At 37.1% G+C, this 144,179-nt stretch overlaps 2 protein-coding genes and 1 long non-coding RNA gene across 7 annotated transcripts in view; 1 reads left to right on the top strand and 2 right to left on the bottom strand.

Annotated features, from left to right (window-relative positions):
- Positions 1 to 483: 483 nt before the first annotated feature.
- KLHL5 (kelch like family member 5) lies at positions 484 to 86,420 on the bottom strand. 5 transcript variants are annotated; one of them, XM_041752272.1, is made up of 13 exons: positions 86,086 to 86,420; positions 67,244 to 67,714; positions 66,039 to 66,137; positions 52,465 to 52,647; positions 50,031 to 50,167; positions 49,083 to 49,279; positions 44,014 to 44,226; positions 34,989 to 35,175; positions 21,423 to 21,647; positions 16,277 to 16,439; positions 9,918 to 10,130; positions 5,791 to 5,962; positions 484 to 1,779 (listed from the first exon to the last, which is right to left on the bottom strand). In XM_041752272.1, exons 2-13 carry the CDS (start codon positions 67,621 to 67,623, stop codon positions 1,723 to 1,725), a joined length of 2,226 nt encoding a protein of 741 aa, XP_041608206.1. In that variant the 5' UTR covers positions 67,624 to 67,714; positions 86,086 to 86,420; the 3' UTR covers positions 484 to 1,722. The 5 variants fall into 5 exon arrangements, with proteins under 5 accessions (XP_041608206.1, XP_041608205.1, XP_041608207.1 ...); XM_041752271.1 differs by having other exon boundaries at positions 67,244 to 67,717; XM_041752273.1 differs by lacking the exons at positions 66,039 to 66,137; positions 67,244 to 67,714 and having other exon boundaries at positions 86,086 to 86,418.
- Positions 86,421 to 103,489: 17,069 nt separating this feature from the next.
- The window catches only part of TMEM156 (transmembrane protein 156), a 46,063-nt gene continuing 5,373 nt past the window's right edge, over positions 103,490 to 144,179 (top strand). Inside the window, exons 1-5 of the mRNA XM_041752976.1 lie at positions 103,490 to 103,630; positions 125,399 to 125,668; positions 127,091 to 127,351; positions 130,422 to 130,541; positions 131,922 to 132,005. Coding sequence (XP_041608910.1) covers positions 103,543 to 103,630; positions 125,399 to 125,668; positions 127,091 to 127,351; positions 130,422 to 130,541; positions 131,922 to 132,005 — 823 coding nt within the window. The 5' untranslated portion in view covers positions 103,490 to 103,542. The remainder of the gene's footprint in view (positions 103,631 to 125,398; positions 125,669 to 127,090; positions 127,352 to 130,421; positions 130,542 to 131,921; positions 132,006 to 144,179) is intronic.
- Positions 139,742 to 144,179, bottom strand: part of LOC121489695 — a 6,225-nt gene continuing 1,787 nt past the window's right edge. Inside the window, exon 3 of the long non-coding RNA XR_005987393.1 lies at positions 139,742 to 139,825. This is a non-coding gene — a long non-coding RNA (uncharacterized LOC121489695). The remainder of the gene's footprint in view (positions 139,826 to 144,179) is intronic.

The raw sequence follows: 144,179 nt of genomic DNA on the forward strand, positions 1-144,179 counted from the left end.
TGGTGAGTGTTCAAAGGGATAATCACAACTATAAGTACTTCCTTTCAAATTGCAGGCTTATGCCTCTTTGGAAAGTGATGATGTACTAACAAAGTTCTGCTTTTGATTGTTTTGTTTTGTTTCTTAGATCTTTTGCTCTCTCTTCTCCTAGGTACATAAATATACTCTAAGGCTGATCCCTCCTTGTCATGAATACAATTGAATTTATATCCATAATATAATGAATGGATAAAACATTAACTATTGAATTATTTTCACTATCACTATTATTTTCTTTGTGGCCACACCAATAAAATGACCACAAGGTTTGTTTTGGGAATGGAAGTACTCAGTTTCTTGGTTTCCAAGGAAGAAACATTTCAAGAGCATTCAAAATCGGCTCCCTCTGCACCCCCCAAAAGAGCTTGGTTTAATTTTTTAGAGAAATCAACTAAAATGAGTCTACCTTGATATAAAATGTAAATCACATCAACCACAGCAGTGTATTTTAAAATATGGGAATTTAGTTTATGCTCATTTTTATAGTAAGACATAAGTTAATGACTTTAATATCTTAAAGGATTTATCATAAAATGTTACTGCCCAATGAGTTTTTTGCAGACCATAAACAATTCACTGAGAGTATTAACATTCACATGTGTAATTGGCGTTTACAAATGTACAAAACTTTGGGTAATAAACACTTTAAACTTATTTTTCAAAATTCAATAAACCCATTCCCCTCAAACTGTTTGATTACAAAGAAGCACAAAAGGTTACTAAGAGCAGCAAAATGTGAGAAACAAAGCAAGGGAGGCATATCCAGACATGAGAACATAAGAATATCTGAAGAGTTTTGTTAATATCAAAAGACAAAATCAAGACATCTTTTATAATATAAAGGAAAACAAATCCATATAATTAAGTATTACTTAGGCAAAAAAACATTATAGGGTATATAACATTTATTTACTCTACATAAATTTGCATATCTTAAATTTAATGCAAAACACCATGTTTCTTTTTTTTTTCCATGTTTTAATTCTAATTTGAGAATATCATAACACGTAGCTCTTAGGAATCCTAAATATAACTGGGTGAATAATTTAAAAGACCTCAAAGATCATTTTGTTTTCAATTGGTCATTATTGTTTTAACTCTCATTTTTCTTCATTCATTAGACTAAGTCAATTTAGAAATAAAATCCACAAAGTGTATATAATGCAGCTATTTCTGAAAAAACTAATTATTAGCATAGTGTTTAGTATGTCATTAAAGTTGTAGTTGCAGTTAAACAAATGAATAAAAATTACTGCAACTAATGTATGATAAAGTTACAAAGCAAACATTAAAAGTGTCATCTGGTGTATGTGCACTGTAGTAAAAGAAATCTGGATAACATGAGTAAAATGTGATTATTAATAAATGAAATTCCCAGCTAATACCACATTGCATTTAGGAGCAATGCATTTGTCCTCATATGTTACATCAGGAACATATGTTCACAATCCACCAGCTGTAGTTTTGATTTGCCGAGAAATGAATTCCTAAGAAATGGAGGATTTAATCCTGGTTCATCCACTTGTTCCTCCCTTGTTTTACCATCTTTACTTTGAGATTGGGCACCCTGTGCCCAGGAATGTGGCATTGCAAATTTACTAAAAATGTATCCATTGGTAGTAGAATAATTTTACTAAATTCATAAGGAAGACAATATCTTCATTTAGAAAACAAAGCATTATGTTATAATTTGACAGTTACAACGCAAGCCCCAGCTCTTCCTAGGCACAGTGGAGCAACCTAAAACAAAAACAAAAAAGACATATTTATTGGGTTTATAGGTACAGATGTTGATAAAACCATACCAGTAGGTCAAATACTGAAAGAGTATGTACTTGTCAAAATGCTGCTGACAAACTGCTCCCCCAGCCTTTCTGTGGGCTGGGCCAGGGCCCTTCTTCCAAGCCCCCTGCTGATGTTAAAGTTTCACAGACAAAATTGTTCGGGTATATCACATTATTATGCAGTATTCCCTTTTCTTTAAAGGTAATTGTAAAAGAATATTGCTCAGGACTTATTCTACCTGAAACACTTTATTTGGCCAAAATGATGCAGGATATGGATAATGAGGAAATGCTGAACACTTTAACTTTGTAACCAATGTGGTGAGAATATCAAGTACTATCTAGAGAGGCCCTGGAACAGATATGCCATCTCAGAACACACCAGATATGCTGCATGCCTGGCTGCTTATTCCAGGGGAACCAGTAATTTCACATTTACTGACTGCCTTCTCTGTGCATGGCTGGAAAGTCTAAACCCATTTTACTATTTTTTAGCACAGTAAATAAATAATAAATACTACTCCAACTCCCTAGGAGTAAAAACAAACTTGGTGAATGAACTCTATGACGATGAGACAGAAGTGCAGGGTGCTAGGGAAAGGAATATAATCTTAGTTTATCGATAAGGAATAATCTTTCACCTACTTTTTTTTTTTTGAGTACCCCAGACACTGGAAACTAAAAGTGTGGACAAGGATAGCTTTTAAAGGATTACTTATTTGAGCACAGTAAGACCCAAGAATTAAAACAATAGTATTTAGGGAAGAAGTGACTAATCCAAAGCACTGAGAAAATTTCTTTTGTACTTTTATATGTGGGGGCATGTAATAAAGTGTTTTTGTCAAATATGGGATATTGAAATGCCTCCCTAAAAAAAAAAAAAAAAAAAAGAAATGTCTCCCTAATCAGTTTGGCCTCTCTCCCAACCTTTCTAGACCAGCAAATGGATTTTAAGAACACACCTGATGTCAGCTGTCAGAATATACTCAGTTGTTCTCTATCTGAATCAGGTGTTTTGATCACTGTTCTATCTCCTTGAACAATCAAATCACCTACTTTAAAACCGTACCTATTTACAGTATTCCAGGAGTAACCTTTAAGTCATTTCAATCAAAATGTCTGTCTGTAATTAGCAGCTTTTCTTAAAACACTGAAGACCTGAAGTCTTTATACTGTAAAGAGTTGATGTTGCCATGACAACCAGCTAGAAAGTTCAGCTTAGCATATTTACTAAATACAATGCAGTCACCTCTGCTTTGGGTCAAGGTAGCAGGGTGGGTGATTGCTTTGGACTTTATAATCTCATTCCCTGAACAAACGTCCTCCTGTCCATTTGTTAGAACACTAAATGGAAAACATTCGTTTTCCAGATTCTACAGTTATAAGTTCAAATTTAAGTGCTTACAAATAGTAATAGAGGTGGCATGCAAACAAAATGGATATGTGGTCACAGATCATTAATTTTGATAAGAGAGTGATTCAGCATAAAGCATCTGTTACCTATAATAACAAGTCTCAAAAACAGGCCAAAAGATTTCCTTAAAACTAGGCTAAGAGCATATGTATGTCAAATACAGCTTAGGAAAAGAGATTCTTACATCTCTTTTTGGGCTCCTTGGTTATCATTCACATTGCCATGGTGAGAGGCTGATGGTAGAAAATCACATCATTTCTTTTTTTAAATTGATTTATTTATTTTAGGGAGGGGGTGCAGAGGGAGAGGAGGACAGAAAATCTCAAGCAGACTTCCTGCTGAGGGCAGAGTCTGACATTGGGCTCCTTCTCAGGACCCTGAGATCATGACCTGAGCTGAAACCAAGGGTCAGCTACTTAACCTAGTGAGCCACCTGGGTGCCCCAATCACACAATTTCTAATGAAATTCTGTAGCTCAGATTTAAAATCTCAAATGATCTCTTCTAATCCCAGTGACCCCACTTAAACTTAAGAAACAGGATCAAGGGTCACATAAAGTCCCTTTTTCTATCCTCCTCATTTAAAAACACCCTGTCCCTTCTATAAGTAAATATGTGATACACTCATATTCTCATCTTTTCCTCCAGCCTTGGAAGAGATATTTCCTCCAGCCTGAGGAAAACCAGACTTTGCTCTCAATTTGGTTTCCTGCTTTTCTTTCAGGAAAGAACCCTTCATTGTTGCTCTCTTTTTAGCATCTGAAATCTCTACTCTGTTTTCACCTCTATTGTGAAAAAGATCTATGCCTCAAATTTCTAACTTCAACATTGACTTACTGTGTGACTTGGGTCAACTATTTAACCTCTCTGCATCTCAGATTCCTCATCCAATAGAGCCTGGTCCATAAAATGTGTTCAACAGATGTTAACTTTCTATTATCATCATTATTTGAAAATTGTATGCCCCTCTAGCTCATGCATTTACTTATTTTTCTCTTTATTTTTCACCCTATATAGCGGCTTCTTCTAGCACATCCTCAAAGGTTCTTATAACTTCATGAATGGCAACTTAGCTTCATTCATCCTTATACTGTTGAAATCTTGTCTCCTCTCTCTAAATGCTGTATTCCATTATTTTATCTAAGCCACTATCTGGTCTTTTATTTGCTATTTTCTTCAGAAGTTGAACCTTCAATCCTACCCAGTAAGTGTAGAAAGAATAGATAGGACTTGGTAATATCTCTTGAATCCACCTATAGAGTTGATACTCAAGCCCTGCAAGTGCTTCTTCTAAATGTTTTATTTTTATCCAGTCTTTGCTTCCCCTGCCCCTAACCCAATTTATCCTGTTTCCAACTGCCACGTGAACTTTCTATTAGTGCATCACTCTCCTGGTTAAAAGTCTCTACCACTTCCCACTATCAAATTCTTGAAGCATGGCCTTCAAAGATTTCCAACCTGACCCCAAACTTGTTCTCCAATAAGAACTTCTGCTCTTATTAAGCAAGTATCCTTATAACCAGCCATCCTTCTTAAACATATCTTGCATATTTCTGCTTTAGTGACATTTCTTTTGTGTTTTCTCACACAATTTTCCACCTCTTTCTGCCCTTTTGAATTGGATTTTGAATTCATTAAGGATTAGCTTAAATTCAACTTCTTCTCACTAAAGCACTCTTAATAGCCATCGTATTTTTTTTCTCCTTGATTTCCTACACCACTCAATGCCTATACAAGAGCATACTTCCTACCAACTGTTCTACATTGTGGGTTCTACCCTTACACATGCAGATTATACCTACCTAAGTAGCTAAATTCTGTGGTAGCAGGGATTCTTTTAAGTTTCGCTTTCTTGATAGTACTTACCATTTCTCCTTGTATGTAGGAAAACCTTGGCTCAATTAAACATCTGAGTGTCTTTCAGGTGCCAGATACTGAATTGGCATGCAAAATTCCTAATTCTTGGTAATGATGGAAACAAAGATCTCAAAAGATCATTCTTAGAAGTGCTAAGCCCTCTGGAAATAGACACAGCTGAATGTCTTCTGTTTATAAGCTTACCAGGTCAAGTTTCTTACTTCTTAATGAAATTTAAAGTTGCCATCTTTGTTAGGTGATGACCAGACACTTGGTCTGCTCCCATATATCACTGGCTTGAGTATTTCAAACATTATTGCTCATGTATGCATAAGTGATTCACATTTTTCTGATTTCTATCTTTGTTTCTTATTTTCCACAATCTGCCCTCCCTTTGCCGGGAGTTCTTTTGTGGTCCTATCTACTCTATCTATACTAGAACATCTCATCAATTCCCAGCAAATGGTGGCAGATCAAAACTATTAATATTTCCTCTGAGTAGTAATTTATACTTTAAAGATAACTTTGGATTTTAATTATGTTATAAAATTAAACATTCCTTGTTTCCATATGTTTATCAAGAGGTGATTTTATCATGCTTATGTTGATATTGGACAAAATTAAGAGGATCTTTTTACCAAATGAATTGTTTTAATAAAAACAGAGAAGTGTAATAATGAAAAATGAAATGCCATACCTGGGTCCACTCATTTGTCTGGGGATCATAAGCCTCCACTGTATTAAGATAAGTTTGTCCATCATAGCCTCCAACAGCATATAATTTATCACCAAGTAAACAGACCCCTACTGCATCTCTGCTGATGCTCATAGATGCCACTGCAGTCCACATATCTGTTTTGGGATCATATCTGAAAGAAAATTTTAGAACTGGAGCTGACATTGTCCTCACAATATTTTTATGTAAAAATAGTTTATGAATGAAAGATTTGCACGTAAGACCTATATCCTAAAACTCCTAGAAGAAAACATAGGGGGTAAACTTCTTGACACTGGTCTTGGCAATGATTTTTTGGATTTGACACCAAAAAGTAAATGCAATAAAAGTAAAAATAAACAAATGGGACGTCAAACTAAAAATCTTCTGCATAGTAAAGGAAATCATCAACAAAATGAAATGTCAACCTATGGAATGGGAAAAAAACATTCTCGAATCCTGTATTTGATAAAGGGTTAATATCTAAAAGATATAAAGAATTATACAACTCAATGACCCCCTCTAAACCCTCATATAAACCAATTAAAAACTGGGCAGAGGGTCTCAATAGACGTTTTTCCAAAGAAGACATATAGATAGCCAATAAGTACATGAGAAGGTGCTTAACATCACTAATCATCAAGAAAATGTAAATCAAAACCACAATGGCTGTTATCAGAAAGATAATAAGTGTTGGTGAAGATGTGGAGAAAAGGGAACCCTCGTGTACTGTTGGTAATGTGAATTACTGCAACTGCTATAGAGAACAGTATGGAGAGGTACCTGGGTGGCTTAGTCCATTAAGCATCTGCCTTCAGCTCAGGTCATGATCTCAGGGTCCTGGGATCAAGCCAAGCCCCATATAGGGCTCCCTGCTTAGCAGGGAGTCTGGTTCCCCTCTCCCTCTGCCCTTCCCTCCAGCTCGTGCTCACTCTCCTCTTTCAAATAAATAAATAAAATCTTAAAAAAAAACAGTATGGAGATTCCTGAAAAAATTAAAAATAGAAATACTATATGATCCAGTAGTTCTATTTCTGGGTATTTATATAAAGAAAATGAAAATGAAAACACTAATTTGAAAAGATATACTTACCCCCATTTTCACTGTAGCATTATTTACAGTAGCCAAGACATGGAAACCTAAGTGTTCATCAATGGCTGAATGGGTAAAGAAAATGTGGTACATATAGAACACACACACACACACACACACACACACACAGACACACACACACCAGAATATTATTTGCCCATAAAAAAGAATGAAATCTTGCCACTTCAACAACATGGATGGATGTTGAGGGTATTATGCTAGGTGAAATAAGCCAAAGAAAACAAATACCTATGATCTCACTTATATGTGGATTCTAAGACAAAAAAAACCTAAGCTCATAGATTGGTGGTTGCCAGAGGTGGGGTGAAATGGGGGATGGGCGTCAAAAGGGACAAATTTCTAGTTATAAAATACATTAGTTATGGGGATGTAATGTATAGCATTGTGATATAGTTAATAATACTGTACTGTATATTTGAAAGTTGCTAAGAAAGTAGAACTTAAAAGTTCTCATCACACACAAAAATTGTAACTATATATGGTGATGGATGTTAACTAGACTTACTGTACTCATTTTTCAATATATACAAATGTCAAATCATTGTTATACACTTAGATGAATATAATGTTATATGTCAATTACACCTCAATAAAAGAATACCTACATATTCAGAAACACCTGGGAGAGGCAGTATGCAAAGTGGTTAGAGAATGGGTTTAGATTTGAGCTGAAGAATCTCGAGTCCTTATTCTTCCAGTTACTCACTCTGTGGTATTGGAAAGTTAGTTAAAATTGTTACATCTTAATTTCTTTATTGGTGAAAATACTACTCACCACCTAGCAAATGCATGGTAAGCACTCAATAAATGTCATCTTAAAGATGGGTTCATTTACTACAATTTTTTCCTATTGGCAAAGAATGCGTTCCTTTAACAAAAGTTCCAAGATCACAAAAATATATAAAAAATGCAATAGCTAGCCTCATTTCCTTCCAACTTTAATTACAGAGTCAAGTGGTAACCACTATTAACAATTTGGTTTGTATATGATCTTCTAAATATTTCACTTTTTATTCTCAGGGCTTGAGAGGCTATTTCAGGACATGTTTTTTTTTTATTTAACTTACGTTTTCTTTCCATGTAAACATTAATATTTTTTTCTTTCAGCAAATACAAATAGTTTCATTCTTTAAGCCTACCTTTTATCTTATTACTGCTATCTAAAGTACATTTGAACGTATTTTAGAAAAAATATCAATATTTTCCTGCACACTTTTAACTTACAATATTAATAGATTCACTTAATAAATCCATAACACTTAACGTATTCAAAAGAGCTAAAGTAAATATTGAAAACTGCTTTAAGATTTTCGATTGCCTACTGAAAATCTGAGGAAATCAATATGTGAAACTTATGTAAGATGGCTCACAGACACAATCATTACAGCTGTCCACTTTTGAACCTTGTTCCTCTCATGAAATATATTAACTAGAACAGCCCGAAACTGTCTATGAGCAGATACTTCATGCTAAAGTGACCTATATTGCTTCTAATAGTTCTTTTTTTAAATTTTTTAAAATTTATTCATGATAGTCACACAGAGAGAGAGAGACAGAGACACAGGCAGAGGGAGAAGCAGGCTCCATGCACCGGGAGCCCAACGTGGGATTCAATCCCGGGTCTCCAGGATCGCGCCCTGGGCCAAAGGCAGGTGCCAAACCGCTGCGCCACCCAGGGATCCCTGCTTCTAATAGTTCTTGTACAATGAAAAATTTTTCATTGGGTGTAGTACTGCAGTGGACCTGTAATTTACAGGATAAAGTATACAAAGACATTCATATTCCTTTCCTGGAATATAACACACAGCAAGTATAGACTGGATTATTCTCCCTAACACAGATGAAATGCTGGTATAACTTTCCAACTTTTTCAAAAGACAACAAACTAATCCTCCTTATAATTTTGCAGAAAGCACTCATTGTCATCAAACTTAGATTTCACTTTTTACCTCTCTTCCAATCATGTATAATTAAACAACACGCACACACACGTGAACGCTTACTAACTTCCCATTGCTCTTTAAAATCCAGAATCCCTAGGACTCTCCGTGATTTGTCCCCATCTCTACTCTAGTCCGCCTCCTTTCCTGCCACTGTTTCCCTCACTCTGTTCTCCAGACACACTAGCTGCCTTTCGGTTTTCTGAATGAACCATTTCCTTCCTGCTTTGGAGGCTTTGTACATGCTCTCGTTGACTCTACATTCTAACTCCATTCAATTTTCTCCATTCTTTGAACTGGACTAAAGATAACAGATGGGAGCCTGAACTATTATCCAAATTGTCCATTGATGTTAGGCTCTTTACCTGGCCCCCGACTTGAGTTTCATGAAGCCAGTTTGGATGACTTGTATAACCTTTTAAGCCATATTAGTTTTTTATTTTATTTTAGTATTTTTTTTTTTTTTTTTTACTTTTTATTTATTTATGATAGTCACAGAGAGACAGAGAGAGAGGCAGAGACACAGGCAGAGGGAGAAGCAGGCTCCATGCACCGGGAGCCTGACGTGGGATTCGATCCCGGGTCTCCAGGATCGCGCCCTGGGTCAAAGGCAGGCGCCAAACCGCTGCGCCACCCAGGGATCCCTATTTTATTTTAGTATTTCATAGTATTTCGTTTTATCAAAACGTGTTAGAAATGTTCTCCTTTTCACTTCTTATTTAGCCTCCAGCACCTATGACTTCTCTCTGAAATTCATCAAGCTCCTTTCCTTTTCTTGTCAGGTACAGTAACCAGTATAAAATATGTACACAACAAATATTTGTCATATGACTCAACTAATAAATTATATAATCAATTATAAGGTAATATTCTAGGCAGTATTATGAGAGAGAATTTGAGTAGACTGTTAGGAGAGAGACCAAGAGATGGCCAGAGCAGACAACCCAGTGTTTACCAAGCTGTGAAAGAACTGCCTTGCATGTGGTAGATGTTCATTAAGAAGTCATTAATCTGTCTAGAAGTGTCAGGCAAAGTTTCCCTTCACAGGAAATTACCTCTCCACACAGTCTGAGAGTCTGGAAGTCAAGTTGGATGCAGGAGCATCGTGTCCTCCAATAGCATACAGCAATCCATTCCAGGTAGTTACTCCTACTCCCCCTCTCCTTTTGGACATTTGTGCACAGAGCGTCCATTTATTAGTATGAGGATCAAAACATTCTACTGATTTGAGGCAAGAACTTCCATCACGACCACCAACTGCATAAAGTCTATAAGAATAAATAAAATAATAAATAAAAAATAGTGCCATTATTATGATTAAGGCAGAGATTATTCTCAGAGTATTTCATCGAATTCGAGGTGCCACAGATTATAAAACACACTGTCAATTTACGTGCCATCAAGACAGAAGATATGCTACCAAAGTTATATGACATATGTATATGTCACTCTTGTCATGTATATGACATATGATACATATCACTCTTATCACTCTGTCTATACATAAAAGAGAACAAACTTACATGAAAGCAATGACAACTATTTCTGACAAGTCACCACTGATTAAAAACATGCATCACAATTTTAGAGGTATAAAATGTGTCTTGGAATAGAGAAAATGTGGTATCTAAATATACCATGACTTCTTTCTTAAATAACTAAAATAGGACTAGGTTATAAAGGAAAGAAACTAGCCTTCCCTGCACATACCATAGGCTAGACATTTTACCTGTATTAATTTAATCACCTCAATGATGCTATGAGAAGTGATTTATATTCCTGTTTCATGGGTGAAGAAACAGGCTCGTGGAGATTAAGAGGCTTATACAGGGTCAGAAGCAGAACCAGGACGCAGTTAGAGTAATGAACAGTTGTACTGTGAGCAGTCACCTGAGGTGTTCTTGCAGTAGTGAAATATGAGAATAAAAGAATTGCTTGAAACAGTGGTATATAAATTAATATTTATTACAACTGAATAGTGATTCTTCATTAATTTAAATTACTGCCGAGAAGGATACTGTAAGTTATCTAAAATGAATACAGCATGTTAATGTCCTAAGTGTTGCCTAGTAGATAAATTTTAATTCATTACTAATCAATATACTGCATTAATTTAAGTCTTTTACTCAACTTGAAATATATAAAATACTATATTTTTCTAATAGTTTTTTCAAAAGAATAATAAATTCAGATCATTGCTTATTTAAAAGTCCTCATATTCTGAACTTACATATACCTTAATTAATATTTAACTATATTTTTTACCTTAAGAAATAAAATTTGAACTATACCAAATGTCTGCCAATTAAAACTCAGTATTTACATTTACATATATATATATATATATATATATATGGTATCTTTAAGACATTTGTTAATTTTAATTCATAACGTAAAGTATACTATGCTACTTAAATTGGTTCTTTTTTTTTTTTTTTATTTTATTTTTTTTTTTTTTATTTTTTTTTCTTAAATTGGTTCTTAAGTGAGAAGATGACCATATCTTAGACAGCAACATATGGTGGTAGCAATATCTTATTCTAAACGTTGTATTAATAGTATGGAAATTGAAATTTATTTGCAACTTTGTTAAAATTATTTATCCATCAAAAACTACTTGCTTGTGTTAGCTAACACTTGGTAGATTAATTGTCTGAATATGGATCACAGAATTTCAGAAGACATCAGCAATTAGAAAATATAACTAAAAAACCATGTACACACATGTGCACACACACACGCATTAGGATTCAAGGCACCACCTCCTCTTCACAGTGAACACATGAGTCTTGACTGTGTAAAGTGGTGTATAACAGGGGTTAAGGGGTGGAGCCACAGTCTCAGGATTTGAATTTTGGTTCTCACACTTACTAATCCTGACTGTGGACAAGTTATTTGATCTCTGCCCACCTGAATTTTATCATCCAAAACATCTCTAAGCTCTGCTTCATAGGATTATTGATGACCAAATTTAAAATAGTCTGAATAAGTGCCTTCTACGTGGTGAACATGGTGTTAAATGTTTAAGAGAAAAAAATGAATTCTGTCTCTGTATTCTTTTAGAAAATGGCATTTTTAGATCTTAAAGTTGTACAAACAACATGTATATTGAGCCAATGTTAAGGGGTAAAATGTATCAATAACATTTTCTAAAGAAATACTATCTCAAGCAGTGGTTTTCAAATTTCTTTTTTTTCTTAAGAATTTATTTATTTGACAGAGAAAGAGCACAAGCAGGGGGAGTGGTGGGCAGAGAGAGAGGAGGAAGCAGGCTCTCCATTGAGCAGGGAGCCTGACAGATGTGGGGCTTGATCCCAGGACCTTGGAATCATGACTTGAGATGATGGCGGATGCTTAACCCACTGAGCCACCCAGGCATCCCTCAAATTGTTTTCTAAGAATAGGATTCTGTGGATTATTTGAGGAGGTCTCAAAAATGGTGTATTTGAAATTCAAGTTGGGGGGGGGGTTAGAGAGAGAAAGTGCATGTTATGCTCACACGTAAGTGAGGGGGGAGTGGCAGAGGGAGATGGGAGAAAGAGAATCTGAAGCAGGCTCCACACTCAACCCAGGGTCCATTATGGGGCTCGATCCCATGCCCCTGAGATCACAACGTGAGTGGAAATCAAGAGTCCAATGTCTAAATGACTAAGCTACCCAGGTGCCTCTGAAATTCAAGTTTTAATAATTTTCAAAATAATTTTCACCTAGCTCAGTTAAATGCCATGCAAAATTCAGAACTCATCTTTTTTCTCCATGACAGTATCTATTACAGTAAAAAGAGAAATATTATGTCAAATTGGAAATTGCATCAAATTGTATTGTATGATGCGCTTTAAAATAAGATTTAGTCTTGCCAGACTTAAAATTATGATCAAGGATCAGGCGTTGGTGATATTGAGATTTAACTTAGAAAAAAATTTCTACTACTTTCAAACTACCTCAACAATTTAACTGAAAAGTTTCCCAAGATTCCAATTAAATTGCTCTAGTAGTTAAAGCAACTGTTCTCATTTCCAGCTACTTAGCTGTGAATCAGGATTTTCTTTATACTGAACAAGAAAAACAAGACATAGAAATAATATGGATGTTCTTTAAAACAGATGTGTTCTTCTACATTGATTTTTATAATAAACCCATGCTACAAACTTGAACTTACAATGAATTTAAGATAGGTTCAGAATAAACTTGAATTTCCATTTGCATTAAGTATTGAGGTTTTTGCAAGGTTTCATTTGAAAGAAAGATTCTACTGCCAAAAATGTTTGCCAACAAGTGGCTTAAAAGTAGCCTGAGCAACTGGAATTCTAAATAAAGCTTTTTCTCTCAAGCATGGTAGAAAGAAAATTTTAACTCTTTGAAATTTTCAAGATACAAGATGTAACTCATAAAACATTCAAACAGTTCCTCCCTAAAGAAACAATTATATTTTGCATCAGGAAGTATTGTAAAATAAGTTAAAATAACAAAAACAGTAGTTAATCTAGGCTTTATCGTTCTGTAGATCAAAAAATTGAGGCACAGGGAAATGATTTGTTCTAAGTCATAAAGGAGTAGTAAAGAGGCATAATTTTTTTTTTCAATCAGCTGCATATTTTTATAGAAAACAACATGATCTCTATTTTTCCAGATTCTGGATATGTACCTAAAAATGGAAACCAACAAAATATTTTAAAATATTGCTGCTTTGTTTTAAACCAAGCTTAGAAAAATGCTAGTGGATAGATTAACACATCCTCTTCTTGCACGCGATTAAAATACCATTGCATCTAAGTGGTACCATAACATTCTTTTTTTTTTTTAATTTTTAATTTATTTATGATAGTCACAGAGAGAGAGAGAGAGAGAGGCAGAGGGAGAAGCAGGCTCCATGCACCAGGAGCCCGATGTGGGACTCGATCCGGGTCTCCAGGATCACGCCCCGGGCCAAAGGCAGGTGCCAAACCACTGCGCCACCCAGGGATATCCCCATAACATTCTTCAATAAGATTACACACTTCAGGTTATGTTCCAGGTACCATGCTAGGTATAAGGAACAAAATGTCATACCAGATTATTCAAGACTGTAATCTACTATAGGAGATGGATGAGTAAATAACAATAACAATAGAGTGCTTCATGCTCTAATACAGTCGTACACAAATTATGCACAGTAAAGATGCCAAGAATGGAATGGACAGTTAGAAGGTGGGGGGGCAAGGGAGGGAGGGAAAGGCAGCTAGGAGATGTAAATGGAAATGGGAAAGTTTTCCAGAGATGACTTTTGAGTAAGTTTCAGGGATGCTGAATTTGCCAGGTTCAAAACTGGGGAAACAATACTCTAAGACAGATGGAATGGGTTAAAAGATAATGGTAGTGTGAAACAAAATGTATTTTTCACAAATAGGTTAGTTCTGCTGGAGTGTAATATGCATGGGTAGAGAGGAATGGACAGAAGTGGACAGAAGCAAGACCATAAAGGAGCCTTGGTCACATAAGCTTTTAAGCAGGAAAATGACGTGGTCCTATTTGTATGTTAGGTAGAGTATTAGGTTAAGTCTTTAAAGGACGAAAGTGAGAGAGTTAAGATTTGGGGCAAAGTGACCAAAGGACACCATCCCCTCACTCTAGGAGTTTTAACTGAAGGGTCAAGGCTGAAATGACACCGCTAGTTTTCTCTCTTTTTTCAGATTAATGAGCTTCTTTAGTGGCTGACTGCTACCAAAGAATGAGGAAAGATACCTAGTGATAAATTCTGAAGTTCTTTCTTTAGCTAAAACAAAGGAAGGGAGGGGTGTGGAGATCAGATTTATTTTATTTTTATTTTATTTTATTTTATTTTATTAAGATTTTATTTATTTATTCATGAGAAACACATACAGAGAGAGGCAGAGACACAGGCAGAGGGAAAAGCAGGCTCCATGCAGGGAGTCTGATGCGGAACTTGATCCCAGGTCTCCAGGATCAGGCCCTGGGCTGAAAGTGGCGCTAAGCCGCTGAGCCATGCGGCTGCACAATCAGGTCCATTTTAAAAAGTGGGTTTCTATTGCTCTAGCTCATCTTTTGTGATAGTGCTAAAAATGAATATAAATAAAATCTAAAAAGTGGAACATAATAGATCCCCAGGAACCAAAGCCTTTGGTCATAAAATATAAAAATTCTGTTAATATTTTCTCATTTTTCTTTTACCAATCAATCAATAACACAATTCTATATCTAGTTTTAAGTCCCTTTCTGGAAATGAAAATAAAGCATTTTAAGTGAGGAAAGGTATGCAACAAACAGCTTTTATATAATAACTCTGTAGGGTTTCATTTAATGGAAGAAGGGCCTTTCATATGTAGTTAGTCCCTGACTTACCAAGAGCTGTATTGGTAATGGCTCTGTCCACATCTGTTAACTCTAGTTAGAGGAGCCAAGAGCCAAGAGAGCACCTTTCTAAATCTATTTCAGTTTTCAGAAGTTTACCAAGATAAGAAAGGAGAAGTAAAGATAAGTCAGGAGAAGTAAAGATAAGTCAGTAGAAGAGAGGGAAGGAATTATTTAGGAGAACACTGAGAGGGCCAATACTACATTTAAAACACTTTATGCTGGGATCCCTCAGTGGCTCAGCGGTTTGGCACCTGCCTTCAGCCTAGGGCATGGTCCTGGAGTCCCGGGATCGAGTCCCACATCAGGCTCCCTGCATGGAGCCTGCTTCTTCCTGCTTCTCTACCTGTTTCTCTGCCTCTCTCTCTGTGTCTCTCATGAATAAACAAAATATTAAAAAAAAACAACACTATATGCCTTTTTCCTTAAAATTTTTTAAATTTAAATTCAATTAATTAACACAGAATGTATTATTGGTTTTATTGGTATTATTATATATTATATAATATATTATATAAAATATGTTATATGTTATATAATATATAGTAAGTATATATTATAAAATAATATAATGTATTATTGGTATTATTGGTTTCAGAGGTAGAGATCAGTGATCCATCACTTGTAGATAACACCCCATGCTCATCACATCATGTGCCCTCCTTACTGCCCATCATCCACTTAACCCCATCCCCTCCAACCCTCAGTTTGTTTTCTACAGTTAAGAGTCTCTTATGGTTTGTCTCCCTCTCTGATTTCATTTTAAAACACTATATACTTTCAAAGCTATATAAACTACTGGGTTTTTACTAAGTTGAATATGTATGTAAAACTTCTTCACTCAAAATAACTTGAAATTTATAATATCTGCACATTAGAATAAAAACCTAACATGACTGAGTTATTTAAATTTAGTACTATGATAAAAAGAGACTATTTTAAAAGTTTGCATCACTCCAAGTTTTTTTTGTGATTTATTTATGCACTTTTTAATGTATATTTTTAAGTTAGAGCTCAATAAATTTGGTTTACTGTGTTTTAAATGGAATTTTAAATATTTCCTTACTTTCCACTTAGAACTGCTACACCTACTGTGCTTCTGGGGGTAGACATAGTGGCAACAAAATTCCACTGGCGAGCCTGAGGGTCCCATCTTTCCACTGTATTCAGGTAGCTCCAGCCATCGTGTCCACCTACTGCATACATGGGACCTTCCAATACAGCCACACCTACAAGGTGATAGGAAAGAAGCAAGGCCTTGAGATTTGCTGCCAAGTCTTAAAAATCACATTTTAATTGAAATATACAGTTTACCACTTAGTGTTTTCATATGAGATTTATGGTTCCAAGTCTTATGGTCAAGTCTTTAATCCATCTTGAGTTTATATTTGTGTTTGCTGTAAGATAATGGTCCACTTTCATTCTTTTGCACTTGACTATCCAGTTTTCCCAGTACCATTTATTGAAGACTGTCCTTTCCCCATTGCTTATTCTTGGCTCTTTTGTTCTAAGCTAGTTGCCCACATAGGCATGGGGGTTATTTCTGGACTCTATTCTGTTCCATTGATCTATGTGTCTGGTTTTTTTTTTTTTTTTTTTTTTTTTTTTTTTTAATTTTTTAATTTATTTATGATAGTCACAGAGAGAGAGAGAGAGAGGCAGAGACATAGGCAGAGGGAGAAGCAGGCTCCATGCACCGGGAGCCCGATGTGGGATTCGATCCCAGGTCTCCAGGATCGCGCCCTGGGCCAAAGGCAAGCGCCAAACCACTGCGCCACCCAGGGATCCCTATGTGTCTGGTTTTAAGCCAACTATCATAATGTCTTAATTCCTACAGCTTTGTAGTATAGTTTGAAATCAGGGAGTTTGGTGCCTCCAACTCTGTCCTTCTTTCTCAAGTTTACTTTGCTATTGTTTTTTTCATTTTTTTTTTCCTGTGGCTTTGTACAAATTTTAGGATTATTTGTTCTATGTCTTTGAAAAATGTCATTGGAATTTTGATAGGGATTGCACTGAATTGGTAAATTGCTTTGGGTAGCACAATGAACCTTAAACATGCTAATTTAATTAAGGAAACATTTACGGTAAAGATAACTGGGTTTCCAGAGGATCCCTGGGTGGCTCAGTAGTTTAGCGCCTGCCTTTGGCCCAGGGCCTGATCCTGGAGTCCCGGGATCGAGTCCCACATCAGGCTCCCTGCATGGAGCCTGCTTCTCCCTCTGCCTGTGTCTCTGCCTCTCTTTCTCTCTCTCATGAATAAATAAATAAAATCTTAAAAAAAAAAAAAAAGGTAACTGGTTCCCTTACAGCTCTTCCTGGTTGGTAGGTGAATAGGTGAGAGGAGCAAGCAGCACTACAGCTCTGCTCTATAAGTTTTAGAGGCAGGATCTTGAGGTCCAACAGTGGAAAGTTACTTAAAAACTACACAAGATGCACACACTGCCATATTTAAAAGATTTTTCAATAATTCAGATTTAAGATATATTTGAAAAATCACTTTTATTCCTTTCCCCCTATTTATTCAAATTCGTGAGATTTTATAGTAGTTAAATCTGATACCACAATCTATTGGTATGATTCATCACAGGGAATCAAGCCAGATTCATTTGTTCCCTTATTCAACTAATATCTGTTTAGTTTTTATTAAGCACTTAATAGAAGATAATAGAAAGGGCCCTGCCATCATAACTATCCTAGTTAGTAAACAAGCAAAATATATTTCAGGTATTCATCAAGGCTAACAAGAAAAATGGAATGGAGGAAAAGGGTAGAGAGGGTTAGGGGACACCTCTTGGGTAAAGAGACATTGGAACAGAAACATGAATAAAGTTAAATCTCTGATAGAGATATCAGAGAAGAGGTGAGGTAAAGAGAACAGTATATACAGACTACACACACACACACACACACACACACACAGACAGACACACACACAATCCAAGTATATATAAATATACCCAATTATATGTGTATATGTATGTGTCTATAATTAATTAAAGAGCTGGAAGAAAAATTAATGAGTCCATCTAGTTCAACTCCTCAAACAATATTTTTGAAAATAAATTTTAGCAGAACTACTTCAAGATGAAATCTTTATTTAATTCTCACATGTAAAAGAGATAAAAGGAGTGTTTCCTATATAAAAGTTTCTGTTATAAGTTCAAATTATAACACTGATTTATTATAAGGTAAATTAGTAAAAACGAGAATGACAGAAAGAGGGCAGCCCCGGTGGCTCAGCGGTTTAGCGCCACCTTCAGTCCAGGATGTGATCCTGGAGACCTGGGATCGAGTCCCACGTCGGGCTCCCTGCATGGAGCCTGCTTCTCCCTCTGCCCCTCTCTCTCTCTCTGTGTGTCTCTCATGAATAAATAAATAAAATCTTAAAAAAAAAAAAGAATGACAGAAAGATTTGGGGAAAAGCTTAAAGAAGACATTTGAACTATATGATTATTCTCCTTTGAACTTGCTTCAATAAAACAGTTTGTATGGTACTTAGAATTAATGATAATACTCTATGCACAATCTAATCTGCACAAAACATAGCTGGATCATGGGCATTCTCATTCTCTGTACTAGAAGAATTTGCCTTAAGTTAAAATTAAATTTCTTTTCTCCATAGTGGGGGAAGTATGCAGGTGCATCACATTATTGACCTTGGATTTTATGGTCAACTCAAGTTTCATTCATGCTGCTTTTAAGATACATTCCCATTTTGTGCCTATGTAAGAGGTTGATTTTATGAACTCAAGATTAATATTTTATCATTTTGTTAAATTTAATATAGTTAATTTTACGCTCTCCTCTCAGTACTTTACCCCCTCTGGTTTTACTTCATTAGCGAACTTGAAACTTGATCACCTTGAACTGAAAACTAATTGCAAATAGTAGAATTACTTGTTTCTTTGATTTTTTTGCTATACCCATGATCAGACCAATTGTAATGCCTAGATAATTTTCATTACTGGCTATTGGCTTTTTTTTTTGGCAGCCTCTAGTCTGGTGCTTGACATTAATAAATTGAATGTAGTACAAAGCTACGCTATCTAAACTGAGCTAGAATTTCATTGCTACCTCATCCATCTTTTAATTCATCTTTTTGATGATTTCTCAAATTTTTTATTGTAACTAATTTAAACCTTTTTCAGACTGTGATACACTGACAATATGACCATAAATTCTTCCTATCACTGAATGCATACCTATTTTCATGGTGACTCTACAACTCCTCCCACCAAGAAGAGTAGTGTCCATTAATAGATGAATGGATAAGAAAGATGTTGTATCTTTCACACACACACACACACACACACACACGCACACACACAGAGGAATATCACATTGGAATATTATAAAATGATGAGATCATGTGATTTAAGACAACATGAATGGACCTAGGGGGTATTTTTTTTTTAATTTTTTTATTTATTTATGATAGTCACACAGAGAGAGAGAGAGAGGCAGAGACACAGGCAGAGGGAGAAGCAGGCTCCATGCACTGGGAGCCCGACGTGGGATTCGATCCCGGGTCTCCAGGATCACGCCCTGGGCCAAAGGCAGGCGCCAAACCGCTGCGCCACCCAGGGATCCTGGACCTAGGGGGTATTATGCTAAGTGAAACAAGTCAGACTGAGAAAGACAAATACCATATGATTCTACTCATAAATGGAATCTAAGAAATGAATAAACAAAGGACAGAATCAGAACTATGAATATAGAAACAAACTGATGATTGAAGGAGGAGAGGGAGATGGAAGGCTGGGCAAAACAGGTGGAGAGGAAGACATAGGCTTCCAGTTATGGAATGAGTAGGTCACAGAATTAAAAGAGCAAAAGGAATACAGTCAATGATAATGATACAGGGATGTGTAATGGGACAGATGGTAGCTATACCTGTGGTGAACACAGAATAACGTATAAACTTATCAAATCACTTAGTTGTATACCTGAAACCAATGTAACATTGTGTATCAACTAGACTCAAATAAATATGATTATAAATAAAAATAAAAATATATACACATATACTATTATATATATAGTGTATATATATATATATATATATATATATACACATACAGTCTTTTTCTCTAGTCTTTGAATCTGGGCTTGCCCATGTGACTTGTTTTGGCCAGGGAAACATTAGCAAACATGATGCAAGCAGAAGTTTGAAAAGTTTGTGCACTGTGGCTTGCCTTATGCTGCTTTTGAAACCTTGTGACTGCTACCATGTGAAGAAGCCAGGCTAACCTGCTGAATGATTAGAGGCATGTGGCTCAGGTGTCTCGGTTGCCCAGGCCAACAACCTGCCTACTACTACACATGTGAATGAGGCCATTCTAGATCACCTAACTGACCTGCCAGTCCACCGGAGATCCATGAGAAAACCCAGCAGAAATACTCCAAGGTAGCCTAAACCAGAAGAATGGCTCAGCTGACCCACAGATCCATGAGCTAAATATATCGTTGTTGTTTTAAACCTCTATTTTGCTATGTAATGCAGGAAAAGTTGGGTGATACAGATACATGTCAAGCCCCATCAAATTTTATTCCCACCTGTTTCACTCTCATCAAACAGTTCTATTTCACCTATTCTTTCTCCTATCAAAAAAAAAAATAGATCATGTGCTACAAGATCCTAAATTATCTTCTGTCATCTCAGAGTGAGCCATCAGTTCCTTTAGAGTAAAGACAGTGTCTTCGTCATCTTTGTATACCTACTGAGCAAAGAGCATGGCACATAGTACATGCTAATCAATGTCAGTTCAGTGAAATGCTGAATGAAAGAACAAAAAGTCTCTATCATATTCTCTGTGCCACCTCATGATTTCTCTGGGTTTTTACTCATTTCTGCTGAAAAACCAAGGATATAGATGGGAACAATAATACTAAAGATTTTAAATCACCATTTCACTCAGTTTAGATTAATACTGATTGTCAAAACAAAGCACATATTTAAAAAGGTGGCCTATCACTCCATCATGCTACAATCAAATCCTTAAATATCCATGTTTTTACTTGTGCTGGTTGCTGTTATATTTTTGTATATTCTTGTCTTCTCTGATGCTGTTTCTCAGTTCAGGAGCACATAAAGGAATGCTTGGTGACTAACTGTTGCTCACAATGGTCTACTTCTGCCTGGTATGGAATGGAAAAATGTAATGGATGCCTAATATATGATATCATGAATGAACCTGCATAATTATACTCACCAAGGCCATGCCTATGGGTGGACATAGGAGGCATCACACTCCAGGTTTTTGTTTTGGGGTTGTAGCATTCTACAGTGTTCAAAGTCTTCAGTCCATCTCTTCCTCCAACCACATACAGTTTGTCATCTAACACTGCAACACCAAACTGTAGCCTCCTCCCATTCATATTTGCTACAGGAGTCCACATATTTGTACGAAGATCATACTTTTCAATGCTTGTTGCTCCTTTAACAGTAATATATGGAAATTATGGAAATAAAAATCTCACCATGTTTGAGTATTTTATGAATTCATACATATAAAACAAATCATGATTTTCTAGCATTGACAATAATAATTTTATTGTATTTCAATGAGCTTCTGCATGGTCAGGATTCTGCTTATATCTCTGACCCCATCTCCTCCTATTCTCTAGGCCATACACAAGGCTCTGTATTAAAAGGTCAAGTGAGAAACGATTATTTGTAACAGCTAGAAGTTGGGGAAAAGGAAGGTAGATTAGTGTCATGGAAGCCAACATAAAAAAAAAAATTGTAGCAGATAGTTCTGAAGGAAGATGGAGGCAGAGTAAGAGGACCCTAGGCTCCCCAACTCTCACGAATACAACTAGATAAACAGCAAATCCTAAATAGGAAAGAATCTGAAGACTGACAGAACAAACTCCACAACTAAAGGTAGGGAAGAGGCCACAATGAAGATGGCAGGATGTGTGGAGGCACGGCTTGGGAGAGAAATGGATTGTGGCCAATGCAGTGAGGAGGAAGCCATGGTCTCAGATAAGGGTAGGAGGCAAACTGGCACACAGGGGGTACATGGGAAAATAAATCCCCTTGGCAATTGGCTTGGCAAGTGAGAGGGCCTGAATTTCATGAGTTCTTGCAACCAGTGGGGCTTAAAGTCTGGAGTTTTAACAGTTAGCATGCTTGGCTCTGGGAGAGGTTGGAGGACACTGGGGCTGCCCCTGAAGAAGAGGCAAGGGAAACAGAATGCAGACGTACAGCATGGAAACAGCGATCTGAAGAGCACCTGGGGCACACAGTGAGCATGTCCCAGGGAGGCAGCATTCATGGAGGCCTCTCCAGGAACAAAGGAATTGGTAGATGCCATGTCCTTCCTCTTGCTCCTCAGCAGAAGCATGGGGCTACCTACAGGAACCAGTGCAGTGCCAACACTTACCACCTACCTTATTTACACCAAGTTCTGTTCCCCCAAACTCCAGCAGAACTGCCCTTCCCAGTCACACTTGCCTCAGTCCCAGCACAGCAGGCCCCTTCCTCAGAAGACTAGCCCAAACCCCTGCCAACCAAGGAGTTTTGTGAGGCCTCAGTTCCAGTGGTGGTGGTGATAGGTCTCATTTCACAAGCAGACCAGGGCATGCCTAGTTCAAATGCACAACACTCAGGCCAGGCACCAAATGCTGCCTGTAGCAAGCAAAGACAGCCTCTGCAGACAACTGGTTTGAGGGATAAAGTGACCAGGCCACAATAGCAGAGTACACACAGCACACTGGAGACACTCCCAGAACTAGCACTCCAGCACTATAAGATCTCTTATTCAGGAGATGCAGCTGACTTTTCTAACATAGAGAAATAGGCACGGAGACTTAGACAAAATAAGAAGACAGGAATTGGATCCAAATGAAAGAATAGGACAAGGTCACAGCTGGAGATCTAAGCAAAACAGATTTAAGTAACATGCCTGATGGAGAATTTAAAGCAATGATCACTCTTGAGAAAGGAGTGGAGGACATCAGTGAGACTGAGAATAAACTTAGAGAATTCAGTGACTCCATCAAACACAATTAAGATTCATATTATAGGAGTCCCAGAAGAAGAAGGGACAGAACAAAGAGCAGAGAACTTATTTAAAGAAATAATAGCTGAAAACTTCCCTAACTTGGGGAAGGAAACACATATCCAGATCCAGGAGGCACAGGATCCCCCAACAAAGTCAGTAAAAGCAGACCTACACCAAGGCTCTGTAACCCACACCAAAATATCTTGTAATTAAAATGGTAAAATATAATGATAAAAAATATTCAAGGCAGCAAGACAAAAGAACATAATTACATACAAAGAAACCCTATAATGCCAGCAGCAGATTTTTCAGCAGAAACTGTCTATGCCAGAAACTTACCAGGCCAGAAAAGAATGGCATAATATATTCAAAGTACCAAGTGGGGATTATTTGCAACTAAGAATACTCTATCCAACAAGGCTATCATACAGAATAGAAGGAGAGATAAAGAGTTTCTCAGACAAACAAAAACTAAAGAAGTTCATGACCACTAAAACAGCCCTGTGAGAGATATAAAAGGGACTTTTTGATGGAAAGGAATGACAAAACAAAAAACAAACAACAACAACAAAACAGTATGAAGGTAGGACACACAAAAGCAGTAAAAAGAATATTTCTTTTAAAAGTTGGTCAAGAAACTCACAAATAAAAGGTTGTAAAATAGGATACCATATATCCAAAATGTAGGGAGGACAGAAGAATGAATGGGTTCAAACTTAAATGACCATCAACTTAATATAGACTGCTGTATACAAACCTAATGGTAACCACAAATCAAAAAACATTAATAAATATGCAAAGAATAAAGAGAAAGAAATCAAATATATCACTAAAGAAAACAAGCAAACCATGAAAGAAAGACAAAGAATTAGAGAAAATCTCCAGAAACAACCACAAAGCAAGTAATAAAATGGCAATAAATACGTATCAATAATTACTTTGAATGTAAATGGACTAAATCAAAAGATAATCAAAAGATATAGTATGACAGAACGGATAAAAAAACAACAACCCATCTGTATGCTGCCTAGAAGAAACATTTGCAGGTTGAAAGTGGGGGGGTAGAGAAACATTTATCCTGCAAATGATGTCAAATAAAGCCGGAGTAGCAATACTTATATCAGAAAAAACAGACTCTAAACAAAGATTGTAACAAGAGACAAAGAAGGACACTACTTAATAATAAAAAGGACAATCAAACAAGAAAATATAACAATGTAAATATTTATGCATGCAACACAGGAGAACCCAAATACATAAAACAATTAACAAACATAAAGGACCCAATTGATAACAATACAATAATAGCAGGGGGACTTTAACACCCCACTTATATCAATGGATAGATAATCTAAACATAAAATGAACAAGGAAACAATGGATTTAGATGACACAGTGGACCAGATGGATTTAGCAGTTATACACAGAACATTTCACCCTAAAACAATATAATATACATTCTTTTCAAGTACACATGGAACATTCTCCAGAACAGATCACATATGAGGCCACAAAACAAGTCTCAAAAAATTTAAAAAGATTGAAGTCATACCATAAATCTTTTCTGACTATAATATTTTGAAACTAGAAGTCAACCACAAGAAAATCTGGAAAGACCACAAATATATGAAGGTTAAATAACATGTTAACTAAACAATGAATGGGTCAACCAGGAAATAAAAGAAGAAATTTAAAAATACATGGAAACAAATGAAAATGAAAATATAATGTTTTAAAACCTTTGGGATATAGCAAAAGTGGTTCTAAGAGGGTAGTGTATAGTAATATAGGTCTATAAGAAAAATCTCAAATAAACACTTAGCTTTACACCTAAAGAATAAACAAAACCTAAAATCGGCAGAAGGAAGGAAATAATAGAGATCAGAGCAGAAAGAAATGATATAGAAAATTTAAAAAAACAGATCAATGAAACCAGGAGATGGTTCTCTGAAAAAAAGAATCAATAAAATTGATAAATCTCTAGCCAGACTTATCAAGAAGAAAAGAGAAAGGACCCAAATAAATAAAATCACAAATGAGAATGTAGAAATAACAACCAATACCACAAAAATACAAGCAATTATAAGAGAATATTATGAAAAACTATATGCCCACAAATTGGACAACCTAGAAGAAATGGATAAATTCCTAGAAACATAAAACCTATCAAAACTGAAACAGGAAGAAATGGGAACTTTGAACAGACTAATAATCAGCAAAAAACTGAATCAGCAATCAAAAAACTCCTAACAAACTAAAGTCCAGGACCAGATGGCTTCATGGGAAAAATCTACCAAACATTTAAAGAAGAGTTAATACCAATTTTTCTCAAACTATTCAAAAAAAGAGAAAAAGAAGGACAATTTCCAAATTCATTCTATGAGGCCAGTATTCCCCTGATACCAAAACCAGATAAAGCCACCACACACAAAAAAGAATGACAGGACGATATCCCTGATGAACACAGATACAAAAATTCTCAACAAAATACTAGCAAATTGAATACAACAAATACATTTAAAAAATCAATCACCACAATCAAGTGGGATCTATTCCTGGGTTGCAAGGATGGTTCAATATTCACAAATCAACCAACATGATATATCATATCAATAAGAGAAAGGATACGAACCATATGATCATTTCTTTTCTTTCTTTCTTTTCTTTTTTTAGAGAAAGAGAGAGAGCAAGAGCATGAGCATGTGAGTGAGTTAGAGGAGGGGGCGCATAGGGAGAATGAGCAAGAGAATCTCAAGCAGCCTCCATGCCCAGGGTGGAGGCTGATGTAGAGCTCAGTCTCATGACCCTGAGACCATGACCTGAGCTAAAATCAAGAGTCAGACACACTTAACTGACTGAGCCACCCAGGTGCCCCATTATCATTTCAATAGATGTAGAAAAAGCTTTATCAAGAAAAAAGGATCTTCTGGATAAAAATCCTCAACAAAGTAGCTTTAGAGGGAACATACCTCAACATAATAAAGGCCATGGCTAACATCATCCTCAATAGAGGAAAACTTAGGGAACAAGACAAGGATGAATACTCTTACCACTTTTATTCAACATAATACTAGAAGTCCTAGCTACAGCAGTCAGACAACAAAAAGAAAAAGGCATCCAAATTGGTAAAGAAGAAGCAAAAATTCCACTATTTGCAGATGACATGATAATATATATAGAAAATCCAAAAGATAGAAAATCCAAAAGACTCCACCAAAAAACTGTTAGAAGTGATAAACGAATTCAGTAACAGGATAAAAAATCAATTCTACAGAAATCTATTGCATTTTTATATGCCAATAATGAAGCAGAGACAGAGAAATTAAGAAAACAATCCTATATACAATAACACCAAAAATAATAAGATATCTAGGAATAATCCTAACCAAAGAGATGAAAGACGTGTACTCTGAAAACTATAAAACATTTCTTTCTAATGAAAGAAATTGAAAATGACACAAAGAAATGGAAATACATTCCATGCTTATGGACTGGAAGACCAAATGTTGTAAAATGTCCACACTACCCAAAGCAGCTACTTTATAGCCTGCTATAAAGCAAGCTACTCTATCTATCTATCTATCTATCTATCTATCTATCTATCTATCTATCTATCTATCTATCCATCCATCCATCTATCCATCTATCCATCTGTTTTTTTAAGTGGGCTCCATACCCAGCATGGAGCCCAACATGGGGCTTGAACTCACAACCCTGAGATCAAGGGCTCAGAGCAAAAGTTGGATACTTAACTGACTGAGCCACTGAGGTGCCTCTATCTATCTATCTATCTATCTATCTATCTATCATCTATCTATCTTTAAATAATCTCTATACCCAATGCCCAATGTGGGGCTTGAACTCACAATCCCAGATCAAGAGTCACATGCTCTACTGTCTGAGCTAGCCAGACACCCCTGCAATCTATTCATTTAATGAAATTCCGCTCAAAATGCCAACAGCATTTTTCACAGAACTAGAACAACCCACCCTAAAATTTGTATGGAACCAGAAAAGACCCCAAATAGCCAAGGAAACCTTGAAAAAGAAGAGCAAAACTGGAGGCATCACAATTCCAGACCTCAAGTTATATTACAAAACTGTAGTGATCAAAATAGTATGTTACCGGCATAAAAAGAACACATGTACATCAGCAGAATGGAATAAAAAATCCAGGAAAAAAACCCCCACAGTTACACGGTCAATTAATCTTTGACAAAACAGGCAAGAATATCCAATGGGAAATATGCAGTCTCTTCAACAAATTGTATTGGGAAAACCCGACAGCAACATGCAAAAGAATGAAACTGGACCACTTTCTTACACTATATACAAAAACAAATTCAAAATGGATGAAAGCCCTAAATGTGAGACCTGAAACCATAAAAATCCTAGAAGAGAGCACAGGCAGTAATTTCTTTGACATTGGTTACAGCAACTTTTTTCTAGATAGATTCCCTGAGGCAAGGGAAAAAGCAAAAATAAACTATTGAGCCTATACCAAAATGAAAAGTTTCTGCACAGCAAAGGAAACAATCAACAAAACTAAAAGGCAACCTATGGAATGGGAGAAGATATTTGTAAATGACATATCTGATAAGGGGGGAGTATCCAAAATATATTAAAAAACTTATAGAACTCAACATCCAGAAAACAAATAATCCAATTAAAAATGGGTAGAAGACGCGAACAGATGTTTCTTCAAAGAAGACAGATGGCCAATGACACATGAAAAGATGCTTATCATCACTCACCATCAGGGAAATGCAAATCAAAACTACAATGAGATATCACTGCCCACCTGTCAGAATGGCTAAACTAAACAACACAAGAAACAACAGGTATTGGTGAAGATGTGGAGAAAGAAGGACCCTCTTGCACGGTTGGTGGGAATGCAAACTGGTGTGGCCACTGTGGAAAGCAGTATGAAGGTTCCTCAAAAGGTTAAAAACAGAACTACCTTACAATCTAACAATTGCAGTATGGGGTATTTACCCAAAGAATACAAAAGCACTAATTCAGAGGTGCCTGGGTGGCTCAGTCAATTAAGCAATCGACTCTTGATCTCAGCTCAGGTCTCAATCTCAGGGTCATGTGTTCAAGCCCCACATTGGGCTCCATGCTAGGCATAGAGTGTACTTAAAAAAAATTAATTCAAAGGGATACATGTACCCCTATATTTATAACAGCATTATTTATGATAGCCAAGATATGGAAGAAGCCCGAATGTCCACAAATTGATGAATGGATAAAGAAGCTGTGGTATATATGTACAATGAAATATTACTCAGCCATAAAAAAGAATGAAATTTTGCCATTTGCAATGGCATGGATGGAGCCAGAGAGTATGAAATGAAATAAGTCAGAGAAAGACAAATACCATGTGATTTCACTCATATCGGAATTTAATGAAAACAAAAGAAATGAACATGGGGGAAAAGAAAAGAGGTAAACCAAGAAGCAGACTCTTAACTATAGAGAACAAAATGATGATTACCAGAGGAGAGGTGGTGGGGGGGATGGGTGAAATACGTGATGGGGATTAAGGAATGCAATCATGATGAGTACCAGGTGATTAAAATAAAAACTTAAAAAATTTTTTTGTAGTAAGTAAAAACTACTAACAGTATTAAATGCTACCTAGGGGAGCAAGTAAGATTAAGACTACAAAGTATTATTGGATTTAGCTTCATGGAAGTCATTGACAACTTTATGGAGAGTCCCTTGTCTGACTAGCTAAGACATGATGGGGAGGTGAGAGGATGATAGATAATGAGCATAGATGATTCTATGAGAAGTTCAGCTATAAAAGGAAGGAGAGAGATGGGAGTTACTAGGTAGATTGAGAGAGGTTTTGTTCTGTTTTGCTTTTAAAACTTGATAAACTTGAGTTTGCTTGAATGCTAATGGGAAGGATCTAGTTGGGAGGAAAGAAGCTGAAAATACAGATGGAAGGCATCCACTTAAGAAGAAGGTTCCTGAAAAAAAAAAAAAAAAAAAAGAAAGAAAGAAAGAAAAAAGAAAAAAAAAAAAAGGTTCCTGGGCAGCTCGGGTGGCTCAGCGGTTTAGCGCCGCCTTCAGCCCAGGGTGTGATCCTGGAGACCCGGGATTGAGTCCCACGTCGGGCTCCCTGCATGGAGCCTGCTTCTCCCTCTGCCTGTGTCTCTGCCTCTCTCTCTCTCTGTGTCTCTCATAAATAATTTTTTTTTTTTAAAGAAGAAGGTTCCTGAGGAGGCAGGAAAGGGCAGTGTCAGAACACAGGTGTGGGGCTGGCTTTCCTACGAGGAGGGAGGGGATACACATTCTGTTGCAACGTGGAAGGACAAGAGTGTAAGTGCAAATCATGAACTTTGGAAACTAAGAATGTGGGAAGTCCAGGAGTAACTGTCTGTTCCTATCTACATTTTTTAAAGAATTAAACTATTCCAGGGGCACCTGGAGGTTCAGTCCATTAAGTGTCGTCTGACTCTTGATTTCAGCTCAGGTCATTATCTCATGGTTGTGGGATCGATCCCCGCATCAGGCTCTGCACTCAGCATGGAGTCTGCTTCAGACTATCTCTCCCTCTCCCTCCCACTCACTCATTCACTCTCTCTCTCTCTTTCTCTCTCCGAAAATAATAAAGAAAATCTTAAGAAAAAAAGAATTAGAATATTCCAAGAACTCTTTTGTTTTCTTTATGAAGTGAGAAAAAAAGTTAAAAGCCTCACCCCTCTAAAATAATCCAACCTCCATTTATGAAGAGTTCAATTAGATTCTATTTTACTTCTCTCTTTCTAAGTGTCTAATACAACATGCAATCAGAGCTATTTTTAGAGAATTAGAATCAGGACAAATATTTATTCCAAAGTATTTGTTATAATTGGTTCATCAGAGCACCAATACTATTGATAGTCATATATATATATACATAGATAGATATAGATACACATACACATACACAGAATATTCTATTTTCTGATGTTATGGTTTTTATTTTTTGATATACCCTACAAAATTCATAAGCTACTTGAAATATGTTTCAAGTCTTTTTCCATCTCTGTATTCTTTTTGTTTTTTTTTTTAAGATTTTATTTTAAGTAATCTCTACACCCAGCATGAGTTTGAACTCACAGCCCTGAGATCAAGAGCCACACATTCCACATACCAAGCCAGCCAGGTGCCCCTATTTGTTTTCACAGCAACAGAGTTCCTTGTATATAGTAGCTGTTCAAAAATAATTTTTGAGCTTGAATAATATTTATAATTTTTAGCTATGAGATTTTATTCATACACTCAGATTATTTTATGTAATAGGATAGTTTATACATCACTCTAAATTCGATGTTTAAAATTATCTTCATTCTGTCATACAAAAAATCCAGTTCACTAAGCAGCATTATGGTTCTACGAATTGGTAACTAAAATTTCCTTTGCTAACACCAAACAGAATTCTTTTTTTTTTTTGACATTCATCTTCCAAATTTTATTCATAACTGTTGAATATGTGTGTAAGAATGCAAATACATCATTACTAGAAAGATAATTTAAATAGCTAAATAGACATGGTATAAATAACTGCAACACAATGATAGTACTGAATAAGTCAAAGCATGATCTTTTATGACATTTTTGCAAAAAAAAAGGGATATTTTTATGGGGTACTTTATATAATATTTATTTTTAAAAAAGATTTATTTTAGGTGGGGGGTGCAGAGGGAGAGAGAAAATCTCAAGAAGACTTCCAGCTGAGCCCCACTTGGGGCTTAATCTCACCACCTGAGATCATGACCTGAGCTGAAATCAAGAGTCGGATACTTAACTGACTGAGGCACCCAGGTACCCCTATAATATTTCATTTAAAAAGAGGTAATATTGTTATCACGGCTGTTGAACAGTGTTCTCCCCCCAAATCCATGTTTATCCAGAACCTCAGAATATAAACTATTTTGAAAATGTGGTGTTTCTTTTTTTAATATATATAATTAGTTAAGATGGCAACATGTCATGGAAAAGTATGTTTGTGTGAGCAAACATAATTCTTAAAAAAAAACAAAACCCAAATATCTTCAAGTAACAAATCCCTAATAATTACAAAATTCTATATAAAAGGTTAAAACTTCCTTATACTAAAAGATTAACCTTTAAAAAAGTAAGCAGAAAAAAAATTAAAAAGTAAGCAGAAAGATATTCTAACTTTTTCTTAATGGCTATTTAGAAACATTTCCAGCTTATGGAAATAAGCTTATTTGTTGGGCCCTGTACTAAGGTATATGAAAGGACCAAGAACCCAATGATCCAGACTGGATGCAAATTGCTCTTCATTATAAAGACTTTGGGTATAAAATAAGTTATGGCCAGGGAAGATAGCTTGCATCGGATAGAAGGTGAGAACAACTGGCATCTAGGAAAGACTCAGAAATAAAGCTGGTCAAGTAATAATGGCCAGATTACAGAAAATCTTGGAAACTAGAAAGAGGATTTTACATCTTATGTGGTAAGAAATGAAGATCACTGTAGTCGTTGAGCAGAGAAATGTTATGTAAACAGAAGTATTAATGAAGCAGAGGGTGTAGTCTCCAGAGTCCATGCCTTATTTGAATCCTGATTCCATCACTCGTTAGCTGTGTACTCCTGGGAAAGACAGTTAACTTTTCTAGGGACAGGTATCCTAGGGCAATAACAACATTCAGCTCTTAGAATTATTATGAATATGAGATTAAAAATGATAGTTGAGGCACTTAGCATAATTCCGGGCACATAGTAACAACACAATGAATGAATGCTATTCACACTAAAGGAACATGATTAAAAGATGTAGGCTGATAGGAGGCTACCAGGAACTGGAAAGTAGCAATGGAAATTTAGAAGGATAAGACCCATTTGAAAGAAGACTTGGTGATTGTCAGAAGGTAAGATCTGGAAGGAAGGAAGGAAGGAAGGAAGGAAGGAAGGAAGGAAGGAAGGAAGGAAGGAAGGGAGGGAGGGAGGGAGGGAGGGAGGGAGGGAGGGAGGGAGGGAGGGAAGTGTATTATTTACTTTGGTACTTAGTAGCTGAGCTCCCCTGCTTATGCATGGGAAGTTTTCCACTGTACAAAAGAGGTTTGATGAGAGGCAGGAACTGAATCTCCCATAAACCTGGAAAGACAGATATTTATTCTCACCGTCCTTAGAAGTTTGGGGTTCAGGACTACCCTAAAGCTAGTAACCTACCTTACTTGAACCTAGGATTTAAAATCCAAGGCAAGCATGATAAATAAGGTACAGTGGATATAGTTCTTCACCATTTTCAACAGCCTTCTTTATCTGCTTAAATGAGCCAGGGCTGACGTCCATTGATGCCATTGAAAAACAATGAATTATAGTTCCAAGTCCTCAAGTCTGGGACACATGGTCAGAGAAGACTTGAATACACATAGTTTGAGATGAAAGCTGAGCAGTGAACAAGTATTTTATGCAAGTTGAAAATATGAGAATAAAAGCAACACAAGAGTATAAGCAATAGAGAAATAACAAAGCCTTGAAAAAGAGAGGAAAAGATAGAAAGGAAGAAGTGCTAGTAAGGACTACAAGGCTGAGCAACAGTTCCAGGAATACAGTAAATAATAAGTATTTGCAAATTGATTACCTGGACTGCGGCACTCTCTAAAAATTTCAAATATTTATACAATAACTCTCACCAGTTTTCTAACTTTACATATTTCTGTACCATTCAGTGATCAAGCCTTATTTAGACCTTAAGCATCTACAAATATAAAGCACCATATAATCTGAGATAATATCTACATCCATATCTTTGTTACCATAAAGCCAAAAGTTAAATTACAGTAAAACTCTTCCAATTAGAGCTCCTATTTTTATATTCATTAAAGATGTCACATGCAAATCTTTAGATGTGAATAATGCATCGAAGGCTTCAGTCATACAAATAATTCAAGAAATGGGGAAGGACAACCTTCATTTATATGGCAAATATTTATTGATGCTGCCTATGTGCAAGGAACTGTTCTAGGTGCTGTGGGATATATTGTTGAGAAAAACAAAACAAAACAAGTTTCTTGCTTCCCAGAGCTTACTTGGGGGGAAGAAGTAGACAGATCAGGTGTTATGAAGAAATATAAGCAGAAGAATCAGAGAGAAGGAGGTAGGCAAAAGATTAGAAAGTGATGGACAGGTGATGATTGGCCATGAAAGTCTTTTTTTTTTTTTTTTTTTTTTTTGGTAAATTGATGTTTGGAGATGAGTGAATAATTTCTGCTAGGCATTCCAGGAGAGGGAACAGCTAATGGAGTAGCCCAGATGTGGGATAATGTTTGACTTGTTCCATGAAGGAAGCGGAAGCCAGCAGGGCTAGAACTGGAAGAGTGAGGGGAGAAGTAGAATGAAGTGAGTTCAGAGATGTATTCCCAAGTCAGAGAGGTGCTGTCAGGGGATTGCAGGCTATCAGTGCTAGGAATTCAGAGGAAAGGAAGATCAATGTACTGAGAGATAATACACAGAAAGCTTCTAGCACACCACCTGGCAGAGGAGGCACTATATATGATGTTTGTTACTATTATTGTTGCTGTAACAACTGTTGCAAAAACAGTACAAAGAATTCCCAAATACCTTAACCCCAGATTTCCCAAATGTTGTTTTACATTTGCTTTTGCTGTATACACGTGTGTATAATTTTTTTTTCCTGAACTGTTTTAAGATCAAGTTATAGAGATAATGCCCTTGTACCCTAAATACTTCAGTGTATCTTTCTCAAAGCAAGAAACCCTGTTACGGAACAATACAATCACCGAAATCTGGAACTTAACATTTACACAACGCTGTTACCTGACCAACAGACTTTATTTGGATCTTATCACCTGCTCCAGTTATGTCCTTTAGAGCAAAAGAAATTCAAGGTGATGCAGTATAATAGCTGTCATATCTCTTCAGTCTCCTGAAATGTGGCACGAATTCCTGAGTCTTTTCTGTATTTTGCGACATTAACATTTTGGAAAACTACAGTCACAGAAGTCATTTTGGAGAACGTCTCTAAACTTGGATTTGTTTTTTCCTCATGATTAAATTTGAGTTGTTCACTTCTGGCGAGGATACCACAGATGTACAGCTGAGTTGTCCTTTGTATACTCCTAAGAGGCACATGCTGCTGATTAGTCTCATTACTGGCTATAGGATAATAGCTCATTCGGTTGAGGTGCTGTCTGCCCCATTTCTCCACTGTAAAGATACTAGTTTACCCTTTGTCACTAATAAGCAAGTGGTTGGAAGATCTGTTGAGTTGAAGCTAATTATCTGTTCTCAAACTTTCACCTACTGGTGGTAGCATCTATTGATAATTTTTGACTGAATTAGTTATCATGATAAATTATAATTTTTTGAGTCCTTTCTTTCTGTAATTATTAGTTGGCATTCTAATAATAATTCTAAAGCTGTCCCTCCCCTCGTCTTTATTTGTACTAGTGTGGACTCATGAATACATACTGATTTAATAAATGATAATCTTAAAAAAAATGATAATCTTTTATCATCATTATCTATTTTGGTGTTGAAATTATCCCAGATTTGGACAGTGGTGGTTCCTACAAACTGTCTCTTCTGTCCCTTGTACTGTCTTCATTAGTTGTTGAGCACTTCTTTACTTTCTGGGACTAAAAGATGTTCTGGGTTTACCTTGTATTTTTCCAGTTCCTGGAACCAGCTGTTTCTCTAAAGAGCTCTTTGGCCATGTGTTGTTACTAACTAAAACTTCTTTTTTTTCTCCCTTGTTCCCCCAAATAAAAGATTATTTAATACCTTTTGTTGAATCCATTCCTCCAACTGCAAATAATGTTCCAACTGTTGACTTTCTAGGTTTTGTCCGAGGGCTTTGTAACATGGGTCGTCTCTCTGGTAATAAATGGTACTTCATTGCTTCCATAATAAGTTTCTGACATTCTATATCATCCCGAAAAAGTGCATTATTTTCCATGTCTGCCAGGAACTAGAAAAGAGTGGTGAGGATGTATACTAAATGAGCAAGAAAATAGTAATTAAAAGAACATATAGTTCACAAATGGAAATGATCTCATTTAGAAAAAAAAAATCCAAGCCTGGACACTTTTTTTTTTTTTTAAAGATTTTATTTATTTATTCATGAGACACACACACACACACAGAGGCAGAGACACAGACAGAGGGAGAAGCAGGCTCCTCACAGAGAGCCCAATGCAAGACTTGATCCCTGGACTCGGAATCACACCCTGAGCGAAAGGCAGATGCTCAACCACTGAGCCACCCAGGTCTCCCCTGGACACCTATTTTTAACTAATATATTCAATATTTACAAGATTGGCATTTTAAATTACATTGAAAAATATAAATTGAAGAAGATAGGTGGTATGCTCTGAAACCTGAATAGTGCTTATCTCTGGGTAGTGGAGAAATTGGTGCTTTTTAATAATCTTTTTTACTGCTTTTCTAAAAAAATCACTTTATTTTTTAAATTAGAAATAATTTTAACTGAAGAAGAGTAATTATAAATAGAAATTGACTAATTAGACTGCATTTACCTGACCTCTCTAAACAGTACTCAAAGAACAGCAGGGGTGCCTGGGTAACTCAATGGGTCAGCACCCAACTCTTGATTTTGGCCCAGGTCATGATCTCAGGGTCCTGAGATCTAACCCCTAGAAGGGCTCTGTGCTAGGCAGGGAGTCTGCTTGAGATTCTTTCTCTTCCTCTCCCTGTGCCCCTCCCCCTTCTAAAAAAAACAACAACAGCAAAACACCTTACAGTTTCTTAAGGGCAAAGAACTCTAAATGGTGATTACCCTAAAAAAATTTAAATCCCTTCTGCTTCATTGAATCCAAGTTTTAAACTTTATGTAATTTTATGCAAATGCATAGAAATGATTTCATCCTGACTTTTAAAAAATGCATTTCTTTTCCTTTTGTGTTTATTTCTCCAACTACCTCCCACCCCTCTTTTTGCTGTATTTCTTTTATTTACTATTGATTCATGTGAAATTAATTTTTAAATAGAGTATGAGCTGAAGAATATTTTAATTTCCTTCAAGGTAGATGGCCAGTTCTGTACCACCACCATTTATTAAATAATCTTCATTTTCAAGTGAATTGAACTTTGGTTATATATTTTATTCTTATAAATATATCTCAGGATATATGAGACCTATTTTCTGATTCTTTATTCTTTTCCATTGATCTATTTGTCTATTCCTACTCTAATATCAAATTTTTTAGTGTCTTTATAGCACACTCTGATTTTCTGATATAAATCTACCCTTACTGTTCATTTTCATAGTTTTCTTGGCTATTTTTGAGTTTTTAACTTTCCATATAAGCTAAAGATAAATTTATCTAATTCCCCTTCACCATCTTGACCCTGTTGGAATTCTAATATAAACTGCATTAAATTATTTATTAATTGTGGAAGAATTTACATTTTTATGATATTGTCTTTCCGTTCAGGAAGCCTTTCCATTTGCTGTATACCTTTCTTCATATAGGTCTTATGCCTTTCTTGTATTAAATATACATATTTAATATACATATTACAGATTTTATGATTTTTATTGCTATTGGGAATGGATTCTTAAATTTACATTCTGCAAATATTTTGCTGGAGAGAAAAATCTTTTGATTATTTTATCCTTATATTATAATCTATTATTTTACCGCATTCCCTTATAAAACTGTAGTTATTAGGCATACAATCATAATCACCAACATACAGGGATAGTTGACATCTCTTTCTAATGTGTATGCCAATTACTTCATTTGTATTTTATTATTACAATTGCTAAAACATTTAAAGCAATGTTAAATAATTAGTGATACAGAGTACCCCTTTTCTGGTTTGAATTGATATGGTTTTAGTGTTTGACTATTTAGGATGAAAGTTGCTATAGCATTTAGTAATCCATCTTTATTCTATTTAGGCTATTTTCTTCTCTCTCTATTTTACTTCAGAGTTTTAAAACTGAGAATGGTTCCCACATTTTTCCCAAACGCCTTTTACAAATTTACTGATACGATCATATGGCTTTTTCTCCTTTAACTTATTGATATGATTTTCTTGACAGATTTACTTATAATCACTCTTACATTCCTGGAAAAAGGCTTGCCTGGTCATAGTGTATCATTCTTTTGATACACTGCAGGACAGTATTTGATAATATAAGACACATTTTACATATCACATGATTCACGATTTCAAGTATATAATTCAGTGGTTTTTTAGCAAATCTGCCAAGTTGTACAACCATGACCATAAACAGTTTTGGAACATTTTCATCACCCCAGTTAGAGCTCACATGCTGTTTGCTATTTAAACTGTTTCCCATCTCCTGTCTCATTGGCTTATCTGTCTCTATAGATTTGCCTTTTTGGGGGGATGTTTTATATAAAGCCATACAATATGCTGACTTGCTTTTTAAAATTATGTTTTTAAGGTTTACCCATGTGTAGCATGTATCAGTACTTCATTTCTTTCATAAAAAATTTTTTATTGTAGTTGGTACACAGTGTACAACATTGTTTCAGGTGTACAACATAGTGATTCAACAACTCTATACATTATGCCCACCACAAGTGTATGCTTACCCACCATTGGTCACTGTTCAACACTGTTACAATACCACTGGCTATATTCCCTATGCTGTCTTTTTTGCCCATGACTTATTTATTCCATATGCAGAAGCCTGTATCTCCCACTCCCCTTTACCCATTTTGTTCATCCCCCAACCTCTACTGCTCTGGCAACCATCAGTTTGTACTTATGGCTCTGATTCTTTTCGTTTTTAGATTCCACATAGAAGTTAAATCAATGGTATTTGTCTTTCTCTGACTTCTTTCACTCAGTGTGACACCTTCTAGGCCTATCTATATTGTCACAGATGGCAAGATCTCATCCATTTTTATGGCTGAATAATATTCTGGTGTGTGTGTGTGTGTATATACCACATATTCTTTATCCACTCATCTATTGATGGAATCATGGGTTGCTTCCATATCTTAGCTATTGTAAGTAATGCTGCAATAAACACAGGATTGTGTATAATTTTTTGAATGAGTGTTTTCTTTGGATAAATACCCAGTAGTGGAATTACTGGATCATATGGTATTTCTATTTTTAATGTTCTGAAGAACCTCCATACTGTCTTCCACAGTGGTGAGGCCAATTTACATTTCCACCAACAGTGCTTGAGTGTTCCTTAGTACTTCTTTTTATTGCTAAATGATATTCCATTTACGGATATACCACATTTTGTCTATCTGTTCACAGTTGATGGACACAGATTATTTCCAGTTTTTGGCTGTTATGAATAAAACTGCTACGAGCATTTGCATGCAAGTCTTTATGTAGATAAATGTTTTCATTTCTCTTGGGTAGATAACTAGAAATAGAATTGCTGGGTTATATGGTAAATACATGTTAACTTTTTAAGAAACTGCCAAACAATTTTCCAAGTAGCTACATCATTTTATGTTCCCACCAGCAATATATGAGGGTTCCTGTTCCTCCACATTTCTACTAACAGTTGTTACTATCTCCTTTTATTTTAGCCATTTGAGTGGGTGGGGAATGCAGTTTTACTTTGCAAATGCAAATGAGTAATAATGTTGAGAATATGTTCATATCTTGATAATGGAAGAGTCTCTAACAAAAGTCACTGTAAAAAAGAGTTCATGGTTTTTGGAAACTGAGAACAGCATGCTAACAGTAAAAAAGCTAAATTAAGACATAAGTCTCAGGACCTGTGCCAGAGTATATATTATGATATTAATTATTCCATATTTTTTCTACACACAAAATATAGTTATATTTGCTATAGAAACCGTTGCTGAATATGCACTGAGTTGGCTCATTTTGACTGATCTTAATGTTTATATTACTTTTGCTATATGTAATTACTTTAGTCCTTTCTAAATAAAAATCAATGTGAAAAAATTATAGAAAGTAAAGTCTTGGGAGACTTAATAGTTATTGCAATCTGAAGTAAAACAATATATATATATATATTTTAAAAATTTTTATTTATTTATGATAGTCACACAGAGAGAGAGAGAGAGAGAGAGAGAGAGAGAGAGAGAGAGAGAGAGGCAGAGACATAGGCAGAGGGAGAAGCAGGCTCCATGCACCGGGAGCCCGACGTGGGATTCGATCCTGGGTCTCCAGGATTGCGCCCTGGGCCAAAGGCAGGCGCTAAACTGCTGCACCACCCAGGGATCCCTAAAATATATTTTTAATCATGCTAACAGTCTCTATACTTAATGAATAATGGGATTAATCATATTTAAGTAGGAGATGAGAGTAACAGAAGGGAATGTAAAACCATTAATCCACATATCAGATTAATCAAATGGAAGATACAAGAAATCATTTGGAAAATCATTCAGAAGGCACTGAAAGAGAAAAAATACAGACTTGTATTCTCTGCATTTTAGGTGAACACTATGTGTCTTATCCACTATTAGAGAATGACAAATAACTTAAATGAAAATATGTAGAAAAAAGAAACATTTTCAATGTGTAAATTTTTATCCTTACATACCTAATCTCCATATGATTATTTCTCTACAACTGTCCCTTCCAGTACTACTTAGTGTATAAAATAGAATGTGAATTTTCTGAATTCTATAGGTTTAAAAAATGTTTTGGCATCAAAAACAGGTAAATTAAAAGAATGGTAAAGGTAAATACTGGCTCATTTTATATTTTTGACTTTCAGTAGAAAACAGTAATGAGAATTGAGAACAGAATAGTGAAGACCAAGATACTTATAATGCAAGCTAACCATTGAGAACTTTAAGAATTTAGGTGTCAAAATATTTTAAATAATGTACACTTCTCCTAGTATTCCTATCCACATTGTTTGAAGCTTGATCAAATAGAAAAGCTTGTGATGCATTCAAAGGTAAACAAAAATCCACAAACATGTATCTTCTGGATTATTCAGAGTTAAAAAAAAAAACAACACATCACAACAAACCACACTAAATGATCATTTGATAGAGGATGACAATTACATATATATTTCTTCGGTCATTTTAAGGATCTACTGCGGGAGACACTATAAAAAATTACTATATATGTAAGTTACATCCTTTCTAGCTAGACTCAATAGTGTTCCATATTTACAAAGTAGGGTAAAAGCTCATTGGGAAAGGAACTATTTCACAAAAGTAAATTCTTTTTAAAAATTTTATTTATTGTTTTTAAATTTCATTTATTTTGTTTAATTCCACTATAATTAACATATAGTGTTATATTAGCTTCAGGTGTATAATGTAATGATTCGGCAACTCTACATTACTCAGTGCTCATCATGATAAGTGTATTCTTAATCTGCTTCACCTATTTACAAAAGTAAATTCTTTAGGTAAGTGGGCTTGGTAGCAATTTTTAAATATTAGTCACTTATTATTTGATACCCACTGGACAGTTTAAATAATTGTCATATGTTTCTATCTTTCACAATAAAACATACAGAATATAATCCAATTTTTTCTTCATGAGAATAGAATAACTGGGTTAATCCAGTGGATCTTCTGTCCTTATGTCTCCTGTGTAATATCAGATTATGTTAAAATTTCCTCCTCCCTGACCTTAGAATCTTTTATTTTTTTAAATTTAATTTAATTTAATTTAATTTTAGAATCTCTTTTTAATGGCCCTCCAGTTATTTAGGCAAATTTAGGAATTACTACTAAACACTACTGTTTCTGAGGGTTCCATCTCTAGTGCCCTTGCTTTTGCCAAGTCATTCTCTTCCTTTTGGCTGTAACAGCCTAAATAAGAAGTTTTCAAAACTTCTTCCTAGACTCCAAGAGGATGAAAGGTACCAAGAAACTCTGGGAACACAATTTTTCCATCTTCTTTCCACTGTAAAATCAGCACTCCATTTTGTATTCTTTGCCTTAAATGACAGCACTTTCCTTAACTTAGTTGCACAAATCAGAATCATTCTGGATCCCCCCCTTTTTTTTTGTACCCCACACCTTTAAGTTGTACCAATTCTACATCCTAAACAGCTCTTGAGCCTGGTAATTTCTCTACCTGCACTGCCAGCAAGCACCTAATTCACTTGTCTGAATCCAATAGTCTTCCTAATGGATTTCTACTTTGACTGCTCTAATTCAATATCCGCAATACAGTTAGAGAGGATCCTCCTTCCTAAGCAAGATGGTACTTATATCATTCCCTGCTTAAAATCCTTTAGTGCTTCCCCACTGCTTTGGGGATAAAATGCAAACTCCTCGGCATAGCTAGAGATTCTTTGTCTTCCCACTCTGCCCTTTTATGTCTGCACTTGAGCCATTAAAGCTCTCTTGCTTGATGTATTTGCTCACGACTCCATAACTAGGTCCAGTCTCCTATCTCTCCTGGGCTATCATGCCCCAGGCTTCTGGGTAGCTACTCAGTATACCGACCAAGTGACAGTTCAGAAAGTTCTCCCAGCTTCCCCACCATCAGCCTGGGCGGGCTACTCCAATTATTTTTATAATGCCATATTCATATATTCATCACAGCCTTCCTCTCATTATATCATAATCACACATTTATTTTTTAACTTACTTCTTCCTCCACTTGATATACCTCCCCAACCCAGAAATTTTACACACAATATGTTCAAGGGGCAGACTGGTTCAGTGAAAAAGGCACAGAACTTAACTCTGTCTCTTATTAGCTCTATGTTAGCCAAGTAGCAAAGGCAAATAAAACTACAATGCAGAAGGACAGAAATTTATGCAATCACTTTAGGATTGTGAGCATATGGTTTTACTTTTTTGGCTGGTTACTTCATTTGTACAACAGGTGTTAGGCTAAATGAGTGCCTTTCCACTCTAAGATCTTGTGGTTATGATTATCAGCAGTATCCTGGATAACAGAAACGTGAAATGTCTCTAGGAATCATGCAAATATAGTATCATCATAAATATTTGAACCTGCAGGACTTAAGTCAATTGTCAGGTTATGGAATCACACAGATTCTTTTCAAAGTCTACTAGGATTTTTTAGATTTAATTTTCTTTAACCTAGAAAACGATAAGGAAAAAACTTCAGCTAGGTACCAGTAAAACAGAACTCTCTTTTTGAAATCTGATTTCAAGGGAAACATTTTAGAATGTTATTTTTCTTGAATTGTCAACATTTCATATGGTTTCACTTCTACGAATTCATATGATAGTTTACCTCTGAAAAGGAGGTCTTTCTTATTAAGGATTGGTAGTATTTTTTGTCTTTATAAGGTAGAGAGCAAACAGTGACTTCTGCTAACAACTGCTAGATGAAATACATAATCCTCAAGATAAATACAAATAAGATAAAATTTATGGCACTTGAACAACCAAAATCTGAGCTTGAGTAGTCACAGCTCATTCTTCTTGTACTTTCAAGGCCTCTTTCTCTAATTCAAGCCTTCAGGATAAGCAGTAAAGGAGGAAGAGGAAATTATAGCACAGTGGTCTCCCTTAACCATGGAGGATATGTTCCAAGAACCTCAGGGGATGCCTGAAACCACAAATAGTACTGAACCCCATATATATTTTTTTCCTATACATACATACATATGATAAAGTTTAATTTAAAAGTCAGGCACAGTAAGAGAATAACAGATAATATAATAGAACAATGAAACTGTAATAAAAGTTATGTGAATGTGGTCTTTCTAAGTATCTTATGCACCTTCCTTCCTCTCGTGATGACACGAGATGATAAAATGCCTATGTGATGAGATGAAGTGAAGTGAGTGACACAGGCTCTGTGATGTGTAGTTGGCTACCGCTGACCTTCCAACAAGAGGTCAGAAGGAGGATCACCTGCTTCCTGACCATGGCTGACCACAGGTAACTGACACCATGGGAACGCGAAACTGCAGATAAGGGGGGGACCACAGTATATTCCGGTTAAAACTGTACAAAGGGGAAAGTATGCATGCAAGTGTGTTCTGATTGCCTTGAATACACTAACTAGATATCTCTCAATTCTAAAATAATGCTAATAATTCTACCATGATTATTTGTAGCACATTTGATCTCACCGAGCACTTTTCTCATCTTTACAATAATCCTGTCAGATAGTCAAAGAGGATGTTATCTCCACCTAACAGATATAAGAGAATGGGGTGTGTGACTATGCCAAGACACAGAGTTTTAAAATGTCAGAGCTGGAGGGCAGCCCTGGTGGCCCAGCGGTTTAGCGCCACCTTCAGCCTGGGGTGTGATCCTGGAGACCCAGGATTGAGTCCCACGTCAGGATCCCTGCACAGAGCCTGCTTCTCCCTCTGCCTGTTTCTCTCTCTCTCTCTCTCTCTCTCTCTCTCTCTCTGTCATGAATAAATAAATAAAATCCAAAAAAAAAAAATGTCAGAGCTGGAACTCTTACCATGTCTCAGTTTATACATCACCAGAATCTGGCATTTAATGGATACTTAATAGATGTGTAGTAAATGAATTAATTTACATTTTCTGGCTCCTGGCATCTACTGCAAATTTCACCCGCAGCTTTACTAATTCTTCAATTGCTAGGTTTGTAAGCTGAGTCAAATAAAATTACTAACCCCCTTAGGGACAATGTTATTTAATTGACGTAATTTAGGCAGCCAGACCTTCTGGGTCACAAACACAAGCAGAAGTTTTTTGGCTAAGTATCTTTTCACCTACACATTTCATAGGAGTATAGGTAAAATAGCCTTATTGGATAGAATAGCCAAAGGGAAAAACCTACAGACATGTACGTATTAACATGATTAACAAAATCAATACCCAAATATTGTTGAAATTAGGATACTGATTTTAAATAATCAAAAATAGTTTACCTGGGGTGCAAGAAGAGGTAGCCTAATATAAGCCAAAAGTTTACTGAGATCTTTCCGTCTCTGTTCCAAATCATGACGAACCCAAGTAAGAAGTGCATTCAGTATTGTCTCCTCATTAGGAATGTTCATGTCATCACTCGCCAAAAGCTTTGCAATTTCACTGGCTGGTAATAATACAAATTCCTGGTTTCGAATTACTTCCATGAAATGCTCCTAGAAGGGAAAAGTAGCATATCAACAATATCGTTTCTTCTATCCATCAGTTTATTTAAGAGTAAATAAAAATTTTTGAATCAGGTGCTAAAACACATTTATACATTCGTTAGACCTTCCTTACAATAGCATTACTGTTTCCTAGAAAGAAACACAGTATAAAATAACATTAAACTGCAAATTATGTTGTTACACTGTAAGTGTCTCCATATCAATAGAATTAAATTTTACCTCTTGGTACATTTTATATTTTTAAAGATTTATTTATGGGGGGGGGAGGAGAGAAAGAGAGATAGCACTTGAGCAGGGGGAGGGGCAGAAGGAGAGGGACAGAAAGAATCCTCAAGCAGACTCCCCGATGAGTATGGAGACTGATGTGGGGCTTGATCCAAGGACTCTGAGATCATGACCTGAGTCAAAATCTAGAACCAGCCACTTATCTGACTGAGCCACCCAGGCGCCCTTACCATTTGGGACACTTTAAAAATGGAGCCGGGATTTTTAGGTTTTGCTTTGCTCAAGTTAGAGAATAGCTTTGGCAAGTCTTTCAAGAGGTGGAGGGTAGAAAAAAATGAATTAGACTCTGAGATGTAGGATAGTCTGACATCAAAGTCTGGTTACATTTGTGGTTGCTGAAGAATTTGGTTTATAGTGCAGCCAGTTACCGGGGTGAGTCATGAAGATTTCTCTTACCCAGAAATGGCTGCCAGGCAGGCTGGATTTCCCAGGACCATCCTGTACCACAAAAATCTTCTCCGACTGCCCAGAGAAGACTATATATACTTAGGGCTATCCTGGTTCTGATTGGCCTTGGCCTGAAGAGTGTTTTAATGTAGTTCACACAGCACTTTAGGTCGGTTTTAAAAATTTCTAAACTGATTTACGTCTGAAGTTCTTTTCATCTCAGAGAAAAAGAGCCAAAGCAAAAGTGTTAACATACAATGTACTGGGATTCCAGGACCTTGGACTGAAGATAATTCAGTTGCAGATACTACTAGAATTAGGCTCCTTATAATTTGAAATGGGGGACAGAAATGACTTTAGCTGTGCGATAATGACCTTTACTAGGTTGTTATGCTAAACAATCCAAAGATACGGGAAATTTACTATCTGGAGTACAGGTTACAAGTCTTAATGCATGGATTGTTTACTTAGCTATAATATAAATGCAAATGCTACACAAATTGCCCCTTGATGTTTTTCTTATACTTCCTAGTGTGCTGTGGCTGTCTCAGCATACATGGTTTTAGTGAAATAGCTAAGGCCACTTAAATTAGAGCTAGAGATAAGGATTACCAGTAACTATCTTCTATATTAAAATGAGAATTATATGTCCCATATACCTTGCAGTAACCCAAATTAGGTACTGATCTAAAATATATCTTGGGTTGAAATTCCTTTATTAGAAATTCTTAACAGGAAGCCATACATGAATAATTAACTAAATTCAATTGCTTCAATTCATCACGTTTAGTTAAAAATGCCCAAATGTATCTATTTTAAATGACTATCATTTTCAGAAATATATTTTAATAAAACCTCAATGTTGGCTTCAAGCAAACTGTTCTACTCAACTGTGTACTGACATTATAAAATAATCTGGTAACACATTGCAAGAGCTATAAAAATGTTGAAGCTCTCAACCAGTTATCCTACTAGCAGTTTAATCCTTAATAAATAATTCACAAGAGGAAAAAAAAAGCTGATGCTTCCCTAATGATGCTTCTCTGTATTATTATTTATAATAGTATAAAATGGGAATTAGCCTAAAGGTCCAGCTATAGGGGGTTGTAACTCAATGGGCTATTAAGCAGGCATTAAACATTTCAAAAACAAAGATCACATAGATACATGGAAACACATTTATTATATAATGTTAAGTAAGATTCTCAAGAAATCAAAATAATATACATTTCTAATTGCTCAATGGTAGTGTACAATATAATCAATATTTATAACATTTACACCATTCTGACCGTACCAATAAAACTATTGCTTTGCATTCGAATGGTATTAATGGCATTACCAATGCAATGGTATTAATTCAAGCAGAAAAGAACTATTATATATATTATTATTTATTTGTTGATTTTCTATCTCAGAACTGTGCCCATTCTGACCTAGTACAATTCATTTTAAGTGAAAATTGAGTCTCTCAACAACTGAACTCAAGGTTAAATACAAAGTGTTTTTCAAAAGTGTTACTTGGTGTTACACCAGGTATTTTAGCAGAATTCAGTCTTTTCTTCTAGGTTGAGAACCAAAATTCAAATATTCAAAATTAAATGCTTATATTTATTACACAAATCCATAATGCCATTAATTATTTGTAATGACATACCCAATGTTAGACTTTTGGCAGAGGTTAAAGGACTCATGCCAGGTCACATTCACTGGCAGTCAGAGTAAGAACAAGCTCCTAGATTTCAGGATTATAAGAAGGAACTCCTCATTCTTTCCTACCTGTATTCATAGAGGATGAGTGAATGTCCCAAGTACGTGCAACATTTACTGATTGTGAAAACTGAATTTACTATGTGACATTATGCTTACTTCAGATTTTAAATCTTTTTTTGTGTTGTTGTATGAGCACAGGGTGATATATGGAATTACTGAATCACTATATTGTACACCTGAAACTAATATAACACTGTATGTTAACTAACTGGAATTAAAATTAAAACTTAAAAAAATCTATTTTGTGATATAAATAGCTATCATGCTACCAAACACTTGCTAGCATTATGCCCTTTCTTCATTTGGAATTAGTTTTTAAGCAAATGAAATTACTGAGGGATTTATTTAAATTGAAGATTGAATTTTGGTATACATTTTCATTGGGTTCCCATAGCAACAATTCAAATCAGACAATCTGCCACTAAATGACTTATTGTTATTAGAATTAAATTTCACCTCTGTTGAAACTGAATAATGTCAGATAATAGCCTTGAGACAAAAAAACACTCAACTAATTGGCTATGAAAATAGCTTTAAAAACATTGAGCTAAATCAATAATAATGTAAAAACTCTGTATGGTTACAGAACATAACTACACTTATCATGGTAAGCCTTGTATAATGTATCGAATTGTTGAATCACTATGTTGTACACCTGAAACTAAAATAACACTGCATGTGAACTTTACTTTAATAATAAAAAGAAAGAGCCAAGGGCAGCCCGGGTGGCTCAGTGGTTTAGTGCCTGCCTTTGGCCCAGGGCATGATCCTGGAGACCTGGGATCGAGTCCCATGTCGGGCTCCCTGCATGGAGCCTGCTTCTCTCTCTGCCTGTGTCTCTGCCTCTCTCTTTCTCTCTCTCTGTGTCTCTCATGAATAAATAAATCTTTAAAAAAATAGCCAATTTAAACTTATATCTAAGCCTTTATATCTAATCAGCCACTGTGCCTCTACTGTAAACAACAGGAGTGACCTAAATGCATACAAATGTTTTCATGTGAATAAAACTCTTTTCTAGAAAAGAGATATTACTTAAATGATAAACTGATTATGAAGAAAAGAAACCCAGCTTTATTTTAGTCATCTTACTCCTAAAATTATTTGAACCTAAAGTTTAAGGTCAAAATGAGATATCTGCAAGGAAAGATACAGACGTAGGTGGGGAAAAATCTTCCCTGAGACTGAATTTAGAAGATGCTAGGTCTATCTGGTATTGCCTTTTGTATGAGGGCTTTTGTTCACTCACATCCAATTCTATGTATTGAATAAAGTAAATTTGTACAATGATGGTAACAGCAATGAGGATATCATTTATTGACTGGGGATACTGTGTGTCAATCACTATTTTAAGTGCAACACTTCTATTAACTCATTTAATCCTCATTTTGAGCTTACGAAGGAGGTAGAATTATCCTTCCCAAGAGTTGTAAACATCTGTTCTTATCATTTTTTCACATCTCTATTTCTGTAGTGAAAAATTCCTAAAGTATTTGTCAGTCTCTTCACAGACAAACCAACTTAATGGAAGAATGGAGGAAAAGGTAGACAAAAGCATCTTCTTAATTTTGATACAATCAATAATATGGATAACTGGTATGTTTGTGAGAATGTTCACATTCTTTCTTAAGAGCTATATTGCCCTAATTGCAGGATTTAAAGCAATAGTTTCGATTTTTGCCCAGCTGGGAAGACCTAACTGCCATAGTGTAACAAGATGGTCATTCCTTAAAAATCCAGATATCCCTACTTCCCCATGTCCCTGTACTATGAAGATTATGGGGCCTGGTCCTAGCAATATGCCCTCAATATGCCCTTCTTTTCTTGCTATCCTAGATCAATCTATATCCACTATCCTCCTGAGTCTGAATGAGAACCTCCTCTGCGATTTATTTTGAGCACATAATTTGCTTCAATTCATAAGAACATCTTTCTACATAGCTAAAAAACACTTCTTACATATAATCAGGTTTATCTTTAATAAAAAGCCTCCCTTTGATCCTATTGTCTGTACTCCACCAATACCCCACAATCACTGTCACCAATTTCCATCTGTAAATATGTGGGCCATTCTGAAATTCATCCAGTGCTACAAAGTAAAACGTAGGGGAAATCCTGCTCTCCAAAGCAGCAGATCTGAAAAACCTTGAATAGGACAGTCCTTGGCCACTGCTCTGCTTCTTAGCAACTGTAACAATTCAGGCTGGACTCATAGATCCAGGAGAAATATTACTTGGTGTTCTCTCCTTATAACTCAATGAAAATGCTCTGCAATAGACAGTGAACCTGAACCTCAAGACGTGTGGCAGAGCCATGGGAAAACAGCAGCATGTAGATAAACCTGCAGCAATAAGAAATGAGGTAAAGAGCATATGACTTTCTGCTTCTCAGAGAATACATACCATAGTATAATTGTGAGCCACTTTATGCAAATCTGTACAACCTTGGGCATCAGCAAAAGAACGGATTCCAAGACAGTTGGATGGGTGAAGCTGTTTCATCAAAAACTTACAGCAAGCTTCCACAACCTGTGAAAGCTGAAGGAGGCAAGCTGTAGACAGCAGGCACTCAATATTATCTTCTTTTAATTCAAGGCGGCCTTAATGACAAAAAGACATTCCATGAACCATAGAACTGTATTAACTTTGATGTATAAAATAATCAGTGTCAACAGTAATAATTCTACACAAGAGCTCCTTATATGAATTCTAGACCTAGATGATTTCAGATTGAAAAGACAAAGTACAAAATGTGAAAAAACATTATTAGTTCTGTGACTTCTATTAAAATAAAAGACTAATGGTTTATTTTCAGAATTTTTAAATGATGCTTTAATTAAGTAGCATATCTATTATATATATAACTCTCAAATTTTAGGTGCAATAATTTAAAAACATTATATAAGTCATCTAATTATTATATTAACATTTAAAAATACCAATCAAGAGGTTAATTATGACAATCATTTTATTTCATTTTTAAAATATTTTATTTATCCATTTGACAAAGAGAGCACAAGTGGGGGTGCGGGAGTGGTAGGCAGAGGGAGAGGGAGAAGCAGATTCCCTGCCAACCAGGAAGCCTGATGGGGGGCTCCATCCCAGGACTCTGGGACCATGGGCCGAGCCGAAGGCAAACCTTTAACCTAGTGAGCCACCCTTAACAACAGTTTTAAAGATTCTAATATAGAGATTTTAAACTTTTATAAAGGTATCACCAGGAGTGATGATTACAATAGCAGAATTCACTGTTAGCTATGTATGGCAGGCTTTACTAAAAGCAGGAACCTGAAATCTAATTATACAACATAATTTTAAGAGGTTTTAGATTTATGTTTTCAGATTTATTACCTGTATATGCATACTGAATCAAAGACCATAGTGAATTTGGTTCAACACCTTCCATTTTTATTTCTTCTTGTCTTGCTTCCCTGACATCATTAGTAAACATGGCAGCAAAATAATCCGAGACAGAGGAGAGCACCAATCTGAGAACGTACCAGAAGAAAAAAAAAAAAATCAGTGACCACATTAAAGTTGATGTTCATTAATAAATACTGCTTCTTCTCTCTCTCTCTTTTTAAAATTTGTTACCCACAGAAAGTGCATGGTACTGGGAAATGCATTTTAAGTTTGACAAATTGCTTTATGCTCTAGTTCCTTCCATGGGGTAATAAATTACCATTACTGAAAATTTTCTGCTGAGGTAAATGATTTACCCATTCATTACTCAAATACCATTTTATAACATCCAGAAGAAAAGCTAAAGCCCACAGCGTTAAACTGACTATATAAAAAAAGAAAAAATCATAAAGGTTATTTTCTGTTTATCCCTTTTGGAAATAACCTAAGGTTTTTTTGGTTTTTGTTTTTTTTTCAATTTAATTGTAGAAGTAGTAGACATATGGGAGAAACTTGAGAATGGTTTTAGCAGGTTGTTTTTAATTTTTGTGACTTATTATTATTATTATAATGTTCACATTTTGTCATCAAATGATAATACTTTTGTTATAACACTACAAAACTATAATATTTTTATAATAGTACATTATTATATATTAGGTACATCTCTGACCAGATTTTTGATAGCCCTATATGAACAAAAATAAGTTATAAATACACATTTTGAAACGTAGATTTTTTTATTTGATGTCTTGGAGATATTTCTATGTTGGCACATTTATATAGATTTACTTTATGTATGTATGTATGTATGTATGTATGTATGTATGTATTTTTAAAGAAATATAAACAGTGAACAGTTGAAGCTCCCTTGCGTTCCCCTCTACTTCCATTCTCCTCCGTCCCAGGAGTACACTGCGGGGTGGTTTGCCAGATTGCTCTCCAAGGTGCTGTGCCAATTTAGATCCCCAGCAGCATTGTACGAGAGAGAACACTTTCCAACAACATTGTCAGATGTTAAAATTTTTGGCCATCTGCAATGTGTTAAATGGTGTCTCGTTGTCATTTTAATCTTCATTCCTCCGATTGCTAGTGAGACTACAGATCTTTTCAAATGGATATTGGTTGTTCAGGTTTCTTCTGAGAATTGCCTATTTATTCATCAACTCACTAAAGAAATTCACACCTAATAAGTACTGGGCACTGCTCTAGGTCCTTGGACACATGCGGTTCAAACAGAGTGCGCAAGGACAGAATGTCAGAGGGCAATGGCCATCGCACAGGCCACTGGGCTTTCACAGTAATGTGAGGAGTCATTGGAAAGTTCGATCATAAGAGTGACCAGATCTGAGTTCTATTTTAAAGGATCACTCAGATAGCTGCAGAAAACAGAATGTAGGGGAAGAGAGTAAAAACAGGGAGACCAGTTTGCAGTTTCTGCCACTGGTAACCAGAATGAGATGGTAAGAGTTCACACATATGTGGTAGTGAAGGTAATGAACTCTGTTGTAGAAACAGAGAATTTGAGATGTCTCTGAAATGCAGGTTGAGGCATCTTCATCTTTTCTAATAAAATGCAGGTTGAGGCATCTTCATCTTTTCTAATAAATCCACGCTCATAACACAAACTTTTTGTCACGTTCTAATAGCATCTCAATAAATGTATGCCCACTGAATCACTGGGAACTAAGACCAAGCCCATTTTTTCCTAATGATTTCACTTCCACTTTGGAAAGTTTAAGAAAATCTTTGGGACAGAATGTAATTAGTTTTTAAAAGCATTTAAAAAAAACCCTTGGGGGTCATAATAGTGATTAATACAGAACAATTCAACATGGAATTATCAAAAGAAACATAATGAATTGTCCTTTATTAAACATCTCTTTTCTTATTTAAAAAAAGATAGTACTTTATTTGTGTTAAAGGCTTTTGTTCCCTAACATCACTGCTTTTCTTACTTCTTGGAGATCAGGAAATAGAAGTTGGGATAGATGTTGCTATTTTAAAACTGCAGTTTTTGCCATTTCATTCCACTAGGTTTTTTGCTTCTAAATATTCAGCTCAAATTTCCATTGAGTTTGCTTATTTAATTGGTAGAATTTAAGAGAAAAACTGCTCATAGAAGCTGAAATCTATAACAAGTAATACTAACTGATCTGAGGTCAGTGTGTTTTGTTTTTGTGTTTCTACAAAGGAAAGTGACTCTTTGGGGTCATTTAATATATAATAATTTCATGTGCACTGTTTTCTTTGTAGAAATCCCATGAAAGATATCCCTTTCCAAAAGCATATGGAATAGTTAGTTGGAGCAATATCTCAATGTACATATAAGTAAATTAGTATGGAAATATTTCTCACATATAGAGATTTAGAAAACAATTACCTATGTGCCGGAATTCTGCGATCACCAGCAACTAGAATTACATCACACAACTGTTTATGCCTCAAATAGTTTTCCATCTTTTTAAATGTTTGCTCAGCATGATTAAGGGCTTGGAAAAATTCATCTGATGAACATGGCTCCATAGTATGGCAGGATGATAATGTCTGACTACTATTGGAAGTCCTGAAAAGAAAGACAACACATCTTTTGAAATATTACTATCACATTGAAAAGATCTTTTCTATCAAGTCCTTTAAAAACCTTTAAATGTACTAGAAGTCATCAATGCTGCCAGTCAATAGTAACATGTAATCATTCGTCATTTTTGGCTTTTAAATTCAATGATGGCTCAAATTCTAGGTGTGTCTTGTAAAAATTGTGAGTGAATGTGACGTGTTAGTTAATTACTACATATATTCTTTGTGGTGCCTATTTTTGAGATTTTTCTGCTGGTCAAAATAATTTCTCTGTTGAAAAAGAGCCAAGCTATATTCATAATAATAGTATATCTCCTAACATTATATTTAAGGGTATAAGAGATCATTCTTTGGAAGCAGAAAGGCAATGAAACTATTTTAGAAACATAAGTCCAAGCCATCCTTAACTTAAAAATGGGTTATAGTCCACAGTTCATTTATAGGATAACTGTTTAGAACATAAAACACAGTTGACCTTGGACCAATATGGGCTTAAATTGTCTGGGTCCACATATACATGGATTTTTTCCAATAAACATAGTGCAGTACTAAAAATGTATTTTTTCTTCCTTATATTAGTCTTAATAATATTTTCTTTATTCTAGTTTACTTTATTGTAAGAATATAGTATATAATACATAAAACACAAAAATTTTATGGACTCTTCATAATATTTGTAAGGTTTCCAGTCAAGAGCAGGCTATTACTAGTTAAGTTTTTGGGGAGTAAAAAGTTCTATGTGGATTTTTTACTGTATGGGTGTTGGTGTCCCTAATTCCCACATTGTTCAAGGGTCAACGTACACTGTGATAAAAACAATGTTACAAATAATTCATTTGATTCTCTAGCCTGTCTTCAAAAGCCCAGATAACCTATAACTTATATTATAGGTAAAATAAATCTGATGGCCTAACTTAGGTATCTAAACATTATATGAAATTTCCAAATCATTAATTTGAAAGTAGGAGTTCTATGGTTTCATTTGATTTACTGATGGAAATGGTGAAAAAGTAAAAGGGTTACTATTAGGAACTAAGTCCTAGGTCTACCCCTCCCTGCACCGTCCCCCACCAGATCACTTGAATCATATAATCAACATCCATTGGCTATGCAGTTAACTACCAATAACACCATAACTTAATTCTCATTTCTTGTCAGATCCACTTTTAGGGATATTATGATTCTGACAAATGCTCTGTCGATTCAATCCTCACTGTATCTTGAGATTATTCTTAATATAAACATTTAATAATTCTATCAAAAAAGGAAAAGTCACTGGATCTTTCACTTTTAAAGTAGAGAAGGGAAGCCATGGAGATTAAATGCTTTGCCAGGAGTCACGCAGTTTGTTCATGACAGAGACAGGGCTGTCACAGAGACCACTATGTGTTCACTTTTAAAGCCCTTTTTCTTTTTCTTTGGAGAATATAACTAGACCGCATTACCAGCCTCTCTAAGACAGGTGTGGTCTTATAATGGAAACAAACTGCATCATGTCCAGGGTACCGTGGCTAAGAGCAGGTGTTCCTTTCTCGTGCTTTCTTTCTCTTTACAGGAGCTGAGTGAAGAGGAGGGCTTAGAGGAAGGAACAGGTAAACATACACATGGAAGGTCACCCAGGTAAGAACATTCACATAAGTTACACTCACAAGAATTCTCGCATTGTATTGAGATTTATCCATTTTAGAAGAGAGCAGAATCTCTACCTAAATTCTCCTGCCCAACACATTTTTAATGCATACAAATATGTAATGCATACAAAAATGTTCTTGGAAAATAATTGTCAATAACAATAATACAAGCAAAATATATATTATCTGGAATGCATGTGTCATACACTATGAATATTATTGGTGTAAGGACTTGGAAAACCCAGGATAAGATACTCAACATGTAAGAGGATTATTATAAAACTATATTGAGTAATGTGTAATTATAGGTTGCTTACAGAAAAGAATGAGAATTAAAAATCATTTTAAAATCTAGGAGAAAACATAACATGAGCAATGACAGATGATGGTAATTTTGGTGAAGAACAATTTGAAGATTTAAACATATTGCAATAAAATGAAGTTTTATATTGTCAAAATACTGACAAATGATTAGAAGAGTTTTACTGATCTAATAATGAAAGAAAATTAGAATTTTTAATTTTCATAAACCACAAATTCTTTCAAGAACAAGATTAAGTAAGGAAATCAAATACTTCTTTCTTAGGGTTCCTATATTTTGTATTACATTTCTTATATTAAATTCTTATTGGTGGCAAGACAGTTGAATGTTTTTGAGTTAGTTGAATGTTTTTGAGTGATGAATTGCTATCATCCAAACATAAATGCTAATCAGTGTTAACTTTTGAAAGACCAATAGAATTTTATAATAGGATTACAAGGCTAGTTTTGATGTTGGTATATAAGCCTAATTAATAAATCAGCAATACCTTTTCCTATCAAGAACTTTCAGGATGCTTGGCTCTTTAACTTCTGGAATGAGTAAGAACAGCCTGAGGACACTTTCAGCATCTGTGTTCAGAGCCTCATTCCCCAAGACTGATTCACTACGTCTGAGATGGAACCTGAACTTACATTTTTTTGAAAGCCCTACAGGTGATGTGAACACACATCACAGGCTGAAAAGCAGTGGTGTATACTTCAGGAAGAGATTACACAAATTAGCATGTGATGAACTTACAGGTTCAAAGCACCACTTTATACCATTGATACTTTATTTCAAACATGTGTAAACTGAATTTTTTTGACTTAAATATTTTAAATGAACTAGTTGAACTTAATGGAATATTTGTTATTTTTAAAATGAGCATAAAGGTAAAACATCAAAAATCATTTATATGTAAACATGTTAACAAATGGTAACATTTTTCTAAAATAACATTTCAAACTTTGTTATTTGCTTTCAAGACTTCTACTGGCATCACATGTTAAATAAGCATATTATTTCATTGTGACAAATAATTCACTAGGATTTCTGGGTACAGAAATCACTTCCATCCACTGCTACAAAAGGAATGCAGGCTTCTGATTTGTATCCTATGGAAAAGTGAAGCCACCCATTCACAAAAGGAGCGTGAAAGAGTAAGAAACAGAGCTATTAAAAAGACTTGAAGTGGGGCAGCCCCGGTGGCTCAGTGGTTTAGTGCCACCTTCAGCCCAGGGCCTGATCCTGGAGACCTGGGATCAAGTCCCATGCCAGGCTCTCTGCATGGAGCCTGCTTCTCCTTCTGCCTGTGTCTCTGCCTCTCTCTGTGTCTCTCATGAATAAATAAAATCTTAAAAAAAAAAAAGACTTGAAGAGCTGCACAGCTTTTTGGCATTTCTTGTTTTGTTTCTAAGAAACTTGGGAGTTTATATATATAATTTTAATAATACAAGAATTTACTAAAAAAATTACTGCATCTCTATACAATTACATGACCAATTCAATTCCCCTAGGGATCCCTGGGTGGCGCAGCAGTTTAGCGCCTGCCTTTGGCCCAGGGCGCGATCCTGGAGACCCGGGATCGAATCCCACGTCAGGTTCCCGGTGCATGGAGCCTGCTTCTCCCTCTGCCTATGTCTCTGCCTCTCTCTCTCTCTCTCTCTCTGTGTGACTATCATAAATAAATAAATAAATAAATAAATAAATAAATAAATAAATAATAATAATAATTCAATTCCCCCCCAAAATAAAAATAATTCAATTCCCTTATTTTGAGATGAGAAAATCTGAGGCCTAAAATGGACAAAGTAATCCACTAAAGACACATAGGCAGCCAGTTACAAAGCTAGGATCAGGAAGCCTTCAGAGTGTTGCCCAAACCACTCACAAATAAATGGAGATTCTTAGGCCTTTACCCTTAAGGTATCAGTGAGCTCAAGGGCTAAGGGTACGAAAGGAGAATGATAGTACAATATGAATGAAGGTAATCCCACAGAAAGAAAAGAGAATTAAGAATTTTAGACAAAATACTGCTATGTGGCTGCCCCTTTGTTGGGTATGAGAACAAGATGTCTTTTAGGTTTCCAAGGAACAGAGGTCACATCTATATCCCTGACTAATCAGACTGCTTTTAATACTATGGCTCCGTGTAATTTACAATATTAATATTTCCCTATTACTTCTTTTCCTATTATGTGCTTTGGTTTGGAGATTTGAATTGGAGACGTGTAGTGTAGTGGTTAAGAACATTTTAGGAAAATTCTAGAGCTGTGCCGTCTAATACAATAACCACTAGCCTCATTGTGCTATTTTAATTTAATTACAATTATGTTAAAAACTCAGTTCTTTAGACGAGTCATATTTCAAATACTCAATTTCAGGAGGATAATGGCTGCCAAAATGAATAGTGCAGATATAGTACATTTCTGTCAATGCAGAAAGTTCTATTAACTTTTTCAATAGCAAAACAGGAGTAAGTAATACATGGTACTTTCTTTAGTGGATCCCTCATGGGGGAATCATTAAATGAAATGATGAATGTACCGCTCTAGCAGAGAATAAATACATAGTCAAGGTAAACTACTGTTGGTAGAATCTAGGTTTTCAATGGCATATGGAAAGGCCTATCTTTTGTCTTTACATAATGCTGTTTGGCTGGTTGGTTGGTTGGTTGGTTGTCTTTTAAAAAAATGATCCCCAGCATTATCAGTTTTATAATTAATTCTCATACTTCCTAATTAAAGTGGTCTTTTAGTAAACCTGATAGACATCACAACACACAATACAAACATTTGGGAATAGGCCATTTATGGAGCATTTAATATATACTTCTTTCAATATATTCTACTCAATCTTTTACATGATAACAGAGGGAATACATTTAACCTCTCTGCTTCATTTTATTTATATGATGTTATTAGGATGGTAAATCATTAAAATCTTTCATAGGAGATGTTCACTGTAGAGAACTATGCATTGCTGAATATTTGCAGGCTATAACGAAACATTTAATTTTTAGCCTATTGTCCCTCTGCAGTAGGCAACGAACTTGTAAGTCAGAAAAACACCTAAACATAGAAAAGAGGCAAGTATCAAACAGAATCAAGTTATCAATGATTTACAGAGCAACTCTCTGTATTATGCAGTATTGCACCAGTTGTTAGAAACTGTGGAGATGCAAAGAAAGAGAGGATTCTTTAGTGAAGAAATCTGAAGAGTCAAGTTTCATGAACTGGAAAAAAAAATTAAATAGCAACATGGCTTAGCCCTTCAGATTTCATACATGTGCACACTTGCATATACACATACAAAGTATGTTCCAGGACTAATACTACCTTTTAGTAAAAACGACTTAGAACTCTTCACTTTTGTCATCAGAATTTGCATTAGGCTTTCTTCATGGAGTAATTTTTCAAAATAAGTTTTAAAAATCACTTCATAAGAATTACATTGTATGTAGATTTGAGTAGAAAACAAAGCTGCATTGAGATTCTAACTGGTCTGTTTGGCTCACTCCCTCGGTAAGTGATTTACTCCCAGCTATCTGCCTCATAGCTTTTGGTATTCAGAATTCATGCTTTTGCAAAAGTGCAAACTACCGTATCATGAATCTTTTGGCATTCTCTACAAATATTCAAAACCACAAATGTAAAATAAGACTGTAAATTGCTTTGTATAGGCTAACAGTTTCTAAATCTTTTTTATGCATATCCTTTCCTGTATACTTTTAAGCATGTGCCCAAATATATGGATGTTTACCAGTTTATAAAAGATAGATACCATTGTACAATTATTTGTATTCTAAAACATAGAAAAAAATAGAGCTTTGCTGGATAAGATAAAGGGATGCAGTTAATAATATTGTAACAACTTTGTATGGTGACAGATGGTAGCTAGATTTATCATAGTGATCACTTTATAATGTATATAAATGATCACTGTTGTACACCTGAAACTAAAATTGCATGTCAACTACATTTGAATAAAAAAGGCATAAAATGAAATGTAAATAGAAGCTCTATTTTTACCATCTCTCCAGCTGATCATTTTATACATCCCCAATTGGAGTATAATTGCTATTAGAATACAGAGAAGGGAAAGATCAATATGAGCTAGTGTTTGGAAAGGCAACAAGTACGAAGTAAGATCTGAAATGTGCCTTGGAATTAGGTGGGTAAGGTAAAAGAGGATTCAGGGTGTCTCCTTTAAGGGGAGGACAGAGCAGGTATATACGGAGAAATGACAAGAGGGAAGAAAAAAAGAATACGTTCACCTCTTCCCTTCTCAAGACAAAGATTTTTGATTTTGGAATTTAAAGGCATTTTTCCTGGTACTATGGCCAGAATATCTACAGTGAAGGGAATTAAATGTTTGTAAGAATCAAATTTTCTTAAATAATAGCCAGTGTGAAAGGGAAGGGCCAGGGGACAATTTTATACAATGCTCCTAAGAATGAAAATAATAGTAATGTTCCTGAAATAACTTTGAGAATATAAATCAAACACCCTAAAAATGCGCACATCCTTGGGACTTTATCCAAAGGAAACAATCACGTTTGTATACAGATCTCACTATATGGAGGGTTTATCACAGGTTGTTTCTTTTTTTTTTTTTTTTTTAAGACTTTATTTATTTATTCATGAGAGAAAGAGAGAGAGAGTGACACAGGCAGAGGGAGAAGCAGGCTCCCTGCAAGGGGGGCCTGACATGGGACTTGATCCCGGGTCTCCAGGATCATGCCCTGGGCTGAAGGTGGCGCTAAACCACTGAGCCACCACGGCTGCCCTCACAGGTTGTTTCTAACAGGAAAATATTGGAAACAATCTAAATCCCAAAAAGAAACAGAACATTGGTTAAACAAAAGATGTATCTGTGCATAGGAGGATGATGCAGCCATTTAAAAAGTGGATGACATGGAGAACTGTTTTAGTGGACATTGTTTTTGCCTCTTCAGGATTCTTTCTTATGGTGAGAGACCCATTTCTACCTTTTGGGAAACCATACATTCCCCAGGTCAGTCCACATGACATGGGCAGAGATGAATCTTCCCCTGGACAAAAATGAACAAGGGACTGGGACCTGGCTAGTAAAAGTATTGTATCTCCTGGCAATTATGATTGTTTGAGAGAACTCATGATTCAAATAAGGCCAATCAGAGTCAATTTTAAGATGTTGGTTGGCACTCTCTTTCCACTGAGGTTCCAAGAAGAGTCACTCTCTTTCCACTGAGGTTGCTAATAAAAAGTAAACTTGCAGTTGCTAGTGGTTTTTGCTACCACACTGAGAGCCTGCGTGAGAAAATGCCATCACAAAGGAAAACAGAGTCTAGACAGGGAGAATAATCGATTTCTAGTGTTATTTGAGTATCTGAATTCAGCCATGAATAAAGCTAAGATCTATCCTTGGATTTTTTATTTACTTACATCAACCAAAAATTTCTAGTTTTTGCTTAAATCAGTTTGAGTTAGGTTTCTGTCTTGTGTGACAAGAGTCCTAATTTTAATATTTACATTAGAGTAAAAAAGTCGGTTACAAAATAGTAGGGACGCTAGGGTGGTTCAGCAGTTAAGTGTCTGCCTTCGTCTCAGGGCATGATCCTGGAGTTCCAGGATCGAGTCCCACATTGGGCTCCCTGCATGGAGCCTGCCTCTACCTCTTCCTGTGTCTCTGCCTCTCTGTGTGTGTGTCTCTCATGAATAAATAAATAAAATCTTAAAAAAAATAGTATCTACAGTAAGGCTCAGATTTTCACTCTAAAGATACATATTTTTATTATACATGTACAGAAAATATACTGGAAGGACACTTCCCCAGATTGTCAGTGGCTATTATTTTGGGTTGGCAGGGTTATTAGCAGTTGTTCTGTTTTTTTTTAAAAAAATATTTATTTATTCATGAGAGACACACACACACACAGAGAGAGAGAGAGAGAGAGAGAGAGGCAGAGACGCAGACAGAGGAGAAGCAGGCTCCATGCAGGAAGCCTGATGTGGGACTCGATCCCGGGACTCCAGGATCACGCCCTGGGCCAAAGGCAGGCGCCAAACTGCTGAGCCACCCAGGGATCCCCTCTGTTTTTAACTATTTCTACTCTCCAATGTCTCTATGGTCAAAATATTACATAATGGGGTGGGGAGTTTAAAAAATCCGTTCTGAAGAATTCTGTTCAGCTATCTTCACCTCTTGCACCTGTTGATTATAACTCCTAGATCATTCTTTCCTTCTACCACAGTAATGAGCTTTGCTGGACACTTGGCTACGCAGATAAAGATTACAGTAGTTCTGAGTCTTCCTTGCAGCTAATTGTGACCACATGCCTAGGTCTCACCAATAGGATGTCAACAGAGCTGATACATGCAACTTGTGTTATTGGCCTAACGTCCTCCCTTTCCTTTTGCTGGGCTTTCCCACAGGCTGGAATGCAGAGAGGGAGTTGAGTAAGCTAGCTTTGAACATAAAGGATAGTACCCTACAGGATGGAGAAACAGTATGGAAAGCATCTTGGTCTCTGAGTGAACTTGTGAAGCAGAGCTACCTATCTGCCCTGAGCCACTTACCCATCTGTTAGGAAATAGAGAAATAAATTTGTTTTATTTGAGCCACTGTATTTCTGAATCTCTTCTCATCTTAGCCTATTCTCTACTAATAGGCTCCCTAAAGTTAACTGACCAAATTACATGGCTATGCACATATGGGTGTATATGTAGGGTGTGTGTGTGTGATTGTTTTCATGCCTAATATACCTAATATTAAAAAATGTAAAACCTCACTATCTAGTTCCAAATGGATAAAAATGAAATATAAGCAGTAAGCGGCATAAAGGCAGTTTCTTCTGCCTGTAAAATCTGAAGTTAAAAGGGCCAGTTGTGTAACTGAACTGCCTATTCTTTGTCCTAGGCCGATTCTTCAGCTTTCCCAGCAGTTCTGGGAACTAATACAATTCCAGTAAATCCCCATTTTGTTTAAATCACCCAGTGAACTTCAGTGGCTTAAAGCTGAGAAGTAAGGGCAGCCTGGGTGGCTCAGCGGTTTAAGTGCCTGCCTTTGGCCCAGGGCGTGATCCTGGAGTCCCAGGATCGAGTCCCACGTCAGGCTCCCTGCATGGAGCCTGCCTCTCTCTCTCTCTATCATGAATAAATAAAAAAAAATCTTTAAAAAAACATGATAAGTAAGAGTGATAAGAGCAGACAGAGATGCTTCAGAAGGTATATGAGCTCCTTGAACTGTAGAGAAAATATTTAACACTCACATGTGCACACACAGGCCTGCACATACCTGCAAATGCACACACAGTGTCTTGTGAGAAGATGTTCCATAGGTTTATGTCAAAGGAATTCCAGCTATGACTTGGACATTTACATGTGAGGGAGGACATGCAATATAGTCTTCCCAGGTACTAGCGCATTATAGTTAAGCTTCTTTGCCAATTCTGGGAAGAGAATTCGTTTCATGTGGAAATGTTGAGGATTTCATTTCAAACTGTACCAGAATTAGGGCAGCCCCAGTGGCTCAGCGGTTTAGCGCCGCCTTCAGCCCAGGGCCTGATCCTGGAGACCCAGGATCGAGTCCCATGTCGGGCTCCCTGCACAGAGCCTGCTTCTCCCTCTGCCTGTGTCTCTGCCTCTCTCTCTCATTAATAAATAAATAAAATCTTAAAAAAAAAAAAAAAGATGTGATTCTTCACATCTCAACAAACTATACCAGAATTAATACACTGGTTCAAACAAGAAGATGCAGAGATAACATAAAGAAGGTCAAGAAAAAGAAGGTAGCACTTGAGAAAAGGTAAAGATAACTCCTTGCTGGGAGATGAGGAAGCCCTAAATGCCTTCAAGAGGCATCAAAGAAGAGTGTTGTGCATCTGCAGTTGAAATATGGGGGGAATAAGCCACCAAGTAACACGAGTCAGATAGATGGCTGTGGTTGAAGAGTTGTGGCCCCATTAAAAGACTATACCTGGGGCAGCTCCAGTGGCCCGGGGGTTTGGCGCCGCCTTCAGCCCAGGGCGTGATCCAGGGGAACCGGGATCGAGTCCCACGTCAGGCTCCCTGCACGGGGCCTGCTTCTCCCTCTGCCTGTGTCTCTGCCTCTCTCTCTCTGTCTGTCATGAATAAATAAATAAAATCTTTAAAAGAAAAAAAAAGACTATACCTGTAAGCAAGCTAAGCTTGGCATTTTCAAGAACAGGCTGAGAAAATCAGCTGAGGAGAGAAGGTGAAAGTGGTTAGAGTGAATCATCAACTATTATGTTAATCCAAGTTGAACTTGGTGATGAAACAGTCATAGACAGCTGCCTACTGGTGTGTGAGCATGAAATCGACATCTTAATTCTTTGGGTTCAAAATGCAGCTACTTCCAAATAATCAAGGTCAATATCAACAGCGATAAGTCAGGCTGATAGTATGCATCCTTGATGTGATGTGATGAAAATGCACTTTACACCTTTGTGGCCTTCCTCCGCAAAACTCATAACCTCAGTCTAATCACAAGGAAAACATCATATAAATCTCAATTGAGAAAACATTCTACAAAACACTTGACCCCACTCCCCAAACTGCCAAGGTCATCAGAAACAATGGAAGTCTGAGAAACTATCACAACCCAGAGAAGCCTAAGAAGACATGATAACTAAATGTAACGTGGTGTTCTGGATGGGATCTTACAACAGAAAAAGGACATTAGGTAGAAATTCAGAAAATGTGAATAAAGTATGGACTTTTGTTAATAATAATTTATCAATATTGGTTTATTAAGTAAGACATGTGCCATACTAATATATTACACATAGGAGAAACTGGGTGTGGGGTATAAAGGAATTCACTATACTGTTTTTCAATTTTCCTATAAATCTAAAACAGTTGTAAAGATATAAAATTTTTTTTAAGGCAGTTTTATTTCACTTACTGACCTTGAGCAAGTTATTTAGCTTTTCTGTTCCTCATTGGCTCATCTATAAAATTAGAATAACTGGCTAATTCTGGCTATCTCAGAAATTTGTTGTGAAGATTAAATGAATTAAATGAAATGCTTAAAACAGTGCTTTGCAGATACTAAGCACCCAGCTAGTATTAGCTATTGCTTTTTTGAGTATTTATAAAGCACAGTAATGTTTTACACATAGACTAAAAATGTGACATACAGATCTGACATATAAAATATTAAATTCTATGAACAAAGCTTGAAATAGTGTAATTTCTCTCAAGATGTCAAAAATTCCATAACTTCAAAGCTGGCTCGTCAAGTGAAGTGTAAACTGTGTTTGTACTGTATGTGCTCACACAGTGGGTCACAATGTAAACTTTTCTGGCCCTGGAAAAAATTCATCCTGAATTAAGGTATTAGAAACCTACTGCACAGTGATAATCCCCCTTAGTGTCTAAAATTCCTCATAGTTTGAAAAATAAGGATTGTATTTCAATATCAAAGTAATGACTTTGATGATTCCCATGGAGAAACCGTTGGCTAGGCTACAGACCTAAGATCAAAGCTAAAATACAAAAACTTCTGGGCACCTGTGTGGCTCAGTAGGTGAGCACCTGCTTTCAGCTCAGATTGTGATCCCAGGGTTCTGGGATCAAGTCCCGCATCCAGCTCCCTGCAGGAAGCCTGCTTCTTCCTTTGCATATGTCTCTGCCTCTCTTCTGTGTCTCTCATGAATAAATAAATACAATCTTTTTAAAAATATGAAAACTTTTAAAGATTTTATTTATTTGGAGAGCAAGAGCAGGGAGGGGTAGGGGGAGGAGAGAGAGAGAATCCCAAGCAGACTCTATGTTCAGGATAGAACTGAATGTGAGGCTCCATCTCAAGACCTGAGCTGAAATCAAGAGGTGGACTCTCAACCAACCAAGCCACCCAGGTGCCCCCAAAAGATGAAAACTTTAAAATCACTTATATGTGTGGCAGGAGAAATTAGCAGAAGTCAAAGGGCTGAGGTTGACATTTCTCCTAGTTAGAATGCAACTAATCAAACATATAAACAACATATGATGCCTTAAACATTTGTCTTAAATTGTGCAGATCCACTGTGGGTGCTAAGATTTTGTGTAGGTAAAACCGCTCAGCTGTTTTCCCTTTTTTCTAATAATTCAAAATTTCAGTCTAAGTTCTGAGCTCTACCTAATTATTATGAATGCTTAAATTAGAAATTCTCCATATATCATGTTATATATTTCCCTGTTAGGTCTTTAATATTTTAAGATACCAATCTCTAACATACTCGCATGTTTACTATGTTTCATCTTTTGTAAATATTACATAAAAAAAAGAATTGTTCCCAAGTTCTATACAAAAATTTGATGTCAGTGTAGCTTCCTTTGACTTTAACAGTGACAGCCTTTGATTTGTTTACAGTGGAAGGGCAACCACCTAAAGAGAATGCTCACTTAATCAAAAAGCTAGGGGCAAATAAATGTATCCTTACGACAAAGAGCTGAAGGACTGAAGGAAGATGAGAGAATCAGATATATTTAATCTAGAAAAAAAACAGAAGAGGAGTAGTATACACACAAATGACATTTCTAAATCTAGAATGGTTTGTCTTTTGCTTTTTTGCAGTAAGAAATTAGTATAGAAATTTCAAATCTTTGCGAATATCGAGTTGCTTTGAAACATTTCTCCTCTTCTATCTAAAATTCAGAGACCTTTTAAAAGTACATTTTATTTTTGAAATAATATTTTAGGAATAGTTTGGCCACTGCAGATGTACACTATTTATTCCCAACTTATTATTTACTTTCTCAAGCTTCTTGATTAGCATTTCAAAAACAATTACATTTAGATTTTTTAAAATATCGTTGTCTTTCTTTTATATATCCTGTAAGTAAAAATGTCAATTTTAAGTCCTTGAAGTACACATATAGCAATCTCTCACTAAAAAAAAAAAAAAAAAAAAAAAAAGTAGTCTTTTTCTTTCATACTGAATACCTCACTAAGATGGTATTTCGATATGGATACTAAAGAATACAATAACTTAATGTCAATAATCATTAGCTATGCATACTACCTTTGTTGTAAGGAAGTAAATGATAGCAACCAATGTGTGTATAACCTTTCCAACTTCATACACTGTATATAAATTTTATACTCGCATATGTATAATCTCTCCAGGTAGTAGATGTGTATGTTAAGATTTTTATAATTTATGGTGATGAACGAATGTTTTGTTTTTCTGATTTTGTTAAAATAGTTTTGATACACTGCATTTATTTTCAAATGGAAAGATGGTTACTTTTTGGTTTTCCACAAAAATGATAAACCCTGAACCTTTTACTATATATATTATTATTCTCTTTATGGCAACAAGTCCCTAAAGAAAATACAAAGCAATCATACCATACTAACTCAAACTGATCTCCATATTAAAATTATTTGTGGTTCTTATTCATCTAATGCCAAGTTACGAACTAATTAAAAAATTTTTAAATTAAATACACTAGTTACCTATGTAAAGATATGCCCCTCTTTCCATTATACAAATGATTATAGATGGCTGGTCTATATTTATTATTATTCCAACACCACAGTTCAGAATTCCATGTTCTGAAGGTTAGAAAAGGAGAAGGCAATAAATATCCCCAAGTAAGAGATACATGAATATATGAACTCATTTTGTCTCCATCTCTTATGATATCTATAATTAAGAACCAACATACAAATTCCAAATGTTATCAAAACCTGCAGAGAAATTTTTTAAAAAGAATCCAGGAATCAAATTAGACAAATAGCCTTTAAATATTTAGAAATATTTTTGCATGAAAATGAACCAGAAAGATGATTTTCATGCTGTCACTTGTTACATAATATGCTACAAAAGTTTAAACTGATTGACAAGAAAATTCATTTCAAAGATAAAGCCAGGTTTCAAAGGGGAAGATGAATAAAGTCATTGAGAAATCAACCAATTTTTTTCCTTACGTTCTCTCCTCAAACTCACTCTCCCTTCTCCTCTCCCTGTTTCAGCAGCTGACCATATCTAGCCCCTGTGTTTCCTTAAACTCTCGTGAAGAATGTCCTTCACTTCCCTAAATAGCACAATTTTCAGTGAAGTGAAGGTAACAGGAATTAGAAGCTGTCATCTCAGAAAGAGACATGCTACTGTATTTCCTGCATTAGTCTGGAGGGCTGCAACATAGGACAAAGAGAAATAACCATAAGAAAAATATTATTGTAACTACAATGGTGTAAAAAAATTTACTGACAACTACAATGTGCATCTCCTTGTAAAACCTTCCATTTTCATTAAAATTAAAAAATGACTCCATAATCTGTTGCAAAGTAAAATGTCATGTCTTCTATAGTTTTGCTATAACTATAGAAGGTAAATGAATGAAGCAAACTGCAAGGCAATGATGCATAAAATTGCTACTATGTATTATTTTCAAGATAGAGCCATATCTATACATGGAATACAAGATATTTCAAAATGAATGCAACTTGTTGTCTTTACAATTTTATAGAATTAAAATTAATATTAGAACATTTTAGTAAACCCTAGCAAAAGTACCATATATGCATACCAGGATGTTATATATGTATATGTACATAGAGGTATGTATATTATTATAGATAAATAATAATACTAAATTATTAACACTATAGAAAATATACCCCCACACCCCATTTCTAACGGTAAGAAAATAATCAACCTGCATGAACTGGAATCAGATTCATTTTCTTCTTCACTAGTGCCATCATCCACTTCTGGTCTATCCAGCCAATGTGCACCGCCACAATCTTCAGCTGTAAACTCAAATGCAGGGACTTCAGAGGTGGATGCCATTGGCCAAGAAGGTGAATTCTGAAAATCCAGTTGGCTGGACCTTCGGTAACCAATTGAAGCCAAAGGCAATTGTAGGCTACATGGATCTAAAAACTTTCTCCCACCGTTTGCTCCAGTCTGTCCTCGATTCCAAAATTCTCCCTGCTGGCTGTCAACTGTAGAATTAGATGATGCTTGATGGCTAAACCACCTCCATCTGATTTTCAAAATCTGCTTCACATCAAACTCTTTACGAGAACCAGACATCCTCAGAGAAACCAAGTGATCGTCTAGGCAACGGGCAAAAAGCACTGCACACAGATTTGTGCATCCAACCAAGACAAGAGAAGTATATGCCCTGCTGTACACAATAAACAGATTGAAAGGAAATAAATCACGTTCACATATATATCTACATTAACTTTTATACCAATATAGCAGATTATAAAGAACAAAGGAGAATGAATAGCGATGAAACACGGTGGAACATTCCGTTCAATCAGAGCAAACTCTCATCCACCTATCCTGAAGCAGCTAGACCACTTTCCCCCCTCTTTTCCCATACTGACCATTAGCTCCCACGAACACTGACAGCATTCATTAAAGTCCTTTCAAATGCAGAACACCACCCTCTTTTCTTAAACCGCAAATGACAGAAACAGAAAGCACTATCCCATTGCAATATCTCAGTCTCTGCTGCTTAGTATATTAACTCTTTCACTGCTGAAACCAGGAATTTATTCCAGAACATTTTCCTTTGTACATAAAAATCACCGTCAAACTAAAATGTTTCCATTTTGATACTAAATTCCTAAATGACATATCACAAAATAAGCATTTTTTTTAAAAAGCGTGTTTTAATTAGATGAGTTATCGTGACTTTCAAGCTGTGCTCTTTAGATGGCAGGAGGAGGGAGGAATACAAAGGTGGGGCTCCAGTTTGTTGCTTTCGGCTTCTATCTTCTTCCTTCGGGAAAGGAGTGTATTTAATTAACATGGTAAGATCTGGGGTAAGGTTTCATTTGATCAAAGGATAGGAACAAGGAGAAAGAAAAAGTCTGAAAACTACAAAGGATCAAAATATGACAGTACTTACTCTTTTGTCAAATAAATAACTTGAAGCCAACATTGCTCTATAGTTAGGGTTGGGTGGCTTTGATTTAGTATAATTTCCAAATTTGTGTGACACCATTTAGAAAGAGGAGAGTGTGGCTCAAGAAAGCTACCAAGGACTGGGACAGGATTATTTCTTGGGTGTACAAGTACCCTAATGGTGCCCTCTGTCGTTAGAAAAACAAAACAATGGTCTGAACATGGTTACACTTAGGGCAAACTGATGAAGAAAATTTTTTAAAAAATCAAAATTTAAAATGCCGAGTAGTTATTGTGAGCAAGACACTCTGCTAGGCATTGTGGGGGACACAGTTACATAATATCTTACTTCTTCCCTTCAAAAAGACTTAAACCGAGTTACTGAAACAAAAAGTACTTGACCATTTAAATAGAAGACACATGATAATGCTGCAATATTAATATATTGTGATGTAGAAATACAGAATTAAGTTTTTGGGGTGTTCAATATCTAATGTTATTTCAATCGAAAGACAATGCTTATTATCAATCGACTAAAAAAAGAGGCTGCTTCGGAGGCTTACAAAATGATTGGGAGGCATAGATCTTAACTTCACACAGCTCTTTAGAAGAATAAAAATTATTCAGGGAAATAAGAATGAGAGTCATGAAAAGCTCTCTACAATTTTGTCCCCAGTAGGTAGAATAAATAATAAATACAGTAAGAAAAAGAGATATTGGGATGCTGTGGAGTGGTACGGGCCAGTTTCATTAGGGAGAAGGCCTCTGGGAATAGGAAGTTGTTATAGAAAGAATGAAGATAGATTTCATAAAGGAAGAAAGATATTAATAAAAGCATGCAGTGAGCATACTGACAAAGAAAGAGGGGGAAAAATGGCAGTTTGATCAACCAGCCAGACATACCTAATTAATTTTAAGGACTAATAAGACATAAACTGGAATGAATACGATGATATAAAATACCTTGAACATAAAGCAAAGGTATAAAGACTCACAGGCAATATTAAGTGGACCGTTGAACAGGGCAATGTTTTAGAAAATTAATTTGGCAGTGGTATGCAGGATGCATTCGAGAGTAAAACGATGCTGTTCTTGTCTGTTCATCTCCATCCCACTCCTTCATATCAACCATTCCAACTCCACTCTATCTAGCCAACTTTATTTCTATTTTCCAACAAGAACATACTGCTTCATCAGTTAAGACAGAGTCTACATCACGTTGCTCTTTTATATACTGTTTGTGTCCCAAGGTCTCTGGTTTTAAGGTCTTACTCATCCTCAGAGGTTAGCCCAGGTGCCACTGCCCAGAGAGAAGTTGCTCCAATCACTCTAGCCTTGTGGGTCTCAACAAGCATGGCACCAAGCCTCTGCTCCTACCCCCAAAAAAGGCTTCTGGAAGTCGCATAGTTTTTGGATGACCAGAGAGTGCCACAGGCACTCCACTGTATAAACATACAACCATCAAAATACATTCTATAGCTAAGACATTTTAGTTGTTTCTAGAGACTCTTGCAAGTAAGTACTGCTGCTATGCACGTTCTTGTCTGTGTTATCTGAAGCACATACATACGCATTCCTATGGAGTATATACGTACAGAATCAAAACTGCTAGATTAGAAGGTATGCATATGTTCAACTTTAATTGCTATTACTGTTTTATACTCCTGCAACCATATGAGAATTCTAGTTACTCCACAGGCAGCCCACACTGGTATTGTCAATCTTTAATTTTAGTCATGCTGATGAGTGCGTTGTGGAATCCCATTTGATTTTACCTTGCATTTCTTTGGTTATTAATAGTTGTTGGATAACTTTTCATGTTTAGTAGGCATTTGGATATCCTCTTTGTGAAAGGCTTTTGCTTAGTTTTCTTCATCTTTTTTTTCAATTAAGCTATCTGTACCTTTTTGATTTGTTGGAGCCCTTTTTATTTCTAATAGGAGACCTCTACTATCAATATAATTTTAATGTAAACCACTCTTTTTCCACTGAATGAGGTATTGTTGTTAATCAGCATCTCATATATACAGAGATCAATTTTGGGGTGCTAATTCTGTTCTACTATTTACCTATTTTTATGCCAAAAGTACAGTATTTTAATTATAATCTATCTGTAAGATATTTAATATTTGTTAAAGCAAGTTCCTACCTCCACATATATCCTTTTAAAATAATTTTTAGGGGAACCCTGGGTGGCGCAGTGGTTTAGCGCCTGCCTTTGGCCCAGGGCGCGATCCTGGAGACCCGGGATCGAATCCCACATCGGGCTCCCGGTGCATGGAGCCTGCTTCTCCCTCTCCCTCTGCCAATGTCTCTCTCTCTCTCTCTCTCTCTGTATGACTATCATAAATAAATAAAAATTTAAAAAAAAAATAAAAAATAATAAAATAATTTTTAAAGCTAGGGTGCCTGGATGGCTCAGTCAGTTAAGCATCTGACTCTTGATTTTGGCTCAGGTCATGATCTCAGGGATGCAGGATTGAGTTCCCTGTTGGCTCTGTGTTCAGCAGGGAGACTGCCTGGGATTCTCGTTCTCCCTCTCTGCTGCTCCCTGCCTAAAATAAAGAAATAAATCTCAAAAAATAAATTAATTTTTAAAGCTAATTTTAGATATTTACCCTTCTGTATATATGTTAAAGTAACATTACCCAATCTTCTCCTCAACAAAAAGCTCTGACCCTAATGAGATTCTAATTGGAATTGCATTAAACCTGCATATTAATTGAGATGATTGGCATTTTATGAGATTAAGGCTTCACTTCTAAGCATATATGTTGTTTAGTTTATACAGATTTCATGTTCACCAATAAGATTTTAAAATCTTTTAACTATAGGTTCTATGCTTTTCTTACTAAATTTTTTTATTAAGTCCTTTCAACTTTTTTTTTGTCACCATAGTAAATGCAATAATTTTTTCTAGTTTCATTTCCACATGGTTATTACTATTATAATAAAAGTATTGAAGGGCGCATGTGTGGCTCAGTCTATTAAGCGTCTGCCTTTGGCTCAGGTCATGATCTCAGGGTCCTGGAATGGAGTCCCGCATCACACTCCCCACTTAGCTCTCCCTCTGACTCTCCTCCCCACTTGTGTTCTCTCTCCCCCTCTCTCTGTCTCAAATAAGTAAGATCTTTAACAAAAAGTATTGAGTACATTTACCTTATATCCATTTTATTACATTTCCTCATTAGTTATATTTTTTAAATTGGTGTTCACTTCTCATTATGTTAAGTTACATGTACCTTTGAGACGTCTAAGTGGAGATGTCAGATAGTTGGATAAATGTTCCCAGAACTTAGATCTAAGCTCCAAAAAACACTAAGAGAAGTCTAATAGTGGAGAAGCCACCAAAGGAGACTGGAAAGGAATAACCAATAAAGTAGAGGAAAATCCTCAGGATCTGGTGTCAGGCAAGTCAAAGGATAAAGGTGTTTCACAACAAAAGGCATAGTCACAATACCAAATAAGAGGCTTGGAACCACATGCAAAGAAAAATGTCCGCTGGAATCGTCACTATAAAGATTTTGCCAAATCAGATAGGAGCAGTTTCAGTAAAAGGGGTGCAGACAAAGCCAGACTGTGGTAGGATTAAGAGCTAATGGAATATGAGAGGAATAAGAGAGGAAGTGTATACACAACTTGTTCAGAAAATCTGAACGGTGAGGCTGCATAATGGGATTGGAGCTGGAAGAGGTGAGGAACTGAGGTAATGGATTTGCTTATTTGCTGATTTTTTAAAATATGGAACATATTAGAATGATGAAAACAGTCCAGCAGGAAGATGAGATTGATGATTGTAGGGAGAAGCAGTGAAGCAAAAAACAGTGAAGACTTTGATAGAAGGGGAGGAAGGCACCTGAGCACAGTGGATGGTTTAGATAATCACAGGAGGAGGGATACTACTTCTGTTGTAAGATTTATAACTTTCTAAATGCATCGATTATTTAAAAGGAAAGGCATGCATTAAGCAGTCTGCTCAAGATGAAAATCAAATCAGCCCTCTAAAAGGAGTCATGAAATAATAAAGATTAGAGGAGAAACTAAAAAATTAAGAAATAAAGTGACAGAGTTAATAAAGATCCAGCTGTTAAAAAATTTGCCAGTATATCCTCTTACGTTCTAGCAATTATAATCAAAGAAAAAACAAATAAAAACCTAGAAAAGAGGGGGCACCTTGGTGGCTCAGTGTTTGAGCATTTTGCTTTTTGGCTCAAGTCATGATCCTGGGGTCCTGGGATCGAGTCCTGCATTGGTCTCCCTCTGCCTATGTCTCTGCCTCTCTGTGTGTGTCTCTCATGAGTAAATAAATATTTAAAAAATTAAAACAATTTTAAAAAAGGACCTAGAAAGAGGATAAAATAACAGTTATAGTAAAATAGAACATTTTAATAAAAGAGTTAAAAAATAAGACTAATATGGCCACAAAAATTCTAAATGTCAAATTGAATGAGGGAAATGCTGGCAAGTGGAGAGAATTTAGACAAGCGAAGTTGGAAAGTAGTCTTCAAAGACAGAATTTGCTCAAAATCCCTTACAGCTAAATCTCTATTTAATAGTTTTGCCTAAGGTTAAGCTTGTCTAAGCATGGGTACTTTGGGGAAAAATCTTCATTCTGGCAAAAAAGTCAAAAAATTATCTATTGATACAGTAGCTTATTAACCCCATGTTAGAAAGAGCTTTATGGAAATTATTTCCCAGCTTTAACTCAATTCTTGGGCCACACTTTATGAAAAAATATGTAGTAAGCTTAAGAATTAACACTTTCACGGCACGAAATACACCATTTTTAAAAAAGATTTTATTTATTTATGAGAGAGAGAGCATGGGGAGCAACAGAGGGAGAGGGACAAGCAGACCCATGCTAAGCACAGAGCCTGGCTTGGGGATCGATCCCAGGATCCTGAGATCATGACCTGAGCCAAAGGTAGACACTTAACCAACTGAGCCACCAGGAGTCTCTTAGCATTTATTTAACTTACACTTTTCCTTCTTTCTCATCAACTTTTGCCAAACAATATAAAATTGTTTTGCTCAAAAACTATTCAACTCAGATAAGAAGTACTTCTTACAGTAACTATTTTATACAAGATCAATACATATTAAAAGTCATTATACTGAGCACCTGGGTGGCTCAGTCGGCTGAGCCTCTGCTTTCAGTTTGTGTCATGATCACAGAGTCCTGGGATCGAGCCCCAAGTGGGGCTCCTCACTCAGCCAGGAATCTGCTTCTCCCTCTGCCCCTCCCTCTGCTGGTGCGCTCTCTCTCTCTCAAAATAAATAAAATCAAAAAGAAAAAAAATAAAAGTCAGTATATTGTTATATTATCAAAGTGGCCTGCATGGACTACTCCTTATAATTAGATCCCTCCCTGTTCTCTATCCCCCGACTCTTGAACTTCCTTTCATAGCACTTATCATTGCCTGGCATACTAGATGTTTATTCCTTTAGTTACCATCTTTATCCTTACTACAAAGTAAGCTCCAGTAGGGCTTTGGTTAATCACTATAGCCTTTGTACTTAGCATGGTACCTGGCAGACAGTAGGTGCTCAATAAATATTTCTCTAATGAATGAATATATCCAACAATTTTGAGAAATAATAAAAATATATACATTTTTGAAATTATTAAATAAAGACTAATTTTTAAAATATTAAAAAAAATTTACTTCTGATGACAAAACCTTCCTAGTATTTATTTTTTCAGCTTAAGAGAAAATCACAACATGTTACTCTAACAATTTCCTTCTTCTATTTCATTCTTTAGGCATAAAGTTTTTTATCACTTTGAAATCTAATGGCTAAATAGCCAATGGTTTTTCAGGCTGACCAATATTTTCTTCAAACTGATTATCAAATTATACTTTGCACCTCTCTTTTAGTTTAATAAGTTGGCTTTCCTGAAACTTGAGGTAGAGCTCAAACTACTTAAAATGGGAAAGTGTTGATTATGAATACATTTTTCAAAATGTAATTAAAGAGTCCACATGCAATTTCTGCTTCAACTCTGCTCAAATGTTAGCTTATGAATTTATGAGATGACTCTATTCAGTACTGTAACAGCAACACTGAAATGTCATTAAGATAAACTGTAGACGAGCTCACTTTAACAGGGTGACTTCTAAAGGCACAGCTTTACTCCACATTAAAAATCAAAGCTACTGAATAACTGGGTTATATGGGTAATCGTTATTATACAAACCTTTCTTCACATAGAGTTTTTAAGACAACAGTATTTGTTTTATGAGTAATCAATTATAATGAATCTATTCCTATAGTTTTATGTGTAATATAGATTGCATAAACACTTCAATAATTTTGTTTTCCTTCAACTATGAGAAGGAGTTACAACACATGATTTCAAAGAATCTTTTAAAGTCTGATGTTCCAGGATACTTTTAAAACTTAGTCAAAATAGGTCTTTTATCAGAATTTGGCTTAAACATTTGAAAACTAATATAATTCCACGAACTCTTAAATTCCAAACATTTCAAAATGCTGGCAGAAAATAATTTACACAGATTAGAAAATATGTAAAATTTAAGCTTTAATTTCAGAAATATATCAGATATTCTGTACCTTTCCTCCAACTCCATAAAAAGCGAATTTTATAAATGTGGGGAAAAAAACCTGTTTATGTAAATTCAACACATCTTTGTGCTGTATGCAGAAAGAACTTAAAAAAGAAAACAGACAATAATATCTATCAGGGTGGGGACCACTATATCCCTAACACCTGATATAGTGCATAGCATTCAAATACCTACTAAATTTAAATCAAAGAATAAATGAATAAATGAACGACACAGATCTTGATTTCAAAGATCTTAAAATCTAGCAGAAGAGGGTTTTGAATGATGCTCTTACTGAATTATCAAGGAGGAAGTATGTCCTTTATCTGTGAGATGATGAGGTTATTGAGTCAAATGAGGTATGCTTCAAAAAAATTTGGCAACAGTGAAGAACAGATTTGTGAGGGAAGAGGCTGTCAGTAGGGAAACCAGTTAGAAAACTTTTCAAGGTGAGAGGTATAGTTTAACCTTGGCTGGAGGCAATGAGATCTGACGGGGAGATGGGCATTAAAGATATTAGAGACAGAAGTTAGAAGATGTCTGTCGCAAATGAACAGGAAGCACTCAAAGATGACAGCATTTTCAAACCTGGGTGCTTGGAAGAATGGTAACATCAACCGGAAGAAAGAAGTAAGAAAGTTACAGTTTCAGGAGGATTGAGTGTAGTTTAGGTAAATTTGGTTTTAATTAAGTATCTAGCAACCAAATAGAGGAACAGAGTTCTGGAGTCTTTCTATTTTACAGTTAAATATCAATCTCTTTAAGAAATCAGAAATTTAGAGTGTGGATAGATGGGCCCTGGGCTGTTAACACTGGTTATTTTTCCATTCTTTTCACTAGTTACAACACATGGCAGCAAAAATTTCTTTTGTAATTAAAAAAAAAACAAAAAACCTTAGAATACAATCTGAAATTCAAAATAAGGATTCTAGCACAATGTTAAATCTTTCACTTTGTTAAAAAAACAATTGGGAAATAGTTCTGGTTTAATCCATAATTGAAAATTAAAAATAAATATTGAATTTAAATTCAATTGTAATATCCTAAGAGATTCAGCTTTGTAAACTATGCAGAGGATTAAAAGCTCAGCAGTTGAGAACTCTGAAATACACTGAAAATTGAAGTTGTTTCATGGTAAAAGCTATCTAACATAGGAATTTTATTTCTTTGTGTACCCTCAAAGCACTGTCATGTACTTACATAAGACCAAGGTGAAAAAAATGACTAAGGTAAATTTTAACCTTCGAACTCAATTATGTCTCCTTGTTACATGATCAGACTGCATCCAAAACTACTTGTGTAGATAATTCAATAATCCCACCGAAAATACTTATTTAATGTCTGCCTGCTTCCCTAGACTAGAAACTCTATGAAGGTAATAGAAAGAACCATGGTTTTTGAGACACTTACAATGTAGGAATTGACATTCAATTTAAAAATTACAATACAGCATGGTAAAGATACACAGAGGCATGCATAGGATGGAAGGTCAAAGCATATATTTTCAGTCTAGCTGGATGTCTGTAAAAGCCCTTTGTCAGATGGAACCTCATAGTCCATTAAATGGAAACGTCAGTAGCTGTAAAAATTATATTCACATATCTTTATTTTTTTTAAATATATTTATTTATTTATTCATGAGAGCCACAGAGAGAGAAAGAGAAAGGCAGAGACACAGGCAGAGGGAGAAGCAGGCTCCATGCAGAGAGCCCGATGTGGGACTCGATCCCTGGTCTCCAGGATCATGCCCTGGGTTGAAGGCAGCGCTAAACCGCTGAGCCACCCGGGGTGCCCTATTCACGTATCTTTAAAGATTTTAACCGAAACACATACATATACATTCATTCACAGATCTTTTCATATAGGGTCAATGCCACATATTTGATGTGGGCCCCCTACTGAGTCCGGGTCCTTTCTTGTAGAAGCCATGCCCACAATGACCCAACATCCATGATTTCCATTTAGGGTTTCTATTAATGGAGAGAGAACTTAAAAGTACTTCAAAAATAATATGAATACAGAATCTATTAGACTACTGGTCTGTCTACCATGAGATAAAAAGCTTGTGCCAGAATGTAAATTAATGCACTTCTTTGAAGGAGAAAGTGTTACCATGAAAAAAAAAAAAGTCAGCTGAACAAAACAGTGTGCTTAGTGATGTGGCTCATTTACATTTCAGGGTGAGCTCACTTCCTTGAGACTACTAATGGTCTAAAACCAGTTAGATGGCCCATGAACTTTAACACTCACTGCTTTAGACTTTGATGATCTCCAACATACACTCACCCCCAAACCCCCCCACCCCCCCAGTCTTTCAATTAACCAGCTTTCATCAAATTTGATAACAAATTTGTTAAGAACTTTTATACTGAGATGTCAGTATACAATTAACCAGCTTTCATCAAATTTGATACAATTACAATTAACCAGCTTTCATCAAATTTGATAACAAATTTGTTAAGAACTTTTATACTGAGATGTCCCAGAGTATTCAACTTCATTTTCAAAGAATGACTTCTCTTTTCCTTATCCTCATTAACACACTTATACGTAATTATTATTATAAGCAAACTGTTAAAAACATAATATTCATGATTATTATAATAAGCATAACTGTTAAAACATAACATTCATAATTATTATAATAAGCATTACTGTTAAAAACAGGTTTGTGAATAAACACAACCAACTTTTGGTGAGTACTCATCAGGTAAGCACACAGTTTGTGCATGGTTGTGCCCTACTACAGGGCATCCTATTTAGCCATATTTAGTTGGCCCTGGGGACCAGTAAGTACAACTTACAGAGAGAAGGGAGTGCATTAGGTTAAAACTATGAGTCAACTCAGAGGGAGTGCATTAGGTTAAAACTATGAGTCAACTCAAACTATGCTATTATTTTCTCACATTATTACTTATTAATGGTAGCCTAAGTGATATAGCAGAAAGCTTGAGTCAATAATGAATACACCAGCTAACTGTATAATTTGGGCAAATCACCTCTTTGGCCTTCAGTTTTCTTTTGAGTTCAATGGGATTAAGTAAATAGTATGTGCAAATATTAAGGATTTGGATTTCTAATGGCAGCTACTATTTCCTAAGTGCGCAAACGTGAATGGTAATATATGAAGTATTCTACATTGAGTGGGTCTTTAGTTGTCTCACTCTAGCAAAAGGTGTCATTCCTTTCTCCCCTGACATATGAGGACACTGAAGTCAAGTGAGGTTACAGATATCTGCTGAGTATCAGGGTTCAATGTGAATCCAGGACTGACTCTAAAGACTATATACTTTCAAGTATACCACATTGCTTCTTGCATAAAAAGTATTCTCATTTGGAACTCAAAACTACATTGTGAGAAGGTAGAGTAGATATTTACCCCCATTGTCCGAATGGGTAGCAGATTCAGACTATTGTTGATTTGTACAAGGTTAGATATCAAGGAGTTGTAGAGCAGACTTAAATTCTTTACCAATAAGATCTGACTAAAATAAAAGCAAATAAGACACTAAAAGTAAAAAAAGAAACCAACCAACCAAAACAAAACAAAAAAGACAGCCCTTAAAGCACACATCACTCCCAATATAACAAAATACTAAATTCATGACAATTACAACTAAATGCCAAAGTGGCCTTTATTCCTAAAGTACAAGAGTCTCCCAGATTTCCTCCCACTTGACTCCTTCCCAACTTCTGTCACTAATTCTTAGAGGGTAAAGGGCTGACCTATATTAATATATATCAAAAGTATCTTTTCATCTCCCAGCTATTTATTGGTACTAATATCTGGTAGTAAAGCAAACAACACTTAAAAAATCAGTTAAATATTATATGGTCTTTTAATCTCTGAACTCATCTATAAAAGTTATCACAGTTGATACTATGAAGACCACAACATAATTATAACAAAATGTTTACTTTTTAAAAAAACCCTTTAACTTGATGACAGGTTAAAAAAAAGAGATATTTCCTTGCCACCCACTCTTAGATTTTGTGAATTTCGGCATATATTCACTGTGGCACAAGGATGAAGACTGTAATACCATAAAGATAATGGCAAACCACAAAGTCCTGCTTGATCCTTTATGGTTGGCATGTGCTGAGACACCCAACTGTCTTATGTGCCATAAAAAGTAATAATCTGGATAACCATCATTTTGTCTTTTACTGACCTAAACTGAATCCAGTATTTCTATCTTCTATGTAGCCTTATGGTGATGGAGGAGAATAAAGTAATCAATCAGTACTCTCTAGACACAAATATAATCAAGCAAAATTAGCTGGGTTCTCTGTACACGTAATAAGCCAATCACAGATCAAGTTGATTCTGCTGCAGAACCAATCAGATTTTATAAACTGCTTATTAGATGGAATAGTGAAAGCTGGGTCAGGGTAGTAAAGGACAATGTAAGCAATAGAGAAAAATGTGGAGCACTCTCTCAGCTGCTTGTAATTAGAAACAGTTAATACAAATGTTACACCGGTTAACCATTATAAAGAAACTCCCTGGCTTGCCCTATAACTAGACCTTTAAAAAATAAAAAAAAAGCACCAGTTCATTCTGTAATTCAACTCTAGCAAAAAGCAAAATGAGTGATGTCAGTGAGTCAAAGGGCAATCAGTGGAGGCAGTTCAGAGCAGTCCCCCCAAACTCCTCATTGCCAGTGGGGGTGGGAGGAGTGACAAATTTAGGACAAACTAGTCAGGCCCCTCCAAAGCACCATGCTGAATCTGCCCACCAATACCCTCCTGTGGAGGAGAATTGGGTAGTCCCCTTTCTGCTGATCAGAGAAATATCTCCCCAAAGAAAGGCAAATATTAACTAAAAGTGAACCAGCCTCAAGTCTAATCTCCTTTCATTCACTCTCCACACTACAGCCAAAGTAACCACCCAAAATCCAATTCTTGACCATACTACTTAAAACTTTTGTTTTCTATCACCCACAAGCTAACTAAAAGCCAAGATCTTTAGTATGGAAATCAGTGTTTCTAACAATCTAGTAGTTCTTGCTAACTTTCCAACCTTACTTTCTTTTCAACCTTTCTTCCTATTTCACACTCTGTCATAAAAGGAGTTAAAACACACTACATCAAATGAAGCAAAATGGCTATTAATGAATACTTTCCAAAAAACGGGCTATGGAAGACACTATGGGGAATACAACTGTGAGTGAAGTTAAATCTTTTTCTCTTCTGCATTTAACCTTCAGTTAACTCTCTTAGCTCTGTTCCCTGGAGATCTGATAAAAGTTAGGTATGCCAACTATGTTACTAGGCAACATTGCTTATAGTAAGAATGATTAGTAAATTTGCATCTGGACCCAGGGGAACTATAAATAAATTATAAATACCTCATAGAAAACCATAATTTTGACTTCTCTGAGTGTGATAGCTCTTATAATTGTTATACCCCTTATGGGGTCCCTGGAAGCTAAGTCTGTGGAGCTATATGGCATAGTCTTCTGTGACACACAAGATTTTTTTCAAACCAAGGCAGTTCCTGCATCTACCTTTTGTGAGCTTTCTCTCCTTCAGCTGAGCTTTCACTTAGAGCAAGGACTCCCAGATGGCTACAGGAACTGCTTACATGGACTGCTGTGAGGATCACAGCCACTGATGAGGAACATTTGATGCTGCCTTGCTGGCAAGCTGTGGTTCCTGTCTGATATCCTTCTAAGTAAACAAGCCTATGGTGGTTTTCTGACTGTTTAGTTGAACCTAAAAAGACTCGTCCATTAGCACAGCAAGAAAAGTAAAAGAACACCTTAGAATGACATTCCAGGTGTTCTATAATCTGGACCCAAACCCTTCCCCCCACCCCATCTGCTCTTTTAGATTAATATATATTCCTGACAAATCAAATACACAGCTCTTTACTCACCTCTCCCTGTTGTTATTCCTTTTCTGGGGAGAACATCTTCCAGGTAACATATACTACGTCCCCTTAGTCCATTCCTTCAGTCATCTGCTGAGATGAAGCTATGGATATTTGCAACCAGAAAGAAAAGAGATATTGCCCAGGTGAAGAATGCAAGGAAAATTTGCTAAGAGAAGCGAAGTGTACACACTTACAGAAAAAGAATGGAAGTTCATTGAGAATAAAAAATAGGTTGAAGCTGATGGAGAGGTATGGCAATAGCAAGTTAAAGTATAAAATGTCCAGATAGAGTACCTATACCAATTGTAGAAAAGTGCAGAGCAAGGCTGTATATCGAATGCTCCCTTTTTCCACATTATTAGCCATGGAGGGAGAAGCCAAGGAGCCCTGTATCAGTATCAAAAGCAGGTGACTTGTAAGAGTTAGACAATTCAGTAATATCTACCTTGGGAGAAAGAGAAGGGATGGAGGAAAGGATTACAAAGGAGATGGAGTTTACCAGTGGTTCAGCGAAGGAACAGTGTTGTTACAAGTCAGCTCTAACTCTACCTCCTTACCCCAATTATCCTAATCAGCCTGCCCTGATAGAATGTGAAACTTGATGTTATTTGTGTAGTGGAACTTTCAATGGCATCAACAGCTTTCTTTAATTCCAAACTATTAGAACTGCCTCCTTCTCTATTACAAAGTTGCCAACTACCCTAACTTGTTATTCTTTAGGGTCAACTCTATTATTTCCAAATTCTGATAGTGGTTAATTTAAGAACTAACCAAGATGTGGCACTGAGAAAAAACAAAAAACAAAACAAAACAAAACAAAACTTAGTTCTTCTGGACTTGCTAATGGCTCTAGTTAGTTTCCTTTAACTGTGTGAATTCTTAGGTTAAAACACCCATTTAAAAGCAAAATAATCAGTCAACAGAGAAAAAGGAATGAAGTACACATGCAGAGAGACACTAGCAAGATTATCAGGGAAACGTGGAGAGGAAGAGCAGCCCCAAGCTCCTAACTTCCTGTTACTGGTGTCAGTTGCCTCTGAGACTGAGCTGCCCTCCCTGCTCTTGGACTCTGTGACATAGAGCTATATCCTTTTTTTAATGAAACATTCCTTTTGCTTAAGCTAGTTTAATTTGTCACCAAAAAAATCCCTACCCCAAAACAGTGATTGGGGTAAAGTGTATACATAATCAGGTTTTATCATATTGAAAAATTGTTAATGTTGCTTTGAAGAGAGAGAGAGAGAGAGAGAGAGAGAGAGAACTCAATTATAGCTATTTTATATGGGGTTGTAAACTCCCATTCATCTTTTTATTCTCACAGGATCTAACAGTGCTTTATACACACATTTAACACATTTAAAAGTTTACTGAATGAACATATAATTAGAAAAGAAGGAAATCTACTTGGTCAAAACAGTATGTCTAATTATGGAGTTTTCAAAAGCATTTCATTTCTAATTAATAAAAAATATTCTTTGCAATTCTCATTAGCATAATTCTATGATTAAACACACATACATACACAAAAGATGCTGTATTCTGTGCTCTAAGTACTAAAGGCATAATTTGGATTTCATTTATTCAGATTTTGTGTTCACTCATGGGACTACACTGTCCCCTTACTAATGTCATTAAGACTGTCTGCAGACTATTTCAGTTCTCCTCCTTCTGGGCACATGATAGAATTGCATTTCTCAATCTCCTGGAAGTTGGCTGTAGCCACATGACTTGTTTGGCCAAATAAAAGGGCAGGGGAAGTTAACAGGAGTCATATCCAGGGAGAAGCCTTTAAAAGACAATGTGTAATTCAATACCCCCAGGCCTAAAATTGTGGAAGCAAGTGTTAAGATAGAGCCTCTGATAAACTGGAGCTCCAGATGACTACCTGGAACAGAATTCTCCTGTTGACTCTAATTGGACAAGTCCTGTGACTAAGAAACAAACCTTTTTCTAAACCACTGAAATGTGAGGGTCTTCTGTTACAATAGCATAATTTACCCTACCTGATATATTCATCAAACACTTCTCTCATACATGGCATGTAAAAATGAACCGCTCTGGTTTTCAATTCATCTTTAGATTAGTAACATTTTGTATGGCACTGCATCATTTATAGACTACTTTCTTCTATAAGTGCACCTCATCATCCAGACTCTCAAAACCCAAACACAGGAGCTCATGGAGTCAGATACATTTTTGGACCAATCCCTCATTCTCTCAACTCCCACCACCTGCTGTCTGAAATTCAGGAACCAAACACATTTGGATGAGGTGATACTCCTTGCCTTCCAAACTCTTGCCATCTGAACTCGGGAATGGAAAAAAAAGTAAAGGATTCTTGACACATTTTGAACATATTTGTTCCCTTAAAACTGTTTTTCTACCACAATACCTATTAGACCCTCAACCTCTATTGAATGAACTATACGCTGTTATCATTCAAATTTTACAAACAAGGAAAAAGATTCAGGAAGGTTCATATCATAAACTTACTGGGAACAACTTTACACATTAGTAGCACAATCCCAGATTTTTCTGGCTTCAGATTCCTTGCTCTTTCCACTATGTACCATGCTTTCTAAAGTCTCATAGCTACAGAATTCCAGGATTTGATACTAATAGTTGCAATAGTGTTTGTGATTTTAAAAAACCAAACAAACATTTAATCACATAGTTACAGCCAAGAATAATGAAAGTCATTCTTTAAGCAATTCTACTTGCCTGAACAAAGTCTAATTCAGGACCCTGAGTGCCTGACAGGACAAAACAGGAAGAAGTTCTAGACATCACTTGGTCAAACAGGCAACTTGCAGAACAGTGAGGAACTATGAAAGAATTCAGGGGAGAGATAGCTTTTTCCATACATACACATACAGTATACTTAAAATCCTGACTTTTAGATGATCTTCACTTTGGTTCTTACCAAATTGGCTAACCTCAAACTCTTTGCTCTCCCAATTTTTATCAGACCTTAGTTTAGGAACTACTTGTGAAGGATTGCCTGTCCATCCATTTCTATAGGTTCAGTGGTTCTCAATAGTCAAATTTGGAAAAGGTCAGCAAACATATCCTCCTTTAAAAGAGTAATCTTTGGGGCACCTGGGTGGCTCAGCGGTTGAGCATCTGCCTTCCACCCAGGGCGTGATCCTGAAGTCCCGGGATCAAGTCCCACATCGGGCTCCCTGCATGGAGCCTCCTTCTCCTTCTGCCTGTGTCTCTGCCTCTCTCTCTGTGTGTCTCTCATGAGTAAATAAGTAAAAAAAAAAAAAAAAAAAAAACTTAAAAAAAAAGAGTAATCTTTCACTTTAGCCAAGAAATTGAGCTAAAAGCTATTGAAATTTGTCTAACCCAGCTATTTCAAAGCTTTAGGAGTTCAGACTCTTATTTCAAGAAATAAACTATTGATTGCTCATTTCTTAGAAAACAGTTTGGGAAATACTGTTCTAGGTAATTCTAAATGTTATGAATGGATCAAGTTGAGCCTTCAGGGAACTTTATCTTGAGTTTCATTACTGCCCTACATTGAAGAACACTGTCTAAAATTCATTACTTTCTGTAAGAATTTTTTTAAAGATGTTGCCAACTGCATCATACAATCTAATCTCCTTTTTTTATCAGGGCCCATGAGAGAATGCTCTTCTCAAGCCTTATCAAAAGAAAATGCCCTGCTTGTTTCTATCTTGTAAGTAGAAACACACTGAAGCTTACTTATCCCTCCTCCACTTTTTTTTTTTTTTTTTTTTTTTTTTTTTGCTGGCTGCTGAAGCCCAAGGCCAAAACTGTGACTCACTTTTAGTACAGGATCTTACAGTATGAACTTGGTATTTTCTTTTCCCCTGACTTTGTATTCTTTTTTTCCCCTGCTGTGCCTCGGTTTTCTCATTTAGTTTTATCCTTTTGTACCATATGGACACTAAGGTGGCTTCAAATCACTTTTGGAACTCTATGTTGCATATATTAAGTCCTACCTTAAAAAAAAAAAGATTTTATCTATTTATTCATAAGACACAGAGAGAAAGGCAGAGGGAGAAGCAGGCTCCCTGTGGAGAGCCCTGTGTGGGACTTGATCCCAGGACACAAGGATCAAGACCTGAGCCAAAGGCAGACGCTCAACCACTGAGCCATCCAGGGACCCCAAGTCCTATCTTAACTACTTTCATATTGATTTTTCCCTACATGCTCCATTACCCAAAAATATCTGTGTTCACCTTTGTGTAAAAGCATTCGTAGTTATGACACCAACAGAAGGACACATTCACAGTACAGTCAAATCTACAAATGCCCTAAAACTACAAAAAAGTCATTACTGTTGTTTTAGCGGTCTAATAACCAAAACGACGTATTCAACTGTGCTCTTAACGGAAGGAAAATTATCACTTATTGGGGATCAGTAGGTGCCAGGCACAACACAGACAAGTTTCACTTTTTAAAGAATGAAACTAGGGCATTTGCAAATTACACCATCTCTGAAAAGATGAATTAGAAACTGGTAATATTGGGGGGAAAAAAGAAACTGGTAATATTAGTTGCCTGGGGGTGCACGAGTGGGCGGGGAGAGACTTCGTACATCCGTTTTGTACCTTTTGAATTTTTGTGCATGTATCCACTATTCCAAAATATTTTTAAAAATCGAATGAGAGACAGTAATAAAGATGGAGTAACGCTTTTACTCTTTGCAACCGCCAACTTTTCCCATCAGCTTTGGCTCTCTGAGTATGCACTGAAATGGCCCAAGGAGTTTCAAGCAGGCTCGCCGGGTTTTATTGAAATAGTCCCTTTCTGATTCTCCATCCTTCGGGACGGGGCAATTACTTAAAATAGGAACTGAGATTGTGCTAGCCTGAGGATAACTATATATAAAAAAAAAAAAAATCCGAAACGGTTTCCAGTCGGTTTTATTAGTGGAAAAGTGCGGGCAGGAGGCGACGCAGGGCACGCTCGGCCGGCGCCGCTCCCCCGCGCGCGGAACTTTGCCCAAGTCGGAGCGCGGCCCACTCGCGGGTCCCGGGCCCGGCTGCGCGGCGGGGAGGCCGGGCCGGGGCTCGAACCCCGGACGCCGCGGGGGCAGGTCCCGGCTCGCAGGGGCCCCGCTCGGCCTGGCCCGAGGGGCGCGTGGGGGCGGGGAGCGGGCCTGGTCGCGCGGCCGGCCCGCCGCAGCCCCCTCCCCGCCGCCGAGGAGGGCGCACTTACCGCGTCGGGCTCCGGAGGCGGCCGGGGGTCGCGGCGGGCGGCGGGCAGGCGGCGGGCGGCGGGCAGGCGGGGGGCGGGGGCCACCGGGCCGGGGACAGGGATGCTCGGCCCCACGGGCGCCCCCAACCCCTCCCCGGCAGCCTCACCCCGGGCGCCGGCCGGCGCGGAGCCGGCCACTCCCCCTCCGTCGGGCTGCACCGGGCCGAGGGGACGCGAACTCGGCGGGCAGCCCTGGAGGGGGCGGGCGAGCAGGCGGGGGTCCGGCCGGCTCGCCCGTCAGTCCCGGCGCGGCGCGCGCGGCTGCCCGCCCCGCCCCCGCCCGCAGGCCCCGCCCCGCCCGCAGGCCCCGCCCCGCCCCCGCAGGCCCCGCCCCGCCCGCAGGCCCCGCCCCCTCCGCGCCCGGCCGCCTGCCCTGAGAGACCGGAGACGGCCGCCGCCGCCGCCGCCGGTTGGCGCTTTCCCTTCCTCCCCTCCCCCAGCGCGGCGCGCGCGGACGGCCTGGGTCGGGGAGGGGGAGGGGGAAGGGGAAGGGGAAGAGGGAGGCGGCGGGGTGGAGGGGATGGGGAGGAAAGGCGAGGCGCCGGCGGCGGCTGGGGGCGCTCGGGGCGGAGGAAGCCCCGTGGGGGAGGGGCGGCGGACGCCGGGGGGCGGGGCTCCGGGAGGGGGCGGGGCGCGGGGCGGTGGACCTGACCGATATCCCGGTTGTGCCCGCCCCTTGGAGCGGGGCTAGGGGAGGCCCTGGGGCTGGAAGTTTAGGAGGAGGCCCCGCGCTGCGCTTCGCCGCTGGGAGCACGCGGGCCTGGGCGTCTTGGTCCTTAGACTCAGGGCTGTATCGTCCTCGAGCTTTGAGACTCCCCAAGAGTTGCCTCTCTTCTCCATCCCTTGCAACAGTCTGAAAATTACCGTGTACCAGGTAGTGGGTTTGTGCCATAGCAATTAGGATCCTTAACTGCTTGTTTTCAGATGGGCGGGGGGGGGGGGCGGAGAATAATAGGAATTAGAAGTAAGTTCCTTCTTCATTCCTGGAGCCAGCAATTAAGCAAAAAACTATATGCTAGGTGCTGAGAATAACGAGAACTAAATTTATTTAGCGCTGAGAATAACGAGAACTAAATTTATTTAGTGCCTGTATGTCAAACACAAATTTAAAAGGCTTTATACATTTGTTAGCTCGTTATCAGTCTTGGGCGAAACAGCTAAGGTCTCTGCCTCCGTGGAGCTCATGGTGCAAAAAGAAGGGAAGGATTTTCCTTAGTGGGTCTCGGTGACGTGTAAAAGAAATGTCCACCTGCTTTCGGTTCTCAAAAAGTAATGCATATGTTCTTTTTTTTTTTTTTTTTTTGCAGATTCAGTTTATGCTACTTTGAACTACCTGTATGCTGTCCTTGAGGATTGAATGTGGTCAATCTCCTTCACAAAATGACATTTGCTTAGTAGATCTTCAGTATATCTCCACAATAAAAAAAAAAAAAAAATCCAGTGCAAGCATGTGGTCCAGAAAACTGATAATCAAGTCATCAACACAAAAACAGGGCAATTATAGAAGCTGCCTGGGATGGTTGGGAGATCTCTAGGGATCTATTTTGTACCCTCCCGCTTGAGGAAGTGGTAAAGGAAAAGCAACATAATATAAAACAATGAAGCATTGACAAGACCGCTAGCTCAAAGGGAAGTGGATGGGCCTTCTCAAAACTTAGAATCAGGAAAGACCTCACAAAATCGACCACTGAGGGCTCTGATTACAAAGCACAGGATATATTTGTTATCAGAGCTCTGTGGTTGTGACTTCCAACCCACCCAAACCCATACCCTTTGCAACCATACCTATACGCACAAGCAAAAATTACTTCAGTGGCATTGTTTTTAAGTACAGAAGGTAGTTGTGTAAACCTTTGACTAGAATTTTTGGGATTTGGTACTACTTTTCAGCCCTTGGTTGATTTTTTTCAGTGTTAACATTTGTGCACAGTGACAGCAAATGACATTCTTCTAGTTTCCCCAACCCCCATTTGCTGTTTAGTTTTAGAATTTTAATTCAGCCTTTCTCTTTTGGGTCTGTAGTGAGAAAGATTGGAAAAACATTGCAGTTGGGGCACTTGTGTGGCTCAGTGGTTGATCCTCTGCCTTTGGCTCAGGGCGTGGTCCCCGGGTCCTGGGACTGAGTCCCTCCCTCTGCTTATGTCTCTGCCTCTCTCTGTGTGTTTCTCATGAATGAATAAATAAAATCTTAAAAAAAAAAAAAAGAAAGAAAAACATTGTAGTCAGATTACAATTGCAGTAAAAAATGAATCCTACTTTAAGACAGGAATTCCTCTAAACCCTTTCCTTTTTTTTTTTTTTTTTTAAACCCTTTCCTTTTATTCATGTCAAACAGATTGTCAGAAAATCTGTTTTCTTTGTTTTACTTATTTGTATTTTCAGTTTAATTGCTCTATCCCCTTGATAAAAGCAAATTAAATAAAACATTCCTCATGATCTCGTACCCTGCTGCTGGCCTCAGCTCCTACCTTGCTTGTTCTCAGGCTGTTCCCCACATTGGACTCCTTCTGCCAACACACCAAGCACTTGCCAGCAAAGCCTTTGCTTGTCCCTCTGTCTGGAAGGCTTTCAGCTTAATCTCGTGACTGTCTCCCTTTTCCTTCATGTCTCCTGTCCTGACTAGCCTGTGTAAACCTGCAAACTGTGCCTCCCCTCATTCTCTAGCTCCTCATTTCTCAGCACTTAGCACCACCTGACATATATACATACCTGTCTCTGTTCCCACTAGAATGTGAACCCCATGAGAACAGAATTTTGCCTGTTTGGCTCAATGTTACACCTCAGCGTCTATTATTTATCAAGTCTGTCACATAGTAGATACTCAACAAATTCTTTTGAATGAGTGAATGGCTTCACATAGAAAAGATGGCGGATATTCCTTTTTGTAATAGTCAAAGGGCTTTCGTGCAATTCACCTTATAACTGAGTCTTAGGACTTAGATGTATTGATAAGGTCTAAAATAAAGCCCACTTTCACCCTACTTAATATTTGAAATAACTGGTTTTAATCTCCTTTTCTGGCAATATACTTTGGAACAGGGTTTGAAAAAGTGTTTACAGCTAAAAATTTATGCTGAGATTTTACAACTTGGCCCATAAATGGATCCATGGGATCAGAGAGTAATGATAGACCAGTAAATCCTGTCAAAGGCTTAATATTTTTCCCTGAGATGAAACAATATAGCAGTGATCAGAAGTGAAATAATTGAGCTTAAATGTGATGACTGATAACTTGATAGATATTATTAATGCTCTTTTGTTAGTTACTTTAATAATTTTAATTGATACTTGTGTTGGTGAAGTTAACGATGTTTTAATCTGGTTAAAGTGCAGTTCTGATAGAGAGCAAACATAATCCTAGTGTGTAGACACTTTTAATAAAGAAATGGTATGAATTTATTACATTTTCTGCCCTGATTACGTTTGTGTGGGTGGGGGAGGAGGATTAGAGCCTTAAATATAATTATATACAGAGTCTACATTCAAAATCTGGATCCCAGAGATGGGATGTCTTTTAGAGGATTTAGGATTTCTTTCAAAAGTACTGCTGATGTCCATGTTTTGGCATGAAACAGCTTCCTATTAAAACATGGAGCTTTGTTTTATTTTTTTATTTTTTGTTAAGATTTTATTTTTATTTATTCATGAGAGACACAGGCAGAGGGAAAAGCAGGCTCCATCCAGGGAACCCAATATGGGACTTGATCCCAGGACTCCAGGATCACACCCTGGGCCGAGGGCAGCTGCTTTAACTGCTGAGCCACCAGACATCCCAATATGGCTTTAAAAGGCAGGAGGAGATCATACCCTTGGAAGGACAATCTCCATGTTGACAGAGACAGCTGGCCAAGGAAATCCAACTCAAACTTTGTCTCCTGGAAGTTCACCTAAGATTTTCACTCAGGTTTCTCTTGGTTCCCCAGGGTAATTCATTCATAGTTTAAATATAAAAGAGTGAGGGTGGGGGGTAGGGGAGCAGTGAGGGTGAAGAATGAAAGAAAGAAAAAGGAAAAAAAAAAAAAGGCTTCCTTGGCTTCTTTTTACCAAAGCCAAGCCAATCTGGAATTTTCACAACGAACTTTATTAAAATCTAAAGGAGAAGAAAAATGGAATTGTTATGGAAAATGTAAGCAACTGACATAAGTCCATTCATTTGTTAAGTGGCTCTTTTACAGTTTCCATTCTTCTAGGCACAAATAATCTGTCCTCAAAGGGCAGGTATAAATTTGCAGGATTCTCCTAGCTTCTTCCCCTCTTGACTCCCTTTCTCCACATATTAGATCACTCTTCTATCTTTCACATGAGAGCCATCAAGCCTGTCCTGATCACAGTCAAGGCTAAAAGCCTCACTTGTACTGTTCAGTTCCTACCTGTGGTTCGCAGCAATACAGCATGGTCCCAGGCTTGGGGGCTGACGCTATATGTGAGCTCCTTCCTCAGGTGGAAGTCTCTTTCCGCACCTAGAAAAGGTCATCCCAGCCCACCGTCTGGCCACTCCCTTCATTCCCCAGAACTGCTCTAGTGCTGGGGCCTTTGGGAAGGAATGCACATTCTCTCATGCACATATTTCCATCCACCCATAGTAAGTAGCCTCCTACAATCAATCAGGTCACATTCTCTGAGAAAAAAAATAAAAAGGTTTTTGTAAAATAACTTTAAGTACTTCCTGCCAGTCCCCTCAACCTTTCTGAAAATCACAAACCTGATTCTGTTTATTTCCCAGGACTCTGCTTAACACACTTCAGTGACTCTTCACTGTCTTCAAGGTAAAGATCAAAAAGCACAGTTTTAAGACCCTTCATAATCTAACTCTTCTCTGTCTCCCCAGGCCTGTGCCCATTGCAGTGTCCAGCATGTATCATTTCTCCCACAATTATATCATTAAATAGGTTTCCTCCATCTGAACCGCCCTGCCTTTCTAACCCTGCTTCCCTAAGTCCCTTAAGACTCAACTTAAGGGGGACACCTGGGTGGCTCTGTGGTTGAGCATCTGCCTTTAGCTCAGGTCGTGATCCTGGGGTCGTGGGATCGAGTCTCTCATTGGGCTTCCCCATGGGGAAGCCCTGCTTCTCCCTCTGCCTGTGTCTCTGCCTCTCTCCCTGTGTCTCTCATGAATAAATTAATAAAATCTTAAAAAAAAAAAAAGACCTAACTTAAGGGTTACCTCCTTTGGCAGTCTTTACCCTGATCTCTCTAGGCTGAGTGTGTTTCTCCTCTGTATTCACATAATACTGCAGGGGAGGAAGAATAATTTTCCCTCTACTCTTCTAAAGTTCTTGGCTCAGACACTCCCTGTAATCTAAGGTTAATAGAAAAACAAAAGTTTAATAATATATATATACCTCCTGTATCCATGGGAAATACCAGGAAAACTGAGTAACTCCCCTACATAGTCCAAGCCACAACCTTAAATACCATCTCCAGTAAAGACAAGAGATGTTAGGGTGGGTGGGAGACCCGTTATGGGACATTACCAGGCAAAGCACAGTAAACAACAGTTAGTTGTTTAAGATTTAAAACAGTTGCTTTTTCCATAGAAGTTTCTACAGAGTTAGTCATCCTTCTCTCCTGGTACAGAGGAGACACCCTTAAAAATGGAGATTTGCTGGGTGCCAGGGTGGCATAGTCTGTTAAGCATCAGTTGTGATCTCAGGGTCCTGATCTCAGGGTCCTGAGATAGAGCCCTGTCCACGCTTAGTACAGAGTCTGCTTATGAGTCTTTCTCCCTCCACCTCTGCCCCTCCCCACTGTGTGTTCTCTCTCTTTAAAATAAATCTTTTTTAAAAATGGAGATTTGGGGACGCCTGGGTGGCTCAGTGGTTGAGCGTCTGCCTTCAGCTCAGGGCGTGATCCTGAGGTCCAGGATCGAGTCCCACATGGGGCTCCTTGAGGGAGCCTGCTTCTCCCTCTGTGTCTCTGCCTCTCTGTGTCTCTCATGAATACATAAAATCTTTTAAAAAAATGGAGATTTGCCTTATGAATGTAAATGTCGCTTACAAAATGGTAACTTCTACTTGGTTTGGTTTTCAGTGTCTCTGTTGTTTCTTAAAAATAATCAGCCTAAAATAATCCTTATGCCAAAGGGGCATATTTTGGGGTGATATATTTTACTCCTCTCCAAAATCCTGTGTGCCCCTCTATTGTAGCAATTACTTGATGTACTGTGGACATTGGCTAACTTGTTTCTCTTCCTGACTAGCTAAGAGGTCTATGACCACAAGTACTCATAAAGATTTGTTGAATGAATGAATGAATGAAAAAATACCCCTTGCCTATGAAGCCTTGAAAAATAATTTATTAGTGATGGCCATTTTTTTCCTCTGAGCGCTATAACATGTACAAACAGGCCCTTTCCACTAATCTATAGCATCAGACTACCAGTTTCATGAAACTTTAGAAATCCTTAATTTAGGATTCCGTAAGCTTCAAGGCAAAGGAATGAATGCAAAGTACTTATGTTTATTTTTATGCATTAAAAAAATTCTTTCAGCATTTCTGTATACTTTTAAAACAAGCAGCTTTACTGATTTTACTTTAAAAAAAATAACAGTTGTAAGGCTACAAATCAATGTCAATTTCTTTTTTTTTTTTTTAAAGATTTTATTTATTTATGAGAGATACAGAGAGAGAGAGAGGCAGAGACACAGGCAGAGGGAGAAGCAGGCTCCATGCAGGGAGCCCGACGTGGGACTCGATCCTGGGTCTCCAAGATCAGGCCCTGGGCTGAAGGCGGCGCTAAACCGCTGAGCCACCGGGGCTGCCCTCAATGTCAATTTCTTATGAGTTAAAAAAAGTTCCAGGATGTATCTTCATATTTGATATATGACTTCCTGATTCACCAACAGACAGGAACCACTCAATCTGGCTTCCATTCTAATGTTCTCAGAGCACAAGTTCATAACCACTAGACAAGGTTTGTCACTGTGCTGATGGTTTACTTATAGAACATTCATTCAGCAACACTCACCAGCTATGATGAAGAGGCCCACAGCATAGGAGACGCCGTGTTGCTTGTTATACGGAAGAGAATGGATGAAGATGAAATCAGATGTGTAAACTGAAAAGTCCTTATCAATCATTATGCTTCCTCTTCCTCCTCCATTTTGTTCATCTTTTTCAAAGCACCCATGCCTTTGTGTTCTATATTCAGTGACTATACTTAGCACAGAATTCTCGGGGAGTGATTCTGGCTGAGTAACAAGCAGCTGACCTGAGACCAGAACAGAGTAGGTGAAAAGAAGATGGTACGCACTACAGACATTCGAAGCCATGCAGAGTCAGTGGTCTAAACAATACAAAGAGGGAAGAAAATAAGCATTTCATTCTCCTCTCCTAAAAAAAAAAAATCAAGAAATAGTATTACTTATAGAGCCACATGGAAAAGAGACAGAAGAGCACAATCAAAATATTCTTCATGATGCTAGAATAAAACAACTTTGACTCTTTACAAAATAGAGTCATAGTAATTGCTCTATCAGTATGAAGTCTAATTGGTCCAGTCTGAGATGAAAAGAACTGGCTGCAACAAGAGGGCTCTTCTGAATCTAAGTAATACTATTTATTGATTTTCTTGATGGGTGGAGGGGAAAAGAATGAAATGCATTCATAATTTGACATTGAAATGCCCTCTTGGGGATCCGTGGGTGGCTCAGCAGTTTGGCGCCTGCCTTTGGCCCAGGGCGTGATCCTGGAGTCCCAGGATCAAGTCCCACAACCGGCTCCCTGCATGGAGTCTGCTTCTCCCTCTGCCTGTGTCTCTGTCTCTCTGTCTGTGCTCTCATGAATAAATAAATAAAAATCTTAAAAAAAAAAAAAAAGAAATGCCCTCTTGTTACAGCTTGTTCTTTTTTTACCACGGACTGGACCTCTTAGACCTGATACTTTCAGACTCTGAACAATTGATTTTACTCTATTTCCTGGAGAATCAAAGATTGTTATATTCTAGCGTCATGAAGAATGTTTTGATTTGTATTTTCCTGTTTCTTTATACATGTAATTAATAAGAGTGCATTTCAATGTCAAATTAGTTGCCAGAAACTTTGTTCCCAAAGGCTAAAATATTGTAACAGTACTAGGGATCCATTCCAGGGTGATTTTCCCTTCTTTTTCTTCTTTTTTTTCTTTTCTTTCTTTTTTTTTTTTTTTCAAGATTTATTTATTTACTTGAGAGAGAGAGAGAGAGACAGAGAGACAGCATGTGAGTGGTGGGGGGAGGGGAGGGAAAAGAAGAGACGCTCAAGCAGACTCCCTGCTGAGCACAGCGCCTGCTGGCAGTCATGGGGCTGGATCTCTGGACCTGAGATTATGACCCTGAGATCATGACCTGAGCCAAAAATCAAGAGTCAGATGCTTAACTGACTGAGCCATCCAGATGCCCCTGGTTTTCCCTTCTTGTTTCCCTTCTCTGAATATACTTGCTGGGCAGACAAGCCTGCTTCATATTCCTTTCAAGGATAGTGACCCCACCAGGTTCTGTCCTCCATAGGATGATAACTTGGTGCAGGGGGTTTTGTTACTGACAACAGACTCTATTTTCCCTGCCACAAGTGACCAGAGGTGGGGACAGCGTAGGCAAACAGCCATACATGGGCTGGCCATGAGAAGGCCAGACACCTCTGCGGTGGCCTTTGTGTGAAGGCCTCAGGTAAACTCTGCCCAACCTCCAGAATAGGGGCAGATCAAACCAGATATTCCCCAGAGGGGAGGTGAACAGAGAGAAGTCAGAGCAGTGAACCACAGCCTATAGTCTGAGCCATGCTGAGCACCTGTTCTGGCTCTCTGAGGGGCTGGCTGTACTTTCCAGGTTGGCCTGGCCTGCCTGGCCACTGGGTTTCTTTGCAACAGCCTCATCACAGCTACTGAAAGCAAGCAGGGAACAGAATTCTGGTCTCCTCTGGCCTGAGCTGAGGCTTTCTCTGAATTTCTATTCAATTAAGTTCAAGCTCTGGCCCTGGCTCCCAGCCCCTTTCTCAGTAATCTCCATTTCTAAAACAGCCAAAAAGCCTCTGTGGAGTGGAGCAGAGGAAAACTTTTCTTTTCTTCCTTTCTGGATTCTTTGGCTGGCCTCATAATTAAATTGAGGTAAGACAGATTAACGGGAGAAAAACAAACAAAATTTCATATATACCAGAGTTCATAGAAATATAAGGCTCACAGAAGTAACCAAATATGGCAGTTTTTATATCTTTTAGACAATTATTTGTGAAGATTTAACAAGGGGTTTGGGGTTGGGGTAACGAATTAATAAGTAAATAACAAGGTTTGTGTATATAGCCTTCTTGGACATAGGATGCCTTCTACCCTCGAGGTGCAAAGAACATACTCTTCATGTGGAGAATTTATTTCACGCTTTCAGCTGAGTAAAGGAGGGTCAGAGTGTCCTTCTTACACTGTTTCTTAAGTAATTTAAATTGAAGATAATAATATATCAAAGTGGCATGTTTTGAGGTGGCCTTCCTTGAACCCCATCAGGAGAGAAAGAGAGAAAAAATGCTTATTGGGTTATAATTTACATATAGTAAAATCCATCCCTGTTGGTGTACAGTTCTAGAGTTTTGACTAACACAAATAATTGTAAAGCACCACATCATCAAGATGTAATTCCCATATAGAACAGTTCCATCAGCCTAAAAATTTCCTCAGGCACCTTTGTAGTCAACCCTTCCTCTACCTCCAGTCTCTGGCAAACACTGATGTATTTTCTCTTCCTGTAGATTTGCCTTTTCCCTAGAGTCATTTAAATGGATCCTACAAGATTTTCTTTAACATTCTTATTTAAAGCAACATGTGCCCCGTCCACTTCTCTGTTAGGACATCATATTTTGCTTTATTTTTTTTTCAGAATATTTAACATTATCTGAAAATAAACTGTTGTCATTATTTGATTATTGTCTGTCACTGGAATGTACACTCCTACTAGAATGTGAGTGTAAAGGCTGCTTCATTTGCTACTTCATCTCATTTTCCTGTTTCTTTATACATGTAATTAATAAGAGTGCATTTCAATGTAAAATTAGTTGCCAGAAACTTTGTTCCCAAAGGCTAAAATATTGTAACAGTACTAGGGATCCATTCCAGGGTGATTTTCCCTTCTTTTTCTTCTTTTTTTTTCTTTTCTTTCTTTTTTTTTTTTTCTTCAAGATTTATTTATTTACTTGAGAGAGAGACAGAGAGACAGAGAGACAGCATGTGAGTGGTGGGGGGAGGGGAGGGAAAAGAAGAGACTCTCAAGCAGACTCCCTGCTGAGCACAGCACCTGCTGGCAGTCATGGGGCTGGATCTCTGGACCTGAGATTATGACCCTCTCATAAATATTATGAGAATATTTAACATTATCTGAAAATAAACTGTTGTCATTATTTGATTATTGTCTGTCACTGGAATGTACACTCCTACTAGAATGTGAGTGTAAAGGCTGCTTCATTTGCTACTTCCTCTCCAGGGTTCAGAACACTGCCTGACCTTCTGTAGGTGTTTAGTAAACATTTGTAGAATGAGGATGATGGAACTTCCCCAAACCCTCTCCATACTCAGGCAGACTTCGTTAATAAGAGGCTATCTCCTCCGACAAAATGTGTTAATCCAAGCATTGCCATGTTGCCAAAGTGGTTTGTCAGCAAGCAATACAATAAGAAGTAATTTGGCTGATCCAGATTATGAATTGTCTTTTAAATTCACTTTCTTGGGGATCCCTGGGTGGCGCAGCGGTTTGGCGCCTGCCTTTGGCCCAGGGCGCGATCCTGGAGACCCAGGATCGAATCCCACATCAGGCTCCCGGTACATGGAGCCTGCTTGTGTCTCTGCCTCTCTCTCTCTCTCTCTCTCTCTCTCTCTCTCTCTGTGACTATCATAAAAAAATAAAATAAAAAATTAAAAAAAAAAAAATGAGGTGGTAAATTCACTTTCTGGATGATTAGATTACCTGGAATAGAACTGTCTGAAATGAGTAAAATGGAAGTAATGATAGTAACTATTTCATAGGTTTGTAAGGAGGATTAAATGACTTCATGTAAGTGAAGTGTTAGGCGCAGTGGTTCTCAAGTGGAAGCTTGCTATTATCATTATTATTTTATAAGTGACCCTTGAAAAATGTTGTCCCATAGTCTGAGCGTGGAGAGATAGCACAGTGGTTGAAAGCTTTAAGTCTGGGGATCCCTGGGTGGCACAGCGGTTTGGCGCCTGCCTTTGGCCCAGGGCGCGATCCTGGAGACCCGGGATCGAATCCCACATCGGGCTCCCGGTGCATGGAGCCTGCTTCTCCCTCTGCCTGTGTCTCTGCCTCTCTCTCTGTCTCTCATGAATGAATAAATAAATAAAAATCTTTAAAAAAAAAAAAAAAAAAAAAGAAAGCTTTAAGTCTGCAGTGAGAATCTCAGGGTTTGAAGCCAAAGCTTTACTTTGTGTTAAAAATGTGATTTTGAGCACTTTCTTGACTTTTCAATACCTAATATTCTTTGCTTGTAAAATTAGAATAACAGTAGTAACTCCCTCAGAGATTTGCTGGTGGATTGAATAAAATAATCCATATAAAACACTCAATACTGTGCAGGAGCACAAGATAAATGTTCAATAAATGTCACTGATCATTGCTACTGTTTTCATTGACCCCAAAAAATCTCTCTACGTAATATAGTGAAGGGATTAAGGATCATTTCAATGAGAAGAGAAATAGAAAATATATAGCTCATACAAAGTATATTCGAGTGTGTATCTCACATAATAATGGATGACTACATAGAAGTTAATCCAAGCCATCCTCTTTAAGGTTATTATTTATTATTTTTTAGAAGTATGTTGCTCTTGCTTCCTTCGATAGAGCAGCTCCTGGAAATAAAGAACTCTGTCATTTAAAAAATTTGTGTCCAGGCATGCCTGGGTAGCAAAGTCAGTTAAATGTCTGACTCTTTTTTTCAGCTCAGGTCGTGATCTCAGGATTGTGACTGAGTTCTTCCCCTCTCCTGCTTTCTCTCTCAAATAAATAAATAAATCTTTAAAAAAATTTGTATCTTGCACACAATGTGCAATTTTAATTAAGTCTTCAGTCTTGATTAAAAGTATAAACACTTTAAAGTAGTTTGAGAACCTGAGTGCATGATATGAAGTATAAGACTTAGGAAAGTTAAACACTAATTTAGCAACACTCTCTTGAGTTTTAGATTTATTAATTTCTTACTCCTTCATTGAGGTAGGAGAGAGAAGCCCACTGTGGATGGATAAATAGCAGATTTGTACTTGTGTTGCTAGCTTCTCCCTTCATAATCTACTATCTGTGAAGGTGCTTTGGAAATTGTAAAATAAAATTATGGAGCTGTGGCCCACTACATTACTATCGACTCTAGAACAATTTATTACAGGGGGCTGTTTCTATTGTTAAAAAGATGACCAGGGTTTTTAGTTTGTTATTAGGCATTCCAGGCAGCCAAAATCAGGCTGCAAGTATATTTTGTATTGAAGAGTAAACGACTTGATAAGCTATAAATTATTTGGTTTAGTATTACAAATATAATGAGAAAGGATTGTGTTTCTTAGCATAAAACTTTTAAGACCATAATATATCATATTTTATACTCTGTCATAAATAGGGGAGAAAAAACCCACCCTATATCGAAGGAAATGAACATGACAACCTGGGAAAATGTTTGCAATGTATATGGCAAGAGATACATATTCCCAATAGAGAAAAAGGTCTGTAAAACAACAACAAGGATATGAATGGTCCAGTAAAAGTCATGAACAGGCAATTCATAAGAAATTCAAATTGCCAGCAAATATAAAAAATGTTTAGACCTACCAGCAATCAAAGAAATGAAAGCTAAAATAAATTTTTTTTCTTTCCTTTCAAATTGACAAACATTAAGAGAATAAAATAGCCAATATTGAAGTTTGGTGACATATGGGCACTCTCATATACTATTGGTTGAATATATATTGACTCACTTTTTCTGGGAGACAGTTGCCTATATGAATTAAGAACTTCAAAAATCTTTACACTGTCTGTTTTAGTAATTCCACTCCATAATCAGACAACACCAAGATTTATGTATGTGAATATTCACACTGTAGTGCTACATAAACGAATATATTTAAATGATATAATTGGAGGGCCATTACATGAATAGTTTGTCTAAAGACCATTAAAAATCTGGGGTGCCTGGGTGGCTCAGTGGTTGAGCATCTACCTTTGGCTCAAGTCATGATCCTGGAGTCCTGGGATTGAGTGCTCCTGGTGGGAAGCCTGCTTTGCCCCCTGCCTGTGTCTCTGCTACTCTGTGTCTCTCATGAATAAACAAATAAAACATTAAAAAAAAAAAACTCTAATGAAGTCTTTAGAAATAAGTTATTCTGCAGAGTTTTCATGTTTGGTTGATTGAGAGGTTATGGTACAGTTAAAAGAAGTATGAAAGGAAGGAGAACACAGATGTAAGAGGAGGACATCACAAGAAGAGTGCCGGGCAGCAAGGAAGACCCTCATTCACTTCTAAAGCTCTGGGAGCTGCCTTTGCTTCTCACAGTTCCTCAAAGTAAATAACCAAATTAAATTCTAACAATAACCCAGGGTCATGCATATAAAGGTCTAGACCTTGCCATTCCTCTGTTCCTTCATAGTATATAAATCAAAGTCACAAGTAACATCGTTAAAGAAAGCTTTTTTTTACACACCACTTGATGCTTGTCTATTACATGTTTGCTCCTTCCCTCTTTCCCTTCCTTTCTCCCTCCCTTCCTTTCTTTTTAAAAGATTTTATTTTTAAGTAATCTCTACATCCAATGTGGGGCTTGAACTCACAACTCCAAGATCAAGAGTCACATGCTCCACCAACAGAGCCAGCCAGGTGCCCTGTTTTGCTCATTTCTGACTTTTCTGCTACTTGAGTTCTATTTTCAGAATAAAATTAAAAGTTAAATAATTAAATACATACCCTTATGTTTACTGCTATCCCTATGTTTATTTACAAAAGCCAAGATATGGAAGCAACCCAAGTGTCCATTAATAGATGATCAGATAAAGCAAAAAGATAAAGCATCTTAAAAAAAGATGAAATCTTGTCATTCAGAAACCATGGATGGACTTAGAGGGTATAATGCTAAGTGAGATAAGTCAGAGAAAGACATACCACATCATTTTACTTACATGTGAAATCCAAAAAATAAAACAAATTAAGAAACAACAAAGTAATAGAAACAGACTCATAAATACAGAGAGCAAATTTGTGGTTGCCAAAGGGGCAGAAGGTGGAGGGTGGGGTAGGCAAAATAGGTGAAGGGAATTAAGAGGTAAAAAATTTTAGTTATAAAATAAGTCACAGGGATGAAAAGCATAGTATAGGGCACAGAGTCAATAATATGATAATAACTACTTCAATCAAAAATAAAAAGTTAAATCAAAAGTGAGTGCAAACTCTATTATTTTTTAATTTATTTGAGAGAAAATGAGCAGGAGTGGGGGGGGGGTGCGGGGAGAGCAGAAGAGAGAGAGAAGCAGACTTCCCACTAAGCAGGGAACCAATGCAGAGCTCTATCCCAGGCCCCAGGATTATGACCTCAGCTGAAGGCAGACACTTAACCGACTGAGCTACCCAGGTGACCCTATTTATTTATTTCTAAGAAACTATCATTTAAAGTTGGATTACCTATAAGAAACTGCATCTTAATTCTTAAATTTTAGTGATTGCTGATATTTAAAATGCAAACATTTAATACTGTAATTTATGTAACAATTTCAGTTATAAAATATTTTAGTGGATAAATTTTGACAGTCAGAAAGAGCAAGATATTTTGACTCTTTAATTTTAACCCTTGCCATTGAATCTTGGAGGATTTCACCCAGGGGATATTTGAAACTTGTCATTGGCCATTGTTCTGCTAACATTTTATTCAGAGGGCAGAATGATTGAAAGTGTTTATATAAAACTTAGATTCAGATATAGTCGAAAATCGTGGACAATAAAAGATTCTTGAAATAGCTGAGGGCATATTATATTTCTCATAATCTGCTAAATCAGAGATGACATGTCCAGCAAGTGGATTACAGGCCAGGTGTGAGATACTGACTCCCCCATATTGTCAGAGCAGTGAGACAGTAGCCTGGGTTTTAGGAACCCTGGTTGGTCTCCTGACATCCACTATCTGAGGAGCACCAGAGAAGCCAGCTGCAGAGAACATGGGTCAGCACATTATGTACAAAGAGCCCATGGAGCTTACTAGGGAAATTTGTCTTTCAGGTGCTCAAGAATAAAATAACCAGTCTGAGGCCATATCAGGGGTAGGGGTAGGTAAGGAAGGAGGAGGTCTGCAAGAATGCTACCACAAAGAAAACTCACAAATCAATAAAATTTGATGTGGACAAGAGAATTCATCAATGAACCAACACGTTGTTCATTAAAAAAAATTAGATACTAACAAAAGTAATTTCAGTAAAATCAGAGTAGAAGAATAAAGAAGTGGTTTACTTGCCCTTTTAAAGAAAATTGATCAAGGAATTAGACTAACTTGATAGTGTAACATCAGGTTAATATTTTCTTTTTTTTTTTTTTTAAGACTTTATTTATTTATTCATGAGAGACACACACACAGAGAGAGAGAAAGAGAGGCAGAGACACAGTCAGAGGGAGAAACAGACTCCATGCAGGGAGCTCGATGCGGGACTTGATCCCGGGACTCCAGGATCACACTCTGCGCCAAAGGCAGGCGCCAAACCGTTGAGCCACCCAGGGATCCCCCAGGTTCATATTTTATTTTTTTAAATTTATTTATTTATTTATTTATTTATTTATTTATTTATTTATTTATTTTTAGGTTAATGTTTTCTTTTTTTTTTTTAATTTTTATTTATTTATGATAGTCACACAAGCAGAGAGAGAGAGAGGCAGAGACACAGGCAGAGGGAGAAGCAGGCTCCATGCACCGGGAGCCCGACTTGGGATTCGATCCTGCAGACCCAGGATCGCGCCCTGGGCCAAAGGCAGGAGCCAAACCGCTGCGCCACCCAGGGATCCCCAGGTTAATGTTTTCTTGATCAATTTCTTCTCTAGTAGGAAAATTATGGTTGGAATGTGTGTATTTATAAATAAAAATTAGGGAATCAAAACAAGGTCAAATGGGGAGTAGAAAGTCCACTGTCACTTAGTGCCAGCTGTAGGATGGGAAAGAATTAAGGGACAGAGTCTCTTACCCCTTTCCACCAGCATCTTTACTGAAGAGGCTGCCGGACTCGTAACACGATATATCTCAGTTCCGTAAGCTGTGTAGGCATTGACTCTCATCAACTCCTCTCTTCCTTAGAATGACCCTGATGCTATTCATAAAACAAGTCTAACGTTTGAAGTTCTAGTCCCAGTTTGACTGTCCTTAGATTCAGTTTTTAAGGTCTCTTAACCCTCTATTCCCATCTGTCCATCAAATCCCCACACCCAATCAGAAGATGAGTCAGTTCATTTGTATTCACAATCTATCCACAGCACAACCTCTGTTTCCTGCCTCCTGCTCCTCACTCACCCATTGTTTCATCAAGCCCAGGGTTGCACGGGTAAGAGCAGATACGGTGAATGAAAACAGACGGGGTGATGGAGGTACCAGAGGGAACCAGCAAGCAGAAATTGATTGGAGATACCCCCTACCGTTTTTTTAAAACCAGAAGGCAATGGAATAAAAGTATTTGTTTGCACATATTCTTTTTTAACCATGGACTTTTCTTACTCTTCATTTGTATTCTAAAACAAAGTATTTTACTTCACTGAGATTACAATGAAAGATCATTTTTTTGAAATGAGAACTGACAGTGTAGATTCGGTAACAGTTGTCACACTGTTTATAGGCATCATGATAATGAGTCCCATTCCACTGCCTTATACATGGTAGTAAAGTAGAATTGAGATTTTGGTTTATCCTTACATTCATCCTCACATTTATACTGTTTACTGTCTTACAGACACACTCTTTTCTGAACACCAGGATGCAGTTCAGCCTGGTACATATAAGGGATCACCAATCATTTAATAAGCAAATGAGGAAATGGACATGACTGACCATCATTTTATTTTGGGTGTCTATATTGTGGGTTTATATTTACTCATACAGATTGGTAAATGTGGGAAAATAGCATCAAATCCAGATGAGAACAAGACCCCTTAGCCTCTTGAGATCTTTTTTTTTTTTTTAAACTCTTTCTTGTTTAGAAGATAGTTTGAAAGTGTCTTCCTTATTAGATGGTAGTTTTCACAATGGAAAGTGACTCAAAATGAAGTCTCAGTTTCTCAGTTCAAGCCCTCTTTTTTTTTTTTTTTTTTAAGTCTTACCCAAAAGGAAGTGAGTATGAAGTAAATTGCATAAACTTAAAGCACCACAGAGATGAAGCCCGAAGCAGGAAGAAACATGCTACCGATGTCCCAGAAGGGAACACATTGTATCATGTGAAGAGACATGACAAAAACAGCCCTCTTTAAATTACTTTTGGCAATAGTGGTCACATTCATTTTAATTTTGCCAGAATATTTTAAGACATCAAAAGGTGAGTATGTAATTATAATTTATCTTTTCTTTTTCTAATTTTTAAAAATTATGATAGCTAATGGTTACAGGAAAGGTCTTTTTGGACACATGCTGCATGAGCTGAAGCTCTATGTCTGAAAAGTTAGGAAAATGAGATTGTAATTTTAGCTGTTAGAGAGCACAGTAACCTTATTCACAGTATGTAATTATTGTGGCACACAATAATGAGATAAAAAATGAAGAGAACTATTTAAACTCTATAGATTTTAAACGTTAATTTACATTAATTTTATCACATGATTTTGCTCTTTGAAGGAGTTTCCTTCAAAACAGTGTTAAGTATACTTTTACATTCTGGAATTATTTTATAAAGCAAGTAATATTTATTATGTTAAAATGCTTGATTTCCCTCCATCACAGCTATTTCACACAAATAACTCACTATTGCCTTTTGACATATAAGAGTATTGAAAAATACAATTAAAATAAGATGAGTGAAAATTTCAGCAGGTGTGTGTACGTGGATTCATAACTGATGAAAAAAATGAACTCTATGGATAATTCAGGGACTTGTGATCTGATTGCTGAAGCCTAGGATAAGAAAACAAGTAAATGTAAACTATTTTTACATTGTTTTGAAAATATATTAATGTGACTGTTTAGATGATCATTGTGCTCCTCAGCATTTAATAAGAAAAAAGGATAAAAAGAAAGTGCTGTATTCTATCATTAAAGTTACATGAATTTGCTTAAAATCAGGGAAAAGCTTATTTTTGAGACTTGCTGGCCAGAGAACAATATTTTACTAAATAAACACTATGTGCAATTTTGTGAATGACTGGATTTTTCAAATTTTTCTTGGTTTTCTGGCATTCTGTTGCTTAGGTTAAACAATCATAACATGTATTTTAAATTTTTGATTCCACTCAGTGAAAATATAAAGAGAATAGTTAGAATTGGAATAGAGATAACATATTTCAATTTTTAAGCTTTTTGTGGTGGAGAGTAAGCTCATTTAATAGTATCTAAGGTAGGCCATAAAGGTGCACCTTGTACTTCCAAAAAGGCAGGTTCATCTTATGAAAACCAGGCAATCAGCCTTTCATAAACTGTTTGCTAACTGTCGGTTAGTGTTTTATAAGACCTGGTGATTGCTTAGAGCATGCTAGAAGTTTTTCTTTTGGGGGCAGATGCCTTGACAGTAATCAACCATCAATGATTTTTGTTTTCTTACTTTCATAACTGATTACATCAGCTCTCAATACTCCCTGTATTGCCTCCCCAAACTGAAAATGGCCATTTCTCTTTTCCTGGTCCAAGAATAGCATAGATATTTCCTTGGACGTTTTGGGGGGATGGATTTACTTGGGAATTTTGTTTCAAAGGGACCCTCCCTGGGGCCAACAAACAAAAATGTTTGAAAACCATCATCTTAATCCTGATGTCATGTTGTGGTAGAAGGAATTTTGCACAGAGCCACCATCAATGAAAGGTCGATGGTTGAGCAAAATATTTTACACATGCAATACTGCAATAATAATACATTATATTTTACAATGGCTTATGGATCACCAGGAACAAGTTCATATAGCCTCACCTTCTATAGTTTAAAATAGATTCAACTAAGGGCACATATTGTTTCACTTTTTCTCAGTACTTTTTTTTAAAAAAGATTTTATTTATTTATTCATGACAGACACGCAGAGAGAGAGAGAGAGAGAGAGGCAGAGACACAGGCAGAGACACAGGCAGAGGGAGAAGCAGTTTCCATGCAGGGAGCCCAACGTGGGACTCGATCCCGGGTCTCCAAGATCACACCCCAGGCTGAAGGCGCCCCTAAACTGCTGGGCCACTGGGCCTGCCCCTCTCAGTACTTTTTAAATCACAATAATAGTTGCCTCATGAAGTGAGTTGACTTATCAACTAGTATTTCATAAAATAAAATATATGGTAAAATTATTTATATGATAAGCTAAGAGTGTTCAAGAAGTGCTAAAATTAACCGTGAGACTCTCCCTATCAGTTACTTGGGTTTTTTTTTTTTTCAGTTTTTTCTTATATTCTATTCACTTTAATTTCTAATATAAATATTATAAAATGATTTTTACTTATAAATTATTCACAGATACCGTGTCGTTAAGATATCAAATTAATTCAGAAGGAATCTTAATGAGGAATAATGTATTCACGAAGTTTAATAGATTTGATTTCAAAATAATAAACCCTCTGAAGGCCTAAGTTAAAAATAGAGAACCGTGTTTGATCATTTTTCATCAAGAATGTATCTGAGACCCTGAATAATCATTACTCGGAATATTCAATTATCATAATTACACAGTATAAGCTATCTAGTCTAACTTCGCCAAAGAAGAGAAACTTCTTCAATGGTGTTTTGGACTTTTAATGAGTTTGCATTGAGCATGCACTGGCAAGAAAAGCCACTTTAATACTTTCAGTTTATTTGAAAGGCAGCTTATCCTAAGATACGGTAGTTAATATAATGATTTGATACACGCATATTGCATATAGATAATAGAGATAGAAAAGGGAATGCATATATTTTGATTCAGAACTGCTTGCAATTAAGGGAGCCTGGGTAGCCCCAAACAAGAGACTTCACCAACCTTTTATTGAATTTACAGTGTTTAGGAGAGAACTGGTTAACTCCTATAAATCTCAGTGATCTTTTATTTATTTATTGATACTTCCACTTATGAATAGTGCCTACCTGTGCTCGCTTTGGCCCATATACTGATATTGAAATGAATAGTGTCTACCTGTACCAGGAACACAGAGCCACAGAAACAAAAGGCAATTCTTCTTTCAAGGAGTTTTCAGTTAGGGGGATGCCTGACTGATAAATAACTAAATATAATACTGTAATTACTAAAATAGCAATGTAAAAAGTGTGATGGGAACATAAAAGTTGCTTCCATTCCTGTCTGGGGTAGATGTTCCTTCCATTTTTGTTGCAAAGAAAAACCACTGGCACAGTTCTAATGATCAGCTAATATTTCTCCTTACCTGCTTGCAGAAGCACTTTCTAAGAGCAGTAATTATTGTTGATTTTCAAATAAAATGTACTCATCTAAATATCTCAGAAGTTCTGGAAACCAGAAACTGTAGTGAGTTATAAAAGTGCCTTACTGATACTGAGGCAAGGCAAGACAGGAATAGCAGAGATGAAAATACCTGAAACCTAATTTTATCTAGCTGTCTGACTTCCTCACTTACATTTAAGAACCAAACTGACATAAACCATGTTTACCAGCTTTCATTTCCCTCTTGCATTTCATACTTTTTGATGGAAATGGTAGTATAATGGTCAGTGAACTTTAAGAAAACAATGGATAAAAGAACTTTACTCATGAACTATAGGATAAACCCTGAAGTATATGAGCCTATGTACACTTTACTCAGGTCTGTATGATAAAGAAGAGTGTTATCAAGGGTAACTGCAACTAATTTGCCTGAAAGGATTATTTTAGTTCTTAGAGATGGGCACTTTATTTCCCTCCTATTGACTAGCTCATTAAAAAGTTAATCAGTAATTCCCAGTAAGGTCTGGGAAAGAGACTAGTGACTTAAAAAAAAAAATTTTTTTTTAAATTTATTTGAGAGAGTAGAGAGAGAGAGAGAGAGAGCGGTGTTTACGACCAAACATGGGGTGGGGAGGGGCAGAAGGAGAGAGAGAATCTCAAGTGGACTCCTTGCCTACCTCAGAGCCTGTTGGGGGGCTTGATCTTACTACCCTGAGATCATGAGCTGAGCAGAGATCATGACCTGGGCCAAAATCAAGAGTTGAAGAGCCCAAATCAAAAGTTGGATGCTTAACCAACTGAGCTACCCAGGCACCCCTAAAAAAGTTTTTAAAATGTAATACGTACACATGTACCAGGTACCATACCAAGTACTTTTACATATAAAAGTTTTTTAAAAAAAGATTTTATTTATTTATTCATGAGAAGCACACATGGAGAGAGAGGCAGAGACAAAAGCGAAGGGAGAAGCAGGTTCCCCATGGGGAACCCAATGCGGGACTCCATCCCAGGACCCCAGGATCATGACCTGAGCCACGCTCAACCACTGAGCCATTCAGGCATCCCATGTCTCATTACAACACATTAAATATTTCAAATCATTCATGGTGAAGCATCATTCTGAAGAGTGACTTTTCTTGAAATATTCAGAGAGAAGGAATAAAATTAGATGGATAGATTTACTTTGTTGTAACATTTTTTTTCTTATGGAATTTTCTGAATCTTTGTAGCATGGAAATGGATAATAATCAATACAATATGTTTACTTATATTTTTAGACAATAGGTGCTGGTTAAAAAAAAAAGGATATTGATGAATATAATGCTTTCCACTGCTTTCACAGAACTGTTTTATTCTCTCCTCTCTTAGATTATATACCAGCAACCCTTGCTTGGGATGCTTTTGCTATCAGCTAGTCTTATTGCATTGGTAGATAAATGCTCTCTCTGTATATTTTTTTTTAATAGAAAAAACAACTTTCTTTAAAACAGCATGTGGTGATATATCTTACCCCTATACTGCTCTGTTTCTTTTCTCCATAGGACTTATACCCTATATAACTGACTTATTTATTATATATACTTCTTGTCTTATTTCTCCAAATAGAATGTAAGCTCAATGGAAATGAGATTTTTGTCTATTTGGTCATATTTTAAGCACTTAGGACAGTACATGTCACATTAGGAGCAACTCACTGAGTATTTGTTGATTGAGTGAATTTTCTGAGTCATATTGTAAAGGAGATAAAAGGGAAACATATTTAAAGGAAGCATTTCTTGGCTGATCCTCACAACCACCTTCTGATTCAGGCAGACCAGGCATTATTATCTTCATGTTACACTTTTGAAACAAAATTTTACTGCACACCTAGAATTTTTAGGGTCCTAGGATTGAGCCGTGCCTCTAGCTTCTAGTTCAGTGGAGTGGAGAGTCTGCTTATCCCTCTGCCCCTCCCCCCAATTGTGCACACACACTCTCTCTCTCCCTTCCTCTCAAATAAATAAATAAAATCTTAAAAAAATAAATTATCTTTCCCAAATGTTCTATGAATAAATCCATTCGTAGGGATGCCTGCATTCAGCTCAGGTCATGATCCTGGGGTCCTGGGATGGAGCCCCACATCGGGCTTCCTGCTCAGTGGGGAGTCTGCTTTTCCTCTACCCCTACCTCCTGCTTGTGCTCTCTTTCTCTGTTAAATAAATAAAATCTTGGGATCCATGGGTGGCGCAGTGGTTTGGCGCTTGCCTTTGGCCCAGGGCACGATCCTGGAGACCTGGGATAGAATCCCACGTCGGGCTCCTGGTGCATGGAGCCTGCTTCTCCCTCTGCCTGCGTCTCTGCCTCTCTCTCTCTCTCTCTCTGTGACTATCATAAATAAATAAAAATTAAAAAAAAATTAAAAAATAAGTAAATAAATAAAATCTTTAAAAAAATTTTTACTAAAAAACTAAAAAAATATCCTTATCATATCCAGACTCTCCCATTCCTTATCTGGTAACACCATGGATATATTATTCATTTGCAACATGATATATTTTTACCCTTTCCCACTCAATATTACTAGAGAAGCTTCAATTACTGAGCCCCAAATAGAAATAAAATGATTTGAGCTTTTGCTATTGAAATTGGTACTCTGTGAGTCGTTGCCAGTTGTTAAAGAGGCTGACCTGTGACCAAAGGACAACAATGTACATTAACTAGTATCTCTGTAAATGAGGCCGCTAAGGCTAAGCCATAAGCTCTTTTCTCTCTTGGCAGCTAATATTTTTAAATTGCTGAATTATGATACATAATCTCCAATAACGATGAAAGATACTTAGAAACCATCGTCTGTGTTTTGTTTAGTTTCGTTGTTTTTAAAGGCACAACTTACAATAAAATACAAAGATCTTAAGTGTTTGGTTTTATAAATTTTGACAATTGTATGTGCCTCTGTAACTACAGCCCCATACAAAATACAGATTTTCATCAGTACCAGAAAGATTCCTTTTGCTCTTTCCTGTCAAATCTCCTCCTCTCCCCAAGGCAACTTTCTGACCTATGTCATCATAGCTTAGCTTTATCCCTTCTTATACTTTATATAGATGGAATCATCACATAGTGTCTACTTTTGGTCTGGTTTTTTAGCTCAGCATAATGTTTTTGAGATTCATTTGTTATGAAGTACATCAGTGCCTCATTTCTATTTATTGCTAAATATTCCATTGTAAGAATAACATCACATCTGTCCTTTTGGCCACTGGGTTGTTTCCAGCCTTTGGCCATTATAAATATGCTGCTATGAACCTTCTTGTACAACTCTTTGTATGAAAATATGTTTTTGTTTCTATCAGGTAAATAGTAGTAAAATAGCTTACTTTTATAAAAAAAAAAAACCTGCATGCATCTTCAAAGTGGCTGTTTCTAGTGGTAAAAATTTCTTATTTTCTTCAGCTTGCATTTCATATACTGAAGAAATAACACCTAAAATATGTACTGTCTGAAATAATCCATGCTTCCTCCCAAGTTTCTTGACAACTCATTAACAGAGAAATAGCTTAGGTATTGAGAAAATATGACTTGACATATAGTAGTTTCTGGAGCTCCTATTGTCTGTCAAACAATGAAGGTTTTCCTGTAAATTCTCACTTTTTTTGAAGGTCAACAGAGAGTTGAGACTTTTGTTCTTGCAGTTGTAACTTGGAAAATACTCTTGGCACAAAATATCTAAAAATGTGAGATTAAAACATTGAAGACGACAACCAAAAAATACATAGTTGAAGTAGTAAGAAAATAAGAAAACTCCTTAAAGGTGGAAAAGGATTAGAAATTACGAATCCAGGGCAGCCCAGGTGGCTCAGTGGTTTAGTGTCGCCTTCAGCCTGGGGCGTGATCCTAGAGACTTGGGATCCAGTCCCACATCCGGCTCTCTGCATGGAGCCTGCTTCTCCTGCCTGTGTCTCTGCCTCTCTCATGAATAAATAAATAATATCTTTAAAAAAAAAAGAAATTACGAATCGAGATAGGTAAGCAAGAGTGAACAGATTGGTGTGATCTGAGGAACATCTACGAATTCCTGGTGGCCTAGAGTCTTGGTTTCCTGGGTCACACATGGAGGGACAGAAGCCAAAGCTTAACATTGGGATGCAAAAGGTAACATGCTCTGTGAGGGAGTAAGGAGTAGTCTAGGAAAAGTCTTGCTTGGCTGTGAGGAAATTTGTCTATCTCCATCTAGGCTGTAGAGAGAGCAAGGAAAACTTTCCCTGGAGAGTTTGTGAATATGAACTAGCCATAACTTGGATATTAATACTCATTGCCTATGAGGTGTGAAAAGCCCAATCCAATTGGGCTTTAATTTAATTGATTAAATTAATTTTTGCTTTTGTTTTTTTTTTTCTTGGATAAATCTGACATATGACTTTGTATAAATTTAAGGGGTATAGCCTGTTACTTTGATACATTTATATATTTGTAATATGGTTGCCATCATAACAATAATTATCATATCACATACTTAAAGTAAAATGTTACTATGATCAATATACTGCACATTAGATATCTATGACTTATTTAGTACTTATTTAATTACAAATGTGTACCTTTAAATACCATCAATCTTGTCCCCCCAGGCGCACCCAGGTGGCTCAGTGGTTGAGTGTCTGTTTTTGGCTCAGATCATGATTCCAGGTCCTGGGATTGAGTCTCACATCAGACTCCTTGCAGGGAGCCTGCTTCTCCCTCTGCCTATGTCTCTGCCTCTCTCTGTGTGTCTCTCATGAGTAAATAAATAAGAGATTTTATTTATTTACTCATGAGAGACAGAGAGAGAGAGCTTCCCTGGGCCAAAGACAGCACTAAACCGCTGAGCCACGCGGGCTGCCCCTAAATAAATAAAATCTTAAAAAAAAAAATCTTGCCCCTCTATCCTCATCCCTTGGTTTGTTTTACTCTCTCTTTTTTAATGCATTTAAAAAATATTTTTAAGTTTTTATTTAAATTCCAGTTAACATACAGTGTAATATTAGTTTCATGTGTACAATATAGTGATTGAACACTTCCATACAATACTCTGTGCTCATCACAAGTGTCCTCCTTAATCCCCATCACCTATTTAACCCATATTTCCAGAATGGCTGCACCACTTTGCATTCCCACCAACAGTGCAAGAGGGTTGCCCTTTCTCCACATCCTTGCCAACATCTGTTGTTTCACGTGTTGATTTTAGTCATTCTGACAGGTGTAAGATATTTCATTGTAGTTTTGATTTGCATTTCCCTGATGATCACTTATATTGAGCATCTTTTCATGTGTCTGTTGGCCATCTGTACGTCTTCTTTGGAAAAATGTCTATTCATGTCTCCTGCCCACTTTTTAATTGGATTATTCATTTTTGGAGTGTTGAGTTTTAGTTTTGTTAAATGTTTCCTTCACACTGGAGAAGCTTTTTATTTTGATGAAGTCCAATAATGTCTTTTTGTGTTTGTTTCCCTTGCCTCAGGAGACATATTTAGAAAGAAGTTGCTATAGCTGATTTCAAAGAGGTTACTGCCTCTAGGACTTTTATGGTCTCATGTCTCACATTTAGGTCTCTAATCCATTTTGGATTTATCTTTGTGTATGGTGTAAGAAAGTGATCCAATTTCATGCTTTTGCTTTTTGCTGCCCAGTTTTCCCAACGCTATTTGTTGAAAAGCCTGTTTTTTTCCCCATTGGATATTCCTTCCTGCTTTGTCAAAGATTAATTGACCGTATAGTTGTGGGTTCATTTCTAGGTTTTCTACTCTGTTCTACTGATCTATGTATCTATTTTTGTTGCCAGTACCATACTGTTTTGATCATTACAGTTTTGTAATATAACTTGAAGTTTGGATGCCTCCCGCTGTTCTTTTTCAAGGTTTCTTTGGCTAGTTAGGGTCTTTTGTGGTTCAATACAAATTTTAGGATTATTCCAGCCCTGTGAAAAACCCTGTTGGTATTTTATTAGGAATTGCATTACATGTATAGATTACTTTGGATAGTATAGACATTCTTGCAATATTTGTTCTTCTAATCCATAAGTATGGAATGTCTTGTGTGTCATTTCCTTGTGTCATCTTCAAGTTTTTTCATCAGTATTTTATAGTTAGAGTACAGGTTTTTCACCTCTTTGGTTAGGTTTATTCTTAGGTATCATAGAATGAATATGGAAGTTTTCCTTTCTTTTCTATTTTTTGGAATAGTTTGAGAAGAATAGACATTAACTCTTCTTTAAATGTTTGGTAGAATTCACCTGTTAAGACTTCTGGCCCTGATATTTTGTTTTTTGGGAATTTTTTGATTCTTGATTCAATTTCTTTGCTAATTATCAATCTGTTCAAGTTTTCTATTTCTTCCTGTTTCAGGTAATTTATATGTTTTTAGGAACTTATAAATTTCTTCCAGGCTGTCTCATTTGTTTGCATATACTTTTTCATAATATTCTCTTATAATTGTATTTCTATGGTATTGGTTGTTTTTTCTCCTCTCTCATTTGTGATTTTTTTTTAAAAAAATTAGGTTCTTTCTCTTTTCTTTTTGATAAGTCTGGATTCTTTTTGATAAGTCTGCCATTGATAAGAACAGAACAACAATTTGTTCTATTGTTTGTTTAGTTTCTATATCATTTATCTCTGCCCTAATCTTTAGTATTTCCCCTCCTTCTTCTGGCTTTAGGCTTTGTTTGCTGTTCTTTTTTGAGCTCCTTTAGGTGTAAAGTTAAGTCATTTATTTGAGATTTTTCTTGTTCCTGATGTAGGCCTGCATTGCTATATACTTCCCTCTTAAGACTGCTTGTGCTGCATCCCAAAGGTTCTGAACCATTGTATTTTCATTTTTATTTATTTTCATGTATTTAAAAAATTTCTTCCTTTTCGATTTAAATTTTATTTATTTAACATATAGTAGAACATTAGTTTCTGGAGTAGGATTCAGTGATTCATTACTTACATACAATACCTAGTGATCATCATTAATTTCTTCTTGGATTTTCTGGTTGACCCATTCATTAGTTAGTAGAATGTTTTTTAACCTCCATGTATTTGTGGTCTTCCCTATTTTTTTCTTTCGGTTGACTTCTAATTTCAAAGTATTGTGGACAAAAAAAAGGTGCATGGTACGATTTCAATCTTTTTGTATCCGTTGAGCCCTATTTTATGACCTAATACATGATCTATTCTGGAGAATATTCTATGTGCACTTGAAAAGAATGTGTATTCTGCTGTTTTACAATGAAATGTTCTGAATATATCTGTTAAATCCATCTTGTCCAGTGTGTCACTGAAAGCCATTATTTCCCTGTTCATTTTCAGTTTAGATGATCTGTTCATTGATGTAAGTGGGATGTTAAGGTCCCCTACTATTATTGTATTATTATTTATTATTACTTTATGTTTGTCATTAACTGTTTTATATATTTGGGTGATTCCATGTTTTGTCCATGTTTATAATTGTTAGATCTTTTTGTTGATTGTCCCTTTCATTATGATATAGTGCCCTTCTTTACTCTTGTTACAAGTCTTTGTTTTAAAAATCTAGTTTGTCCAATATAAGTATTATTACTCCAGCTTTCTTTTTTTTCCAGCTTTCTTTTGACATCCATTTGCATGATAAATGTTTCTCCATTCCCCTCACTTTCAATTTTCAGGTGTCCTTAGGTCTAAAACGAATCTCTTGTAGGCACCAGATAGATGAGTCTTGTTTTTTGTTTTAATTTATTCTGATACCCTATGTCTTTTGATTGGAGCATTTAGTCTCCTTATATTCAAAGCAATTATTGATAGATATATATTTATTTCCATTTTATTTCTTGTTTTGTGGTTGATTCTGGAGATTTTCTCTAATCCTTTCTTGTCATTTTGGTCTTTCCTTTTCACTCAAGGAGTCCTCTTTAATATTTCTTGTAGGCCTATTTAGTGGTCACAAAATTATTTAGTTTTTTTCTATCTCAGAAACTCTTTGTCTATCCTTTTTATTCTGAATGATAGTTTTGCTGGACAGAGTATTCTTGGCTGTAGGTTTTTCCCATTTAGCACTTTAAGTATATCATGCCAATCTCTTCTGGCTTGCCAAGTTTCTGTTGAGAAATCTTCAGCTAGCCTTATGGGTCTTCTCTTGTAAATTAAGGACTTCTGTCTTGCTGCTTTTTTTTTTTTTTTAAGATTTTTTATTTATTCATGAGAGACAGAGAGAGAGAGAGAAAGGCAGAGACATAGGCAGAGGGAGAAGCAGGCTTCCTGCAGGGAGCCTGATGTGGGACTCAATTCCAGGACCCTGGGATCATGCCCTGAGCCAAAGGCAGACATTTGTTTTGGTTGCTCTATCCTTCAGCCTAGTCATCTGCAGCGGCTCTCCTTGCCTGCTATGGGAAGTGTTTGGTCCTTGGCCAATTTTAACTAGGTGTGCTCTATCTGCTTGTGAGATGAGACCTGATATCACTTCCACCAGAACTGAGACCCTACAGAACTCTCAGGTCAGGAGATGTGCTGTAGGTAGGAGTTTGTGCTGGCCTTTCCAATGAGGGGCTCACCAAGCTGAGACTGAGGCAGGCTTGACCAAGAAGGGCAATCTAGTCAGAGAGCAGGTGTGGGGGGCTTGGCGTAAGCAACACTAGCTAGTGTTGGTGCTGCCCTGTCTCCTGCCAGTGGCTCTGGGTCTATGCTGAGGGTCAAGGGAGGGAAATGGCACCAGCCAGCTCCTTTGTTCCTAGAGAGGAGTCTCCATGAGCACTTCCTCTCAGGGACTTGCTCTGAGAAGAGCAAATAATCTCCCCACTGTGTGCCTCAGGCACTCTTCAGACTGTTGTTTTCATGCCATCTGCCTTCCACCCCCGGTTGTTTGCCTGTCTTCTCTCCAGGAGCAGAACAGTGTCCTCTAGGCTCTATTTCAACCAAGCCTACTGACCTTTCAAACTCCAGGCTTTAAGCCCTGCTGGTTGCAAGAACTCACAAAATTCAGCCCCTCTCATTTTCCAAGTCCATCACGTTGGGGAATCATTCTCCTTGTGCATTCCCCTGTGTGCTCCTCTCTCTCTCTTTGCCTTTCTGCATGACCATGGCTTCCTCCCCTCATAGCACCTGTGATCCTATTTCTCCCCTAAACCATATCTCCACATTTCCTACCTTCTTTTATGTGGCCTCTTCTCTCTCTTTAGTTGTAGAGTTTGTTCTGTCAGTCTTCAGGTGATTTCTGGGGTGATAGGATAATTTGATAGTTATCTAGCTGTGTTCATGGGATGAGACGAGCCTACAGTCCTCCTACTCTGACATCATCCTCCCTCTCTCCCATTTGACCTTTTTAGATTTTACATATATATTATATCATATAGTAATTGTCTTTCTCTGTCTTATCTCAGAATAATGTGCTCAAGTGCATCCATGTTGTTACAAGTAACAGGATATTCTTCTTTCCCGTAAGTGAATAATATTCCATTGTATATGTAACATATCTTCTTTATTCATTCACCCATCGATGGGCATTTGGGTTGTTTCCATATCTTGGCTATTATGAATAATACTGTGATAAACATGGGAGTGTAGATACCTCTGTGAACCTCTGTTTTCATTTCCTTTGGGTATCTACCCAGAAGTGGAATTTTTGGATGATATGGTCTGTTTTTAATTTTTTGATGATCCTCCATATTGTTTTCCATAGTGGATGAACTAATTTACATAACAACAGTATATAAGGATTCCTTTTTTTTCCCACCATGCCCAGAAATTTAATTTAAAGTAGTTTTGAGATAATGTGTTATTAGACACCAAGGAGAGGTAAACACCAATCCTCTCTGGAGGAAAATATCTTCAAACCAGATCTCAAATATTTCACAAACAAAATTCTAAGGAACATGAGCTACTATTAAAAATCATAAAATACATGAAGACATAATAGACAAGAGTCAACAGAGACTAAAAGAGAGAATCAGATTTTTAAGGAATTCAGATATTGGAGTTATGAGATATATAACACAAAGTAAGTATTTGGTTTGTTTCAATAAAAATGATATAAAAAACCAGGAGTAGGAAACAAGACTATTAAAAATAATCAGGCAGATTTTTGAATCACTATATTGTACACCTGAAACCAATATAACACTGTATGTTAACAATACTGGAATCTCAAATTAAATTTAATTTAAAAATATAACCAGGTAGATTTGAAAAAGAGTCAACTCAAAATTCTAATTATAAAAATATAATAACATGATGTAGAAACACAAAGAATGAGTAAATGGATCAGACACAACTGAATAGTGAATTAATGACTGGGAATATAGATCTGAATAAATTATTGAGAACATATCACAGAGAGCCAGAGAAAGAGAAAATATGAAACAGAGGTTAAGAGACACAGAGAACAGAGGGAGAGATCTCTAATTGAAGTTACCAAAGGAGAGAAGAGACAAAATGGGGAAAAGACAATGTTTGAAGAGAGTGGCTGAGAATGTTACAAAAATGATGAAAGACACAAATCCTCAGATTCAGGAAACCCAACATGTCCCAAACAAAATAAATTTAAAAATTCCATGGAACATGTAAACTAAAGAGATAAACCAGAGATAAAGACTGATGGTCTTCACAGGAATAATAATTAGCCTGGCAGCTCATTTCTTGAAAGCAACAATGAAATTCAGAGGCCAGTGGAATAATGTCTGCAAAGTGTTGAGGTAAAATTAATGTCAAACTGGAATTGGTGAGATACATTTTCACATGAGCAAAAACAGACAGTTTATGACCAGCAGATCTTTAGGGAAGGAATTTGTAGAGAATTAACTTCAGGAGAAAAACCATAATCCTAGAAGGGAGGCCAGAGATGTAAGAAATGGCAGGGAAAATACTCTCAGTAATTATAAGCATGTGGATATCTAAGTAAATCTTGAAAATATTAGCTGCGTAAAACAAAAATAACTACTAATTTGTATATCAATGAAAAAATAAGAGAACTAAAATGCGTACAAAAATAGCATTCCTTTCAGAAGCTGTAGGTGAGAATCAATTTTGTTTACTTTCCAGTTTCTGGAAGCTGCCTGTATTCCCCAGTTTGTGTCTTCCTTCCACCTTCAAAGCCAGCAATGGCCTGTTGAGTCTTTGTCACATTGTGTTATCTGACACAGACTCTTTTGCCTCTCCCTTCCACATTTGTGATTATATTAGGCCCTTGGATAATCTAGAATAATTTCCCAGTTAAAACTTTTTTTAAAAAGATTTATTTATTTATTTTAGAGAGAGAAAGAAGGGGCAGAGGGAGAGGTAGAAAGAGAATCCTTGAGCTCACTCCCCACTGAGCATGGAGCTTGATGTGGGGCTGGATCCCAGGACTCTGGGAACATGACCTGAACCAAAATCAAGGATGGGACACTTAACCGACTGAGCTACCCAGGCACCCCAATAATTTCCCTATTTTAAGATAAATGTACAAGATACCTTCATTCCTTCTTCTGCCTTAATTTCTCTTTAGCATGTACCATAAACACATTTATAGGTTCTGGCAATTAGGATGTGGACATTCTTAGGAGGCCATTACTCTGTCTATTAGAATTGAATAATCAAAAAACAAGCAAGAACAAGTAAGAAATGTTAGGACTGGAAATGGACATAGTAGAAATTTAAAATGTAGTAAGAGTATTATGAATAACTTTAAGCCAATAAATTTAAAACATTAAGGACATATTTACGGAAAATATATATAATGTACCCAAACCTACTTTGGAAGAAATGGAAAACTGAAGAGTTGTAGAACTCAATTAAAGAAATTGAGCCAATAGGTTATATTCCCTGAAGGAAACACTAGGTTTCAATAATTTTACATGGTTTTCTGCCAAACTTTCAAGAAATAGATTCAATAGATAAATGCAATTTTACAATAAACCTTTCCAGAAGATAGAAACAGGGGAATATTTTCCAATTTAATTTTAAGTCTAATTTATCTTGGTACCCATGCCTAACAAAGATAAAACAAAAAAGAAAAACTTATAGGCAAATCTCATTTATAAACAGACAAATTTGAAAGGGGATGCCTGGGTGGCTCAGTTGGTTAAGCATCTAACTCTTGATTTCAGCTCAGTTCTTGATTTCAGTGTCGTGAGTTCAAGCCCTGGGTTGGGCTTTATGCTGGGCATGGAGCCTACATTAAAACATTAAGAATCTACTTGGATAAAAATGATCAAATATGTATAAAAATGTGTAAAATTATCAAATTAGATTTATACTTGGAATTCATGATGAGTCAGCATTAGAAAATTTAATAATGTAATATGCTGTATTAATGATTATTTATGAGAGACTACATAATCATCTCAAAGTTGTTGAATGAACATTCAATTATATTCAGCAGCCCTTATAATGAAAAACTGTTCCTTCTATAAGGAACAGAAGAGAACTTCCTTAAAGTGATACAGGTCCTCCAAAAATGATTATGTAAAATATTATTCTCAGTGATGAGACATTACAAGTATTTTTCTTAAGATTAAGAACAAGCAAGGATGACCTCTCCCCACATTCCTGTTCATTGTGGTACTGGGGGTCATGACAGGGCAATAAGAAAAGTAAAAGAAATAGGACACCTGGGTTGCTCAGTTGGTCGGGTGTCTAACTCTTGGTTTTGGCTCGGGTCATGATTTCAGCGTTGTGAAATCAAACCCCACTTCAGGCTCTGTGCTCAATGGGGAGTCTGCTCCAGATTCTTTCCTCTCCCACACCCTCCCTCTCTGTTCCTCCCTCTGCTTGCACACATATGTATTCTTTCTTGCTCTCAAATAAATAAATAAAATCTTTTTAAAAAATTAAAAGAAATAAACGTATGGAGATTGGAAATCCAGATATAAAGCTGTCATTATGTGTAATTGATATGCGTATCTGCATAGAAAGCCCAAAAGATTTAATTTGTAAGAAACAGAAATTAATAAGGAAGTTTATAAAGTGGCAAAAATAAAATTGATATTCAAAAGTTAATTGTGTTTCCATATACCACTAACAAACTGAAAACATATTCCTTAGAAGATAGCGTTGGCACTGGAAACAGAAAGAACAGTACCTAGGAGGAAATGTAATAAAAGATAAATGAGACCATTGTGGAGAGAATTTGGAAATTTCACTGAACAATATCGAAGAAAACTCATACAAATAGAGAAAGAAAGAAAAAAGTGATAGGAGTAACTCAGATTTTATCTTCTCCAGTGGATTTCAAGATTCAAGTCAGAATTGCAACTAGGTTCTTCACTGAACTTAAGCTGATTCTAAAATTTATTGCAAAGAGCAAAGGGCCAAGGATAGGTAAAACACTCTTCAAGGAGATGAACGAGGGGACTTTTCCTATCAGATATAAAAGCTTTTACAAAGAAAACGTAATTAAATAAGTATAATATCTTTGCCAAGATAGAACAATGGAATATAGAACAAAATTCAGATCCCAGAAACACACTCATATGTCTATGGATAATTGTTATATGGTAGAGGCACTTTATAGGTAGTGAGGAAAAGATAGACAACCTAATAAATGCTAGTGCAATTGCTTATCACATGTGGAAATACTAATGTGGCTTTCCACACTGAACCAATTTCAGATAGATGAGGAACATACATGGGGACATCTGGGTGGCTCAGTCAGCTAAGTGTCTGACTCTTGATTTCAGCTTGGGTCACTGTCTCAGGGTCATGAGATAGAGCCCTGAGTTGGGCTGCAGGCTGGGTGTGGAGCCTGATTAAGATTCTCTCTCTCAGGGCACCTGGGTGGCTCAATGATTGAGCATCTGTCTTTGGCTCAGGGCATGATCCCGGGGTCCTGGGATTGAGTCCCACATCGAGCTCCTCTGCGTCAGCCTCTGTGCTCAGCATGGAGCCTGCTTGAGATTCTCTCCTTTTCTGTCTCCCTCCCCTTCTACCTCTCCCCCTTCTTGCACACACACGGGTGTACTGTCTCTGTCAAATAAATGAAGAAATAAAAAAATTTAAAATATTAAATAAAGAACTTAAAATTTTAAACAAAAAAATTAAGGAACTCCTAAATAGTAATAAGAAAAAGACAAACAGGGGCACCTGGGTGGTTTAATAGGTTAAGCAGCTGCCTTCCCCTCAGGTCATGATCTTGGGTCCTGGGATCAAGCCCTGCATTGGCTTCTCTGCTCAGCAGGGAGTTTGCTTCTCTCTCTACCTCTGTGCTCTCTCTCCCTCTGTCACTCTCTCTCAAATAAATAAAATCTTTAAAAAAAAATAAAAAGAAAAAACAAAAACAGAAAAAAATGGAGAAGTAGAAAAAATGAAAGAAAATACACTTTTAAACCATCGTAAGATTCTATTTAACACTGACTAAATTGGCAAAACTTGAAAAGCCTTGACCAATATGTATGTCAGAGGGAGCTTTTATACATTGCATGTAAGAGTATTAATTGATACAATCACTTCATATAACGAATTGACATTTTCTAAAAAAATCAAAGATGTGCATACTGAATACCCAGCAATTTTACTCAGTATGTATACTAGAGGAACTCCTGTATTTTTGTACCAGCAGATACATTCATGAATATTCATAGCAGCATTATTCAAAAATAAAATTTGAGATAAAATTTACATATAATAAAATGTTCTCATTTTAAGTGTATAAAGTTTGACAAATGTTTACACCAATGTAACTAGCACTACTATCAAGATAAAAACTTTCCAATATCCCCCAAACATCCCTCTTTCTCCTCTGCAGAAAAACCCTTCTCCCACTGTCAATATACTTTTTCATTTCCCAGGATATCATATAAATGTAATAATGAACTATGTATGTAATCACTTGTGTCTTGCTTCTTTTTCTTGGCATAATACACTTCAGATTCGTTGTGTACACGTTGTTGTTTGTATCAGTGTTTTCTTGCTTTTTGTTGCTGAGTAGTATTCTATTATATAGATATGTCAGGAATCGCTTTAATAATTCACTAGTTGTTGGGCTTTTATTTTATTTATTTATTTATTTTTTGTTGAGTTGTTGGGCTTTTAGATTGTTTCCAGTTCTTGGCTATTACAAATAAAAGAGCTGCCATGAAAATTCATGTGCAGGTATTTTTATTTTTCTTGTGTAAATTCCTAGGAGTAGAATTATTGGGTCAAAAAATAAGTATATATTTAACATATAAGAGATGTAATTCTGTTTTCCAAAGTGGTTGCACTATTTTACATTCCCACTAGCAATATATGAGGGCTATGGTTCATAGCAGCGTTATTCATAACAGCAAAAATAGAAACAACCCAAATGTTTACTCTCAGAAGAATGAATAAATTATGGTATATTCATTCAAAAGAACACAACAGACAATTAAATTAACCATAGCTATATGGAGCAACATGACTAAAACTTATTTAAAAAGGCAAGTCATGGATGAATACATAAAGTCTATTCCATATATATATATATATATATTTATATATATACTTATATATATACACACACACATGTCTAAAATATGCTAAATGAAACAATGTTATTTAGGAATATATACATTTTGGAAAGGCTCTGAGATAAAGCAAAGGAGTGATAAACACAAAATTCATGATAGTGGTTAACCTCTGTGAAAGGATTATGTAGGGATGGGAATGGATAGTGTTTTTCAAAGATATTGGTAATATTGATATCCTTAATCTTCATGATAGATGCATGGCGTTTATCTTTGTTATTCTTTAACTGGCACCAACATTTTACATATGCTTATATATGATAAAGTTTTATAACAAAAAATTAAAAGGAAAACATATTTGATATTTCTTTAGCCTTACTGTCAGGTTTCCTTAAGAAAAAAAAGATTGACTTGAGCATTTGTCCTATACTGTAATATATTTTCCTAATTCTATTTACTATTCTGTATACTATGCTTAGAGATTGCAGTCATAGTACTGGAATAATTCTGGAATGCATTTCTTTCTATGGGAGTAAGAAGCTGGATGTCTGACTCCATATTAATGGCAGTAATTAAATTCATATATCCTTGTTTATGGAGATGAGAATATAGTCCACCTGATAACAAAAATGATTGAATAGAATTCATTATTTCTTAAAATTATGCCAGGGAAGGATATATATCTTCTATTTATTTCCTTTCCAACTGAATAATTTAAAACTAGGGTTTAAAAACCATCATAAAATGACCTCAAAGTCAAAAATATGTCATTAATTCTAGAAAGCCTGGGTGGTCACTTATTGGGTAAGAGGACTATAATATAGACAGTAGAAATTTCTCTATTTTGGTTGTATCTTAGGCGTACAAGTTCAAGAAGTGGAAAATTTTGTAAGATGAAAAATCCCAGTGAGTAAAATAGAAACATGCAAGAAATGTTTTTATGTATTTTGGTAGTATAAAAAAACCCCATAGGTTATAGAGTTCCATCAGATGGTACATTTCTGTCTCTTTCCTGGGATATTATTACTGAAGACAATTGTTTAAAAAATTAGTTACAATTTGATCTTTGTTTATCTACTTTGTTTATAAATATATTAAGACATAAAATTGTGAATTTGAGTAAAATACCATCTTCTCCCCCAAAAAAACCTTTACAGCAACTCAAGTATGAAACGTGTTTGTAGCTGGAAATCACATGTGAATTATTACAGAAACAACTTCAAATGTAGAGGGCTGGTAATAAGCTTCTCATTTTATTAAATAATAAAAATATAATCGTAATGAGATACTTAAGGAATTACTATTAGAGTACAAATTCCACAAATAAAAAATTCCTTAATACCAATCAATAGCCTGGTTTACTCTTAAGATTGAACCAAGTTGTATGACTAGCAGTAATCATTGTAAGAACTAATGTGATACTTTCATTGTGCTCCACATTACTTAGAAAAAATTTAAAAAATTATTTTGCCCTATATGATTAGACATGAAATGGTAAAGAAAGCCACATAAAGGTACAATTGAGCATGTGAGTTATTTTCTCATACTAGCAAATGATTGTCAGACTAGGAATACCTGAGAGAGAGGTTTCCTATTCCTTAAATGATCATCACTGACAAATAGGGATTCTGGATTTTTATACAGTGAGCTTTAATTACTTGTGTGAATTGGATCACAGATAATCCTACTCTAAATGAAGGTTGAATTTTCAATTTTCACTTTGGAATATAGGTTTGAATTTTCTAAAAAAGATTTATTTACTGGGGCACCTGGGTGGCTCAGTGGTTGAGCATCTGCCTTCTGCTTAGGTGGTAATCCAGGGGTCCTGGGATCAAGACCCACATCAGGCTCCCTTCATGGAGCCTGCTTCTCCCTTTGCCTATGTCTCTTCCTCTCTTTGTGTGTCTCTCATGAATAAATACATAAAATCTTTTGTAAAAAGATTTATTTACTTATTTTAGAGAGAGAGTGCACATACATGAGTGGGGGGAGGGCAGAGGGAGAGAATCTTCAAGCAGACTCTACACTCAGCATGGAGCCCAATGTGGGGCTGGAGCCCAAGGTGGGGCTTGATCCCATGACCATGAGATCATGACCTGAGCCAAAACCAAGAGTCAGTTGCTTAACCAACTGACTATAGAGATAGGTTTGAATTTTAAACAATACACATTTGTGCAAATTTCAAAAATGTTTTCATATGTACCATACACTTGAAGCTACTATAAGCCTATGACGTTAGTGGGATCTATAGTTACTTTCCTCTATTTTGCTAATGAGAAAACAAGACTTATGGAGATTAATTGTCCAAGTATCTTGCCTAATGACTGGAGTCCTTGTATTATATTTTGAATACAGTGCTCTTTCTTCTGTATCATCATTTCCATATCTGATGTTTGCCTTCAGACAAAAATAAAAATTATGATGTCATCTTGTTACATTTCATCTTTGGAGGTTCAGGTAGGTTGAATAATGGCTACCCAAAGATATCATGTGCTAATGCCTGGGACTTGTACATGTTACCTTATGAGGAAAAAAAGATTTCCACAGATGTGATTAACTTCAGGATCTTGAGATACGGAGATAATCCTGCATTATCCAGGTGAAACTATATCCCATCATAAGTGTCCCATATAAGATGCTTATAAGAGAGAAGCAGAGGGATATGACACAGAAGAGTAGAAGACAGAGATACAGAGGAAAAGGCAACCTTTTCTTCTGACCAGAAAGTCAGAGACGGGAGGGATGTGGCCACAAGCCAAGGAATGCCAACATCCAGCAAAAGTTGGAAGAGGAACAAAGAACAGAACCTTCCCTGGAGCTTTAAAAAGGAATGATGGTCAATGCAAACACCGAGATTTCACACCAGTTAAATTGATGTTGAACTTTTGGCTTCTAGAGCTTTCCTAGGAGAGAATGGTTAAAATGTTAGGGTTTAATTTTTTTTTTAAATTTATTTATGATAGTCACAGAGAGAGAGAGAGAGAGAGGCAGAGACATAGGCAGAGGGAGAGGGAGAGGGAGAAGCAGGCTCCATGCACCGGGAGCCTGATGTGGGATTCGATCCCGGGTCTCCAGGATCGCGCCCTGGGCCAAGGGCAAGCGCCAAACCACTGCGCCACCCAGGGATCCCAAAATGTTAGGGTTTATAAGAATATCTCTTTCTTGTCTCTGAAAATTAATAGGGAATATTTACATATTTTAAAAGGAAATATTTAAGTGAAGTAGATATTGTTAATTCATGTAAAAACAAAGTCATATCACTGACAAACTGAAATATACTGTATCCATCTAAGAAAAACTGGGAGCTTATTGTGTATTTATTTGAATGACAAAACCTCAGTATTTCATTTCATAGTAAACAATTTTTTTTCTTTTATAGGAAATATATTGGAGCTATCATGTCTGGAAGTATGTTTACAACCTAATTTCAATTATTCAGTCCCCTCTTTAAATTTTTCTTTTGTGACTTTTCTGAAACCAGTAAGAGAAACTCAGACTATTATGGGAATCTTTCTAAATCACTCCAACTTTCAAAACTTCACCAGAATTTGCCAAGGCATCACAGGTGAATTCAAAATGTGCTCTCCGTGTTTGGCTTGTAAGTCCAAAAAGAACATGGATTTTATTTCTCAGGAACGAACATCAAAAGGTAAAATGATAATAGAATTTATCAAGAATAAATTACCTTAGTCTGTTAAAAAAATAATGATATATTATAATTTTAAATCCAATAGTATCAGAACACTCAGCAGTGTGGCTTTTGATGAGTGACTTGCAGGGCTTTGGGATATTACTCGTTCTTGGTTTAGTTTATCTAAAACAAAATATCTACTTTTAAAAGATATCAAAATGCCACCATAATTTATGTATGTTTGATGGTTAAAAGATTATTTAGCATGCTCTCTTCAGAGGTATTGCATTTTTTTAATTGAAAAAAAAAATTCTAAGTAAACCTGTAGGCTCTCAAGTAAAATCAAACTTTGATTTCCTAAGAGGTCATTGAATCCTTGATACATTTGTACCTTCTCCTGCCTAACATTTATCCACTGTGTATGAATTGTCTTTTTACTTGTCTAACTGTCCAGTGAGCCACTTGATGTTAGGGACTTTGTCTTTATTCATGATATATCTAGATCTTAGAATAATGCCTGCCATTAGGCACTCAATAAATATTTCTTTAATGAATAAACAAACGAAAGAATAACCATGTATTATGTGTAATGTCTAACTGAATCTTGCATCTATTTTGAGATCAATATATGTTATTTAATTAAATTAAATCAGCTTTCATCATTGAGAAATTAAATGACTCATTTGTAGTCATAAAATATACTTGTGGCCTCAGGCCCAAGCATCAAATTTATTATTTATACCCTATTCAGTGAAATTGCCCTCTGTATCACTCCATATTGGCATCTTTCCTCATTCTTTCAGGATGGGAATGAGATTTCTTGGCATGGAATTTGGATAAAATACAAAAGATCTTCTTCTGAGTTCTTGCTCATGTAGTGCTGTAACTATTGCACGGTTCTGGGTCAAATTCACCAGAGAGTAAGCTGAGGTGATAAACCTTTATGCTGAGAGAGAACTGGGAAGTGTTTTGAGGGTTGGTAACTCACAGATGCTACTTCTCTGAAGTGAAATGTGAGACCTGCATTGATAAGTTATGCCTGTTGGTATGGGTGTATAACATACCACCTGGAAACTCAGTGTCTTGACACAATGGCAATCATTTTATTCTTTCTCTTCCTTTCCTTGTCTTCCTTTTCTTTCCCTCTGTCTCCCTTCTCCTTCTTCTCTGGTTGGCCAGGGATTCAGAATGGGCATAATGGGGACATTTCTGGCTTGGAACATTATAATCTGTCCCACAAGTCCTCAGAGAAAGGTCTCTATTTTGTTGAGATACTCCAATTCTATTTCAACCCTACTGTGACCTGGTTTTCACAATTAAAAAAAAAATGTAAACACTACTTTATCTGTAGAGGAAAGATGGTATTTAGTTTTGAGTGGTGTGTGTCTTCTTAATATGCATTACTATTTTGCAAATAATATTTTCTTAATCTCTTTCTAGTTCTTACCATGAAAGGATCAACAGAAGTGAAGGCAAATGATTTTCATTCACCCTGTCGACATTTTAACTTCACTGCAGCTCCTACATTTGATCCCTTGGAAGAATATAACATTACTTGTAATCTAAAAACCCACACGAGAAGGTTAGCAATCATGGAGGAAGATCCACCCAAGGAAAAGTCTAGGAACTATACTTGTAGGACTATGGAAATCCTGAACAATTGTACATACATTTCTTTGTACCTAGAAATGGATGTCAAAAGTAAGTACTTAAGGAAGTTAGAGGGAAAAGAGAATTGGATACAAAATCAAATAAAGCTTAACTAACACATTAACTTCATTAAAAGTTAAATAGTTGAAGACTTTGTTGATGAATATGACTAGAAAGAAGCTAGTCCTTTTACCTGTTTACATTTTTTCTTTCAAAATTTGCTTTTCCTGAGTACAGCTAGACCTGTACTGAGAAACAGAGAAGGCATCTGTGGGTTGTGATTTGAGGGGCACTAGCAAGACCTCAGAGTAAACTTTGGACATGCTTATTAGCTGTGCTTGAAGTAACACTATGACACCTTCATAGTGTCACAGAGTATTAAAGGGTGAAATTTATTTATTTATTTTTGGTGAAATTTATTTTTAAATGTAAATATCCATGTACCTTGGGATGGGCTATTAAAATTTTACTCTGGATAGACTTATGTCTTCTAGAGTTGAGAACCAGGACTAAATAAAGATTTTTGATGTAAAGCCATAGAGATAGGCAGTGTGCAGATGAGGCATTTTGGGTCACTGGATAGCTCTGAGGGAAAGGGAGTAGCCCAAAAGATAAACATCACACATATCTTACTTCTAAAGCTTATTAGCTTCCTAGGCACCCTATTCGGAATTACCATAATTGATCCTTTCCACTAAGCAGTATGCCCCACTTTACCTATAAAATCTATTTTTGAAGACTATTTTATGATATAACCATTTAATAAGTGCCTACTGTATGGCAAGCAATGTGCTAGCATTAGGGACGCAAAAGTAGATGAATGTCAAACAATTCAGGAAGTGTGTCCAGTGTAACAGAAGCTATGGTAGAGTAAGTTGCTGAGCTTTTTGATACTCCAGACATATGAAAGCCTTTCATATTGCCTTAGAGTGCTTTTTTAAAAGCTTTAATTTTTTAGAAGTAATTCTTTTATTTTTATTTTTAAAAATATTTTATTTAAATTCAATTTGCCAACATATAGTATAACACCCAGTACTCATCCCATCAAGTGTCCTCCTATAGAGGTAATTATTTAAAAAATATTATATATATTTTCAAGCAAATAAACTATGTAATATGTATGCATTTTTAAAGTAAAATATAAGGCTTCAAAGGAATTTCTTTTGTGAGTTAGTCTGCAGGGCCGTACAGCATCTGCAATTAGGGGTTATTTCAAGGTGTGTGTATGTGTGTAAGATACGGGGAGGATCTGAGATGATCTGAACAGAGGTCAATTCTCTTGGGTTTAGGAGTGAGGTTAGAAGGTAGGGTTTGGAAGGACTGCAAAGAGATGGTGACAATGATGAAAAGTGAAAGATAAAGAGGTTTAGATTACAAATATTAAAAATCATATTTATTTCCATGTATCCATCGAATTGCTTTTTTATGTTTTCTAAAACATGAAGTAAAAATAAGCATTTCTATAATTATGATTTCAAGAGAATTTTCTGTGTTAATGAAAAAATCCATAAATGCTAGTCAAAGTGAAATAGTAGTTAACATAATTCAGAAAGATAACAGTATAAACAAACATATAGTCTTGTATTCTGGAAAAAGTATATCTATTTGCCACATGTAGAAGATATAACATTTATGTGTATTTTACTCTGCTGTGCAGAGACTAATTTGATCTCCCTTAAAAGCCCTATCCCCCAGCAGGTGAAAGTAAATTTAGTCCAATTTGGTAAATTTACTCTGAAACAATAATTTAAATTCTCTCTTCAGATTTTTTTTTCAGATTCCTGTCTGTTCCCCCTTGTTTCTCTCCAAGATGACTGCTGGGATGGGGGATAGGTAGGCAGCATGGGATGTGGGAGAGACACTCTTCTGCATTTGCATCAGTGCTTTGATGGCTGTACAGGCTGGCCTGGCCCCAGTTGCACACATTCTGCTATTGCTAGATAAAGTTGGTGAATGTGTCATTCTTTTTTCATAGATTGATCAGTGCCCAACAACACTTTGAGCATTGGCCCACCATGGCTCTTGCTGGCACTGTAAGGCTTCTATTCCAATTAACTGCAGGCTTTTAATTTGCTGAGCAAGGAATGCAAGTTTGCAGTTGAATAGCATGGGATGATTTGGGGGACACTGAGAGATGCCATCCCAGTCAACGTTTACCTTTTTAGCATTTAGCCTCTTTTCTAAATAAATGTTGGATGGCTATATAATGTACATCTGCTCATGGGGGTAGGTCCTGTGAAAGGGGTAACCAAATAGTGAACCCCACAAGGACAATCATCCAAGGGGATAAACAAGTTATATATCCTGGTAACTTTGAAGCAAGTGTTGTGTTTTGTGTTCAAGAAAGAGGGTACATAGGGTGGCTTGGGAAGACAGTAGACAGTTATATCTTCGACATGGCGAGGTCACCTTTCATTATGTCACTGATTCCTAGGTCCACTGGCCAGTGTATCTTTATGAGACCAGAGGAGATGGTGCTAAGCTATTGTTGGATGGGGACTATCCTTCCCGTGTGCCTCACTGTCATTTGAATGAACGAGTTTTTACTTAGGGTAACGGCATGTTTAATTAATGTGTGCACCTGCTCTGATCATTGCAGAGAGTCCATGCAGAAGGGGGGTTCTGATTATTCATGTGCCTTGGCTTCTCATATGCTCAGTCCAACCTTTTCTCTGTATTTTTCTTTCCTCTACATCTTTCTTACACTCACTATATCTTTGTCACTTTGAGGGCCATAATTACAAATGGCCTTGACTCTGGGACTCAGCTTGTTGTAGTCTTAGCTTTGTGATAGCAACCCCAAGGAAACTATCACCAACATAAATAATCTGTAATGGAAATTAATCCTACAATTTCGGAATTAGAGGGATCCCTGGAAGCTCTCTGGTCAAATTTCTTCACTTAATACAATCATTTGACATATCAGAGAAGAAATAAAGATAGCAAATGACCCTATAACAGAGATGATCATATATTCAGTGTTTCAGTTAAGGCCAGAATATGTAGTAGAACACAACTACTCCACCATAAGGCCTCTCTCTGTTGCATCATTTTATTGTATTTTTTTTGTGTGTGTGCGTGTGTTTTTATTGTATTTTAATAGTACTTTTTTTCTTTGTAGATTTCACTTGTTCCATGAAGATGACTTGGTATGTTTTAGTTCTAGTCGTTATTATATTTTTTCTCATCCTCACTATCCATAAAATACTTGAAAGCCACAGAAGAATGTGGAAATGGCAGAGTAAGTATTGAGGGATAAATCCATTGTTTGGGACAATCCATTTAGGGTCTTATTTATAGATTTACATTCTTTTTAAGGTTCAATTTATCACTTATTGAGCACCTACTATAAGTGGCAGTTCTAGGTAACCTAAGGAATATAAGCATAAGTAAGACACAGTATTGGCACTCAAGGAGCTTTGTGCGTCTTTCTCTACTTAGACAAGCAAATAGGGGGGAAGGCTGAGCAGACGCTTAATGAACATGAAGACAGAAGACAGGTAGAAGAATAAGGAGTGGTGATAAAGAATTTCAGAATTGGAGATCTTAAACAGAGTGGCTCTAGGTGATGAGGGTGAATGGGAATGGATCTTTAATAAGTATAAGGGTGTCAGTAGAGTTTTGGCTGGGCAGAGGTATAATGTGTCATTGGAATCAGGCAATAGGGATGATACTAAAATTTTTAACTAGCATGACACAGGCATCCACCTATCAGGATGGACACTGACTGTAAACTACTCAGGTCACCCTAGTGGTGTGTACCCGCACACATATACCAACCCTTCTCGTGTGTACCTATGCATATACTGACACTACTAGTAAGTACCCATGCATATACTGCTTGAATATCAGGCCTGAGGGATGGGGAGAGGTAGAGAAAGAGAGAGAATCCTAAGCAGGCTCCACACCCAGCACAAAGCCCCACATGGGGCTCGATCTTACGACCCCGAAATCATGACCTCAGCCCAAATCAAGAGTCAGATGTGTAATTGACTGAGCCACCTAGGTGCCCCTGTTGCAGATATTTCTGAGAGCAGTTTCAAATCATTGTCCTTGATACCTTAGTGCATAGTTTTGAGTTTCTTGATCTATTTTGCCATATAACTGCATATCAGGAAAGAGAGAAGCCAGATAGAGAAAATGTCTAGAAAGGAACCAATAGTGAGGAGTGAACATCCCTATAAACATCCACACAAATGACGGGCTTAGTGGCTTTTGAAGGCTTGCCTCACAAATCCAAGTGTATGAAGTAATGAAACATGTCTCGCCATTTAGGGCATTAAAATAATTAAATATTAAATATGCATTAAATATTCTGTAAATATCTATGTATATATAATAATGTAAATAATATAATATTCTGTACATAAGACCTGGTGCTTTTCATTAGAGGTGATGGCATGATGGCACTGGCGGTCGTGGAGAAACCACTTGTTTTAGAAAGAACCTGTGTTTGCTCATGGAAAACCACTTAATGAGGAAAGCCCTTAATGTCTTGTTACTCCTGGCTCTATTGTAAATGGCCCATTTTCCTCAGTAACCTTTTGAATCAACATGGGGAATGTATATTAAGAATGTGCTTGTTTTTCATTTAAATATTTAATTTCTTTTCTTGGACTAGGTCATAAATACAAACCTACATCTGCTCTCTTACGAGGACAGGATTCTGAGAAACTGCGAACACTGCACGTGCAGGTTATTTCAGGTGAGTTTTGTGGCCTGCCAGCAGAGCATGGATTTGAAAATCCCAGTGCTTCACCATTTTACTATAGACCCACGATCGAATGATCTGAGCTCCTTTAAATTAGCCTTGTATCTGGAAGAAAGGAGCTGCGGGCAAATGAAATCGAGTTTAATATGTCTCATTATCAGGGGACAGTTATGATCAAAACTAGCTCCTTAAATAATGGAAAGTTTGCCTAATTGGCAAGAAGAAATTCATGTGAGTGGGCAGAGGAGAGAAAGCAATAAGGAAGAAGCCTCAGATTTATTTTTAAATGAGACAAGATACCATTATTCTTCAGAATTGCAAGAGGTAATTGCAGAGTGGGCATGGCTTTTGCTGGAGCTTTCACTTAGCAAAGGGTGTCATTGTGTAAAGAGAACTTCTAATAGCCCCAATTAAAAAGTCCCCTGTCCTCTCCCGAGAAAGAGGAATGGAAGGGGGAACCCTAATTAGAGCAGCGAAGGGAGCTGTTAGCACAGACGCTGTGGTTCCATCTCCTAATTGCGAAGCCTCCTTCGGAATTCAAGCTGTCACATCCTATTAAAAAGGGAGAGAGGGAGAATGTGACGCGAGCAAAGTCCTCTTCTTCATCAGGGAGACATCATATCCTCAGCTCTTTGAAAAACCGCAGCATGATGAGTGATAATTTCTCCAGCTCCTTGTGTACAGCCAGTGAGCAGTCGTCTTCACACTTTGAGAAGTCAGATAAGGAGGCTTCAGGTCGGGTGTATGAATGGTTTCCAAAAATGAAAGGAAAGTGAACAAAGCCCAGTCCCCACCCCCCACGCCCCACAGCTGCATCTGCAGCCACATACACATGTGCATAGCATTTCACTGGAAACTCTGCTCCCGAGGCTTTTCTCACCTATTTAAATTAGCAGCGACTCAGCAACCCTGAGCTGGAGGAAAAATCAGATGGAATGTTCCTAGAGAACTCAATTAAAACAAAAAAATCAGACTTTCTGTTCTCAGCATTAGCAGTAAGTATTCGCCTGTGGCTGATAATAGGCAGTAGCTAAGTAGTCATTTGATACCAGCTAAATGTGGGGACCATTGATGGAAGTGTTGTGTGCTCAGTGACAGTTCTGTTTGATTAATGAAATGAAAATCAGCAGGTTGTTTCAAATGCCCAAATTCACCTTTATAGGGGGAAAAAAAAATGCCATTCCTCTTGTTCTCCTCTCTGTGGCTGGACCCAGGCCTTGACATTCACGCACCGTTATAACCTTGTTCTGTTGAGCTTTTTCTGTGGCCTCAGGAATCCTGGTCCTGCTTCTTTTTGAATCATAATTTTGAGCACTGCAGCTTCGTCTGAGAAAAAGGCAATAGTCCCCCTGTCAATTCATATCATCAGGGGGATCACAAATTTAAAGTACTAGCTAACCACAAGGCTAACCTCACAAGTTGTTTTTATGAGCCTTTGATTTTAATTCAGCAGAGGAAACGGTCTTGGCCATCCGCTCCCTTTAACAGCTCTCACTAAAAATCCTCGAGCTTTATCACCAGGTATATAATATTAATGTTTCGAGCAAGCCAAGAGGGGAAAGACTTTAAAAAAAAAAAAAAATCAAGAGTCCTTTTGAGGCTTAGCATCTTAAGGAGGGGTGGGGCAGGAAGAAGCAGATTCTTTCTTGTTATTTATAATCCTTTAACCTGAATGCCATTTCCCCCCCTCCTATTATAAGTTGCTCTTTCTGAGAGAGAAATGGGAAGGAAATAATGTCTCCCTCGAGTGCCGTTTTTAAGGCCTCTCTTTGTAATGATGGATTACAGGCAGCAGTGAGAATGGAAGGAAAAAACGTGCCAGCCTGGTTTTCTGGCAAAGCAGTAATGTGAGTGCAAAAAAACCAGTTCAAAGGGAGTTGACTACTGTCACATTCAGTGGAGCAGCTTGCTGCTGTCTCAGGCTGTATGTTCCAGAATGTCTCTCCAGTTGTTCATGTATTACAAAGGAAGTGTTGTCACTCAGAGATAGATGGGCTCACACCCTGGAAAGACGGGAGAGAAATAAAGGGAGATGACCTTGACCTTGGCGCTGCACGGTGCCTGGCGCGGCCCGGAGTCCAGTGACCACTGGCAGAAGACGTGCGTCTCCTGGCTGCAGAAAGCCACGTCCCAAAGAATCAAATCCCAAGCTTTTATATGCCTCTGATGTTTCCTTCCTTGTTCTGAGAAGCGTGATGGCTTCTGTTGCCTGCCTTGGCATTTATCTACATTTTATTCAGCCGAGTGTTACCTTCACACAGGTACTGACTCTCTTTTTTTCAGCTTTGGATCCTTGTCTCCAGCATAATATCTGGCACTGTAGTTAGTGTGTGCACCAGAAAAGCTTATTAAGTCACATAAAGCCTAACAGGAAAGGAGTATAGAGTGAAAAAGAGCAGATGGGCAAGGAATGAGTCTTGGGGTTTGAGAAAGGTGAAAAGAGAGAGTGATCAGAAGAGACATAATTCAACTTCATCAAAGAATATGTAACTTGGGGCATCTGTGTGGCTCAGTGGTTGAGCATCTGCCTTCTGCTCAGGTCGTGATCCCGGGGTCCTGGGATTGAGTCCCGCATGGGGTTCCCCGTGAGGAGCCTGCTTCTCCCTCTGCCTATGTCTCTGCCTCTCTCTGTGTCTCTCATGAATAAATAAAATCTTAAAAAAGGAAAGACTATGTAAGCCTATAGAATTGCCAAGGATATTAAAGAATCATGGAATATATCAACTGTCTAGAAGAAGAGATTTTGAGAACTGTGCAAAAGTAAATTTGAAATATATCCCTAGAAACAGTGTTTAAAGGTTGATCACATTGGGAGACCAGAGTCAAGAGCAGGAGCAGGGGACTAGGACCCCAATAATCGGATACAAACAATAGCAATCAACTTGGCTGGCTTGGCAGAAAGGAAACGTGTTGGAATACCAGCAGGCAACCCATAGAAACAACGGGAATGTTAGGCATTCAGAGATTGAAGATGAACAGGAGCTAAGGGAGGCCAGGCAGCCAAAAGTACAATGAAAGTCATGATGGGAATGGTCCGGTGAGAATGCCTCTCTGCTGGTATCACCACCACTAGACATTCCCTCGGAGCTTCCAGACCTATCCTTTGGTCATTCAGCTTTGCATCACTGTCCAGGATTGCAAGCCCTGACTAAGTGCAGGCCACGGATTGGTACTCTGGGTGCCAGGAAGCAGGGAGAAGGACGATCTGCCCCTCTGGCTTCCTGCATCTTTGAGAGCACCCCAGAGATGTCCCCATTGTTGGATTGCCAATAACTAAGTTTCTATGACACCAGGTTTCTAGGATTAGAGCCTCCACAGACTCTTGCTGCATGGGTTGGTGAAGGGGCTCACTTCATCTCTCCACTCTATGTCCACTGAAAATGGTGAAATCTTTAAAACTTGAAATTCTTCACCTTCAACTATTCAACCAAAATCTGTTGGACACTGACTAAGGGCCAGGCATTACGCTAAGCACTGATGATACCGTGGCACAGCCCAGCATGGTCTCCGCTTTCACAGAGCTGATGTCAAGGTTAAGGAGATTCTATACGCCCCCACCCCCCACCCCTCCACCTACCCTGTGGCATTAGGAGAAGGGAAATCTGGTTAAACTATAAACATTCACTAAGCAACTTTCATAGACCACATTTTATTTCACAAGAATCTTACTTTTTTCCTGATGAGAAAAACTGGAACTAAGAGAGTTTTAGTAACTGACCCACAGCCAGTTCCTGGCACAGTCAGGGTTCAAACTCAGTTTTGTCCAGCGGGCTTTCCGGCACGGCACTTACCGGCTTTGGTGCACTGGGGAGTTTACCCCTGCTGGTTCAAGTCACAGATCAAAACTCACCTTGTTCTTTTACATTTAACATTGGAAACTGAGATGAAACATTTTTCCCTACGTTGTATAAGGTTGTAGGAGCTTGTGTGTGACAGTGTGAGTCACCCTCAAAGTAACACTTCAGCTTTAGTGAAATGTTTTTTGCAGTTAATGTGAGTGGGTTCTTAGGGACCATGAAGCAAACAAAATGGAATTTTACTGTGAAAGAGAATTACTAAATGCCAAAAGTAAGTGGATGACCCTATAATTTGTATTACCCCAAAATATAACTAATGGCAATGTAAAATTATAATTTGCAACATGTTTATGCCCAGCATAATAAAGACTAAATCCGTTTCGATTTCCAGCAGAGGAGAAGATAAATTACCCATGCCAGATGTCCAACAACCAAGCAAAATAACATGGAAATTTAATTTTTACTTGCTTAACTATAATATTTATGACTCTTAGAGTACAGATTTGGGTTCATAAAACAGTAAAGGTTGAAGCCATCTGCTTGATAACAGAGCAGACTGCGGAGGGTGACTCTGTATGCTGAAAGAATTTCTTAACTGTGGAGAATCTACAGGCCAAATAGAATGATTTATTCTGTTCATTCATTGGATGCCTTTATGTGATGGCCTTTTGTGCAAGGTCTGGAAGACCTGATGATAAAACATATACAGACCAACCTCTTCTCCATCTTTGCGCAGATTCTCCTCGCCAGGACCATCCTGCCTCCCTTGCCTCTCCTTGCAGATCTCCCCTCCTCTTACCCTGCCTTTGTCTAGCTCATGCCAGCCCTCACTTCTGATCTCAGCTCCACAAACACTTCCTCAGAGAAATTATACTGGGCCTCTGAGTCTAGGTCAGTTTCCCTTCTTACCCTCATAACACCACACATCTCTCCCTGTGCCGGCTGTCACTACTGTTATTTTATTTGTGTTATTTTAAAAGAGATATTTATTTATTTATTCATGAGAGATACAGAGAGAGAGAGGCAGAGATATAGGCAAAGGGAGGCAGGCCCCTGTAGGAAGCCTGATGTGGGACTTGATCCCAGGACCCTGGGACCCAGGACCCTGGGGTTCACGCCTTGAGCCAAAGGCAGATGCTCAACCACTGAGCCACCCAGGCATCCATATATTTGTGTTATTTGATTGATAGGGTTCCCATGAGCCACCTAGCTCCTTGAGATTAGGAACTCTACCTAATAATATTCATCACTGCATCCCCAGCTCATAGCATAGTGCATATGGGGGCACAGAGTAGGTACCAATAAATATTTGTGAGAGAAATACAGTTCTACATTGACTATGTGGAAAGTACAGCTGCTGTGGTGTCTTACGAAGACCCTTCAAAAACTCATCCCCCCTAAATTATAGCTGAGATCAGAAGTGAGGGCTGGCATGAGCTAGACAAAGGCACTTCATCAGCTTCATTCCTTGGAGTGCCAAGGATATCCACAGTGTGAATGAACTAGGAGTTGAGACAATGGCTCAGAATATTGGCAGCTGTCTGTTCTCTTTAGTCGTTAATTCTAGGTAATTTTGCAATCATGTACTTTCCCATCCTCATTTGATTTTCACACTGGCCAGATTTGGAACAGCTGAGTGGTTTTAGGATCACTGTTAACAGATGGAGCTTTGAATGTAGTAGAAAGTTGGCTCCTTGAATAATGGAAGTCTATTTCAAGCTGCCATAATTGGTTCTATTAGCCCTAAAAAGCAAGTAGCTATCTTGGGCTTGCACAAAGTGCCCAGGTTTTTATGTGCTAAAAAGGTCAGAATGATGCATAGCAACGCTGAAGTTTTGGGTTCCTGGAGCAGTAAGAAGAAATAAGACTGGAAGGTTTTTTGGAGCCAGATTAGAGAACTGATTAAGAATCACCAAACCATCTGAAAATGTCCACATCCATCTTGACTACGGTCATCTGGGAGGATTAATGTGAATTCCTTCTTTTCTAGGGAAGCTCTTATAAGGAAAGCCGGTACTTTGTGGGTACCAGGGTAGACATTATTGCCATTGGCACCACAGAGTCATAGCTGAATCTCCCAAAGTACGGGGAGAGGAAGGAAGCGCTAAGGTCCCCATTTCCAAGGTCAGCCATCCTGCTGAGCACCGATGCGGCCCCACCCAATTCCAAAAATACCCCTCGAGTGGGCTTAAAACGATGCTTGAAAAAATACTCTGTTTTACAGTTGGTAGTGCTTTCTGTTTTTCAAAGTACATCAAAATATACCTTAATTACCTCAATTACCCTTACCTTTAGTTTCTTCCACGTAGCTTCAAGGCAGCCACACTAGCTTTGCTGAGGTCACAAGGAAGTTCAGGTGTTGTACCCACTGCTGAACCTTTAAAGAGAACCTGTGGGGAGAGGCCAGCGGGGGCTGCCTCACTGCTGCACCCACCAGGCAACACGAGTGCCTCATGTAGGTGACTACTTGGTCCAGGGCCTTCCTTCAGGCTTGTAGGCTCAGCCTTCTGTAATAGCGGCCTACCAAAAAAGATCCATTGTGTGATCCAGCCCACAAAACAGGTTAATAAGAGCAGAAGGCCAATGCATTAATTCACAATGAGCAACACAATCGAGAGAAAATATGGACCAAAACACTTCAGACAGCTAACACGTGTGTCCTCTCTCCATAGACAAAACCATGTGGGAAGTCAAATCACGGCTAAGGCTTGTTTGGTAGGTCTTAAAAGTAGATTCCTTTGCCAACACAGCTTGACAGGCCTTCTCCCCAACTTTAGGGGTAGCCTGACTGGCTCACTTAACAGAGCACTTTTAACACATAATAGGCTTTAACTTCGTTTGGAGTGATTTCTGAAGACGACTTTACATGTTTCTGTGTAATCATGAGTTGATTTTACAGGCCAGCTCTCAGAGGACAATCTTATTTTCTTATCCCCAAATTCCTAGGTGGCACCTCAGAGTTGACTTCTTGTACTGCTTGCACCCCCACACTTTTATTAAGAAAAATGAAACTCAAAGAAGTTAGGTGTCATTCTTTCAGTCATTTAACACATTTTCTTTTTAACCTGTTATGGGTCATGCCCCAAGGTTGGTTTTGGGGAAAATAAGTTGCATAAAATACAGTCTTTGTACACAAGAAGGCAGGCAAATAAGCAGTTGCAACAAAATCGGATAAATTCACTATCGGGAAATAGAAGTCACAAGATTATAGTCTGGATCCCTAGCTCTGTCTACTACTCCTTGTTTTGTTGGTTGTTACTTTATTTCAGCTTTCCAATTTCATACCCAAGTAGAGCTGAACAAGTAGTTTTGTAAGTACAAATATAAAAAATTGATGGATCGATGAGGCAAAACTCTCTAAGCAGCCAAGAGATTCCCAGCTAGGATGGGGAGGTTTTAGATGTACCATCACCATGGGGGATGCGCCTTGTCTTTGACATGAAAATCATCAGGAAGCAAAGTGAAGAAAAAACCTTGCAAGTTTCCATTACTCAGTGGGAATCAAAAATTACTTTGGAAGGGTGAATTAAGGTTAGATACCAGATGTTATAGACATAAAGCACTTTTGAAAAGTGATAGAGATCTAAAAAAAAAAAAAGAAGAAGAAGAAGAAGAAGAAAGGAAATATCAGAGGGCCATCTGGACATTGTCATGGCCAATGTGACAGGGGCTTATTCAAGAATATAAGGCATGGAATTTTATTTTTTTTTATTTTTTTTTATTTTTATTTATTTATTTATGATAGTCACACAGAGAGAGAGAGAGAGAAGCAGAGACACAGGCAGAGGGAGAAGCAGGCTCCATGCACCGGGAGCCCGACGTGGGATTCGATCCCGGGTCTCCAGGATCGTGCCCTGGGCCAAAGGCAGGCGCCAAACCGCTGCGCCACCAGGGATCCCAAGGCATGGAATTTTAATTCAAGTTTCTACTGCTGGAAATTCATTTTGTGTACTAGATTCAGGCAGGTCAAAACTTATACTAAGGTTCTTTTTAATTTTTAAGGCTCTTCCAAGGTTCCTGAAAAAAAAAAAAGTCAAAGAAGTATTTGGTTCAGACCTTTGACAAAATCATGAATAGACTTCTGTGAAGATTTAAAATATTCCTGACAGCTTCTGCTGCCTTAACTAGTCCTGGTGAATTAATATTACTTGAAAGAAATTCTATTTCCCAGTGTAGAACCAGAATAATATCCCACTCATCTTAGCTATTCTGAAGAAGGCCTACCTTTTTGCCTTTTTATCAATTTTTCAGAAATTTTCCTATTAGCATATAAGTTACATTTCTTTGGATATGAGGAGAAACAGAATATAATGCACTATTAGAAAATTATTTTGGACTAGCCATCATTTTGACAGATAATAGCTTTATATAGTAAATTATGGTTACACCGTATTATCCAACAAATAACTCACAAATGATGAACAGTTTGGCTTTCCAACCAAAAGAGCTCTGCTAATTTTCTTTGATAATTATTTAATGTCATGAATAGGTTCTTTTGATATTTTATCCATAGAAAGAACTGCCTCCAAATCTCAAATTCTGTACATAAGATACTTTGTCAAAGATTACCTAAGCAATTATCTGCATTCTGAAGCCTTAATATGTATCAGAATCAACTTGGATGTCTGTAAAATTTCAGGCCCTTGGACCATTTTGAAGAGAGATTATAATTTAGTAGATTTGGGACAGGGTTCTAGAACCTGCATTCTAAACTCAACTTCTTGTGGTTTGCAGGCCAAGGGTCCATTGATCACTTTATTCGTTTTCTATTGTGTGACAAATGACCACAAATTTGAAGCCTTAAAATAACACTCTTTTGTTATTTCAGTTTCTGTGGGTCAGAAATCTGGCCATAGTTTTGCTGGATCTTGGGGTCTGACAAGGCTAAAATCAAGATGAGAGCTGGCCTCTATTCTCATCTGGAGGCTCTACTTTATTTTATTTATTTATTTATTTATTTATTTATTTATTTATTTATTTATTTATTCATGAGAGAGGCAGAGATATAGGCAGAGGGAGAAGCAGGATCCCCATGGGGAGCCAGATGTGGGATTTGATCCCAGGACCCCAGGATCATGACCTGAGCTGAAGGCAGATGCTCAGCCGCTGAGCCACTCAGGGGTTCCCTGGAGGCTCTACTTCTAAGCTCATTTAGATTGTTGGCAGGATGCATTTCTTTGAGGTTCTATACTAAGGGCCCTGGCTTCTTACCACCTGTATGCCTGAAGTACATCAGCATCCAGAGGCCACCTGCAGACTCCCACTAACTGACCTTTCCATAGACAGTTCACAGCATGGCAGTTTGCTTCCTGGAGCCCCACAAGAGATCCTCTCCAATTTTGGGTGGGCCCAGTCTCTTTTGTAAGGGCTTTTACCCCATGAGGTCAGGCACACCCAGAATAATCTCCCTTTTCAGTAACTCAACATCAACTGATTTGGAATGTTAAGTACACCTGCAAAAATCTCATCTTTGCCATATAATGTAACCAAATCATAAGAGGGGAATCCCATTCATGGTCCTGCACACACTCAAGGGAAAGGAATTAGAAGAGGCATTGTGCCAGGGGGTGGGAATCTCAGGGGCTGTCTTAGAGTTCTGCTTACAACACTCACCTGTGGAGAAGGTGAGACTTAGAAAGACAAAAATCACAGATTCCTAGGAACTTTCAGTGTGAGACAAATTGGGCTTATAGAATTATCCCCATAGATGTGGTTGTCCTTATAGACAATAAGGTAAAAATAAAGGATCCTAAGGTAATCAAATGCAATGGGTCTGTGAGGAAGAGAGCAAGGAGATGAGAGCTTGGTGTCCATGTAAAAACTGGTCTCATTTTCTCACCTTTGTCCCAGCCAGTCAGGAAAGCTTTGTCAATCACTTTTTAGAAGGCTAAATATTGTGTAAGAAGAAATTCTGGCTTTGGTGGTTATTTTAGCATTTTCATAGGAATGGAAGGGTCCTCAATGTCTGTTGAAATGGCCCCTAAAAGGCATCATTCCTGCCCCTTAAAGAGTAGTTGCTACTTTTTAACGTCTCTAATTAACATTGATAATTTTATGGAAAAATTTACAAAAACTGATACCAGAGGAAATAGAAAATCTAGACAAAACCATTATCATAGAAGAAATAGAAAATTTGTCAGTTATCCCTCAGAAAGTAACAGAGCAGTTCATGGGGGAATTTTTACCAATCACCAAATAATAGATTTTCTTTTTTTAAAAAGATTTTATTTACTTATTTATTCATGATAGACACACACACACACACACACACACACACACAGAGGCAGAGACACAGGCAGAGGGAGAAGCAGGCTCCATGCCAGGAGCCGGACGCAGGACTCGATCCCGGGACTTGAGGATCGCATCCTGGGCCAAAGGCAGGCGCCAAACCACTGGGCCACCCAGGGATCCCCGAGAATAGATATTTTCAATGTATTTATTATTGACCATAGAAAAGAAGGCTGCTTCCAAATTCTATTGTAAAGTAAACATTAATAATATTTTAAACTAAGAAAGATTGTGCCTAAAATGTAATCATTGAGCAATATTGCTTATGTATATAGATGCAAAAACCCTAAACAAATATTATCAAAAGAACCCAGTAGTAGCACAGTTTAAAAAATATATGTATCTGGGCAGCCCGGGTGGCTCAGTGATTTAGTGCCGCCTTCAGCCCAGGGCCTGATCCTGGAGACCTTGGATCGAGTCCTACGTCAGGCTCCCTGCAGAGAGCCTGCTTCTCCCTCTGCCTGTGTCTCTGCCATTCTCTCTCTCTCTCTCTATCTCATAAATAAATAAATAAAATCTTTAATATATATATATATATATATATATATATATATATATGTATCTATACATACATATATACACTCCTACTTATTCCAAGACTATAGGAACAGTTTGCCATTAGGAGATATCTACTAACATCACTCATTAATAGATCTAAGGGAAAATTTGTTTGGTTATCTTTCTACATCCTAAAAATGCATTTGACAAACTCTAACGCCCATCCTTCATAAAACTCCCAACCAATAAAAATAAGATAAACAGGTACTTCCTTAACATGATAAAATATATTTATCTCAAACAAAAACCCAGAATTATATTTACTAGGGAAACACTAAAAGCATGTCTATAAAGCCAGCAATTTTCAAGACTGTCCACTGTTGCCACTTTACCTACCATCATCCTGGAAGTACTGGTCAACATAATTAGGTAAGAGACAGAAATCAGAAAGGTAAAATGATCACTTTATGTACCGGAAAATTTAAGAGAATTCTCTAGAAAAATTTAAAAGTAAAATTCAATAAGGGGCAAGGTATGAAATTAATACAAAAAATCAATACCATTCATATATTTAAACAACTAGTTAGAAGATATGCTGCATTTAAAACAACCATAAAAGGATAAAATAACTAGGAATAAAATTAATATAAAGAAATGTGTAAGAGCTTTCTGAAGGAACCCAGAAAAATGCTCCTGAGAGACATAAAAATGACTTGAACAACAACAAAATGGTATATCATGTTCTAATAAAAAGATGAATATATAAAGTTGCCAGTTCTTCCTAAATCATAAACAAGGTCATTTTAACATCATGATGAAAAATAAGCTGTCAGTAATAGCCAGATAAAAATTGACAGTGAAGACTAAAGAAGAGAAGGATCTGTTCCATCATGGTACAGGCACATAAGTAGATAAATATATTTAATGAGGGGCCCCTGGGTGGCTCAGTCAGTTAACTGTCCAACACTTGACTTTGGCTCAGGTTGTGATCTGAGGGTTGTGAGGCTGAGCCCTGCGTCCAGCTCCCCTGCTCAGCATGGAGTCTGCTTAAGATTCTCTCTCCCTCTTCCCTTCCTGCTTCTGCTCTCTCAAATAAATAAATAAATCTTTAAAAAATATATATCTAATGAAATATTAGAAAGTTTAAGACTTGAGCAAATGATGAGAGTCGCATATCTAATTGGTAGGAAAGAGAAGGATTACTGAATGAATGGTATTGGGACAATTGAATAACCACCTAGGAAAAAAATTTCCTTTTTTTTTTTTAAAGATTTTATTTATTTATTCACGAGAGACACAGAGAGGGAGAGAGAGAGGGAGAGACAGAGGCAGAGGGAGAAGCAGGCTCCATGCAGGGAGCCTGATGTGGGACTTGATCCTGGGACTCTGGGACCATGCTCTGGGCCAAAGGCAGGCGCTAAACCGCTGAGCCACCCAGGGTTCCCTGGAAAAAAATTTTCTTACTCCAGAGTTCACACTAGTATGAGGGTAAATTTCAAATGGATCAATAATTTTAATGTAAACATGAAACCATAAATGTAATAGAAACAATGGTAGAATTAATTTATAATCACAAAGTAGGGCT

The sequence above is a fragment of the Vulpes lagopus genome, chromosome 4 (genome assembly GCF_018345385.1).
Source record: "Vulpes lagopus strain Blue_001 chromosome 4, ASM1834538v1, whole genome shotgun sequence".
Taxonomy (NCBI): domain Eukaryota; kingdom Metazoa; phylum Chordata; class Mammalia; order Carnivora; family Canidae; genus Vulpes; species Vulpes lagopus.

Bases quoted from the DNA above. Each gene is read 5' to 3' on its own strand.
- KLHL5 (XM_041752272.1), bottom strand. From the start codon at position 67,623: ATGTCTGGTTCTCGTAAAGAGTTTGATGTGAAGCAGATTTTGAAAATC. The intron at 44,227-49,082 runs GTATGTATTCTC...TTTCCCTTCTAG, and splicing joins TGGCTCACAATTATACTATG to GAGCATTTCATGGAAGTAAT. The intron at 10,131-16,276 runs GTAAGGAAATAT...TTATTCTTATAG, and splicing joins GTAGCAGTTCTAAGTGGAAA to ACTTTATGCAGTTGGTGGTC.